Below are 144,179 nucleotides of genomic sequence, written 5' to 3' on the forward strand. Positions count from 1 at the left end.
CCTGTCTAAACACATCTCCCACTGGTTCAACCCCACTCTAGCTGCATTGGCCATCAATCACTTTAGTTCCTCAAACTTGCCAGGTCCTATCTAATGGAACCTCTGATAGGAAGGCTCTTCCACATAGCTAAACAGCTGGTTCCTTCATTTCCTTCAGGTCTTGGCTCAAAATGTTACGCCCTATCTGTGAGGGCTTCCCTAACTACCACCTGACTTAGATTTGTCTCTCCCACAAAACAGGACATAAGCTCTTTAAGAATAGGGGCACTGTTTGAGTCTCCTAAGTTCAGAACAGTCTGACAGTCTGAATTCCTCATAACAAGTACCAAGTATGTGTTGAATGAATGAATGGAGAGCAAGATACATGGACAAAGAAATGTCAGCAGTTAACAGATAATTCTGGAAGCTGTGAAAGTGGGGGGACACCAGGGTAGTGTTATTTATAATATTCTGAAGGGACCCCAGGCTCCAGAGACTTGGTGTGGTTTTACTGTTATGATTCACCCCCTAATCTACCACACTGAGGCTGAGAACTACCACCCATTCTAAATCTGTAGCAGAAAATGAGTAATTAAAGCTTTTAGATACACTACTGATTTACCCTTCTTGGGGAGCAGGGTTAAAATTAAAACTTTAGAACACTAGGTAAATTAAAAGGCTCTCACTTTTAACTTCAGATACTACAGGTCTCCCTGAGTTCTTGTTCTTATATATTTGTCTCCATCCCCAGGCTATTTGTTAAGACAGACTTTGGACTAATACCTAACAATTTAAAAAGTGGTCTAACAGGAAAAGTTTCAAAACTCTTTTTCTTCACTAAGATATCTTAATTAGGTCATAAATGACAACTAGCATCTCATTTTTACAGACTAAAGGGTATTCACAAACCATAAACCATGTTACTATAAAATGACATTAAGATGATATTGAAAAAAATGGCTCCAATTTTATAAAAACGGCCCATTTAAAAATCAAATGTGCAATAAAATCACTACCTTGGGTTAAATACTAAAGCACTAAGAATTTCCATCAAGGATAATACTGAAGGACAAGTTTTCTTCATTTAAAAAAAAGCGCAAACTAAGAATATTCTTCAGCTGTTTCCTTGTAAAAGAAAAACCTAAATTTCAAATCAAAATGCAGATTACTTCATTAATGATAAATTTATTTTCATTAGGGAAATAAAGCAATGGTCTATTAAATTATTGCTATACATGAAACTTAAACCTATCTTTAAAGTACCAAGTCACAAAATTCTCTCATCAAAGTATGTTATTATAATGAAACACCATTCTACTGAGTTCATCTCTGACTTCTCAGCAAGAAGTCTGTGAGGAAAGCTTGGATTGAATTATATACGTTCAATAGGTGATTCTTTGGCTCGGTATTTTGCATTTTCCTCCAGGAAGGGTTTGAAGACTCTTAAGATCATGTCTGAAGCATTTGTTATCAGAAAAGAAAAACAACCAAGAGAAGACTCAAGATGTAGCACATATTTTTGGGCACTGGGCCTTAACAAGATGCTAGTACTGTGGCAAAGACCACCAGCTGAAGCCTGTGAAAGGGTCTGCATCAAGTGAGAATCCAAGCTCTACTATCTTGCCATGTGACCCAGTGCAAGCAACTGAACAGAACTCTCTAAGCCTGTTTCCCCATGAGAAAATAACAGCGGTTCACAGGGTTATGATTTACATAATGCATAGAAAGGGCTTAGCTATAGTAAGCACTCCAAAAATACCAGTTTATGCTGTGACAATGACCCCTTTTAATAGCCAATGATCTGCAAGGTGATTTGGAACAAAATGTGGTTCTCAAAACATTGATTTAAATCAAGAGAACCTTAGTTCTGCATTGAACCCAAACTCAAATGTGTGTTACTTATTTGGGAACTAGTTTTCATAGGATAGTGCCAATGAAAGAAATTATGCCAAAGACTAATACTGTATAAATATCTACTTATCTATCTATACATTTTTATATGTTTACATTTTAGGTTCCTATTTTGAAGTCATTAGCATTACATTGTTCAATAATAACACTTTGAATTCAGAGACCACAGATTAAACATGCTTACATTTAGAATATTCATCTATATATTGAAGTGTTTTTTAATAGGGAAAATGTCAAAATAAATAGTTCTTATCATAAAAGCATAAAAGTAAACCTCCAATTAAGAGTTTAAGTGGCAAAATTATCAATTTGCTGAAAAGGAAATTATTTCGACAAAAACAATTTCCTTTTTGACACTTATTAATAAGAGCAGTAACATACTAACCATCATTGACTTTCCTTACCATACAAAACATTATTTATGATATAAAAACACTTATTCTAAAAGGTCATTTTTCAGAGATTATTTTTAGTAAGGTGGTATAGTTATGCTAATAAGTGTCTGTGTTCTGTCTACAAGTATTTAAGAATAATCTTAAAATATAAAAAGGTTTATACGGGGTTTGGACATAAGAATCTTTAAGAGTGACACAGAAGGTTACAGAAGATAGTTACAAAAAGACACGCGTTCTCTAAAGGATTGGGAAGGAAAAATGGCAACAAGCAAAGGTTTAGAGAAACTCCCCTTTCTTATTCAATTAATTTTACAGAGAATATAATTCAAAATTCAATTCTAATACATAATACATATATAAAATCCAATTTGACAAAATGAAAATATCTTTCATGTCATAAATATGATATTTAAATAGACTCAATAATTTACTAATAATTTATACTATCAAAAATATGGTATTTATAATCATTTAAAATTTACTATTTCAACAAAATGTGAATTTATGTTAATAATTTATTATAAAACCCAACTAAGGGCAATTTCATTATTTTTTCACCATAGAGTTCAAATAATTGTACTGACAAGTTTGTATTATGTAATGAAAAATAAATTCTTATAGTTCATGTGAAAAACTAATCTGTTCTACAACCAAAGCATTACACTCCCATGGACTGCAAAAATAATCTATTTTACTAGAAGGGTTGAAGCCGAGGGTAGAAGAGTGGGGAAAATGTACCCACTTTCATTTTAGAGGCAAGACCATGCATATTGATATTAGAACACTGATTCACTGTAACACAACCATAACATTTCAAGTACATTATAGGATTTTCATCTACTAGATTTAAAAAATCTCAAGTAGAAAAAAGTAATTCCAAAATATGATGTTCAGGTCAATTTCAATATTCAAAGAGTTCAGTCCCCATTCAGAAACAGATAAACAGTATATTTATTAAATGAGTTAAGACAAATAAACTTTACAAATAGACAAATAATAAAAGGCTCAGTGGCTAAAATAGATGGTAAGCATCATTGAAAGAAATCAACACCATCACGGTATCTCAGTTGGCTTACACATGTAAAAAGAAATTTTCAAAGAGCAATTTCACAGAAATGAAGCCATTTTTTTCTTATAAACAAATCACCATTTCTTGGTTCAAAACTGACATCTGTTATGAAAATTACCATATCACATATTTGTAAGATGACAAGGAGTAACTCATCTTCAAAGTGCAAGTAAGTCTATTTACAACCACAAAAAAGGCAATGATGAGGAGAAAAGGATTTTTAAAAAATATTACAAAGATTAAAAACATTTGGGATGCAAAATCAAACAATTTTTTGGTTAGAGGATAAAAGAGAAAAAGTGATTGAATTACAGATGCTGATTTCAGCTATACATACTATATAATGGGATCCAAGATCTTTTAACAGCTTGCTTGCATTTTTTGTTTTTTTCCTACTTACATAATGCTCTGGAAATTTCTGGTAGAAATTACAGTGTCTCAAAGAGAGAAATACATACTAAGCATGTCTTGCTACTACTTCATGGATGTCTTAAGACCCATTTATGGATTAGAGTTGGTGTAAAAAGCCATTGCCTTGAGTTGAAAAATGAATACTGTAAAAGCTCAATACAAATCCTCCAAAGCACATGCACTTCTAAATCTTTTGGTAATTACATTCATATTTAAGCATAACCAAAATAAAAAAGAAAACTGAAAGCATTTCCCTTTTCTCTATTCCCTATGCCTTGTATGTAGGCTTCTCCAGTTGATAGGGTCAATGTTTAGAGTTGAAAGGGTTCTTCAAGGTAGAGTCCGGTCTACCACCCTATGTAAGGTAAATGATTTTCCCAAGATCATGCAGCACATTAATGGCAAAACCAAGACTAGAAACCAGGTTTTGATTCCTAGTCTAAATATGCTTCCCAGCATATCATGCCACCTCTTTTTACAGTATGAATCACTATAAATACCTGATGAATAAATGTACAATGACAAATGCTGACAGAGCCAATGTGTTTCTAAGATTTGCAGAGGATTACTGCAAAGAACTGATGGAGAGAAAATGATTTCCCCCACCCACCAAAAATATCAAGCACCATCAACTAAATTTCTTTGCGGGGTCAGCACTCTCAGACATAGTAGTCCTCGTAAACTTCACGTCAGCCTGAGGATTGCGTATCTGGGGAAAGCTGGGCCCTACACGATGCCAGTTTATACAGGGTAAAGACAAGAGGCAAACAAGGGAAGAAGGTAGACAGGAAGGAAACAGTTAAGGAATCCAACTGGCTTAGAGATGGGCATTCCTGCATACGGTTAATTATTACATCTATATCTATCTTTTTAGAAACATTTCCACTTTTTTCATATAATCTCGTTTTATCTAATCTGTTATTTGGCCACTTAAGAATTAAAATAAATGTATCAAAGACAATGGTGGTCATTACTTTTCTAAAAAACTGTGAGACCATTTTAGACCAACTAAACGCTATGAAAAACATGTTAAATGGCAAGATTGTGATCATTCTCTTAATCTGATTCTACTAGATGGCCATGAAGGAATTAAAGTGATACTTCATGGGGCTGTTATCATCTTGAAATTTATTCCAATTGTGGCTAAACAGGACAGACTGATGCACCATATATGCAGAACTGAGGAAGGAAGCTGAAATGTCAAAAACATTGCTGTGTATTTATTTAATAAAAGGGCATATTTATTTATGCTTACAAACAAGTTTCAAAAACAAAAGGAAAACATGTATGCTTCTACTTATTAACCTTTTTCAAAATGCCAACAGCCCTCATGCTATATGAAGGTCTCTAAGGATTTATTAGAAAAATCAATACAGTTCACTCACAGTTCACCAAGACATCACTGAACTAACATATTTAGACAAAAACAAAAAGGACTAAGGTTCTCTTGTAGTTTGATATTTTGATTTAATTTGATTTGCCTGAAATAACAAAAGCATTTCAAGCATTCTTTCATTGCGTAGTTGATGTCCTGCATTAAACAATCTACTAAATTCTGAACAAAAGGTTATTAGCAAGTTTTCAAAAATTTTAAAAATTAAACAGTTGTTTCAAAACCATTAAGTAGTAAATGTATTTAAGAAACTAATTAGGACAGATGCCATAACTTCATTAGAACACCACTGCTCATTTTTTTTTTTTGTTTTGTTTTGTTTTGTTTTTTGTTTTTTTTTTTAAACAAAGCATTAGTGTTATCTATTTGGCTATTAGTATTAGCAATTTATCTACAATATTTAACAAGATAAATTGTAGGCAAAAATTTAGTACAGTTTCAATAGAAACACCCCTTTTTTTCCTGAAAATACAGCAGTATTTGAAGGACTAATTTTTCTCTGCATCAGTTATAAGGAAGCTTCCCATCTATGAACAGGAACAAAAAAAGTATCTACAAACCTTGTAAACAGATCTGTATCATTTATAAACATAAATAATCCAAATTATTAACAGCCAACAGCAGAAATTAAAGTATCAATTCAATGATCCAGGGCTCTTTGTCTGGCCCAGCTTTACTCCTCCCTCTCTCCCATCAAGGACTGAGATAAACTAAAGTTCTGCTAATACACTGTTCAGGACCATTCTTGGGTACTACTGATGATCCACGGGTCACTTATGCTGAGTTACTGTTTATCTGTCAGTTCGTTTCTCCCACCCCCCAAAAAGCACCCTCAGTCTGGCAGAAAGCTTTGCTTTTTTTTTTTTTAAAAAAATAAATCTACATTCGTACAAGTGTGTCTTCTGTTGAAGTCCAAAGACAAGAATACTATCTTGTCCGTCACAAAATGTGAAAAGACCCAGTTTCAATTTGTTTCTTTACAATGCAGCTAGTGTGTTAACATTCGGCTTACAATCAGAGTGATGTTTCCAAACTATGTAGTGGGCTTCCTGGGGATGAAGAGGTAGCAGACTTGTTCATTTCTATTGTAAGGTGAATTCCGCTGTCAACAGCATTGTTATTTTTGTTGGGAGAGGGTGGAGGGCTGGAGTTACGTTTTGTAGGAGCATCATCTTCAGCATCAGTGTCATCAATAAGGGGTATATGAGGCTCTGAATCTTCTATCCTAAACTCAGGATGTGTCATAAAGTTGTGAATCGAACTTCTTGATTCTGGTTTTTCTAACCCTTCATATAAAGAACTACGAAATGCATTCACCACTCGAATCTGTAAATATCAGAAAACACAGAAAGATGTCAGTATACAATTAACAACTTAAATTGGTTCATTTATGAGTTTGAATCCACAAACAGCTAGGTATGAGTGAATCATATTTGCATGTAATGCAGTGGAACTTGCAATACACTGTAAAAAAATGAATATTTTAGTAGGACACTACAGAACAACAAAACCACATACTCTAAGAATTAAGTATAGATTCAAAGTAATACTAAGAAAATCTCATTGTCACTGGCTAAAAATTTAATAGCCATTTAATTAGATTTTTTTCCCTAAGAAAACAAACAAAACACAAACAAAACAAAACTTAATCAAACACAAGCTTAGCTGACTTTTTAAAAACTAAAAATAATGTATATTTGAAAACAATTCAAATAAGTTAAAGTCAAGCACAAAGGGTTACTATTTGTCATGCTAGGAATCAGGGTGTCACCGACTATGAAAAGCCAAGCAAATAGAAGCTGAATGCCACATGAACTCACATCTACCCGCCACTCCCTGAATCACAAAATAAGAATACAGACAAAACCCAAGTAAATATCTACAAAATGCCATTAAACACCTATAAATATTTGAGTATATGCCATTTTTTTCTACAAAGTGTTAAGGGGTTTTCTCTATCATAGATTACAACTTAATCACTATATTTTCTAGAAGGAATAGATTCAAAATGAAAATTTAAAAATCCTCTGGAATTCTGTGAAAAATTTCCCAAGGAGAATACATGAAGTTTTAAAGTTTTCTAGTACTTTTACCCCAAAACATAAAGCCCAATTTGCCTTTCTGCCTAGAAGTCTGCTTTATAAAGGAAAAGAGGCTAATGGGCAATCAAACTAAAAAATATTACTCCAATATGGACATTAGGTGTCATTAACCCAGTGTCATGCATATATAGGGGAAAAAGTTAAAATCCATACAGCAATTTAAATACATTGTTTTGTTTTCAATCTAATGAAGCATTTCACAATGAAGACATCATATTCTCATAATGCTAAAGGAAGTAACTGTCATTTATGGTGATATAAGAAATGGTCACAAAATCATAAGACAATGACAATAAATAATAAAGTTCCAAAAAAATAATAAAGTTCTTCAAATGAATGTCTGAATATACATATTAAAATATTCTAGTTTAGGGATGTGTTCATTTCTGATTATTACTCATCTCTCTTCAAATCTGTCTTTCCTGCTGCTTTAGTTCATATTAGTTGAGTGAGAAAGACAGGTAAAACAGGTTATAGCTCTGCCAATTACTAGTTGAGGAACACTAATCAAATGGGTTTTCTCCAGTAGAAAATGGGAAATAACAATGGTACCCAAACCTTATGGGGTTGTTATAGGAGATTAAATTAGTACATTATAGACTCAGAACAGTGTTAACATGGAAGTATCAACCCACTGCTTCTCAAACTTTAATGTGCATATAAACTAGCTGGGGATCTTGTTAAAATGCAGATTTGGATACAACAGGAGCTTGAGATCCAACATTTCTAACAACTTCCCAGGTGATGCTAAAGCTGCTTGGGCCATGATCTACACATGGAGCACAAGTATCTAGTCTACACTATCTTGCTATATTATTACACATTATAATTCTAGTCCATTCACACGTTTATACGTTAGTTCCTTAATTTGACAGACTAATAGTAACAAATACATTGTCAATTTATTGCTCTGTTCCCTTCACTAAGATATAATGTTTAACATATGGAATAAAAGACAATGCTTGCTAAATATACTGTCATAATCATTTAATATTTTACTGTGAAGTCTTTCAATTCACATTTGCATATATGCAGACTGTCTTAGTACTAAACCATAAAGTTTAAAAAGCAAAGAGCTTCGAAAGAAAAACTGGTTGATGGCAATAGCCAGTAGGCACAAAGGAGAATAGAAACTGGAGGACTACGATATTGTTGCAAATTGGACTAGGTTGCTGGTACTGCTGTTAATAGTGATAGAGGAACAATTTTCTGTGGATTTTTTTTTTGTTTGTTTATTTTTAAACCAGAATGGGTATAAAAGAAAACAGCGAAGAATCAAAGGGGAAATAAAGTAATTTTTCTGAACATATTTAATTTGGAAAATAGAGCTCATAAGAAAGGTATGGAAGTAAGACGGACATCTGTGAGTTCCCAAAGCTCTAAGAGGGGGCAGAGTGTAGGCTGGAGGTGAGGGAAGCAGGTGTGTGTAGGTGTGTGTGTGTGTGTGTGTGTGTGTGTGTGTGTGTGTGTGCGCGCGCACGCGCAACATATCTGTGGCAGGTAAAATCAGTGAAGTCCTTTTTACCAAAACTTTGTAATTTTTTTCCCCCCTCTGAAAGAATTTACTGAAAGGATATTAGAGATATTTTATTCTAACCACTTTGTAAATGAAGAAATTGAGCAACTTGTCAAGTCAAGTCACTTTAGTGCTAGACTCCTGGAACCTAGGCTTTTGAACTCACAATTCCAGGCTTTTTGGAAGTCAATAAAAGACAAGAACACACAAGACATTCACTTTATCACTAACTTCACTAGAAAAAAAAAATTTCTTAAGATTAAAGTTAATGCTTCCTTCTTTCTCATCTACTTAATCCACAGAACTGTGGTTAGTAACCGGTATAGAAGGACAGACAGCTAAGCAATGCTCCAAAGCAATACAAATCTCAAAAGACAGTCTCACAAGAGATAAATACAACAAAATCTAGATTATAAAGCTTATGAATAAGAAAGCACTCCTGATCTAAGTCATAACCCTGAGCACTATGGTTCAGATTTTAAATGCCCCCAAAGACCCATGTGTTAAAGGTTTGGTCCTGAGGATGGTGCCATTGGGTGGTGTCTGAACCTTTGAAGGGTTCTGTAGAAGATTCTTAGGTCACTGGGGAATCCTGGAATCCTGGTCCTTTCCTTATGCTTCCTGGCTCATGATCCATACACAGTTTTGAACTACTATGCCCTCTTGCCTTAATATGCTGCCTTGCTGCAACCCAAAGCAGCATGGCCACTTGATCATATCTCAAAAGCTATGGGCCAAAATAAACCTTTTCTTTTGATAAATTATCTCAGGTATTTTGTTACAGTGATAGCAAATTAACACACTGAGCTAACCTTACAATTGCTCTGAACTTTATTATCTTCTATATGTAAAATTCTCACAGTACTACAGTAATTCTCAGGAAAAGAATAATTTTGAGCATAATACTTTAGGTAGATAGGAACTGCATTAATACCACAAAGAATCCAGTTTAAGTGGAAAACTAAGCAGTAATCCTAATTTCCCCTTCTTGACATCTAATTCCTATTTACTCTGTCTTTTAATTTATTTCCTATTTGATACCTATTAAGACCTACTGTGCACAACATAATTATACCTCCTAAGAGTGTCAAAATTAAAACAATAATTCCTATGTCCAGAAAAATTTTAATAATGGGAAAAAAACTGAAGCAAATATTGCATGAAGCACATGAGTGAAAAAGTGATTATCATGATCATAAAGTAATTCTGCTTAAGAAACTAAAATTGATTCTTAAGGTAAACAATACATTAAATTTAATTAACAAATCAAAATCATTTACTTTCCTAAATGCCATCCTAACTTTTGATAGCAGGGAAGATTAATAACACTGTTGCCCAAAATATGGCAAACGAGAAGAAAGCTCTAAAATATAGAACTATTTCATTACAAACCAATGTCTTATCTTTTATAACAGTACGGTCACTTCTAAAATGTGTATTCATCATCATTTTTACTATCTGCACTTGTTTAAAGAACTGCAATTATAAAAGTTGTTTTTGTAAAAAAAAGAAAATTCTACACTGTTTTTCAGTTGAGTAATCACATGTTGAATTTTCTCAAAGGAAGACTCACCTGTATTATAAGTGATGTTTTAATTATCTGGAATAGGGGTGGAATTTTTTTTCTATAAAAGGTTATACAGTAAATACTGTTTTTTTTGAGCCACAAGGTCTCTATTGTAACTACTCAATTTCGCTTTTATAGTACAAAAACTGCCATAATACTTTAGGAAAGGGCATGGCTATGATCTAAAACAGTTTATTTTCAAAACAGGAAACAGGACAAGTTTAACCCATGGGGTATAGTTGGCTGACTCTTTGTCTAGAAGTTTAATTTTTTTTCCCCTCAATTTCTCCCTTCCGGGAAGATTAATTATTTGTTTAGCAAAAGGATTTAGTAATAGTAAAATGGATATTAGAATGATATAATTTATAAAAAGAAAAACTACATGATGTTTTCTTTAGAGATCTTATTAAGATCTTGCTAATACATGAAGGGGGAGAAAAGGTGATCTCTGTGAATATGTTTCAAGTCTAGGATCTGACAAAGCTAAAATGGATTACCGATTTCTTCTATTTAGCAAAGCAAGGCCTCCAAATAAGAGTCAAAAAAAATTTGACATTTGAAGATATTTCAAAGATTATTCAATATTAGGTTAGAAGCACAGTGAGCAAATGAAACCTTTAATTAAACACACTAATACTCTATTAATTTTATATATTGGCTGGTGTTCTATACCATCTAAGACTATGCTCCTCAGGCAAAGCTTCAAAGAAATTTAAAAGAACAGTAATATAATTACTGCAACTGTTAGTGTGTAATCATCAGCAGGATATGATCCAGTCACTGGATACTTCCGAATGTCCTGAGAACACAGGATATAGAATAAAGAAGTAAACATCTCAAAACTTGTGAAGCAACAGCCACAATCCTCCTTTTGCCACTTTTTCAAGTACACCTTACTTCCCTGATACATAACACCATGTGGGTTCAGCAACTCAGATGTTTCAAATACAGCTGTGCATGGGGCAGATGTGTTCATGTGTGTCTTAAAACAGAGTTTGTAACTGATCTGGTATTTAACATAAAGCCTGGAACACAGACTGAGAACTATGGTTGTCACTACAGTATACCTAAGGTCATGTGACATCCTTCCAAATTAGAAAATAAATTAAAAATAAATCAGCAAAATTCTGCTGAAATAAAAATGAATACACAACATCCATGAGATAAACTTGTCAAAAAAATTTAACATGCAGCTAATCGGTAAGACATAATCTGATAAATCTGGAATGTAGGATGCTTTATGACTTGCCCAGATGCTGAAAAATAAAGGCAGGGAATAGATCCAGGTTAGAGACTAAAGAGTAATAACAAATTGTTGTTGATGATCCTTTCTTGGATCATAGATCAAAATAGCTATAAAGGACATTTTGGCAGCAACTGAAGAAATCTAAATACAGACTATATATTTGGTAATAGGTATGTGTTAAATTTCCTGAATATAATATAGTATCATTATTTGCAAGACTTTTTAGGAGGTATATGCTAAGGTATTTAGGGATGAAATGTCAAATATGCCATTTTTAAGTGGTCTAGATAAAGGGATTACTACTATATAGATGAGACAAATGGCACAATATATTAAGATATGATAAATCCAGGTGAGATGTATTAATGTAGTAATCTTTCAATATAACTTCAAAAATTTTCAAATTTAAAATTCTGGGGAAAAGAGGTCTTTCAGTACAGCTTTGGTTTGGCTGCTTCTTGTGATATATAAACATGCTTATATTCTACTTCAGGTTCATCAATTTCCTGTAATTTATCATTCTTTTTAATACCAAACTATTGCCACTGGGGACTGTTCTTCTCAATCAGCAAAATTTATCAAGGAGCAACTTGGGAGTCATTTTCTTCAGTCAATTCTTCCTAATTTCCCAGGGTGGGTTAAGGGTCCTGCTATGATACTCTGTAGGACCTTACCATGTAGAAACTTCCAAGTTCTTACTTGTTCTCTCACTAGACTCTAAATAGCACATTCTGGAGGTTTTAAAACAGGCTTGACATATGGTAGGGCTTCCACAGAGGTTTGTGGGGCATTTACCATTCAGGGCTAAATGGTAAGAATAGTGTAAAATCCACAGATAGGAGTGGGTGAGGTTCCAAGTGACAATGTACAAGTGTAAGGCCAGGCAATTGACATTTGCCATTTCAGGTAGATAATTTTTAAAAGGAAGATTCCTATCTGTCCATGTAAATGTTATGTCCTAATGTTACAAGGTCAGTTTTTTGAGAGCACTTGTCTGCTCTTTGTTTTATACCATACTGCTTCTGATTATTAGTTATAAGCAAGTCATTTAAACTCCAAGTCAGTGTTCACACCTGTAAAATGGGGACAGTTCTGGTTCTGCCTGTTAGACAACATTGCTAAAGATATCAAATAAAAATTACTTAAGCTAATAGGCATTAGGTAAACAGTCTGTGCTGCTTTCTCCATAGATCACTCTCTGTCCAGTTCACCTGAAACTCCTCTAGTTCTTCTCTGGCTAGAGACCAAATGGAAAAGATAGGTCTCTGCCCAATGTAAGTCTAACCTTAAGAATTTTAGCAATTATGGGAGTGGGATTTGGTGTACATTTTCATCGCTTCCAATATGCTGAAAATCTGCTATGAAATCAGACGACCCCAATTTACAATAGGGTCATATAAGGTTAAAAGGCTTTAGGGAGTCTGTCACTAAAAATCTAATAGAAAATTTGTTATTCAATTAGTGACATTATAACATGGAATACTGGTTCAATAATCAATCAATATATTTTTCCTACTTGTAAAACTTAATAGAAAATTTCTTACCTTTGATGTTAAACTAAATTGATTATACAAATGGGAAAAAACCCCCAAACTAACCATAAATACCGTAAAAGTTTTTTTGTAGGTGCCCTCTCTTAAAGAACACAAAGCAAGACAAACAAAGTTCAGATTAAGAAGATAAGCAATTGACCATATACACTTAGAACTTTTCTTCAGGCTACTAACTTACTTTCCAAACTGGACAAGATAAAAGCTGAAATGCTAAATTCATACTTTATCTTTACAAATACAGTTTCCTGATTCTGTTAGCTTAGTTTCAAATAACATGCTTCTGGGAACCATGCATGTGACATGTTTAAAGGCATATACTCAAACATTTATAGTAGTTTCACAAATTCTAAGCTACAATTTTATTCCCCATATTAAGAGTTAGCATAGAGACAAGCTCACAGAATTCATAACTAATCTTTGGTTACAATTGTTCCACCTGATATCTAGCCCTCTAAGAAATAAAACAACAACAACAACAACACTTTGAGGTCTCAATCCACTTTACGAAAAGAAAGCTTTATGAAAAGCCTGAACAATGAATTTAAACATTAAGGAGAAAATGAGAAACGTTAGGTGTGTGAAATAGGAAATGTTAATTTCATGCACTTAGGAACACACACTCACACCCCACAGTAGTAGAAGCAGTAGAAGAGGAAAACACTACATGTGTAGGGGTAGAAATATTTGTTACATCATGATGCTGGCTGGCGATGGAGGGTTGCCGCCTTAGAGCCCCCTGAATGGAACTTCCACTCTGGAAAGCATTCACTACATCCATCTGCAAGGAATCAGAGATTGTGACAGCTTGCTCAGCAAGAGAGAGAGAGAACAAGAGAAAGGACCATTCCATCTATCAACATATAAAAAGTAAAGAAAAGGCACTTTTTACAGAGCAAATAGGCAAGAATAGCATTTTGAGATGAAGGGGGGGAGCTAGGAAAAAAGGAGCTTAGGGGCATATAAGACACATTCTTTCATAATCAGTTAAAAGTTTCATTCATTCCAGCCACCAGTAGTATTTTTTCAAAAGAATAAATTTTGTTGGTTGGGAAGGCTAGAAAGGAAGTTTAGGAGCACACTCGAACCTCCTCCCCAGGTCAAAAGCCCTTCTCCCATCATCTCTCCTACCTCTCTACCAGGCCCATACCTGAGTTTGGATTCTGTTCAGACCTCTAAACCACAAGATCTGGCCACGCCGCAATTCCCTTTCAGCGTGATCAATCTCTTCAACATCCTCTGCTAATTCCTCCTCAGGTATTTCTTCCTTTTGTGTTCCATGACCAGCTTCTTTTAGGAATTTTAAACGGCTAGTTGGAATTGTTGAAATAAGCTACAACACAGGGGAAAGAACTTAGAAATAAATCACATCAAGTACAGTTAAACTGAGCAACTTTATACAAAAGGTATTAAAAATTGCAAGAGTATCCACCCATCTTCACCAAGGAAGCAATGAGATCCTGTTGATCAGACTTTTTCTCCCAGAACAAAAAACAGTTTTTAGTTACACAAAAGATTTAAGTTTGAAGGACAAAAAGTTTTCTTGATTAGGAATTCAGCTCTACATTATTTCATATATTAATTTGGATATTTACAATAGTACACTGTATAATCGTGCTCTAATATACATGTTTACTTAAACTCCTGTTAACTACTCCAAATAAAAGGAAAATGCAGGTGGTCTCACTGGATGCGAAACAAGTTTATATTTCATGAATGCTGTAAGAATTCAACAAGAAAAACATACCAAAATTCAGAAAATTCAGTTATACTAAAACTGTTTTAATGAGTGTATTTATTTTTATATAAAATGCAACTTTTAAAAAATAAGTTAACACTGATAATGAAGTTAACACTGTAATGACACCACAGTAACAGATACCTCAGAAAACATAAAGGATATAAAAACATCAACAAGTATGTATTAGCTCATAAGTGTAAAGAGCCATTGCCAAAGAATTAATCAGGGAGAAACAGTCAGTCAGTCATAAGAGAGTCAACTCATTTTACTGAGGTGAAACAGGCTTAAAAATTCTTGAACTTCATGGAGTGTTAAGACTCCAGGATTCCTGGTCACCAAAACCAGCATTCTTTCTAATATCACACACTTATAATCAACAGACAAGCCCATCTTAATCCTGCTGGATAGGTATACTATATTGCATTTCCACTTCCTGAAATTGGTCAGAATTTTGGAAGTTGTGGGGTTGTATTCTGCCTAGCAGAGAACATTATGAAATAATTAGAATGATAAATCAAGAAATAAATGTTTAACAAGTAGGGATCCCATTTAAAAGAAGATCTCTAATAATGAGGTCTTCAAAATGAATAAAAAACTCAAAACCTAGAAACACAAGAGAAAGGTAAGATTAAAGTTACAAGACTGAGCAAAGTTTAAGGAAAACCTGAAAGTTTGGTTTGACTTGCATAATGACAATAAAATATGCTTACATAAGTTATATATATCATAATTTGCTAACCTGAATTTATGAAAATGATAATATAAGTTAGTTTTATAGTAATGATAATGGGCTTACAGTGAACAATGCACATTACTACTACTCTTCTTTAAAAATAATGACATGCATTTGTAAGGAAGCTGACGACAGTAAAGATGAGGTGTATCTTATTTTTCAGGCATTATATTTTATATATACACTTAAAGTTACTCAATTCAAATATTCTAAAATAACATTTTATAGCCCTGTTTTCCAGATACCATAATTCTTATGGAAATGTTCTCTAAGTGAAACCCCAAATTTTCCAATGCCACATGCTGGATTAAATTACATAGCAAAAATAAGGAAGTAAGTATATTTTATTTTCACATTTGTATAAAAATTTTAATCTGAAAATGTAAAAATAGGTGATAAAGTAAAGATATAGATATTGGCATCCTAACCAGTTATAAATACATCATCTTTAATAACTGTTGCAACACTTGTTCTAAAACAGCAAAAAATAAACATAATAAACAGGCATAATAAACAACAAGTGATATACTGGAACAAATACTGTGTTAAAAAAAAAAAAATCCCCAAATTCCTTTTCTCCCCGCCCCCAAAATTTCTTTTCTTGACCCAAATGGCCACTATTTAAAATCAATTAGCAAAACTGATTGAAGAAAATAAACAGTAAAAATTTTAAAAATTACTTTAGTTTTAACGAAAAATGAGATTTTTACCTGGCCCCAGAGTAATGTCCCCATTCCTAGGAAAATTGACCATAGCCACTGTTCTACTGAAAGTTCTGAACAACTGAAAGGTTTTCCACCAAACTGCACAATTATTATCTGAAGGAATAATCAAGAGTAAATTTATTTAAATCTTTTAAATTTTAAATCCACATTCTTTACAAAATCCAAATTTATGACCTCTAAAACACAAGGTGAACAACCACTATTACAATAGCCACAGCTGAAAATAAAACAACTGAAATAAAAACTTCTGCCCAAATTTTAAATGCATGCATTTTTCACATTTAAATTACACTTCTAAGAATTAAAAAAAAAAAAAAATTCTCATGGTTAAGTATAACTTTATATTGTTTCCAATATAACTTCAAGTAATATTTTCTTGTTTTTAATCTATTTATTTGAATAATTTATGCCTTTTACAAAGTATTGTATATTTTGTGAAAAAAACCATATGCTGTGGAAAACATGACAAAATGTGCAACCCTGTTTTCCCTCCTATAGAGTTATTTCATTTCTGTTTAACGTTTAGATGTTAGGATAAATACGAACAGACTATAGAGAAGAAAAGCCACTTGTAAACGTGGGCCAACTAAGTTGATATACCCTCAGTTATCTGTTCTCCTTTCAAAGTAGAGTCTGTCAATGTACATAAATAAAATTCATAATACTTCCCTCCTTATTCTAAATATCCTAAAACAAAGTACACAGGAATATTAAAGATCAAGTAACAAAATATTTGCCCTTCTGTGAGTCTAACAAGCTTCTCCTTGGCAATTAAGCAGGTGCCAAATATTGAAATTAAAAAGAATAATTTTTGGTAGATAACAGTGGTTAACATTTTAAAATTTCTTAAAAATTTTAAAATTCCATTCTGTTAAATCTACTGTAAATTAAAGTCAAGATTATATGCATACTTATATAGATAGTTTCCCAAGTTTTGTTAGTAGCCCCTTCTGTGAGATTATAAGGATTTGACTTTAAGTAAAGTGCAGATTTTCAGAGATAAAACTGAATAATTTTCTTTTATAAACCAAGAAAATAAGGTGAAAGTATCCAACATTTACTTTTGTACAGTGTTCTTGATTTTTTAAAAATTTAAAAATCTTTTTTTTGTATAATAAGGGATGTAAAATAGGAGGATATAAAGATGCTGGGGAGAAAATCAGTAATTACATGATTTGTTCATTTAGTTTCATAAAAAAAACATTTTTCATTAGAGAGTTGGAAAAAATAAAATCCTCTGTCTAGTTAGTTGTGACCTGACTTCTAAGAACAAGGGACCAAGTTTCCATATTCTTTAATATACATCTTAGATAAACATGGAACTACAGACATCATCAAGGCAATATATAGAAGACCCACACACACATCTGAAATTCTGTTCTAGAACAAGGTACCTGTTCACTGACTATCTCCCATGTAATAATTAGATTTGAAACTCTCTTTTCCAATTACCCACCTGTACCACAAAAGTGCCTAAAACAATTGTGCAGAAGATGGCATTATTAAAGATTCCTTCAAACACATTTCTTTCACCATGAATTTTCCGGGCATTTATTTCATTGAAAAGTTGCATCAGCACAAAGGTATTAAAAACAATAGTATAATGTTCCGAAGGAGGAGCATGCAAAGGAGCATTTCTTCCACTATCAATATCAAAAAACTTTTCTCCTGAAAGAATGAAAAATTATTTTGTAATTACTATACAAAATCATAACATGTTAAGGAATTAGGCAATAATAAAAATTAGTCAGACTCTTTATTTCACCTGGAAAGACAGCACAGATGGAGTTGGAAAAGATCTAGGATTATGTAGCATAACTCTCTTGTTTTATAGATGAGGAAACTGAAGCCCCAAAACTATGCTGACATGCTCAAGATCAGACATCTAAGTGGCATAACCAGGATAATAATTATGAAGATTCTTTATCAATCCCCACACCCCATTACACTGCCTCCCAAAATTTACCAAGCATTCCCTGATGAGGAGAAATTAAAGATAAATAGGGAATCAGGAAAAGAACTTAGACTCAAAAATATTTGTACCACTAAAACATGTTGAATGCTATTAACTTGGATTTGAAAAAATTAACTGAAGTTTTATTAAGACACTGAATCCTTACCAGCAAATAAGAGTGTAAAAACTACTACAAGTTGATAGAATGCATGACCCAAAATATTCTTCATCATTGTGCGTGAGATGAGAGGCTTATTTCTACCATAAGGTTTCCGAAGCAAGAGGGATTCAGTGGGTGGTTCCGTTGCCAGAGCCAGGGAAGCGAGTGTATCCATTATGAGGTTTACCCACAGCATCTGCACAGCCTTAAGCGGTGAATCCTAGAAAAGATATGTTTCCCAATAGACATTCACAACTGTTTAGGGACTCAGCAATTCTCAGGAAGCCTTTAGGATTTAAAAACTTAAGGTAGAGAATAGGATTACATTTTTATGATAATTAACCTAAATATTAAGTTTCAGCTTATTTAAATATTTTAAAAAGGTTTTTTTGCTTTAAAATAAACAAGTTTTAATAAATAAATCATCACCTACTTGAGTAATACAAGCGCCCGTGAAAGCAACAATGACTGCTACTACATTAACAGTCAGTTGGAACTGAAGGAATTTTGAGATGCTGTCATAGACATTTCGTCCCCACATAACTGCCTTAACAATGCTTGTAAAGTTGTCATCTGTGAGAATAATATCAGATGCTTCTTTAGCTACATCAGTTCCAGCAATACCCTGTTTAAAAAAAAACAAAATAACTGTGAATTAGACCTAAATTTTTAAAATATAACGTACATACTCAAATGAGTAATATAAAATAAACAAAAATTTGTCATTATACCTAATGGTGACTTAGGCTAAAAGAAGGTATTATAGACGTCACTGAGAAGACATTCTGACTTAGCAGAAATCAAACAAAGGAAGCATGGATAATAAAATTCAAATAGGGCTAAAATCAGAAGAACAAAAGGCAGTACCCAAGTTCCTTCCAAAGGTTGCATGAAAAATATTAAAAAAAAAAAACTGATAAAGACAAAATTAGAGGGAAAAAAGATTTTGCGAGAAACTTAAGAGATTAGAAAATGAATAAAAAAACGGTAAATAACTTAGCAGAATCAAGAAAGCTGAATCCTAAGCTAATGGTAGGGACAGCAAAAAAGCAGTGTTTCTGGTAGTATGGAACCCTTCTATCAGGTTCAGAAAGTATCAGGTTGCACTAGCAGAGTTAAGGCAGGGATGAAAACAGAGAATCTCTTAAATATCTACTGAAGAAGTACTCAGCTTATAATGGTAACAACACTGTCAACAACAGAATGGGATATGTTAATATACTATATATTAATAAAAATGAGTGAAGTACAGTCAAATACATAGATAAATCTGAGACACAGTTCTGAATAAAAGATGATGAACTTTGATCATTCTGTACAAAATTCAAAAACAGGCAAAAATAATGATCTTCAGGACACTGGTTATATTAGCAGAAAGACGGGTTGATTGGAGTGGCTGGGGTGCAGGCACTATTCTATTTCTTGCCTACATAGAACAGGAATGTTCACTTGTGTTCAGTTGTACTCTTATGATTTAGGCACTTTTCTGTATTAGTATTAGAGTAAAATTTAAAAAGGCAGTTAGATCCTTAGAGGCCTTTCCCAAATCCATGAGACAGGCAATTTGCCACCCCTCTCCACTGCCAGATTTAAAGCATGCCAAGAGGTAGAATAGGGATGTCTCTAAGTAGGAAAGAGTGGTTTCAAGTCTGAGCTGCTAAGCACTTATTCTTTCCTCTTTATTTTGGAGATAAATTTAGACTTCTGATGAATTATCATTAAAAAAAAAAAAAAAAAAAAAAAAGCTGGTAAAATTGGACCTAAAACTTCAGAGCTTAAAAACACAAACATACCAGCCATTGCACTGTACTTCCATTTGCATGACTATATTTACCCACACTTATTAAAGCTTGGGTATCTGTCACATGCTCAAGTTTTAGAAAGAAAGCTTTTTTTTTTTTCTTTTTATGTTAAAATACATTCTATATAATATACTTTTCCTGGTTACTGTCAGATTAAAGCAGCAATAAGAATACTGCTAAATGACCAACTGCTGAAGTTAGCGATCCTGTTTGCCTGGAGTACAAGGCAGAGCACCTAATTATTTCTTCTTCAGTGACTCCTCACAAGTCTTCAAAAGATCATTCCAAAGCAGCTGCCTATAAATTCGGGATGTGGTACAGTAAGGATCTCTGGATGCAATTCTTTTTGATTGAGGAAAATTTACCCATATAATTTCCTTTTATCATCTCTCTCACTCCTGTTGAAAGGCTGACACTGTGGTTAAGTCTTCTTCTAAATCTCTGTTTTAGCAGCATAATATCAGGGGATAAATTATGCCAAACATACGGATGCACATAAAACAATCTCTCATTTGAAACCTTCAGGACTAGATTGTGGCCCAAATGTGTCCCATATGTTAGAAAGATGATGAGGCACACACCTTGTATCACAAAATTTCCCAAAGAGTTAAGAAATTCATAAAAACACATTAATATTTCTACAAAGAATATAAGTATTCATACTAATGGGACAAATAACAGCCTAACATCAATTCAGAACAGATTTTGCCAAAGGCAAAATTTTGCAAAGAAACACAAAAAATGACTAAGAAGTCAATTAAGGCAAAAAAAAATTCAGTTTTCTTAGAGTTTTAGATTTGAGAATTGTGATTATTGATCAGTATTTTCCAAAAATAAAGAGAAAATACTTAAATTGAGGACATGGGGGAAATTTAAGATTTTTTTTTAATAAAAAATAGATTTTATGTATGTGTAAAATGATGACATTCAACTATTCTTTAAAAGATCCTCAATTATATTTTTAATTTAAATATGCATCAGCTTTAAGTTTGTGTCCTAAAAAGGCTGTTATAAATTGTCAGATGAGATGACAATTTACAGAGTACAAGGTAAATGTATGACATTATTTCAATTGTACGAAGAAATCATCTTCTAACCAGATTTCATGATATTAAATATAAAGCTAGTGAATAAACTAATTAGACTTATAAATCAATTTAGGCTTATTGATTATCCCTCAAACTAATCTTGAGGGATAGCGTTTAGAATCGATAGTAATTTAGTCAACAAATAAGCAAACAACACAGCTAGCAAATTATATCTGAATACTTGAATAAGTTAGTTCCTACCATTGCAAATCCAACATCTGCTTTCTTTAGAGCTGGGCCATCATTTGTACCATCACCAGTTACAGCTACAACTTGGCGTTGTTCTGAGACAGTGCTGTCGATAATACCTTAAATAAAAGTAAATATTTGTGCTGTAAAAACATTTTCTTTAATTAATAAGGTGATTATGCAGAATATCCTGACTAGTCCAGTTTTATGGTCTCAAAGTTAAAAATACATAATTAAACAAACACATAAATGGAAACTAACTTGGATGTTGAGCAAGGACCAACTCAAGAAACTAAGGTTACATTAGAAGCAATATCCTGTTTTAATCACTGAAGATAAACACAATTCACTCAAGATAGCAAAAGGAAATGTATTTAGATTTTATTGGGAAACATGAGACTCAATCTAATATTCACTATCTATTACTATTTTAGGAAGCAGAACACATTTCTGTATTAAGAAATTGTGAAATAAGTATAAAATCTACTTACCTTTAACAAGAGTATGTTTGTCAGTAGGAGATGATCTTGCTAGTACTCGAAGCTTTGGCCAAATCTTGTCTATCCGCTCTTGCTCAATCTATAAATTTTTATCAAAGTTAAAATGTGTCCAAACCTAGTTCCATAATTCTAAATTAGTTATCTATCATTATTTATCAGTGGTTCTCAAAAGTATAGAGCAATAGCATCAGAAACTTCTGGGAACTTGTAAGAAATGCAAATTCTTGGGCATGGCCCAGTTTTATCTCATCAAATACCCTGGGGTGGGGTCCAGAAGTCTACTTTTTAACAAGCCTTCTAGGTAACTCCAATCAATGTAAACTCCAGTCTGAGAACTCCTGCTAAATACATTATAAGATCAAAATTTAAAAATCTCCCCCACTGCCTATAAAAAATGGAATTTCTTTAGTATGAAAAGTTCTAAGTTTGGAATCCCCTAAAACATGTCCACATTAGCCTTTCCAAACCCATCTCCCATTACTCCTTGCACAAATTGTACTTCTGAAACTGGCTTTGACTCACAGCAACTACTTTGATAAAGCATAATAGCAAGACAAGCTCGTTCCCTTTAGGACCAATTTCTTTATCACTTATCCCTTTTATCTCCTAGAATGCTAGTTTTTTTGCTTCCTAAGATGTGAACTGCAATTACTCATGTACAGTGCCTAACATACAGTACATAGTCAATATGTATTTGTTAAGTGAAATTCTTAATATACAATTTTATCAACTAAAAAAACTTAAAAAAATCCTTACCTCTCCCTTTTCATTTCGTATTCTTCGGTTAAAATCTTTACCTTCCAGGCACAGGAAATCTTCCCCAGGATGTAAAATACCACATTTGGTAGCAATAGCCCGAGCAGTATTAATATTATCACCAGTGACCATCCGTACAGTAATTCCGGCCCTCTGGCATTTCTTTATTGCATCTGGTACCTAGTTTATATAGAGAAAAAAATCATATTACGATAGAAAATTAGTCCTTCCAAAGTGTGGGGGAACACTGAACAAATATACATTAAGTAGCATACAGTCCCACAACTAATGACAATTTTAATTTCATCTCAAGATATTCAATATTTCTTGAATTATACCCAGTACTCTCTTCTTTCCTATTCCACCACTATAATCTTAGTTCAGGTTTCATTTTTCAATTGCCATCATACTTAATTTGTTTGCAGTACTTATCTACCAAAAGCTTTTAAAAGCACTTTTTCCCCCTGGCAAACCTTAGTATTTATGCAGTTACTGAATTACATATTATTGGCAACCACCAAGTGATTCTTTTCTGGTTGGCTTTCTACCTTTCTGGTATCACTGCCCAGATCACACCTGAGTAAAATGTTAGTGTTCTTTAGAATTACAGTGTCTTGCTTTTCCCCTCCCAATTCATATATTTTTAAGAAAATACCTCACCTACTCCCATATCATTTGTGTGCTAAAGAATTTCAAATCTATATCCTTCCCTCATCTCACTTTGAGGGAGCCACAGTTCTACCTGAAAAGTGGGTATCAGAATTTGTGCAAAAAGGACACCATCTTTTCTAAACTTACCTACAGACGTCTAAGAGTCATCTGTACCTCCTCTTCCATTTTCCTTCTTCCACACATCTCTTAAGGATCAATAACTCCTATAGATTCTACCCCAAACCTCCCTTGTATCATGTCCCTCATGGTTTCTGTCTGAGTTATTGCAATGGCTTTATAATTGGTATCTCTGCCTTTATGCTTTTCCATACTTAAAACAACTAACATACTTTATGGTAGAGTTCTTTTTTTTTAATAAACACACCAATATGCTTCCTGAAAAATACACAATTCTGGGCTGGGGTTATGGTTCAGTGGTAGAGTGCTTCCCTGGCATGTGTGAGGCCCTGGGTTTGATCCTCAGCACTGCATATAAATAAATAAATAAATAAATATCCACTGACAACTAAAAAAAAAAAAAAATTAAAACCACATGATTCCTCAGCTGTTACATATATACCACAAAGTTCTCCATACAACTGAGTATAATTTAGCCTCAGAATAGTTTTCTAGATTCATCTAAAATTTTCTCTATCACACACAAGTTGTTAGATGAAATGTTTATATAATCATTTCTGTGCCTGTGCAACTACATTCCCTTTGCCTAGAAAATCCTTTCTGGCTGTGGCACACACCTGTAATCCCTGCAACTTGGAAAAGGCTGAGGTAGGAGGATCACAAGTTCAAGGCCAAATTCAGGAATTTATTGAGGCCCTAAGCAACTTATTGAGACCCTGTATCAAAAAAAAAGTGCTGGGGATCAGTGGCCCTGGCTTGAATCCCTAGTATAGAAACAAAACAAAACAAACAAACAAACAAAAAACCCCACATCCTTTCTGGCTCTTCTCTAACTAGAAAATCCCTACTGATCCTACTAGAGCAGAGATCCCAAAAATTCAAATGGCTACAGGGCCATGCTGGTAACATCAACCAGAAAAACATGTTGAAAATGACAAATACAAGAAAAATGTCAATGAAAGAGCTACTCAGTTCTAGCCTATTTTTATCCTGGTGGAATGAGAGCTCAATATTAACGGAACTTAAGATTTCAAGAGAAAGAAGAAACATTCTAATTTTGTATATAATCTCTCAAAACTTAATGTTTTATATATACATACATATACACAGATACCCAAAAATAATTTGACAGAATGCTTAATTAGGCCTGTAGACTATTTGAGATTTCTATTCTAAATCCAGTTTAAATGTAACTTCTCTGGAGCTTCCTTGGTCTACCTACCAAACAACTTAGACAACTTAGACAAAAGTTGTCTTCTTATTACAGACTTGTTATAAATCTTGCATCATATGTAGATACTTGCTTATCTGAGTCCTCTGTTAAGCTTCTTGAAGGAGGACCCTTTCCTTATCTTTACATCACAAATGCCTAGTACAATTTAGTTCATTTATTTAACAAAGAAGTATCTGGCATAACCAAACCTTAGTATTTATGCAGTTACTGAATTACTTATTATTGGAGAAATAGTCATCACTGGGGCATTTTTCAAAGGGGGGAGCACAATTCTAGACAGGGTTCCACAGGAACAATGTCTATTAAAAGTGCATGCAATTTAATTACTAGCAACTTAAATACATTTAAGTGTAAAGATTTGCATTGTTAAAATATTTCCTTCTACCCTGTCTCAATTCTTAGTCATCCAAGTCACTGGAGGAGGAATCACATACATTCACACAAACTAATATTTACTGAATGCCAGGAATCATGCTAGGTCCTAGTGATGGAGTAATGAATTAAAAGGAAGAGGCTGCTAGAATTCTTTTTTTTTTTTTTTTTTTTAATCAGTATTTGATTTTGAAAACAGTAGGTGATCAAGCCAGGCGCAATGGTGTAACCTTTAATCTATTTGAGAGGCTCAGGAAGAAGGATCACAAGTTTATGGGCAACTTAGCAAGACCCTGTCTCAAAATAAAAACTGAAAGGACTGGGGGTATGGCTCAGTGGTAGAGCGCCTCCAGGCTCAATCCTTAGTACTGTAAAAAACAAACAAATAAAACCATTAGCTGTATAAATGTATATAAAAGATCTCGATTTCTCACTGGAGATAAGATGTATCTTAAATTTGCATATCTAAATAGTCAAGGATTAGGTAGTATCTAAGAACAATGATTAAGAGGAGGACATTAATCTTGGGTTAACGCTTTGTGGCAAATAGTATTAAGAAACGCAGAGAGTAAAATGGTTTGGGAAGTTAGGACCAAGAGGCAAAGGGGAGATCTTGGTTAAAGGATGTATGATTATAATGAGATAAGAGGAATATTTTTCAAATATCCAGATTGGTAATTACATATCCAGAATGTAGAAAAGTGTTTGCTGGAGTTGAGGGTGTGGAGTTGGGGAGAAATGGGAATGGTTACTAATGATTAGGGAGTACAATTTTTGGATAATGAAAATGTCTACACTGATCATGGTGACGGCTGCAGAACTCTGAGCATAGTAAGAACCATTAGGCCACACAATTTAATTGGGTAAAGTATATGATATATGTATTGTATCTCAATAAAGCTGCTTAAAGAAATAAAAGCAAACTAGTATTCATGGACTACCTACTAATCATCAAAGACTTCTAATTTAAAATTCAGACACTACCTTCACTTTTACAGATAAGGAACTGAAGCAAGGCTAAGTATCTTATTCAAGTACCTATGCATATGCAAGAACATTGGATTTGTTCTAGATATCTAATTAAAGATTTTCCACACCAAAACTGCAGTCTAGAATAACTACTCCAATAAAGCTGTTTCATATTAGTTGTATTTTAATATAAAAGTACTTATCTTATTTTGTGATACTTGAAGAAATAAAAAAGTGTTCCTTACATGTTCAAAAAATAAAACAATAAAACCCTCTATTGACCCAAATGCCAAGAGCATAATAACAGGTTAGAACGTTTTACCAAAATTGTAGACATCCTGATTTAATATATATGAGGTTAAGATTTAAATACAAGCCAATGTATAAGACTTTATATGGTTTTCCTTAGACCAAAAATTGTCAAACATTATACAGCTGAATGAAATTCTAAAACCCAAAGCTGAATCTATCTTACTCTCTCAAAAGGCTGTGTCTTCTGATTCTGTTATGACACTGATAACACCCTCTACCACCCACCAAATTATGCAAGATAGAACCTATCTCCTCTTCCCTATCAGACTTCTAGTTCTGTTGATACCTAAGTGTTCAGGCCTCTTTCCTGGCTATACATTTTCCCCCAGGAGATTCCTTTCAGTCTCATAAATAATTATTCCAGCCTAGAACTCTTTGTGGCTCCAACATCCAAATGCCCATCTGACACACATTTGCATATTTCAGACACTTCAATGACATAAAAAACATTATACACAAATGTAGTATATTCATTCCTACTGGTTCGCCTCCATTTACTTTGAAATCATCCCTTTATTTTCATCTTCTCTACAACTGTAGTCTAAGTTTTGAATATTTATTGTCTAGGATCACTGCAATAATTTTAATGGCTTTACTGCTTCTACTTCTACTTCTCTTTAATCTCTTTCTTACACAGTATTCAACAACACAATTCAACAGATTCAACAATCTCTTAAACAGTATTGTAACAACGTATGTCATGTTACTTCCCAACTTGAACCTAAATTTTAGAATAAAATTCAGAGGACTTATAATCTAGTAATGCTGAAGATCATCTCATCTCCCTCTTCTTTACACTTACAGCCACACTGGTCTACTTACTGTTTTTTAAAAATTACTCAATACTTTTTCTCACTTTCAGGTGCTTGCTGCTTGCCTGGAATGTTCTTGTAGTTATTCTTTTTCTTGGCTCATTGTGAGCCATCAGATCTCAACTCAAATTCTTAATGTGGTGTCCCTCACTTACGGTAGGTATTTCATCACCCAGTGTGCATCCTTTATTGCCCTTAACACACTTTTAAGTGTCTTATTTTACATCACATTCCCACCCTTATCCTCAGCACTGCCCACCACATGCCATCCAGAATGTAAAGCCTGTGAGAGCAGGGACTAGTGGTATTTCTCAGTTTTGTTTTGTTGTTTTCCCCCTGCTAAATCTCCCCCTCAGTATACAGTCTATGTATCATCATTCTACCTATTTGGTTGTCTTCTTTCTCCAGAATATAAATTTCATGACTACTTTGTTCACTGTGGTACTGAGAGTTCCTAAAACAATGTCAGGCACTATACATTAAGGTCTGAATAAATTAGTTGGCAATTACTGAACAAAAGCAGTTTTTGTACTTGTTCTTTTACTCATGTTGCTTCTTTGAATGTACTTACTGCTCTCTTGTTTAGCTAATGTCTCCTGATCCTTTAAGACTCAAATCAGGTAATTAACCCCAAGCAAGGGGTCTTACCTGACCCCTTCAGTGAGTAACACAGCTTAGTGATCTTTTAAGCACATGTCAAAGTTGGGATTTGAAAATACTAGGTGGATGATCTAGAGCTCTATAAACTCAACTGTCTATCTGTCAAATGAGAGTAATAATATACCACATAGAGGTGAACACTAAATGAAATAATGCATGTAATTGGCCTAGTACTAGGCGCACAGGGAGACCTCAATAAAAAGGTATCATTACTTTAGATTAGGTTGAGAGGTCACGTTCTCTGCTCATATAATGTGCTCTGTATGTACCCGGTCATATACTAACCGCCTTGGGTCAGAATATGTCTGTCCACTCTCACTCAAGACAGTGACTTCTTTGAAGCTAGGGATCACATCTCTAAACTCCTTATGTTGCTAGTGCCTAGATGTATAAACCTGGTTTAAGTTTATAAACTTAAAGTGATTTAAAGGAAAAAAGCAGTCTACAGATGCATGTTATCTAATATGGTAGCCACTAGAAGATGTTTAAATTTCAATTTAAAAAAATTCAGTTTTTGTTGTTGCACTAGCCATCCTTCAAGAACTCAGTCACCACAGGTAGCCAGTAGCTACTATATTGAGCAACACAGAGAAAACATTTCTATCGTCATAGAAAACTCTACTGGACAGTGATGATCTAGAGACTGTGAAAACACATCACTTAATGGCATCTATTATTAATTTAAGACAAATACCAATTGAAAAACCTAACCAGTTCAAAGCACTGTGCTAGGTTATGGTGCTATAAATACACAGGATCCCAGAGAGAAGCTGTCTAATTATACACCATAAAAAAAAAGGATAGCATATCATCACAAGCACTATTATTTCACTCATCTTAGGTTCACACAGAAAATATAAAATCATAAACATCAAATTTTACTAGAAAGCTGGTTATGCTTAGTGCCTCGACTCTCTATAGTTAAAAAAGATTCTGCACATGCAGAGCACAGAATGTTTCACCACCTCAGGTCTCACAGGATCTTCAATCCCCACAACAGCAATGCATGTTAGGCCGGTGACAATATCATTTTCATTATCCCACTCTGGTTCTGGTTCTCCTGCTGGAAAATCTCTGAATGCAAGACATATGGTTCTCAAGCCTTCTGATGCCATCGGTTCAATCACAGTTTTTACAATATCATCACGATCCCTTGGTCTGAATACTTTTGCCTCACCATTAGCACTCAAGATTTTGAAACACCTAAAAGGAAATGTTGAATCCAAACATCAATAATTAACAAAAATAATGGTTAATGCCATTTAAGTGAACTGGAAGGGCAAGAAATCATGGCTTCTGATATTTGGAATTTAGAGAATTACAAATGTTGCATTTTATAGACTTAAGTCACATTTACTTGTCCCTTTTTAAAACAGAGTTCTAAACCTGCATGGTTCTCATTTGATAGTTCTCTACTTTATCAGTTACTATATTCTTTAAAGCTCTTTGGGAAACTGTTCTGTTAAATTTTCACAAATTCTGACTGGCAAAGAAGAATAAACTATATGCTTGGCCATTTTGGTACAAAGTTAGACATTAATTTTACTTAGCACAAAAATAAAATAATTTCTTCTTTTAAGGTAAAAGGCCAAGTCCAATCAACCCCTTACCTGAGAGGTTGTTTCTTCACCTATATTGTTTTAACCATAAAAGAAATCAAAGTCTTACTGTTAAAATAAGCATTCCATTGGTGGGGGGAGGTAGAGAAAGAGAGAAAGAGAGAGAGAGAGAGAATGAATGCCAAAATAGTTTCATTTTTAGTGAAACTAACTACAATCTTTTTTTTTTTTTTTTAAATTGGGTAGTAAAATCAGAACACCTCTCTATCCTAATCTCCCTTATGATGTCACTTCATCCTTCTTCTACTGAGGTGCTTCCTAAATCTACATCTTCTGTTGTTTTCTAAAACTTGCCATCACTGCTGGAGAGTCCCACCTAGATGTTGTGCCAATATTTTAACCTTAATGCATAGAGATCTGGATTATCACCTCCTCACTGCCTATGAAATGGAATCAACATTACCCCAATTACTTTGAGATAAGTCTAAATTTCACTTATTTCCCCATCCTCTAGTTTCTAAGTCTTGAAATATGTCTGCCTCTTTCTATTCCCCTTGCTACTATGTTCCTTTGACTCTTCCAGCTAGAGCTATTATAATACCAATAGCTCTTCATTGGTTATCTGTCTCCAGTCCATTCTTTTTCCCCTAGCCCATCCTTTGATGGAAGAATTATTTTCAATCACAGGTTTGATGATTCCACTATCTGATGAGAAAAAATTTCAGTTGCATACCTGGTCTAATTAAGCTTTAATTGTTCAGTCTAACATATAAGTCTCTACAACAGAATGTAAATAAACATTGCTGTGGGAACTCTTAGGGCATACTCACTATACATTAGGCAACACACCAGACATTTTATTTGTATTATTTTACTGCACTGTTACAGAGTTGGTGGTCATCACTCCCTTTTCCAACGTAGGAAAGCGGAAAGAGGAAAATCTGACCTACTTTCCAAAACTTATTAGTTGCAGAGGAAGGCTCAAAATCTGGTCAATTTAAAAATCTCTCCTTTATGTAACACTTATCTGCTACCAAGCAAGCAAGGGATGAGACAGATTTCTAATCCTTCACACTGAAATTGAATAACCAAGGGTACCACAGAGGGAATGAAGATTCATGTGGCCTGTGTGCCACAAAAGTCCACCCTACTCTTCTGCTGAGCTACACAGTTGGTATTCCCCTAATACCATCTGCATACTCTCATTGCCTTTCCTCTGCTGTGGCTTCCTTTACCTAGCTGTTCTCACCTCACACCAAAACCCATCTTAAATGCTACACCTCTCACCCTAAAATTCTGCATTCGTTTATCATATGCTGTTCTTTCTGTTATTTATATACTTGTTTCAGATCTGTTAGGCTACAATCTGTTATAACCCACATACAAGCAAATTAAAAGTGCAAATATTTTAAATGTTGTAATTTCAAATGAATTACAATTTTCCAAAATTAAAGATTTTTTAAAAACAGTTTATACTTCTCTACTGGAATTTAAGAAACCAAAACTGATTTCAACACCTGTAGATAAACATTAGGGAAATTAGAAGAAAACGTGGAATGTCAAAATGAAAGCTACTAGTCTGTAAAAGGACATAAGAAACAAGATGACTACACAAAATGAATGAGATACTTAAATATGACATTGCAACAGCATAAGATAAAGCTCACTGTGATATAAAAGGGGAGTTTTCATGATCCTATAAAACAATGGAATCAACATGTCTAAGAGCAAACATCAAAGTTTGCTTCATTAAATCTATCAGACTGAACACAACAGGCTTAGTTTCCATACAGCAAAATAGGAAGAAATAAGAGAAGCTAGAGTGTGAAAATGGCAGAACACCATGGTGTAAGTGTCTGGATACCATAAAGCACACTAAAGAGCTCTAAGAGTCCATTAAATGCCTGATACTCACAAAAAGAAAACAACAAAAAAAAACAACAACATAGAAGGTTTTCTATAAGGCAAGGATAGGCAGTATCTTAATCATCTAAGTATTTTACTCTTACTTTTTCAGAATTATTTCAGATGCACCTTTGCTGAAAATTCGGTAACTTCCATCTGAATTTTTCAAGACAGTACTCATGGACTTCCTAACAGAGTTGAAGGTATAGACTTTGTACAGTGCTTCTTCTGGTATTTCATTTCTAACATCCTGATAATCCCGTTTTAAATCCAAAAGAAGTCCCAACAAGGCACATTCAGTTTTATTACCAACATGACGAGGTAATCCACCCTCTTTCTCTGGTGGCTGCAAGAGAAAACAGTTTAGAAGTTAGTATCATTATGTTTCCCTACGAAAATTTAAATTTACAATGTAAAATAGAATGTGACATTCTAAAGCAAAATTATATGAAAAATGTTAATATCAATGTTTAAAAGGACACAGAATGGCAAGGTAGAAAGAAGCTTGTAGTTAAGGCGGAATGACAGGAGTTCCAACTGGTAGGCACTAGCCATATGAACTTCTGGCAAGTTACACGATTGCTGGTCCTTGGCTTCAGCATCTGTAAAACAGGAGCACTTATGACCCAAGAACTAAACAAAGTAAGATGTATAAAGTTTATAGTTGCTTCCTGATACACAATGGGACTTAATTTTAACTCCTTTTTTCTCTTCCTGTTTGAATTATAATATTTAATAATTCAAAGTAAAATCTGTTACCAATTTTTACATCTTGTAATGAGGTACCTGTTGCCTTAAATGTATTAAGAAATTTTTTTTTTTCATAATACTTTCATGAACACTTCTTTATATAATCACAACAGTATTAAAGGCAGGTGTGATCATCTTTACTTAAAGCAAAAACTCAGACTTTCAGATAGTAAAGGCAAAAAGAGATGCAGAACAAAGACCCATAACTTTTTAGTTCATTCATCCAATCCAAGTTACTTTTCATAATATAAATAATTTTCAATATTATTTTGTTCATGGTTTTCATACACAAATCATTAGAATACATAAAGCTGAACATAAACTTCATGCTCTCTGTAATAAATATTTAGAATTTACAAAGTTGGAAATATTTTATTCCAAGGTGGCACAAGCCTATAAATAACTTTACTGGTTGTAAAAAGGTCTAAGGACAACTTTACAGATAGGGACTATTGAGAAACAGGGCATATTCCAAGCATTTATAAAAAACATTTATCATTTTCAGTTGCAATTATCTTCAAAATTCTCTCTAGAAAATTGACAGCTGACTTTCTACAATCTGGTCTTTTCCTAAAATGAGCTTAATAAAAATTTAAAATTAAGAATATATTCTGGTGTTCTGATTATAAGGCTTGAGACAGTGTTTAAACACTCCCCAGGGCCAAAAAAAGAAAAATAAAAAAAAAAGAAAAAAAAAATAAGTAAATAGAATGCATATGTTGATCAATAGATCTTACTTATAATACAAATCATATCAAAAGAAATATATTATATTGATTATTATACTGATGTCTTTTAAAAACCTAACACCATGCAGTTCAAATGACAGATTTGAAAGATTACAGTCTAATCATTCCAGATTTAAGAATGTTCATATGTATATTAATTATTAAAGAAACCTTACCAATATTTTTGATGTATAAGCACAATTCACTGAAATTCCTGTTACAAGATAGGACAAAATATTTGGCGGAATAGCTTCTGGTTCAGGAACCTTTTTATAATGTTTTTCATTTATGTAAGCTTGAACGACTGTCATTCGGTTCATTGTCAATGTTCCTGTTTTATCTGAACAAATGGCTGTAGCATTTCCCATGGTTTCACATGCATCCAGATGCCTTACTAAATTATTATCTTTCATCATTTTCTACAGCGACAAAAAAAATAAGAGTTAAGCTACATATAAAACCAATCATCTCATTACAGTAAAAATGATAAAAGTAGCACTGAAACTCCTGTCTTGGCTGGAATTATGGCTCAGCAGTGGAGTGCTTGCCTGGCATGTGGGTTTGATACTCAGTACCACATCTAAATAAATAAAAGATTCATTGACAACTTTAAAAAATGTCAAAAAAACCTCCCTGCCTTACATAAACACATGGTGAAAAGTATCCATTTAATACTGGAAGAATATTAGCAAATCGGACCTATTCAAATAAGCTATGAGCTTCCCATGGTTTCACTTTTCTGTGTATAACATAATCTAATAAATGAATACAGATACCTGTACCTATATGCAAATCACATTGACTATACATCTCCAAAAGACTCAGTAAAGTGTCTTCATGTTACAAGAGCAATAACAATATGTATAGGTACAGTGGTATTCATAGTACTATAAGATAATAAGGATAAAGTCTCCTTATTAAATGTAAAATAAAAGACTGCTATATCAATCTCCAGGGAAAAAGTTGATTCATTAAGATAAACAAAGAGCATGTGAGTATGTAGTTGCCTCTCCTTTTTTTCCCCAACTTGGATAGACTACTATATATATAGTTAATATGTCAAAACCAGGATTGGATTATTTTATCTATGCCATATGCTGGAAGACTTGATATTTTTATACTTAGGATCAAAATGTATCTCACCACTTTCTCTCATTTACAACTAGAAAAGAAACCAAGAAGCCAAAAGTTTTCACAACAGTTTCAAAGGGCATTTAAATATACTTTATGGTTAGTTTTAAAAAAATGTAGAATGGATTAACTTTTACAAAGTTGTTTTTTTCCCTGTGACTACTAACATGCAAGATACTGCAGAAAAATCTGTTGGGTAAAGAAATAAATACCGGGAAGAGAAATGTGTTCTTCCCAAACTACTTGAGACCTGCACATTTAAAGTGTAAAAGAATGAAGCCTATAGTAAAGAAAACATGTTTAATTTTGTAAAACCCTAAAAGAAGATCCATGAAGATTATATTGTAGTAAAAACAACAGCAATTGGTAATATCAGGGCTAAATAAACATTTAACAAAAGCTTAAAGAACATCACTTAAAATGTTTAAAATGCTCTCATTCATTTTCTATTCAATCTGCCTTTATCTTTCTCATCAATTGAAAAATTAATATCATTAATGACTACTCAAAATGAACTAATTACAGTACTGGCAAAATGACTAATCAATGTGCCTAAAATCTGTATTTACCCCAATTATTTCTAATTATTTTAAAATATTTCTAAAAGGACAAATAAATGATTATACTGTATTTTACCATCACTTTGAAAATAAACTCAAACAATAAGCAAAAAAACATTTTTATCTTGACAGGTCTATCCGTTGTAAATCCCTTTGGAATACTGAAGATGAGAGTGCTAGAGCAGAAACTATGACTAATTACTTTATATTTCTCACTGTTAGCAATGTTATTTAAGGAGAACTGTTAATTAACATTTCATTTCAAAATTTATGAGAGCAGCATTCTTTCGTTAAGTGTAATATATATTTTTTTCTTTTAAACCTGCAAAATCATTTTGAAAGAAAGATCAGTTGGGATGTTTGAAAGTCAGTAGAAAGGCTGGGCCAGAGGGAGAGCTGAACATGTGAACACTAAGTAAGCAAGGGTCAGACTGCCTAGGGCCCTGCTGGTCACTGTACAGAGTCTTATGATTTTATATAAGGAAATGATAAAATCTGAATTATTTTTTGAAAACATCAATCCACTTGTAAGTGTGAAGATCAGATTGTGGGACAATTATGAGAATGGGAGAGTAGAAGCAAGGAGGTCTCAAAAAGCTGAACCTGACTTAACCCTCTTTGCACTGTGCCACATGTGAACAGCAAACACCCTTAACTTAATTTTACAAGGTGGGAAAGAGGAGGTGATGTGACATGACCACATAACTATAATACAGTGAAATTTAGGATAGAACCTGGCCTAACAGAGTTGTGCTTAATACTGTGTCAAGGCTGCCTTCCACAGAATGTATAGGTCTCCATGCAAAGAGGTACTTAGTTCAGGGGAGGTACAATTAGTTACTGCATTTTTAAAGAAAACAATGTACACTTACAGAGATTCTCCACTTTCAGAACCAGAAAAGGAGAAACTGGATATGCCTTTTCCAAACCAGCTGAAGTTTTAAACATAATAAATCAACTAACTATTTTGTACTAACCTTGACAGAATAAGCCAGTGAGATAGTGACTGCAAGTGGAAGACCTTCTGGCACTGCAACCACTAAAACTGTAACCCCAATAATGAAGAACTTCACAAAATATTGTATGTAAATCGGTGTGCACTCAGCGAGCCAAGGTCTCTTCTGAACCCAGAAGGTATCAATTACAAAATATAATACTAGAATGATAACTGTGATGGCAGACATCAACAAACCTTTCAGGATACAAAAAAAGAAAAACGCAATTATTTAAATATTCCAGATACTACCATTGCCAGTTACATATTAGGCACTGTAAAGAGATGACTGACTCCATAATACTTATTTTCATTTCTGAGAAATTGTTACCTCCTTTTTGCACCTAACTCATCACTTAACATTGTCAGATTTAATTTCTGCTTCCACATATAGCCCTGACCCCAGGAGGAGTAGGAGAAAAGCATTTATAATTCTTAGACTTAACTGTATCTTCTGTCTTCTACTAAAGTTGAGACAAAATAATAGTTAATGACAAGAAAATACTAGATGCTTAGCATATGCCAGAGTTTTACAAGTTCAAGAGGCAATTTGTCTACTGCTGAAACAGAAGTCAGTAAGAATCTAATCAAACAGGAGTCTCATAAATAAATATGCTGTAGTTGAAACAAATATATGCATATATGTGTATTTATACACACATATGTAATCTCAATTATTATTTCTCAATTTATTTTTGGTTTATCCTTGCTGCTTCATTAACTTAGAAAAACAAGTGCTAAATACATATTACAAAATATTTAATTCTCTAAGTTATGGGATATTCAGACTATATACATATAAATTTAAAAACAAAACAAGCCTACATATCTGGGTTAAATTACAGATCCAGAGTCTATCAAATATTATCACCACCTCAAATCCTCAAAACCCATTCCCCCAACACTAAAGGAGTCAGTGTTATGATTTAGCTACATATTACAAAAGCAAAATTTTTTACTAGATAATAAGCTTATTGAGGACAGAAGAAAAAACTACCCAACATACTCCTGGAAGCAACAGAGTGATGCAATTTAAGTGATTTTAATAATGTATGAGGATTTACCCACACAGTGTTCTTTAAAAAGGTGATAATGCTGGGGCATGTTCTGTTGTTTAAGAGCTCTGCTTTTTTTTTTTTTTTTCCTAAAGAGGGGTTCTTTTAATGGGTGTTTTCTAGTGAAGAAGGTTATTTAGTAACTTCAGTCTCACTACAAAGATTCTATTTGGTGGGGCTAAATTATAATGTGTGAAGAAGCACAAATTTTTCATAGGGAGAGTAAACGTATGCACAAAGTGTGTGATAAAGTTTCTTTTTATAGTTAGATGATCTATTGAACAACCTCACAGAAAGTTCTCTCTCGACTACCATACTACCCCAAATTTGAAGAAATTTGGAGATGAGTGAATGGCTTGTACAGTGGGCAAATTTCGACACAAATTCTAACCTGATTGTTTACTAGCTAAGTGATGGAGGACAGTTCCCTTTATGTAAAATAATGATAAAAGCCCAAGCTGAATGCTATCCTGAGTATCTATAGTAACTCAAAGGGCCTAGTACATTGTGGATAAAAATGAAAAACTATTTTTAATTTCCCTTACACTGACAAAGCAACAATTTTCATTCTTATCTGCATCAATCAATATTTTTTGAACGGAAGTGTGCATTTTAAAGCAAACGCCCTTTTCCTTCTGTACGTCATACCTGCTTTGCCAATCTGAACAGCCAGTTTTGTAAGTTTCCCTTGTAAAACAGATTTTTCTTTTTTTGGCAAATTTGCTTTCTTTTTGTCTTTTTCATCACCATCTCCACCTTCTTCACTCTTCAAAGGCTGCATTTCCATTGCTGCACCATCCTGGGCTTTAGCTACATTTAAGAGCAAACATAATTTCACTGCATTTTAAAGGCACATATCACTATTAATATTTTGAAGCAATTTATTTAAAAAATTAATTCTTATAGAAAACAAGTGGTAGGAAAATTCAACTATGTGTGTGTTTATGTGCTCATATAGAAAGAATAAGACAATAGCGACATAAGATTGTGAAACTGTACCAGATTTGAGAATGTCATACTATGTGATGGAGATGAAAAGAATCACAAGGTCCTTAAACTTAGAATTAATGAATACTAAATCATTTATTTGCTTGTATTAAGGTTGTTAGGTAACATCCAAAGACTATAAATCCCTCACAGATTAATGCAGAATATTATGACCATACATATAGAGAAATATGCATATATTAATACTCTTTTAAGTGCAAAAATATTTACATTATATATTGTTTCTTATGCATATTTGCCATTAGCTATAAAAGAAACAATGTTTCAAGTATGTTAGAATATTTGATTGAAATGCTTAAGTGGAAAGTTACCTGCATAAGCTTATTACTACAAACCATGATTGGAATCTTAGCATCATAGAGACAACATGACTAAGGCACTGGCAGGAGGAGAGGTTAATACAAGTTAATAAACATTGTTGATGTTCCCTGCCACATGTATCCTAATTTTGGATGGATATAGTACACAGTAGAGCTATTTCTGGATATAATGATAACAAGCTAACTGTACTTTTATCTTCTTGAATTTACCTTTGTTGCGATTCTCAATAGCTCCATCTTGTTTCTTATCTGTAGGAACAAAATGGGAATTAAAGCTTTCCAAAAGAAATGAATACAGCCCTGTTAAATTATGCAGAGGTAGTTCACATTTCTATAATAGAATTGTTACACAATGGTGTGTGTGTGTGTGTGTGTGATAGATTAGAAAACATTTGGTTTGCAATGACCTGTTGTATCAATCACTCCCTAGGTCCGACTCTAGGGGAATACTCCAAGATAATTTAAGGCATCTATAATTGATTTCTTCATAAAGTTTCAGTCATTTTCAAGCTGTAATAAACCCAAATATGGTAAAACTAAAAACAGACATAACCTTAAGAAAGTAGAAAAGGGTTGGGATGAAGAGGGAGGGAGGAATGTTATAAAAAGATGAGTACACAGGAGAGATTTGGTAGGAGCAAAAATAAAAAGAATATGTATACAAGACAGGAGAGGAAATTTAGCAAAACCAGAATATGAAAATACAAAATAAGTCAGTCAGACTACCAGTGAAGGTGATTCCCCAAATTATCTTAGATTTAGAGAACACCGAAAAATGAGCTATATGAAGCAAAAGTCATCAAAATGGGGATGAGTTTATTATTTAGAGTAGGCAATTTCTTAAAATGACAAGGAAGAAGCAGAACCATTCAACCTATTTTCTTCTACCTTTTCTATCAAAGAGAACTATCTTCAAACTGGAAAACATGGAATAAATATGGTCAGGAAGGAACAGAAGCTCAGGACAGATGAGGAGATAGTAAGAGAATACCTAGCTACTTTCAATGAGTTCAAGTCTGGAGAGACCAGTCAGTCACATTCCAGGATACTGAGGAAACTGAGACAGTTCATGCTGGGCTGCTTTTGAGTTAATTGCCAAAGTGGTCAAGAGAATGAGAGAAGAGTTATGAGTCCACAGAAGGAAAAATGTCCCTGGAGGGTTGGGGGTAGGGTAAGAAAAAAACCAAAAAGGCAGATAGTAATTCCTAGGAATATTAGGGGAAAAAGGTACTTATTAGAAAAGATATTGTGGAATCAATAAAAATACAGTAATGATGCAAACATTCTTTTCTTTTTTAAGTAGGATTCAGTGACTTTCAATTCTTATATATTAATATGGAGCAGAATGAAGAAGGTTGGATCTATCACTTACTAATGTTCTGACCTGGAACAAGTTTACACAACCTCCCTAAGTCTTATTTTACTCATTCGTGAAAATAACAATCGTTTCTTGCTCACATGGCTGTGAGGATCTTAGAGAGGGAGCATACAAAGCACTTAATCACCATTACCACTGATTTTCAAACTGCACTCCACTCAGTCTCAGAAACCATTGAGGTTCATTGAGGGCTTGGGGAGCACAGCAGGAAAAATCTAGAAAGTGGGGCTTGCCACCCTGCTTTGCAAAAATTTCCAAAATTTTTGAAATAAGAATTTCATGGCTAAACATAAAACTCAAAGGAAAAAATAATCCACCCAAATATTAAACACTGCTGCAAGGGCCTGGAGGTATGTAGCTCAGTAGAAGACCACCTGCCTAGTACATGCAAGGCCCTGGGTTTAATCCCTAGCACTGCAAAAAAACAACAAACAAACAAATACACACTGCTAAGTTATAGCAAACCAAGATTTTAGCAAGATATTTGTTGGAAGATCTCAAAATACTCATGTGAGAAAGAGAAATATGGGCTTACTATCCAAAGTAAAATTAAATAAATCTAAGTGGCTAACCCACAGTAAACTGCCATTGAGCTAAAGGGAAAAGACTCCTACAGAGTGATCCTTAATGGGAGAGAAGGGGGTAAAAATAGATATTTAGAAACAGGGTGGAGAGGGCCTTCTGCAAGTTGCATGCTCCTCAACTGAGAGACTGAAATGTCCCCCTATGACAGAGTTTCTTATAGGATCTTTGTGCATAAATTGTTATGGTTACCAAACTTGCTGATAACAGAGCACTCTGAGGAACAGCAAGAAACAATGGATCGAAATAAGGGATCCTGATATCTAATGATGGGCTAACTATATTAAGACAAAAGTAAAGTGAAGTCCTAGTCTTGTGTCCAAAAAGCCAACTGCATAAGTAATAGAATGAGATATGTGAATAGTAGAAGACTTAAAAATCAACATTAAAAGCTCAATGAGACCAAAATGTGATAAGGCTGACAAAAAACAAAACAAACAATAACATACACACCCACAAAAGCCTATTACTGAAGCAACAGCAAATAGCAAGTGAGAGTTTAATTCATTTTGCTGATCAAATGACAGGAAAGAAACTACAATTAGAAAATAAACAGAATAAAGTCAGTGGAATTAATTTAAGTAGACGATGAATCTGTCTGGTAAATGGGATTGATATATTGAGTAAAGGCTCAGAATGGACTATTAAGTTTAAAAGAAAAAAATTCTTTTAATACTATTACTTGAAAATACAGTATTAGTAAATTTCTACAGAATTTTCCATATCAGAATTTCATGAAATAAGTCTATTTTCTACACAAGTTCTTATGATCCTGCTGCTGTATTTCCAAATAGTAATTTAAGAGCAAATTGCTATTCTTACTTTTCTTTTCCTTTTTCTTCTCATCTTTCTTCTCTTCCTCTTCACCTCCAGCTCCAAGTAAGGTAAAGATAATTCCAGTTTGAGAATTTACACCTACAGCAGTAACTACCATTCTTCCAGAGCCTTCCATCACATGAGTACCTACAACAACAGAAAACTTTGTAAAAATAATAGATTTCTCTCTTACCATCAAAATAAAGCTTCAGTAATACCATCTTTAATATCAATATTAATAAAAACAAACTGATTAAGACATTAAATTCTTGTGCTTAAGATTTTAACCTAAACAGTCAAATTCATGTTCAGAGCTCACTCTATCACCACACAATACAGGGCAAATTATAACATCTCAGTTCCTCATCTGTAAAATGCAGAAAACAACACTTAACACTTCAAAGACATGTAATAAGATTTATATTTCTCAAACAAGCCTATATATGTAAGGGGTTCAATGAATGTTTATTATTATTAATAATAACATATGGTATGAGGAATATTTGAGAAATACATTGTTTATAAAGAAACTGTGTTTATATCCAAAAAGAATTTCATTGCAACGAATGTCAAATTTCCCATAACCCTACAACCTTTATCTACCCCAAAGGCTCATCCTAGACTACTGCAATAGCTCCCTAGCTAGTCTGACTTTCCAGTTCATCCTAAAAAAGTGTTTTAATATTCTTAAAATCTGATTTCATCATATGCTAATGGTTCAATAGTTTATGACACTACATTTCTTACTGAATTGAAATCAATAAACTGAGAACATCCAACCTTCAAACTTTCTCATCCACTATTCTAACATAAAATTCTATTACATAAAGTGAGAAAATAGAGATAGGAAAACTGACTGAATTCAGATTGTGATCCTCACTACAGTCTTGAAAGTAGGCAAGCATTATTATTCTTATTTTCTAGAAACTTGACCAAGGTTATATAATTATCAGGTGGTAAGGCAAAGATCCAATCCAGCTCTATCAGATGCCAAGGTTATCTTCTTTTTATAATAATGATGCATGCTAATAGTTTTCTCACTTGTACATGCATACCTCTGCATCTTTCCTTACTCATTAAAAGACTTCCCATTCCACTATTCCAATCTTTTCCCTTTGTGAATAATAGGGCTTGAAGTCAGAGGCCCTCTACCATTGATGCACACCCCCAGTCCTTTTAACTTGATTTTGAGACAGAGATACTTAAGTTGTTGAGGATGGCCTTGAATTTGTTATCTTCCTGCCTCAGGCTCCCAAGTCACTAGGATTATGTGTATGTTCCACCATGCCCAGCTATTTTATTTTAATCTTTTTATCAATTTTAAACAGGTTTCAAAAATTCACTTTCTCTCTGTTTACATTCAATTAAGTCTTATTTACAGTCACCATTTATTTGCATTTTATCACTCAGTTCAAATCCTTTTGGAGAGCAGGGTCTGTAGTACCTGCCACCATCTCATGTACCAAACCAATGCTCACAAGTTATTTGCTCATAAAGCATATGTGCTTAATTCCAGCACAAAAAAAATGTGTATTTGGCTATTAATTACTGAATAACTTATCCAATATGAAATGTTTTAGGTCTTTAATTTTCTTGCTTTCAAAAATCTACATTCTATTAAAAGTCCATATTTTACTTTGCCAATGAAAATATAGAAGAAACAAGACATGAGATTCAAGAGTAATAATGCTTACTAAGTATATGAATAAAAGACAATTTGCTTCTTTTAATAATTCTGGCTTTCTGTAGATTTCAGTTTTTATGCTCTATTCCTCCTTACTGTCTGATTAGATGTTGGCAGTTCATGTGCTCAGACAAAGAAAACAGGTTTTGTTCAGGTCATATCCCCACCACTAAATGAATCCTGTTTTTAAAAATCTAAATTTAAGAAGCCAAGAACAGCAGTAAGAGATGGCATCATGAGAGTAAATTTAAAAATAAATTCATGTCATGTTTTTTAGTACATTTTTGGAATAGGGAAATAAATGCAGAAAAACTTTCCCACCCATACTGCAATAAGAGACTCTACAAAGTTATTTCAGTCTTTTCTTAAACAAGGAAAATTTATAGTTTTTCTGATATACTTGTGTTAGGAACCTGAGTCTACATAAAGCTTACCAGTCATCTCTGTTAAAACAGAAAAGGACCAAAGTTCAGTTAAAGGAAATAAACCTGAACAGTTAAGCACTATGTACATAAGCTAGACGTACGTACACAGAAGTCCATGAAGTATATATTGCATGAGGCAATAGGAGACTATCTCAGTTTGCCAAATAGAAATGGCCCAGTTAGCTTGTAATGGTAAGGTATGATAGAGACCTCCCCTTCCCTTTGGAAATGTTATAGATTTTATGTGATTAACATTAACTATACTTTTTCAGATGCATGCAAAGAATCAGTAAAATGCATATATATATAAATATACATATATATTACTTAAGTACATTACATCAAAGGTTTTTCTATTTCGTATGAATTTAGGTACATTACTACAAAAAAAAAAAAAATCAAATAGGATGAGTATCCTAAGTGGCATAGAATACTGAAGGTATATACATCTCAAGATTCTTCTGTAAATGATGTTTATATATGTATATTCAAGTGATTATTGATTCTTTTATAGCAAGGTTCTCCAGTATATATATATACACACATAATTACTGTGATTTTTTTTTTTTTTTTTCACAATAGGTTTCTTTATCACACATTCACCAATCTTAAAAAGGCAATAGTTAAACTTAAGTTCTGCTCTGAAGTTCTGGTTCTAACTTAACTTACCCTTGCAGCTATCACAGGTTTGACTTCAGTTTTAGTGAAATCATGTTCAACTAATTAAAATACAAAACTTGCAGAAGGACTAAAAATTAAAGCCGTCAAGTTATTAAATAGTTAAATCAGCAGAAATTTAACAATGTGAAAAATGTTAGCATTCCATTAACATCTGATGGTAATGTTAGAAGACAAACAGGCGACAGTTGGCTTCTCCCTAACTCCAGTAAAAATTCAACCTAACAAATATAGTTGTGACAGTTTTATAAATTCTGTAGAGAACTGGACAATTAAGAGTAAGAATCTTAGCAATTCAACTTTACAAATTAGCATGCATTTATAGACCATTTTTGGTACTTCAGCTTCTCATTCAGCATGTCAGAAGGCAGCTTGTGATTTTTTGCATCATCCTTGCCATTTCATTTCCAACTAGCCTCAGTTCAAGTTATCATACTTAGGATATGACCAGAGCCTCCACTTCTCCTTTTCAAATGGTATCCTTACCTATACAAATCCTTCTTTTCTCCATTCCTAAAGCAAGTCCTCAACATGTACAAATTCCTGACTGGAGCATATAAATGCTACTCTGTATTTAGTGTTGGCTAGTCACAATAAATTTTAGATAAATGTTTTACATTTCAGACTCACTCTTGACCAGTGAAAGGAATGAGTTGAATTATGTTAATTTAAACAAAACACCTGTCCTTAGTACACCATCACGGATTTCATTAATTTGCTCTGACCCTACAATCATTCTTTAATTTTGTACTTCAACAAGCCTTAAGAATAAATATGATACAGAACAAAACCAATTCAATAGATATTATATTTTAGTTTTATCATTATAGCATTAATACTAGCTCTCAAATCTCTTGTTTTTATGGACTCAGATTCCTCTTTGTAAAATACAGCTCCAGATTCAAAGATCTGTAATGTCTTTGTCATCTTACAAAAAAAGTCTCTAAGTATTTTAAGGGTAAGCTAGTGTAACATACTGATTCCTGTTCATATTACTGGCTTCTAAGGAAAGAAAACTGCTGACAATGGTATATAATTGTGCAAAAGGGAAAGATCAAAATTTACAAAAAAAAAAAAATTCATACCTGACAGAAGTAAGGGATCCTTATCTAAAGACTTCTTAACATGATCAGATTCACCAGTCAAGGAGCTTTCATCAATTTTAAGATCGTTGCCTTGAATAAGTATGCCATCGGCTGGAAGAAGATCACCTAGAACAAAAAGTAGTAACATGCTGAACTGGAAACAAGATTATAATAATTTTTACATTTAGAGTCAGATTCATTACTCCTTCATACTTACCATATTTCACTTGAGCAATATCTCCAACAGTAATGTCAGCCACAGGTATCTGAATGACCTGCCCACCCCTGATGACGGTGAACTTCTGTTCTTGTTCAATTCGACTTTGCAAACCTCTGAACTGTTTTTCCTTACTCCAGTCATTGAAAGCTGTAACTAATACCACACACACCACTGACAAGAGGATTGCAGCTCCTTCAATCCAACCAGTTTCACCTTCACCTTCTTCCTCCCCAACAGAAACTTCTCCACAAACTAAGGGGAAGAAGAAAAATTCTAATCAAAAAAAATTTTTTTGAATGGATGACAACAGCATATAAGCCTAAAAAAATGTTTTCATGTACTTTTTTTTACTTCATCAATTTTATTTATAGTTTTAAGCACCTTACTGAACTTCAAACATCTACAAATTCAAGAATATTTACTGTGTAAATTTCAAGTTCCTTGTCTCTGAGATTTTCAACAGTAGGATGGGGAGATGGTCCAGGGTACTAGAAGAAAACACACTGAAGATCAAATCTGTCTGAAGGTGTTTGCAGGATACCTCAGAGTTGCCACAATTTCAATTCTAGACCACTACAATAAAATGAACATTGCAAAAATTTGGGTCACACAATTTTTTTGGTTTCCCAGTACATACTTGTTATGTGTACACTATACTGTAGTCCATTAAGTATGCAATAGTAGTATGTCTACAAAAAAAAAATGTATACAATTTAACTAAAAATACTTTACTGTCAAAAAATGCTAACAATCATCTGAGCCCTCAGCAAGTCATAACATTTTGCTCACTGAGGGTCTTGCCTTGATATTTATGGATATTAAATCATTGGGGTGGTGGTTGACGGAGGATGAAGTGGTAGTGGAATTTTCTTAAAAATAAGACAACAATGAGATCTGTCTTATTGATTGACTTTTCCCTTCATTAAAGATTTCTCTTTAGCACTTGATGCTGTTCAAGTGCATTTTACCTACAGAACTTCTTTCAAAATTGGAGTGAATCCTTTCAAATCGTACTCCTACTTTAATTTTCAATTAAGTCTATGTAATATCTTAAATCCCTTATCATTCCAACAATGTTCACAGCATCTTCATCAGAAGTATATTTCAAGAAATCACTTCCTTTGCTCAAACCTGGTCCATTCAAATTTTGTCACAAGAGTACAGCAGTTCAATCACATCTTCAGACTCCATTTCTAATTCTAGGTCTCCTTCTGTTTCCACCACATCCACAGTTATTTCCTCCACTGAAGCTGTTAACCCCTCAACATCATCCATAAAAGGTGGAAACCACTTCCATCCTCTTGCTAATGGTGATATTTTGAGTCCATCCCATGAATCAGGAATGTCTTCAATGGCATCTACGTAGACTGGTGAATTATTTCCTGAAGATTTTCAATTTACTTTGACCAGATCCAAAGGGACCATTATCTATGGCAGGTATAGCCTTATTAAATGCATTTCTTAAATAAGATTCAAAGGTAAAAATTATTCATTGATCCATGGTTGACAGAATAATCAATAATCACATCTGTCATATCAGATGTAAAAACAACATTAATTTTGTTGTACTTCTTGATCAGAGCTCTTGGGTGACCAGGTTCACTGTCAATAAGTAATAATATTTTGAAAGGATTTTTCCCCCCCCTGAGCAGTGAGTCTCCACAATGGCCTTAAAATATTCAGGAAGTCATTTTATAAACAGATGTGCTACCATTCAGGCAAAGACTCAGTATAATTCTTAAGGATTTCTGGAATGGGCAAATGAGCATAAGTTACAAGATGCATTAGCCAATAACAGGAGGGTGAGCCTGTCTTCTGAAGTCAGGTATTGACTTCTCCTGTCTAGTTACAAAAGTCCTAGATGACATCTTTTTCCAAGAGAAGACTGTTTCACCTACACTGAAAATCTGTAGTCTAGTATAAACACCTTCATCAATCATTATAGCTACATCTTCTAGACAAATTTCTTCAGTTTCTACATCAGCGATTACTTCTTCACCTCGTACTTACATATTACTGAAAAGCATTCTTTACTTAAACCTCCTGAACCCATCGCTGTTGTCTTCAAATTGTTCTTCTGCAGCTTCCTCACTTCTCTCAGCCTTCATGGAATTGAAGTTAATTAGCACCTTACTCTAGATTAGACTTTGGCTTATGGGAATGTTGGGATCTTCTATCTAGACCACTTATACTTTCTCCGTATCAGCAATAGGCTGTTTCACTTTTTTATCATTGGGTATTCACTTGAGTAGCACTTTTAATTTGTCCTAAAAGCTTTTCCTTTGCGTTCAAAATTTGGCTGTTTAGCACAAAATAACTAGTTTTCAGTCTATCTTGGCTGTCAAATGCCTTCTTTATTAGGCTTAGTCACTTCTAGTGTTTGACTGGAAGTTGGAGACATACTACTCTTTTTTTTTCACTTGATACTTACAGGTCACTGTAGAAGAATTAGTTGGTTTAATTTCAGTATTATTGTCTCAGGGAATAGGAAGGCCTGAAGAAAGGGAAAAACGGGAATGGTCCACTGATGTAATCAGAACCTAACATTTAAGTTAAGTTCACTTGTCCTACATGGATGTGGTTTGTTGTACCCCCAAACAAGCACAACAGTAACATCAGATATCACTGATAATATATAACCATAACAGATATAAGATTATGCAAAAGTTTAAAATACTGTGCGAATTACCAAAATGTAACTCAGAAAAATATGACCCAGAGATGTTAAGTGAGCACATGCTGTTTAAAAAATTATGCCAACGGCCACATGACTTGCCTGACACAGAGTTAACTCAAACCTTCAATTTGTTAAAAATAAATAAATAAATAAATAAACAAACAGTTGCAAAGTGGTACTTGCTTATTCAACTGTGCAAGAACCTATTAGGTGCCAGACACTATCTTAGAAGACTGGAATACAGAAGTGAATAAAACATACAAGCTCATGGACTCCACATGCAGACTGGTAGGCAGGGATGGTATATAACAAATTCAAATAATGAAGACACAAATACTTAACTTCAGAGATCTGTAAGTGCCACAATGAAAGTAAAACATGCTGATATGCTATGAAATGAAAGCGGGTTAATGGAGGCTGAATGAGCCAAAGAAGCTCCTCTGAGATGTCTGTGACATTTGGGCTAGGAGCCAAATGTTAACAGTGAACCAGCCATTTGGACCTAAGGGAAGAGAATTTCAAAGCCAGATTAAAGTCAGCACAAATGCTCTATGTCAGAAAAAAGAGTTCAGAAAAGGATGGGTATGGGAACCTATCAAAATCCCCAAAATGTGAGGTCAAACAGTGAAGAAAAATGGACTGCTGATTTTGGGGCTTTGGGTTGCAATCTACTTGTGAGTCTAAAATCAATCCAGTGGCCCAAAACCAATACTTTGAAAAAAGAAACAATAAAATAAGGATATGGATGTAGGAAGAGTTTAAGTATTATTTCTTGAAACTTTATTCTGGTTGTTTATAAATCACCTGAAAGGATATATTCTTCTGGGTTGCTATGTAAATGTTATTTTCTACTGAATTGAAATGCCTGAAGTCACTGGTTAGACAAGAAAAGCTAAGGAAGGATGATACAGAAGAGAAGAGTAAGTAAATAAGTTACACTAGAAATGATTAAGTATATTCCAGAACTGTGTGCAGAGACTAAAGAAGAAATCCCAGTATGAGGATGCTGACTGAAGATTAATCTTGGGAGAGGCAAGTGGGACAGGTAAAGGGTAAGAAGGCAATATAACAGTAAGATCAACTGGGATGAAATGGAAGAGATGATGTGAATATCCACAAAAAGTACCCGGAGAACCATCAGTAGGACTCAACCCATTAAAGGTACAAAGCAAGTTTTCTACAGAAGCAGGATGATCAACTTGAATACTGGAACTTAATGTTTTAATTATTTTCAAGCTTAAGAAAGGATCATATATCATTGTATATAATAACCAATTGAGAGAATTATTGCTTACATTTCTTTTAAACATAGGAAACTTAACATCAACTCTTCTTCATCCCTTCCACACCGAAAGGATAGGAGATTAACAGTAACACTCTGACTTAGAGCAAGTCTGGATTTGAGAGCACATGAACACTGAAATGCTATAGTGAACACTTTCATCAAGCTGAAAACAGGTAAAATATTATCCAAGTGAAGCAATGAGTAGGTTTTTATATATTTATTATAAGCACAAAATATGTTCTATAATAATGTGCAAGACAGACTGACCATCAGAAGATGGAATGTGTTACAGTTTAATAAAAAAATTTTGTGTAATTGATAGATGAACTGAGAATGAATATCATGATTGAGTAAACTTTTCGACTTGGGCATATATGTTTCTTTTAAGCTATGAAAGATAAAACCAAGTTAAGAAGTAAATTAAACTTAGAACATTAGGTTAACAATTTTTTATAGCTATTAAAAACCAAAAACTTAAGCTGTATCTTTTCACTCATTTTCCACTTTTGAATATGCTTAAAATACATTACAAAGATAGTTATACATAAATTAATAAATTACACAGAGGTATGTGTTCAAACTTTTTAGTAATAAGAGTAAATTACCAAAAACTGTTTTAAAGATCAATGTAACAGAGGCTAAGGAGAAGAAAAGGTATGGCAATTACATAATTTTCAGTTTTAAAACTCACATGCAGATTTATCACTAAATGAATGAACAGTTCAAAAGAGAAAAAAATTAAAGACATATGTCATTTCATATATGCCACTTCTCTATATTATACAGATAAGATCAGAATGATCTTGAAAGAGTAGCAAAATATTTCTAGAAATTGAGTCCTTTTCCTATTGTTGACCATTACAAATTTTTAGAGGAACTGTAGAAGAAAGAAAATAACACCATGTTCAAAATTACAAAAATACTAGTTTATAGCTATATAAAAAAGTATTTTAATGTTTTCAGTTAAAGTGCAAATACAATAAAAATCTATTTTACCAAAGGTGTTCACTTGTGTATATATTCATATGCACGACCTAATTTTCATCTATTTGCTTTTCGTAACACTAAGACATTATTAGTCTTATCTTTCATTGATGTGTAATAGAATTTTCCAAAGATAACATTACATGAGATAATGTGACACATTAAATGCAGAAGCAGATAGAAGAACCAGCTCTCAATTAAGTCAGACATTAAATACATACACTGAAATGGAAAACACCACCAGTCTTTGCATTGTTTCCTTAAAAAATTCATTAGTTGGGGAGGTGAGAAGGGTAGTTAGTTTCCATCAAAATGCTACCTATCTATGCTAACTGCAACAGGCTTATTTTTAAAAATGCATTGATAAATATTTTTTCACCTTTACTGAGGTATGAGTGACAAAAATTCATATATTTAAGGTATACTATGTAACATTTTGATATACACATACATTGTGAAGTGATTACCATAACGAGTGAGTAAAGATGTCTCTCATCTTACATGGCTACCCCACCTCCTCCTTGAAAACACACTGGTATTTTAAAATTTCTCCATTTTAATTTAGCACACAGTAAATACCTATAGATAAATTCACATAATCAAAAGTTCTTTATAGTCTTCAATACCATGAACACAAAGGTGCCCTGAAACCAAAAGTTTGAGAACCACTGGTATGCAGACATTTCCATGGGTAGGGTATATGGAAAACTGAAGAATGCAACTCTATATTGCTAAACCTGGTATTGTCTCACTTTTCAGATCAACACACATATTCACACATCTCCCATATCTATCCAAGCATGCAAAGTCACATATATGAGCACACATACCATATTAGTTTCCTCAACTGGAGGGTGGTACAATGAACACAGCAACAAAAAATTTTCTGACACAAAATGTCAACAGTACTGTTCTACTTTGATCTCTGTTAGTTGAGCTTATTCTGTGACCAACTTTCTCCAAAAAGAAAAAAAAAATGATTAAAAAATGGTTTAGCCAGGTGCAGTGGCACATGTCTGTAATCCCAGTGACTTGGGAGGTAGAGGTAGGAGGATTCCAAGTTAAAAGTCAGCCTAAGCAATTCAATGAGGCCCTAAGCAACTCAGTGAAACCCTACCTCAAAATAAAAAAAAAAATATATATATATAAAATTTAAAAAAGGGCTGGGCATGCGGCTTACTGGTTAAGCACTCCTGGGTTCAATCCTAGTACCAAACACCCCCCCCCCCCGACAAAAAAAAAAAATCCCAAAAGTTAACATTAAATCAGGCACAATTCATATTTATTTTCCTCTCATGAATTTAAACTTATAAGCATTTATTGACAATTTAAGACAGGTGGGAATCAAGGTACTAAAAAGAGAATGGATTATAAATATTCTAGATAAGGATTTTTGAGCCTCAGTTTCTTCCTGGATAACATGGAGATTAGTTCTTCCTTGCTTGATTCTATCAGCAATGTTTTAGCTCGCTTCTGCATGCACTCTAGACATAACTAATACTAATGGATGTCCTTTGTTAAGGACCTATCATGTGCTTGGATGAATTTCTTTTTTTTTAAGAAAAAAAATTTTCATGTGAGCACAAGGCATACCATTAGAGGAATGACTGTATGATCACCTAAGCCAACTCAGAGTTACCAAATATTTATTAAACTCTCCATAGCTTGAAAGTACTAAGAATGAAACTCCCATGAATAAAATTATTTTGGTGAAATATATCTTTTGATATATAAGATACTACTAGATGACTTTATAATTATTTGAATAAAGAACACAGGCTAGATTTCTTGGCAGTTACAGAATGTACTGGTAGTAATATTCATTTTAAATAAAAATATTAGACAAAGAACAAATTCAAAAGATAAATGAAAGGCATAAAAAGACAGGAGCAAACAATTTGTAACTACAAGTAAAAGCAGATCTATCCACTCTTCAGTGTATTTCAGTGTATTTCCTCCATTGGTCAGGATACATTACATATCCTGAACATCACTAACTCCAAAAATCCAAAATGCTCCAAAATCTGAAACTTTTGAGCAATGATATGATGCCACAGGTGGAAAATTCTATACCATGAAACTTTGTTTCATGCAGAACATTACTAAAATATTATATAAAATCATCATTGGGCTATGAATAAGTTAAATATGAAATACAAATAAATTTGGTGTTTAGCTCTCAGTCCCCTACCCAAGATATCTCATTATGTATATATTAATATTCCAAAATCCTAAAACATCTGAAATTCAAAACATTTCCAGGGTCCAAGCATTTCAGATAAGGAAAGCTCAATCTGTAAAATACTTATTTCTAAAATGGTAAACAATGTATGTAATAAATGGAACAATGTATGTAACATGTATATAACAAGAAAAAAGCTATGGATCTTATAACAATAACAAAAACAAATTTGCCTACCATTTAGAGCCTGCTGACCAGCTGCTTGTTTTTGTAAATAAAATTTTATTGGAATACAAACAAAAACTTGGAAAGTAATGGATTTGGAATAGAATTTTGCTTTCATAATGATAGTTTTTAAAAGATTTCAAAAATTAAAAACTGGAATTGTTTCACAATAGAATAATGTTCTAAAAATCTTAAAAAACCCTGATAGTGCAGACCATGTCATGTATGTGCAATGTTCATATGTAATATCCTCTGTGCCTTACTGTAAAATGCAGGAGACACTAACTCACAGGGTTACTGTGAATATAAACCACTTTTAAAGCATTCAGAATAGGGTCTGACACACAGCACACTCTTAATAAATGTTGACTGGCTATGGTTATGTAGCAAGTAAATGAATAGGCTGAAGTGGAATCACACATACTCCCCACCCCAATTTACTTACGTGCATTATCTCCTTCTGGAGGTTGGTAAAAAGAAAGGCCCAATGATACTATGGCTGCGATTTCTAATATAATTAAAGTGACATCTTGTAATGCTTCCCATACTAATTGAAGAAAGGTTTTTGGCTTTTTAGGAGGTATAAAGTTCTTTCCAAACACTGCTTCTCTTCTTTCTAAATCTGCAGGGTTTCCACTTAAGCCTAATAAAAAGAAACAAATTTCAGTGAACACTTTTACTACTTACATGTGAAAATACTTATTTTATTCTAAACATTAATTCCTTACAGTTTAAATTACAATTCATAGGACCCTATCAAAATGTTTATTTTTGTGCTTCAGACTTAGTGTACAAAATTTAAAATTACTAAAAAACACATGCATTGCTTTAAAGAAACATTTTAAGAAGACAACTTATGAGTGGATTCAAGAATTTTCACTTTCCAAATTGCTTATTTTTTATTATACTATCTGACACCATCTGCAGACTGACACAGACCAGAACTGATAAGACCGTTTGATAGTTCTTATGTTGGAATTAACCATTTCCTTGACCTTTATTTAGGATGCTTTCCCTCCAAAATAGGGGGAAGTTTATATGTAGAGATATATATGTTGATTTGACTTAGTTATTGAACCCTAGACAACTAATCAGTGAAGAATCTGGTTTTCTCTCCTCATTCACTAATGATCGATGGAAAGTTAACTTATCACACCCTCTAAAAGCTTTTCTACTAACATGCCTGTGATACTGACTGATAAACAATTTGCAAGTCACAATACTGGGAGACTTAGAATGACCTTTCTTTCAAGAAACAAGGTAGTGCTACTGACTGACTGACTGCATCTACTGTCACTATAAGAGAAAAGGTACACTGTGGGATGTAATATTTATTGCTTGGAATGCAGAATTAGCAAGGTAGAGATTGAGAGCTGACTGGACAAATCCTTTTGCCTTTCCTTCATCCCATCAAGCATTCCCTCCTCTAATCTAAGCCTGTTGATCCTGCCAAACTCAGATATATCCAATAGGCTAATGCGAAGCGTGTATACACATACATCTTGTGGAGCATGAAAACATGGATAGAAATGACAAATCAAACTTTCCCTTAGGCTATTTAAGAATGTCAAGGAAGGAGTCAGAGATACCAGAATAACACTATTTTAATTTACCATATTAGTCTGAGCTTCAACTTTTTTTTTTTTTTTTTGCAAGAGTTCATTCCAGGAAAAACATCAAAGAAAGAAGAAGAGAACAGTAGTTAAGTGAAACACTCTTGTTTTTAACTCTTTTAACTACTAATTTCAATGCTGAGGCAGGCAGAGTTGAAGAGAAACTGTTAGAATAAAAAACAAATGAACATGTAGGTGTAAGGTAATTATTTACTTTCTTCAAGGTACTAAGAAAGATTCCAGAGAATGTTCTCACTGGCAACTGCAATGTGGTCCATACTGAGCAGTTCAAAGACCATTTTACATTTCTGATAACAGAAATCATCAACCAAAACCTTCCACAGAGCTCTGAGAATGAAGATGGAGTCCATGGAAGGAAAGGCAGTGAAGAACTACAGTAATAAGGATGGTATTACACGGCAGGCATAATGGGTGGCTTTGCCTTGTCTCATGTTTTAATGACCTAAGAAAATGAAACAAAAAGAACTACTAGCCCTCTCTGGATTGTTGTCCATTTCCCCCTCCCTAAGAAATTTGTTTGAAGGTATTGATTATATCAGTTCAACATACACTAATTGAGACTACCAATAACTATATACATGTAACATCTGATCATTTTAAGTATCACCACTATCACAACAAAAATACTCAAATCTTAACTGGTTATAACAGAAGCCAAGATTTTATGATAATGTTGAAAAGAACAGTTAACCATAGCTTTGGGGACTTGGGAAGGTTAAAAAAAAAAAAAAAAAGCAGCTTGTTTTAAGGATTACTGCAAATCTTCTAAAACTAGCACCAGCACACACAAGCACACACCTTCAACTCTACACTAATAAAACTATCTGGTTTAGAAGACCTAAGGACAGTTCACTTACTGAAATTCTGTTTAAGTCACTGGAGCTCCTTGGGGGTGAGGGAAATTAATTTGTAATAATAAGCTTACCAATCTAAATAATGAAGTTAACATTTTATAACAAATAATCTGCCACCTAACAGATATTTACTGAACATTTACTACTTTCAGGAACTGTTCTACAACTGAGTAGTCAGGGTGAATGAGACAAGTCCCACATTCAATAAATATATATTATATGGAAGGGAGAAAAAAAAGATATACAATCAAAATAATTAGAGATGCAAATAAGTACAGAGACATTAAAGAGGGTCACTAGAACTCTCTTAGTGAACTGCACTGGTCTTTCTGAGGAGCCAGCTCCCTACTCAGACTCAGACTTGAGTCTGAATGTTGAGGAGTCAACCATGGGAAGATTCCAGAGCAAAGCATTCACAGCAACACAAAAGCAAATGCAAAGGCACAGAGACCAAAGCAAAGTTAAGAAGATTCAGGAGCCAGAAAACAAGGTACTATGGTTAGAACCCAATGGCCAAGGAGAAGAGAGGATCAAAATGCAAAAAGCAGCCAGAGGTGAGATCAGGGAGATTTGTAAAGACAACTTAAGTGAGACAGAAACCACTAGAAGGGTTTAAAGCAGGGAAATGATTAACTAATCTGCATTTTACAGAGATTATTTAAATTGCTATGTGAAAACAAAATTGAAGAATGCTAGACTGGACAGAAAGACTAGCTGGAGAGGTTGTTGCAGTACAAAGTAAAAGATGACTACACTTGAATCTGGGTTTTAAAAGTAGAGGCAGAGAGGTATAACTGGATCCACCAGGTACCTTGGAAGGAGTTCAGAAAACATGCAGAGTGATTGGATATGGGATGAAAGGGAGGTGGAAAAAAAGGAAGATCTAGACTTTTTTTTTTTTTTTTTTTCCCAAGTACTTTATAGGGGTTGTTTACTGGAATGTTGGAAGCAGGTGGGTTTACATGAAAATCATGACTAATGCACATTTGAGTGGGTGGATGATAGAGCCATTTACCAAGATAGGGCAGGCTCTGGGAACTGTAGAATTAAGGTAAAGAGTAGGGAGCAGTTCATGGCTCTATTTTACAGATTTTAATAGACACAAGTGGAGATGTCTAATAAACACTTTGCAAGTCATATTCAGACCTCAGGGAAGAGTCTGAGCCTGAAATCATCAATATACAGATGATTCTGGAGCTATGGGTCAGTGAGAGCTCCTAGAAAGCTAGAATAAGCAGGTACAAGAGAATATGGATAAGGCTGTGGCCTTGCAGCACCCCAACATTTGATGAGGAAGAGAAACCAAGGCAAATATAAAATAGCCAGTGTGTGTATGTTGGGGGAGGGAGGAGAATAAAACAAGACATACTAATGCAGCACTGTAGAAACCCAGGGAAGAGTTTTTAAAAATGGAGTGGCTGACTATGGCAAATGTTATTAGAAGGTTGAATAAAATGAAGACAGGACGGACCACTTTCCTTCACTAGATAGATGGTAATAACCCTGACAAGGAAACTTCCAGCGGTATGGTGTGGGAAAAAAAGTCTGACTAGAAAGAAATGAATAGAGAATGAGCGAGTAGAAACAGTAAATACAAATCACTTTTGCCAGGACTTGTGATGCCACAGGAAGAAATAAAGCTGAAAAAGTGAGTTAAAGTGGGTTTTATTTGCATTTTAAAAAAATAGGTGACAGATATCAAGACAAATTACTTGCCAAGAAAATGATCAAGTAGAGAAGATGACAATAACAGGAGACAAAGAAGAGGCAAAAAGGATGCAATCCACAGCAGGCATATTAGCCTAACAGGTGTAGGAAGAGGTTTGCACTGCAAGGAGGCAGAATGCAAAGTTTGGGGGAAGAGATGGATAAGCTGGTGAAGTTGGCAATGAAACTACCTGGTCCTCATTTAAAAAATACAGGAGATACATCTAATTATTAGGAATAACTGATAAGTAAAAACAATGAAAAATATTCTGTGTTTTTCTGTGGGCTCGATTGATTTCAGTGGAGTGGCAATGAGGCCAAGGTCACACATGAGATTGATTTCCTAATGGTCCAGTTAACTTTACAAAGAGAATATATAACCACAACTCACCAAAAGCAGCATCAGAATTACATGCTTTTTAGGATGGGATCGAGGAGAAAAAAAACAGCCTATATTCATTATATGAGTACATAGTGGCTCAACAGTACTACCTTTAGAGTTGAACAGAAAAGGGCATTTTACAGAATAAAAAACAAATTACATCAAAACTTTGATGTTTTATAAGCAAATGTGGCTTCTCAATTGTTAAGACTAATTTAGGAAATGGAGGTGGGGCAATTTACTAGAATGTTGCCAAGGTGGGTTTAACTGGAAAGCATGGCTAACACACAGCACATACTACACTCCTATCAAATTCTGTACTTGAAATTGTGCCTCATCTCTGTATGTATGTGTGTACAGGTATATGTGGGTGATGGTGGGAAGTGGTAGCCACAGCCAATCTGACTTCTCTAAGTGAGGGTCAGAGCAAAATTTACAGATCAAGAAAGAATGTGAAAATATGTGTTTATGTACATTCTCAATGTCAAAAGAGATGATCCCTCCTCTAAAGTCAAATTTACACATCTAATTCCAAATGCCTACCATGTGCCTGGCACTGTGAAAGGCACTAAGCATACAAAGAGCAGTGAGCCCAACAGGATACCCTTCCCTGGCACCTGCCCTCTAGGAACTGGAGAGTTTGGTAGGGAAGACTGACAAGCACCCAATTAAACACAACCCCCTGTATGAAGTATTATGATGGGGATGGTGAAGATATTGCAGGAATACACTTGGGGGGCTGGAATATAAATTTAGGGGGCAGGGCAGGGGTGGATAAAAGAATGCCAAGATATCAAGCCTGAGCTCTTAAGAATTCTTCAATAGATAAACAGTCACATTTATCATAGTCACAGGATTACTATCTTTATTAAAGAATGAAGTATTTTTTTCTTCATCGAGGGTAGTTAGTTTTAGGTGGAGGTAAAGTATTTTATTTTTCAGCAGTTCAGAAACAGAGTGAGCATGACATAATAGTATTTAAGACAACTGAAAATTTTGCTGTCTCAAACACTGAAGAGCAGAGTTGGGAAAAAGAGATGAGATTAGAAAAGTAAGCAGGGGTCAGATTTCAAGATTTATAAGCCTAACTAAGTCTAAACTTCATTCAGAAGGAAAAGCAAAACTACTGCTGGTTTTAAGTAGGAAAGTGACAGACAGTGTGAAAGAAGATAGAAAAGGCACCAAATATGTTACCTGAATTAGCACAAGGGGATGGTGACCTCAAATAGAGTAGTATGGACCTAGAGAAGTAGACACTCTTGGGTTAAGAGAAAGCTAGAAGTTACAATTTCTAAAACTTGTTTACCAAGTAGTGGAGAGTAGGTAAAAAAGTTCATGTCAAAGTCAAGGCCACCCAAATTCTAGTTTAGTAACAAGTAGCCAGATAATTTCATTGGAAAGGGAAAAAAGCATGCTTTCTGGAAGGAAAAATTGAAGAGGCTGAGAAGATGCAGATATCTAAAAGGAATCAGGTCTTCAGGCCCCAAACCTGGGGGTGAATCCTGGACAAGCAGCTCAAGTGGGAATCACCAGCACCCAGATGGCTTGTGTAGTGACAGGCATGGATGTCATCACCAAAAGAGTGCACAGATGAAGAGGAGGGTGTACAGACAGAAACCTCAGGATAACCAGAAGGCTGACAAGACTGGCCAGATAGGAAAAAAGAAAACTACAACACTGGAAGACAACAAAAGAGAATTTTTTAAAAGGAAGTATGTCTACTGTGACCTGAAAAATAAAAATAAGCTTAAAATACAATAGCAAAAAAAAAAAAAAGACCACGCTACTTCAATATTTCAACTATGACTTTTAAAAACAGTTTATATGCTATAGAGTTAGAAGGAGTCTTAAAATATTTTCGTAACACCCATAAGCAATGAAAACTAGTGGTGACCTGAGCAAGTACTACAATAAACATAATTATCTATTATAGAGGCAATAAATTTCTAGGACAAGGTCATGAAGGATCATCAATATAAAATTTTCAAGGATAACACTATAAAAGTATAAAAACATAGATGACTGGCACACCGCAGTCGTGAAAATACTTGCTCAATGCCTGTGCTATCCTGCATAATCAAGCATATACATGGGGGCATAAGAGCATTCTTATAGTAGCTTGTAAGTTAATAATACTCTTGGGTAAAGGGCTGATTTTCCTAAAGAGCTAAAATAAACTTCCATGTTTGAATGTTAGTTTTATTCTATTACACCATGAAGACATGGTCAAAGGACACAGGACACCATTAAAACAGTGCTTCCAGCAAGTGCAAATACAAACTATCATCTGAAACATCACGGAAACATTGGGCAACTAGGGAGAAATGCTATTGACCTCACTCTGATTCCTACCACACACCTCTTTCGTTTCTCTCTACCACTGTCTCCTTTCTTATTTACTTTGCTTTTTTCTCTTCTACCTAATTTCAGCAATCATCACTTTAAAAAGCTTAGTATTTCATTTGATTTCTTATCCTTTACAAATCCATGAAGCCCATGCCTTTTACAGAATACCAAGTGGTACCACCTTTAATTTTTATGTATTTATTTTTATACTTTGCTCAATGTAATACACTGAATAATAAACATGGTACTAGGGTAGAGGACTGCATTCCAGAAACCCCATTACTTGAGACAGAATACCTACCATTTAATATAAACTATAATATAAATAACATAGGAACACATTAAAATAAAAAAGATACCAAAAGCTTTTGAAAAAGAATCAAGAAATATGATAGAGAATAAGAAAGTCAATGTAGGAAAATAACCAAGATACAAAACAAAAAAAAACTTGTTAAGGTAACTTTATGCAGTTAGGATGTTCCAAGCAGGTTATTTTGATATAAAAGTACATTATTGGATTCTGAAGACTATAAAACAGATGTTTGCTCAAAACAATAGAGCTAAAAATACAAAGTTACAAGTCTCAATTCCAGCTAATCCTTAATTTTATAGTTCCAATTCCTTTAATGACGGTTAATCAGAACAGTTAGGAAGTTTTTAGTATTAAAAAAAAAAAAATCACATCTGGTTCAAAATAATTCCTTTAGGTCAGTACCCATGCAGTAGTCTTTAGAACAAGTTCAAGAACGACTCTACTAGAGAACAAATAAAATGGTGGGACAAAAAGGAAGCACAAATATACAACTGCCTGACTAGGTAGGGCAAACTTTTAAAGACCAGACCAACACACAGAGTCTGGATCTTGAATGTCTCCAAAGACCCATGTGTTGTTGAAGGTATGGTCTCATCCTGTGGGTTTATTTAAACATGGTAGAACCTTTCAGACATGGGACCTTGTGGAAGTTTGGTCATGAAGGGCATACCCTTGAAAGGAATACTGGGACTCTGGCTTCTCCTCTTTCTCTTTGCTTCCCATGCACCATGAGGTGAAGTTTCCTCTGCCCTCTGCCCTGTGCTCCTGCCAAAGATGTACTGCCTCACCACAGGCCTGAAGCAACAGGCCAAACCTTCAAAATTTGCAGTCAAAATAAACCTTCCCTCCTTTTTAAGTTGATTATCTCAGGCATTTTGTCACAGGGATTAAAAAGCTAACTAACACATAGAACCCTAATTCAATTTTTTAAATGATGTAATTCCAAAAATTTTGTTTTTCCATACAAAAATATTAGAAAAAGGAAACACAGGTCCCTGTTGCAGTATCTAAACTTGCTCACAAGCTATGTGAGTTAAACTTATCCCCAGCCCTGAGTTAAACTTTTTTATAACCAGCAATACCCTACAGTGATTAAAAGCATAGTCTCTGTATTTAAAATAAGAGTGTAACCAGAGTGATACTTTGGGTAAGGTGTTTAACCTTTTCTGTGCTCTCTGGTTTGAAAACAAGGCAAAGATGTTAGAAGGAAAAAATCAAATTAATACTTGTAAATGCTAATACCAACCTGGTACACAAAGTACTATCTAGCATCTGTACTAGCCATAATTATACTTGTTACTGTTCTTAAGAAGTTTCTTAGGTTGTTCCTCCAGGTTTTACACACATAGCAGATAACCTGATAATACTATATTTTAGCAATTTGTTGGGATTGAACTCAGAGCAGGACACATGCTAGGCAAGTACGGTACCTCTGAACTACATTCCAGCCCCATATTTCAGCAATTCTGAGTTACACATTCTTATATTTTATTAAAATCTCTGAAATTGGAGTGTGATTTAATTCTATACTTACAAGTCAACACTTTTACTTTTTTAAGAAGGGTATATAAAACATGATAATCAAATCCTAGGTCTGATAAAAGGATCGTAGAGTCAATGAATGAATTAATAAATAAAAGAACTAAAGGCACAGGTAGAGAACTTCAGTTTTACTAATCAAAATCCATGTGCTTTGACGAATCACTTTAATTTTCACTTTCCCAGACTATAAACAGATTATTCTAACAAGTACTTGTTGTCTAGATCATTTCTTTGTGCAGACAGGTGCTTATTTCTGATCATGTTTCACTCATTATCGCCCAGTTATCAGTGACAAAATGTTCAATAGCCTTCTGAGTGACATGTTCCTACTAGACTAAAACTGTGAAAATTCCTTTGGAAATAATATTCCTATGAAGGCTGTTGCTATTTTTATTTATACTTTAAATAACTGCAAATATAAATATAATCCTTACAATGTTTTGTTTCACATTCTTTAAAAGAACATTTCAAAATGATTGTTTGTTCATAAACATTAAAGACAATAGTTTGTACAAATTTTAGCAAATATTAAATTCATAATATTAGGAAGAACACAAGCAAAAGCGTTCTAAAAACAGAAGAGGAAAAAACAATGTATACTTTATTTAATAGCCAGAATACCAACAATTCACAAAAAAAATCTTAATGTCAAATGTTCTAGAGCTTATCCATTGCATCTACCATGCTGTCAAAATGGTATATAAATCAGTGCTTCCTAAAATATAAACCACTGTACTAGAAGCAAAAGTTTCAATTAACTTTACTAGTTAAAACACAATCAGTGTAAGGAATTCTACCCAAATTAAGAGCACAGAAGAAACTGCACTGCAAACCAAGAAGAAATCACACTTATAAAAATAAGATGGTATATAGAGGGGTATTCAGTTATTAGAAAACAAGAAATCTGATTATGAGTAGAGAAGTATAAAGACTTTAGTGTTAACATCACTGTTAATCTGGTGATCATGAAGCATTCATCAATTAGGTTTAGTTTAAATTTAACAGGCCTTGCAGAAAAAGAACATACACCAAGTATATGAAGAAGACTTTTTAGGACATGTGAATATTGATACTAGCTTTCTCTAAATTATGCTACCTCAGAGAAATTAAAGGAACTATTTATCAGTACAGTAGTTAGCAATTCACACAGAATTACATGAATGTTTAAAGAATTTTTGGTGCAACTTGAAATTCTGAAACTAATAATCTTGGAAAATTACTTTTTGTTATTAACATTAAATATTGTGAGCAGCAATGTGGCATGTTTCAGAAAATGTTAAGAAAAGCACTTTTGCATAAATTCTCTAGAACTGACTTTGGAATATATACTCAATATATTATTGTAATAATTCCCCATCCTTACTAAAATAAATGGTAATTACTAAACATTCATCATATGTTTCTTCCCCCTTCTCCTTTGCAATTTAGAAAGGTCTTCTTGAAATTTCCTAACCTAAATTTTACGTTCAATATGATCAATGTATCAAAGACCATCTTTTCAAATCATTTAAAAAATGATAATGCAATGAAGTTGTAATAAATTTTCCATTCTTGATTTTCAAAAGGAAACTTCTGATAAATCAAGAATTATGAAACCTAAAGTTTCTTTGAATAAGGGAAAATTCAACTCAGTCCAAAGTTTGAAAACTATTTTCAATCAGAGAAATACCTGCTAAGTGAAAAACTATGTGCTATCTAAACTGCAAACTTTGTTTTAGGACCTCCTGAACTAATAATTAAAGTCTAGGTTATGCCCTATAAGCTAAAAAGAACTTGGTCAGTTACTGGCAATAAGAACTATTTTAAGCCACCTGGCAAAATGAAGAATAGTAAGCAGAGTTTATTTCCACTGAATACCCTGGGGGCTACCAAGCCTGGTTCCATCCTCTACAGCCCGAATGGAAAGACAATCTTGTTATTGTAAACAGGCAGCAATAATATGTACAGCAGGACAAACTATTTAATCCCACTAGTCTAAAACATAAATTAATCTATAACATTATTTCTTGGTCTAAACATAACTTTAATGTGCTAATCAAGTAACCTATTTTTAATATCACTAGAATTACTGCATGGTCACGGAATAGCGAAGACAATATAAACATATTTTTTATGAGTCAAATATATAGCATTCTCTGCACAAAGGACTAAAAAAAATAAAACTCACCTTCATTCGGAGATGTTTTCAACTTGGCGCAAATTCCATAGACATCTCCATAACTTTCCTGTATTTTTCGTAATGCATCTGTGGACCTGAGCTCCATGAGAGCCCGCAGCTCTGCGAGCGTAATTCCAAAGTCTCCATCATGATTAGCTTCTTTCAAAGAGTTTTTCACACCACTATATGCAACTGAGTTGTTTGCCATGTCGCCCATTACAAGTGTAATTTAATAGGAGGAAAATGTTTCCCAAAAGAATCTAATTTTCACTTGATATATTTCCAAGATGAAAATCTTTTAAATATGATAATCTTTCTTAAACCAAACACTTCATTGTATGACTCTGTAAAGCAGCATCAGCAGCAACATTTCCCAGAGAAGTATCTTGACCTTTGGTCCATGACTCATTTCTTCACATCAATCATGAGATGTACACATCTGTAATAAAATAAGTAAAACTTAGTAAGATTCATCTTACAGTATTATGCACATAAGCACACTTTATAAATGCCATCAGGTAACTAATCAAAGTACACTGTTTGCTTATAAATATTTGTGAATGGTGGTTTTGTACCTTTAAATTTTTCTTGCATGATAAAAGATCCAACTATGACTTCTAAATAAAATAATTTATCAAAAGACATCAGATCTCATCATTGTTAAATGAAACTGCTTTTCACATATCCTTTTTCAGTATTACAGTAACTAACAGCTATCACTGAAAATACTTAGTTCCAAGCACTATGAAGACTGATTAAATGAGATTCACTCTCTCATTTAATCATCACAATTTAAACCTGTGAGGTGTTACTACTCTGTACTCTCTGAAGAAGGGTTAAGGTCCTATGAAATTTGTTCTGCACAACAAATGGCTGAAACATCTGAGTGTCAGCTGTTTTTAAGTCCACTTTCCTCTTCATACATGGACTCGAGCTCTCTAAACCTTTCATACGGAATAGCCTCTGAAAGGTCAAAAAACACAATTAATCCTTTAATACAGTTTTTGCAATTCTCCTTGGTCACTCTACCATCTTTCGGCTTTCTAAAACAAAACTATCTTCCACATGATTTCTGGCACAGGTCACCACCTCAGGTCTTTTTTTGTTTTGTTTTGTTTTTTAGAAAGGGTCTCACTAGGTTGCTTGTAGTCTCACAAAATTGCTGAAGCTGGCTTTGAACCTGTGATCCTCCTGCCTCAACCTCCCAAGCTGCTAGGATTATAGTAGTATACCACCATATCCAGTTCAGGTCTTCTTTTGACTTTCTAGCTAAATAATTCTCTACTCCTTAGTCTTTTCTGTTATTTTACTTTCTTTGCTTGCCTTTATTATTATCTGAAATTATTTTGTTCATTTGCTTACATGTTATTACTTTGTCTCCCTTCATGTACAATATTAGTTGAGGGTAGGGTTTATTCATCACTATATTCTCAGAACCTAGAATTGTGCCAGACCATGGTAGAAAACAAAAGTTAAGAGAAACAAAAATAATGCAATGTGCTTCAATTTCATTACCACATTTCTATTTCCTCATTGTAACCTACCGAAAGAACTACCTAAAGATTCTTCTTTCTCCATATATATCCTTTAAACAATCACCTCAAAGTGAACATGCCAAAGACTGGATTCACCATATCCCCTAAAGATATCCCTTCCACAATCACCATCACCCTAATCACCTAAGCTTGAAATCTTATCCTTGATACCATCCTCTCCAGGTTCAGTTACTGAATCTGGTTAATTCTACCTTTGAAAAACCTCTTCTGTACAGTCCTTTGTGTTCCTGATCTTCAAGCCCCTCTATGCAAATCATAACCACTACTCCCCAGGTTCTTCTTCATTCTGAAGTCAAGTCTCCTAGTATACCTTGTGCATTTCGCCACTACATTTAGCTTTTTAAATAGGTTTCGTGATACTATCTAAAACTACAAGAGGAAAATATAATCCCATCACTCATGCACGTTTGGCATTTAAGGCCAAGCTATGGTTTACTGATTCACATTTTCTCCCTCCCCAAGAAATCCATCTGTCTCGTCCCTAAACATTTAATACAATGATGATCAGGAGCCTGAAAACATACTGTGAAATTAATCTTTAGCTATGCAACTACTATGAGGATGTTTTTAAATCATGATACGTGATCCACATGCTTCAGCATGTATGTCACGAAAGTCACCCAGAGGACAGGTTAAATTACAAATCACTGAGCCCCATCTCCAGAGTTTTAAATTCAGCGGGATTAAGAAGCAGCTCCATAATTTGCATTTCTATCAAGTTTCCAGGAAATGTTGATGCTATCCATCTAGGGAGTACACTGTGAGAACCACTAGATTGAACAATTAATAAAAACGTGGAATTCACACCAGTGAATGACTGATAAGTTTGCCTGCCCTGGGTTAAATCTGCAAGAATGCAATAGTAATGAATTCTGTAAGACATTTTCTTTGTTGTCTGTTTCCTCCCACCTTACAAACCCTTATTCTCACCCAATTATTACCAATTTTACTCATCTCCTAGGCAAAATGTGTTACCTCCTACACACACATCAATTATTATAACAACCCAAATTCAAAAACTGGAGAGGGTAGTTATTCGATATTCTACTTAAGTCTTCATACCCAAAGTTTATTGGCCTGAACATAATACCAAACCTAAAATAGAGTTTTATTTGGTTAACAGATAAAATAATTAAGATTCATAAGTCTTGGGTTGAAGGGAAGGATGTTCATCTGTCTCTGGTTTTCAATAAAAGAATTTTCTCAGTAACTCCTGGACTGCTACCCTACCAGTTACCCCTGAGGTGAAATGTCCTGCCTGACAGGAGATTTTCACAGAAAAATCAAATGTTACCTAGTAGCTTTTCACCGCTCTGTCTTCTTTTGGAGCCATATACCTATAGGACTCACACATTCTGAAATTTAAAGGGAAGGTAAGACTACTATTGCTCAAAGTGCCTGGAGCAGAGGAAAATAACAGTCTACTTACGTCTGTTTCAATATCAGAACCACCCTGTTGCTACACAAAAAATAATTCTTTCATTTCAGCTTTGATCAGCAATATAATTGATTTTTTAAATTCCTATATACTGATCTTTTCCTTCTGACATATTTCAAATAGGAGAAAAGAGTTCTTGGATATTCTTAAAGCCCTCAGCAAGAAAGATACATAATAGAGCTAGGAGTTGAACCTATATTTTTAACTCAAAAAGCCATGCTCTTCCTATGAATAATGCCTCCACTTCAAGTCTTCACACTTATTAGGTTATAATAGAAGTTTCTGTTGATAAAAAAGCAGTCTAATCCCAAACATACCCATTTAATCAAATTGGTACTGAAGGAACATGGTTGTGGATATTTGCCACCACAACATCCTTTTCCCCATTTTACAGTAACAACTTCATTATGTATTTAGAGATCTGCCCTTGCCAGTGCTCAGGAAACATGAGTGGGAATCCATCTCATACATCCTCCCAGTCATGTTTCACTGGTTCAGGAATGAGAATGTGACCCCAAAGGGGTCAATGAGTGGAGGCAGATTTCTGCTATGACTTTAAGACAGAGACTCATTTCTTCTTATTGAATGTAAATCTGAGAGAGATATGAAGAGTAATTGTGGCCATTGTGTTCCATAGGGGAAAGTTTCTGAAAATGGATCCAGTAGAGAACAGAGCATGTAGAAAACGCACACAAGCAAGGCATGTGCCTGTGATATCATTTGAGTCTCTGGGTCACTCAATGACTAAAATTGGTTGTATCCTTGATCTTTCCAGTAATTTATCAATTAATTCCTTTTAAGGGTTTAGTTTTCCAACACTCTGCAACCTAGGGCTTTGATAAGCACATGGTTATCAATCATGTTCAATTTCCCCAGTTTAAGAAAAGGATGACCAGGGAAAGACAATCAAGTTGAGAATAAGACACTTTCCAAAAAGTGCATTATTTGAATTACCGATTACCTACAAATGATATATCAGGCTGTTATTTTCTACATTGTCTATGACATCTTTCTATCATTTTCTTCTTTAACTACATTCATCTGACTGACAAACATGCTGAGAAAAAGAAAAAAGTTGTGCTTTTTACTTGTTTGCTACAAAATGACAAGCAAGAGCAATCCCACTATTTGGAACAAGATAAAACACAAAGCAGAACATTTATTTTTATTTTCTTTGTTTTTAAATTTTCTTTCACTCTTCCATTTGAAAAAATTAAGGAAAAAAAACATTAAGTTGGAGCTGAGAAGAGGGGAATTTTAAAGAAAACACACAGCAAGTCCATGTAGGAGACTTAGTTTGCAAAATATATCCCAGGATAAATAACATCACTGATCCAGTGTTGTTAGTCTTTGAGGACATATGCAAAGAAAAGAGGAAGATGAAGAACAGAGTTGGGCAAAAATGACTATGATCTTTAAGACAGGGAATAAGATGGATTCCTATTGATACATAAGCTTTCTTGTGAAAGGGCAGGGTCCCAAAAGAAGACAAAAGAATGATTGTGAGACCCTGGTAATGAGTGGTGCTCATAAAGAACTTTGTTAATAATACAATTTCAATTTCTTCTTTCACAAAACCACTTGACTTATCATGGAAAAGTTACATGAAAGTTATCTAGACTCAACAACCAAAATAAAATAAAATAAAATAGGTAATTAACTAAGAAAATTATGGGACAAAATATTGAGCTGGATGAAATACAAAGCCCTAAAAATGACTGTGAGTAGATTCTGGCAGGAAAGAGAAAATATATGCTTACACAACTAAAAATATTAGTAACAAGAGGGAAAACCTGGAAGGAGCTATTTTTAAATGCATTGTTTAGCGATCAATTCCTGAATGATTCTAAAGTTTTGTTAGTGATTCTGAGACACAGAAATTGTATTTATCCAATCTATAAACATTTCAAAGCTGGATAAATCGGCAAATATGTTAGATGATAGGATAAGGACCTGAATAAACAGATGAGAATGAAGCTAAATTTAATTGGTACAAAAGTATGGCTCCTATATTTAATTTTTTAAAAAATGTAACTGTATAAATATGATATGCAATAGATGCAATAGCATTTATGAAAAGACAAAGGTTCAATTCACTCCAAACTAAATATGCATTAACTTGGTATTAATTAGTGGTACCATGCTAATATTAAGGTAGCAACACAGAGCAGTTACTAAGTTTTTGGAGTGATTAGGCAAAGTATTAAATTTTATAAAAAAGTTATTAAATTCAAATAAAAATAAAATACAAACTATAAATAAAAATTTAAAAGCCTTCAGTGCTCATAAAAAGAGAAGAATCCTAGTATTTAACAATGGGGATAATGAGGATCAAGTCCAATTGCTCATTTTATAGTCACTGAAAACACTTATAATCATCTTTTTCTAAAAAGAATAAAGATACTTACAGAATCATTAAAAACAAGAGTAAATGACCAACAGCAGTTAAATCATGGGATAATTCATAACAATGTGCAGGTCTTCTGGAGGCTCCTACTACTGGGGAAATATATTGTACTTCAAAATGGGCATGGACATCCTAACCATCAGATGCACCAAATAACTGACAAAGAACTAAAAAGTAGTTTTTAGAAGAAACTAGAGAGATCTCCATTTTCTTGTGTGTGTATGTGGTATATGTTCCTTTAACATAAAATCAATTCCACTTCCTCTGCAACTAGCTAGGCAGTTATGGGAAGAGGGATAACTAACCTTTATAGTGGTTTCTCACTGTAGCTGTCATTGGCATTTGATTGAGAGCTACTTCATAAATTATTAATTCTAGCCCTGCTCCACCCAACTTTCCTTGATACCAGCAGTGTGGTCAAGTCAGGTAAACAAGTTTAAACTCACCACTTATTTAAATGTTCCCTACAGATAACGGATAGTGTTATGGTTTGGATACAGTGTCCCCCAAAAGCTCATGTGTTGAAGGCTTGGTCCCCAATGTAACAATGTTCAGAAATGGAAAGTGATTGGATCACAAGGTCTCTGATCTCATCAGTGACTTGATTAATCCACTGATCACTGTGGACTACTGGGAAGTGGTAGAGGCTGTGGGAAATGTGTCCTACTTGGAGGGAGTAAATCACTGCTTCCCTGCTGCCGTGAGCTAAGTAGCTTTCCTCTACCATGACCTTCCACCATGATGTTCTTTCTGCCTCACCTCAGGTCCAGAGCAATGGAGTGAAGCCTCTGAAACCATGAGCCAAAGTAAATCTTTCCTCCTCAAAATTATTTTTCTCAGGTATTTGTCACAGCAACAAAAAGGTGACTAACAGATAGTACGACTGCTACATAACTGAGCCTAGATTTAATGTCTATTTGACTGAAAAACTACTTCAAGGCAAAACCATACCTGAGCCATCTCCTATTTTAGCAAGAGGAGTTATGATCTTTCAACTTTCTTGCAGTCATTTTCAGCAGGGAGAAAAAAAAAAAACTTTTACCTGATTCACACCCTAAAAACCTGAAGTCTTCCAACAATTAAAATAAGTTTTAGTAAGAAATGTTAAGTTACTGTAAATTATTAGATACAGTGCAACAGAGGAAAGTGTAAAATGAGAGATACTATACATATCAAAGAGTAAATACCTGAAGATCATACATGTTGGGGAGTTTATTTTACAAAGTTTTGGTATATTCAGATTACTTCATTAAAACACTCAGAAGAACACAAGGGATGACTCAAATTTAATTCACATTTTTCATTGTTCAAGGGGCACAAAGACTATACAGCTTGTTAGGAAAGTAACTCTTACAGATGAAGAATGAATGGTATACACATAAACAAGTATATTTAACAAGCAGGATTTAAACTTTATAGAACTGATATAGCAGAAAATAAGCATTGTTTACAATGCCTAGTTTATTAATCTCAAAGGATTCATAAATATCATCCTGTATCTGTGTTGACTAAAATTAGTACCACTCCCCTCAGTAATTTACTTATCATCTAGTAGATTCTTCAAAAGGCAGAGAATAAGTACAGTACTTTAAAGGGCAAGTTATAGCTGCTGTCAGTTATAAATTTGACATGACCACTTTAACAAATCTCTCAGGGTAGGAAACAAATTTAATAGGAAAGGCATTAATTTGCTCTTTTGTTACCGTTTTTTAATCACATAACTGCAAAGATTTGTTTACCTTTCTCTCTGTCTTCTCAAAGAACTGAGAACTCAAGGTAGAGATTTGTGCTATTCATTTTTGACCCCCAACACTGTCTGGAACACAGTGGAGACTTGTATTTACTGAACAAAAATGGTTGTTTGAACCTTAAGCTATAATCAACTTGAAAAAGAGGTTTTGTAATAGAAGTAATGACAATTCGAATAGCAGAACAAAACAACCATGTAATATACTTAACATAATATGCTAAGTATGTTAGATGAGTTCAGAGAATCCCTTCAAAGAGTTTTAAAATCACCTTGGTATGCAAGATCAACCTAACTTTCATTTAAATTCTTTCAGACAATAGAAGTTAAAAGGTATTTCAGAATTTCAAATGAATCACACACTGGTGCATGGCCATGGTTTTTAGCCAGGGTCCTAGATCCTCAAGGGTATGCAAAATAATAATACTGAGTTTCAATATTTCATAAAGCCTGGAGGAAATGACATGTTTATTTGGGAAGCAATTTGTTAGGATTATCCATGCTAAATAAAAATATGCCAGATCAATAAATGATAAAGAAACAAAAAAATCCTACCAGTAAAGGCATTTATTAAGAAAACCCTCAACCTCCAATCTAGCTATCATCTTCTCTGAAATTTGTTTCTTCATGTGCCACTCACAGCTCAACTCATTACAATGGAGCTTCTCCTGGGCTACTTACTGCAACAACTCTTTCAAGGACCCCTGTTGTTCATAAGTCTAATCAACACCATTTAGTCTTTGTCTGACCTACTGGCAACCTCTGCTACTCCTGATTACTCCCTCACTCTTGCAATGTTCTGTTGTGAGAACGGTCCTCCCATGACTTTATTCTTGTTCCCTCCACAGTGCCATATCTGGCTGCATGTTCTCACTTTCCACTGCTGTTCCACTTCTGGAAGAACTGTCAAGGGAATCAGTGGGGAGGGGCTGGGTGGCACAGTAATCTTTATTATAATTGTTTTCATCTGGTTTTAGTAAGAGAAAATGAGATTGGTTTACAGATAATAAATTTATTTGCATGTGCATTTACAAGGCTTATTTATGGTTTTTTTGTTTGTTTTTCTCATGTTTCAGAATTTCACAATTCAATTAAAATGATGGAACCACAGTATAACAGTCTGGCTCAGTGAAAGTGTGAAAAAAACCACTAAATCGCCTTATTCCAGGCCCAAACACAGCTTCCAATCCCATAACCTTTCGTCTATAAAGGAATATGCCATCCCAAAGCAGAACAGGTTCTATAAATTGGTAATTCATCCTCCTTGGGGCTTTTGATAACTGTCATTTCCAGCACAGACTGACTGTTTTTGCCAACAAAGTACTAATTAGGCAGAATACATGATAAATTTTTAATGTGAATGATCTCAATCACAGATATCTTGAAGTTAACTAGAGACATGTTTGCCTTATGGATAGGTTAGTTGGTACCATCTCACCCTAAATGCTGATGATTCGTGAATCTCTTAGGAAATCAGTCTAATTTTGCCATGTTGTACTTACTTACAGAGTCAAAAAACCATAATCCCTCTGAATTTACCAAAACCAAGATAAATTTAAAAGTTAATTCTACATAACTACAGATTAGTGGTTTTCAAACTTCAGTGTGTATCAACATCATCTGAAGGACTCCTTAAAACACAGACTGCTGGGCTTCACCTCAGAAATTTCTTCAGTGGATCTGGGCACAGTGTGAGAATTTACATTTCTAACAACTTTTCAGATGATGGGGATGCTGATGCTATTGGTCTGGAGAATCACTATTGTAGGTAAGTGTGCCCTGGACTTTGATTAAGAAACAAACTGTTGGACTGTCACTCCTGATCCAAAATTTCCTGATGAAAATACAAGTTACTCATGGTTCTTTTATTATGCTTTTCTTAATTTGCATGGATAATTGAAAGCAGACCATTTTCTAAAAATATTCTGTAAGCTGGTTCTTTGAACTGCTTTGGTTTTTAATACCAAGTATATTGACCTTTTTCTTTTTTTAAACTATTGAAGCCTTATATATTCCACAAATACTATAAATAATTTCCTTCATTCAAAGTAGAAACATAGAGACTCATATTGACACATTTAGGACACAAATTATCTTAAACACCTGAAAGTATTAATTTTAACAAATTTTAAAGGGAACCATAATTTAGATAATTACTTCCTCCTACTTTCTAACCCCCAAAATAAACTACACTGCTTTTCTCCTATTGTTTTACTTAGGTATTTTAGAAACCTTTCATTCTTACAGCAAGCTTCCTAGTTAAAAGTAAGCTTTTGAAAAGCTCAAAAATAAGGAAAGTTAATTTTACATAACCCTGTGCAATTTACCAAATATAAGAACATACTATAGCTCCAGTTAAATATGAGAACCAAATGTTCTATCATTTTCTAGTCTCACTGGTGTTGAAATTTTCAGCTATAGTCAAAGAAGAGATTTCTAAATTAAAACAGTTTTTTTTTTTTTTTTTTCCTTCTGTTCAGGAGCTAGAAGGCAACATGAACACTTGAATGTCACACCAGCTGCTTGGTCGGCCTACTCAGTTCTTAAGAGCTTCTATCCTGTCAATTCACAAGAACCTACACTTAAATACTTAAGGAAACAGGATGCTCATTATGTCATTGAACAAGCTCACAAAAATAAAGTTGGCAGTATTGAGGGAAGCATAAATCGCATCTGTAAGTTAACATGAGCTTTTGGTTTTATTAATTAAAAACTCCAGATTGCAAATATTTATTCTAATATTAAAGCAATTGATTATCGAACAAAGCATAAAACAATTTCCTATTTTTATCCCCATTTTATGCATGTAGTTTAATAGCTAATGGTTTTTTGCAATTTCCAGTTATAGTTATGAAACACTAGTTCAGTAAATCAATACTCACTTTTGCGATACATTCAAGTAATCTGGATGGAAAATAAGGAAAGCTATATTTTAAGAGGATGTCAGACACAAATTTGATTTATGGTAAGCTCAATAAAGTACAAAGAATGTGGACATTAGAGATGTATTCAACTATAACCAACTCTACCACATCATGTTGATGAACCTTTGACTTCTGGTTCCACATATCTATAACCTTCATTCTAAGACTCTGGGGCATGTACTCCATACCTGCTGCTCAAGGTCACAGTCACACATTAAAGTCATCATTACCTGAAACTGCTCTATTTTCAAGACTTTTTCTCCATTACAATTTACCTCTCTTTACTTCTCTTCACTTCTACTGAGTTATGAACATATTCTGAGCTTCAGCCTAAAAGGCACACAAGATCCCTTCTAATCAATACTTGCCTCTCTCAAGAGCTAACTTCCCAATGGTCTTTATGTCTGACTTGTTCTTTATCCTCCTACTATACCCATCTGGTTAATTAGCTACCCTTGAGTAGACAAACCATCTGGCTGAGTAATGCTGGTAAAATTTCAAAAAACTGAGTTCTTAAGTCTCATTATAAACATTTTTCTCAGTCATATATGATCCACTGACACATCTCTTAACTTCCCAGAATTTCTGTTCCTCTTTCAATTCCAAGTGTCTTAAATTACTCAAGCTCTTGTCTCTACCTAGGACTCATGTCTGCTCCAAGACCTTATTTCCTGGATTGTCATTGTGAGCCACTATCACCTGAATCCTCTTCCTCTTGGCTCCCTCAATTAGCCTAGCCAATATTCAGAGGCATTCAACTCCACACAGAGCCTGTTTGATTCTCTGTACTTCTGTGATGTTAGCATTCTTCTATCCACTCCATTTCTTAGTTTTCACTCACCAATCCTCCTCTTCTGCCCATATTTGCTGGTTTTTAAAATCTTTACCACATCCTAAATGAGGGTATCACCCAGAAATCTATTTATAGGCCTCTCTTCCCTGTAATATTCTCTTGGCAACTCACATCACATCATGACCTACATCTACCACCTTGATACAGCTCCAAGCCACATTACAACTGCCAGTGGACATCTCCACTGGAAAATTTACAGAACTTCAAATGCTATCATCAATATTAAACTTTTCACTCTCTCCTAAATCTGTGTTTCCTTCTCTAAGGTTCCTATCATTCCCAAGATATGTGATTATGTTCAAGGCTCTCTCCTCAAAGAGCTTACAGTCTAAATGAGAGAGAAAGACAAGTGTACAACCAAGTACAATTAAGCACTATGGAGAGAATCGTAACAGGAATGGTGAACATGAAAAAGACAAAGTGTAAAACACTATGTGGCTTCAAGTCTGGAGCAGGGGTGGGAAGGGCTGAAAAGACATGTGACTGATGGTTTGATATGGCCATCAGGAGAACAATGAAGCGGGGAGGCTGAAATACTGATAAAATCACTTATCTCTGAAGGGCTTCTTAAAAGTTAATGATCTCTTAAAATACAACCTAAGCTTTCTGAGTGCAAGGCAGTAGCCACAATTTGTGTTCCTTTTACAGCCTTAACGAGACTAACAAATTGCTTAACTGATTATTAAACTATATATGGGTAAGAGTAAAGTTACACTGCAAAAATTAATGATATTAAAGCTCTCAAGCTCCCCTAAAATAAGATTAAAGTAACAGTACACACAATTAAAAAGAAAATAACCAAAACCTCAGGTTAATATAGAAATGAGGAAGAAAAATGCAGTTTTCAAAAAGCTCCTAACTGCTTAATTCTTTTCTGATAACTTTTTAATAAAGACAACGGAAATCAGTTTATAAGACTAAAGTGAGCTTGCATCATCTTTTGAAATGATCAGAAAAATTCTTAGTAATTGCAGTAAGTAATGAACTAGAAAAATAATGAGGATTATTTTTGGAATGATGACAGAAGATGGGGAGTACCTAACATGTGAGAATTCTCCCCTTCAGAGGTCTTCAACAGATCACATACAAAATAGCTCAACAAAAGAGGTATAGATACTGATGAACTTGGACAAGTGTCATGTACCAAATAAGACCCTTCCTCTCATCCACTTGATCCAGTGCAGCTCTAAGAAGCCCCATCTTCTTTTGGGGGGGGCAAGTTTCAAGTAACAGTTTCCTACTATCATACTAGTGGAATGTCCCTTGCAAAGGCTGGCCTATTCCCTTTTCCTTTCTATTAACTTCTCCTTCAGGGAACAAATAAAATGCCCCCTTTACTCAGAGAAATGGAATTAATCTATTTTTCCACATCTGTAGTCTTCTGGAGTCTATACGACAATCAGTACATACTGCAATCTGATGCACACAGCTTTCTTTCTCATTAAACTGTAAGGTCTGAGGGCAAATGGTCTTGCTTATTTCTCTATCTTCTGGGGGCAACTCTAGTAACAGTACATAGAAACTCTCAATACTGGGGAACTAAACTGAACTGGAAAACATACTGATGCCATTAAAGACAAACAACAATCCTTCAATAAGTAAGGTCCATCTCAGGTGCCAGCAAGAGAGACTGGCAATCCCAGAGAAGCAGACTCTTTCAGCACTCAAGAGGATACCTGTCTACCTCCGAACCATAACCAGGATAAGAAGTCCACAGCTTCTTGGATTTCACTCCAGCTAAGTGAACTCGGGCAATTTACCTGACATTTCAGCTTCCTAATTTGTAAACTGGAGATAATATCAGCTACTCATAATTTTTTAAAGGATTAAAGAAATTAATACTTAAAATATTTCAGACTCATGCCTTTGAGGCAGCACCTGAGCTTAAGAAGAAGCACTCAAACTATTGTAACAGTTATAAATAGCAATCACATATTTTTAGTTTCCAATAAACTGATACATTTAGCATATATTATATGTGCTTATATTAACCTGGTAACCTAGAAGGTACATAATACATATTTGCTTAAACAGACAAAGATATTTGTCTCAGCATTTGAATGTGATGTCTCTATATATAATGACTTCAAGTAGTATTTAAGAATTAAACCACCAACAGGGCTGTATCACACATCTAGAATTTTATAACAACTGATCTCCAAATTAGATTGGTCTACTTTTAAAAGAATAGTAGAGCAACACCCCAGAGAGAGAAAAAGGTTTTCTTCCCATAATTAAAATTAGATGTCTGGATGATTAGATGTTTAAGAGTCTTCAAGACTTAAAAATAATAATTAGGAAAACTAAATACCAACCTGGAAAACTCTATGGCACAATATTCAAAGGGAAAACAGAAATGTATCTATCCAGTGATTATAATCATGTAAATGTCACATCCTATAAAAGGATAAGAACCAGAAAACACTGAGCTGTCAGCAGCCATCCTACAGATTATTTTCTAAATAATAAAAAATGATAAATGCATTTTAAAAATAAAGAACATACAAATACAGATTATTTCCTAAATGCTTTGGATGTTATTTGTGCAAGCTTTTTAAAAAATTGTCAAGCATTCTGTCTTGAACGTATCAGCATTTCACTGAAATTCTAGTGCAATGGAAGAAATCTGACAATACCAGTACTGACCCCACAATATTCTTACCAATATATTTCATACATCAACTGACTTAGTCTCTATTAAAAAGAAATGTTGAGATCATCTAGGAGGGATTAAAATGTAAAATCATTGTATTAAACTAAGCCAAACACTGCCATTTTTGTACATGAAATCAGTAGAAAAACAGCAACTTCATATGGTTCAACTTCCTAGAAAATTGAGCTGAACATTCAAAACAAGCATCCTAAAAAGAATAATGAAGTCCATGACTCAAGATCTACCACTAGGTAGACTGGACAAGTAACTTTAACTCAATGGGGTTGGAGGAGCATTTAAGAGTCAGAAATGGGCTGGTCAACCCTGAAAATATAGGCAAAGGATGATCATCTGAATAAGAAAAGAAAATCTGGTCTTTCTCATTCAAGGAGTGCTTAGAAGAGTGTTATATGTTCAATGTTAGGTTTAACTATGAAGAATTAAAACACTGATGGCAGTTATCAGAGCTGAGAGGAGGACACCTGTGCAGGTACTGAGCTAAGCCAATTTCCAGGACACACTGCGGCAGGGATCATGTTACCTAATCCTCCCAACACCCTACAAACAAGGCCCTAGTGGTATTACCCACAATGGCCAGATGAGGGACCTGGTCTTTGAGAGAGGTTAAGAAAAATCTAACTCCATTACACATTCTAAACATACCACTAGTTCTGGCTACATACTCATTAATCAACCTTCTCATTATAATGTGTTGGCCCAAGTAGCAAATCTATAGGTAAGAAAATGTGCTAGTCAAGACTTAAGAGTCTTTCCTAAGAACTTTTAAAACTATAATTAATAAACTGACATTCTGGTTTTTACATCAATCTCATTGTATTAGTCAGTTTTTCAGTGCTGTGACCAAAATATCTAACAAGAACAACTTGGAGGAGGGAAAGTTTATTTTGGCTCACAGTTTCAGAGATCTCAGTCTGTGGTCAGGTTTCAGTTTCCATGTCTCACTTTTTGCAATGGTGAACCTACTAGGAATATAATCCCTTGTCCCATGAAACTCCATCAGGGACAAAACCAGTCCCTTTCTCCCCAAACACCTTAACGCCATCATTAACAATCTCTTCCTTTTTGAAATCTCTAAAAGCAGCAACAATGAAGGGACCAAATTCTGACTCTGCTGTGTTGATCCTTAATTCCAAGAGCAAATCACTATCACTCTAGACTCAATTTCCTATGTGTAAAATAGTTGGGTCTGATGAGCTTACATTCCTTCCTTATCTGATATGTATGGCTGCCTATTTCATGAAACACTCCTATTTCACCTTCCACATGCAATCTCTAGTTTTATATCTATTTGAGTATTCTTTCTATGTCTCTGATTGGTTCTCCTATCCACTTTGTCTCTGTTCCACCCAAAAAATCACTACCTCCAAACCTACTCCAGTAGTCTAAGGTTCTCTTTTAATCTCATCAGTATTCACAGTTAGGAATCTAGATTTGTATTTATATTCTACCTGTACTCCCTTATTACATGACACTGTGGGTCACAGAGTCCAGTATATTCATATATACCTGAGTATTGAAAACCTGTGCTTTTATCTGAAAGATCCATATGCAATTCAATAATTGGTTCAGCATTACAACTGCACGTTAAGATTTCCCTTACAAGTTTTGTCTCTTGCTTTCATTAGTTGACTACACAACTGTACTTTCAAGCCACATTTCTTTCTCATCTCCAAAATCTCCAAAACCCTGAAAGTAATTTTTTGTCTTAACCTCAAATTCAAACCCCAAAACTCTAATCCTACTACCAATCCTCAATTCCTCCTGTTCACACTTTGCCAAATTGGTGTTCTAGAGAAGACTAATTCATACTACATTAATAGCTATGCTGTGAAAGGTGTTTTTCTGTCCAGCACTGTTAAACAGGTTGCTTCCACCAGAAAATTTTCTTAGCATTGCACATTTGTGCATCTACAAGAAGTAAATAGTACATGTAGCATTTCCTGAACTTATTTTTAACTCCTTTCTTCTATCAAGCACTGTTATTATCCCTTGAGACCACTGTTTCACAGAGTATTTTTTATGTTGCTCTAGTCTTTCCAATTCAAACCCACCATTCACATGCAAAAGCACCTGATTTCTTACACTAGACTTATTAGCTAATCAGTAGCTAAGTTCCTTTTTCTTCTCAATTATATCATGTTCATCCCATCTGTTTCCTTTTAAACTACTGAATTTCAGATGTTGTCATATGTAAGAGTTACTGATCCTGTCTATAAAATAAACAGTAGACATGTTGCTATAAATGCCTCAGAGCTATCGCTAGGCCTGAGAATGAGAGTCTCGACTGTCTTACTGTTTCATATGCCCTCAACATTCCTCACTGAGAGTTAACTGGAAATTGTTCTTTATTATGCCAAATTTTAATTCAAAGTTCCAAATCAAGGAAGCTTCCATCATCTTGGTTAGGGCAGCACTGATCTTATATATATAGGTTATGTCTGGAGGCCATTAAATTAAGTAAATGGAAATGTAGACAAATAAGGCATAAGAAACAACAGTGGTATTTGAAGGGTATTTTTCCCCTTCCAAAATATAATCAAGAGGTACAGAACAGGTAATAACTTATAGCTGACTTCATTTATTAAAGCATTTAACTTTGTAACTGTATATTGCATACTTTAAGTAGCCTATAAATTTCTGAAGGGATGAAGACTGTCACCCATGTACAGTATAAATTTTTAATCCATTACTGGCATTAGAATGAAAAGAGCAGGTATTAAAATGTTATTTCCTCATTCAAGGCATACGAGCTCTAGGTGTAGGGGATTCAACAGGGACCAAGGAATTTATATTCTTTTGGAAAAAACATATAGAGAAAAATATCTATGAAACAATATTTAACTGCAACAGTGGTAAATGGTAATACTAGTTTCTTTTTTGACCTTGGTTACTCACAGTTCTATAAAATGTAGGGAAAATGCGGGCATGTAGCTAATGCATGGTTCAAAATATTATCTGATTAGAGACTTTTGGAATTAGCAAGAAAATGCAAGGAATTTGGAGGAAGACAGGGATGGGTAACCTTTGGCAGCAATGCAGTATTAGAAGCAAATTCCTTGAAACTATGCCTACGATAATAAACATACCTCAGAGTAGCATCTCTTTGGTTTGTTGCCAAATATAAGTGAAAAACCACTCAATTTTGAATGCTTAATACAGACAGCAATAATGCAGTCAGTTTAACATAAAATGAATGACTATGATGGTGATGGTAACAATAATTAATAGTTAACATTCACACAGTATTATAGTCTACTATGGCCCTATGAGGTTGGAACTACAGGTTGAGTATCTCTAATCCAAAAATCTGAAATCTGAAGCTTTTTGAGTACCATGTTGATTCTGGAGCATTTAGGGTTTTAGATTAGAAATGCTCAACAGGTAAAGTCTATGCAAATATTCCAAAATTCAAAGGTTCCAAAATCTTTTGAGATACTACTGGTCCTAGCATTTCAGATAATAAACTGGTACTACTTTCCATTTCATGGTAGACGAAATGAAGTGAAACACATTAAGACCTTTGCCCAAGGTCACACTGCTGTTCAGGGGTAGGGAAGTGCTGGAACTGTAAACAAGCCATGTGGTTTGCTCCTCATCACTCTGCCCTCACTGCCTTTGCATGTATGTACAAGGAAGCACGGCAGGCATTTTTGGCCTCTCTGAGATAATCAACCTATTTGGAAAGATAGCACATACAATTAAAAAGATAACAATTTATTTAAAAAAAGAAACAAAAAAAAGCCCACCAAGTATACATGAAATATTGTCCTACATTACGGGAAACACTGGCCATGACAGAAAGTCCGTTTACTTGAACAGAATATTTGAACACCTAAAATGGTTAACACACCATGATAAACCCAAATCTGAAAAGCTCTTACAAGTATTCCAGAAACCCTGGGTGAGGAGTGTCATTCATTAGAAGGCTATCAATAAAATTCTTGGGAATTTTAATCCTGAAGCATCCTATGTTGTAGGAATTATCATTATTATCAAAATTTAATAAAGTTCACTATGTAAAAACTATTATATTACATTATGGAAATATGAGGCTAAAAAAGAAAAAAGGGTTCTGTCCAATTTACAATTCAAGAAGAGAATTCTTCAGTAAAAATGGACTAGAAAACTTAAATTTGTTCTACCAATAAGCTTATGCATGCTCATGCTTTTCATAAGTATGATATATACGTAGCAGTATTCAGAGAATCATATAAATGTCAATTTATCCCTTTGAAAGTCAAAATATTCAAGCAAGATTAATTCATCTATTCTGAAGGATGACCACTTGTACTCTGAGGACAGCAATGCTAGTTACTTATTCTTTTGAAATCACTATTCTGAACTTTGACAGTATTTGTGTTACTGTCGTATTAGTAATTGGCCTAAGAAGGCCATCTTTCAGCCCTAGAATATGTGATCTGACACAATGTAGGCACTCAAACATTTGCTAAATGGATAAAACATACTGTTTTACTACAGTGCTAGGAAAAAAACAAACATATGAACATTAATTTTTGCACCCTCTCCAATGTACAGTTGTAAGTGAAGTAATGAAGTGCTTTTACCTCATTCCAGAAAAGTGGCCACCACAACTCAAGTTCAAGACTGTCAAAATATTTCATATGATTCAAATACTAGTTACTACTATGTCAAAACAGGTACAATAAAAGTTCTTTCCAAGCTACCACAGCCACCAACATAATCAGTGATAGGTGTGCTGTTAACTTTTTTGGGAAAAATACCACTTTTCACCTTAAAGCTCTGACAAGCCAGAATTTAAGTGTCATTATTTCAAAATCAAATGATAAAAGGATATTGGAAAACGTTAAAGAATACTTAACCTATTTAGTCCCAAAGAATTTTTGTTTACACTTTAAGAGATTAATGTCATCAAAGGTTTCCTTACTGGGAAGGAGTTAATTATGTGGAATTGTATAACACAAAATCTAAGCTGGGGGCAGGTGAGAGTTCGATGGGAATTAGGGAAAGAAGTGGAGAGATGGAGAACCTCCCAATCTCTGTCTCATGGTAGGAGTTCCTAAATTTCTAGGAAGTTACAGATTAAAGGTTTTTTTAAAACTAAGGGTGTTCAGTTTATGCTTAACAATAAGTGTTTCCTAAATTTGCCCTGGATGGGCGGAATCATGTAAAGCATTACAAAATAAAATACAAACAAGATTTACACAACTGATAACTGTTAGAATTACTAGTAATAAACTTTGCTACACTTTGGCAGCATCTGACTTGGAACACTCCTTTAAAAATTATGATGCTCTTTCAGAAAATGTCTGAAAATAATATTCACAATTTTTAAATGAAAAGAGTTTCTACTATTGATATTTATGTAGCTACTATTTGTATCAACAAAGAAGGGTGATATAAAAAGTTTAGGGAATATAGTCTTCCCCACAGGAAGACACCCCTTTATTGAATCAAGGGTATAAAAATTGCAAACAGATATTGCTCATTGAATTTATAGCTGTTGCTACACACAGATGCATAAAACAAAACTTTCTGGCTCCTATATTCCTACAAGATAATTATCCTTCTAAATTTCCATTTCTAAAACAATTTTAACTATTAATTCCCAAACTCAAATAGATTTAAAAAAATATATTAGAAAACACAAAAGAAAAGTGAGCCTTTCAGATTATAGTGGCAAATCACATTTTCTCCTTACAACAAATTTCTGTAAGAATTACATATATTATATATTTTTTAAAACTGCAGAAGAAACTCCCTCATTAAAACAAAAACAATAATCAAAAATAAATAAATAAATAAAAGAAATTACAGTGCCACTCTGAAAAGCATTTCACAATTGTAAGGATTAATAACTATTTGACACATCCAGTAGTGACAGCAGAGCATACAAAGATCAGCAGACAGAAGCTTCTTTTATCAATGCCAAATGATACTGAATACAGACCCTGTAGGATATTAAACACCTCGTATTTTACACGGTTCTAGGGCCCAGTTTTTGAGGTACTCCTATGCAGAGCCCAGCTGTTTTAAGTGATTTATCCACAGGGGTTTAATTTCAATTGTGTGCAGGGAAGTGAGAGGCAGTGATTATACCTTCCCCCAAATCTTTCTAGCCCATTAATGAACATTTTAAGGAATAATTTCCAACTGAGATTAATTTGTCCTTCAAATATTCTCCTCTTAACTCACTAATGGCAGTATCTGACTCACTACACTTTAAAAGGAAGAAGACGACACCAAGCTTACAATGAAACTTATGTTCCACTCATTCTGAGACTGAAAATGCCACAGAACAAACAGAACAAATGTGTGCTCTCTACATCCTCCTCTACTACGTTCAGAGGAAAACTGCACTGGAGGTAATACTACTTATTTCCCTGAAAAATACATGAATTGTTTCTCTAGCTCTTTTTTCATCTGTTTTCTACTGGTACCAAACCTCAAAGCAATGTTTACTCCTTTTGTAAGAAAATCGGTGGGGCTATCAGAACATCACCAATGACAGAATATTAATTAAATTACATATTCAGCCTTTTCATTGTTTTTATTCAAAAACTTAAAATGAAAACATAAAAGACAAATTTCAAATACTAAAACCAAGGAAGATCTTATATATCTGATGGCACACTGCATGTTCAAAGAAGACTAAGATGAAATGTTGAAAATACTAACCACTGCTTTTAGACTTCTTAAAAAGACCAGGACGTATAGAACTACAGAATAGAGAAATCTTCAAAAAACTCTAGGGCTTTTAACTCACTACAAACTCAAACCTAAGCCTACCTGTGCAATACCACATTAAGTAGGGAAGGCAGCAGTAGAGTTCCAAAGTCTTCTGAAGAAACTAAGGCAAAGCATTATTTACTTGAAGAGGTCTTTGATACTGAAAAAACCTGGTCAGCTTCGCGGGAGGTAGAGTACAAAACTTAAAAATACAAGATCATCTCCCTTTATGTGTAGGTCAATGTTTAAGGCCAAGTTCAGGGGAAGTCACTTCTAAAGAACTCAAAATTCACAGGATTATATGAGAAAACACAAAAACTATTCTGTTCAAAACCAAAAAACATCTTCTGTTTTCCTGGCACTTAAACAGAAGTACAATTCTATGCAATTCTTTAACTCATGTAACTGAACACTGAGATTTTTTTTTTTTAAGGTAGCTGATTACAGAGAACTTTCCCAGACATAGTTACACTCTTACGTGCTTACCCTTAATTGTGAAATCTTTTTCCTTAAAAACAAAAAACTTCATTCCATTTGTTTACAATAAAAATTAAAAAAAAAAAAAAAAAACTTCATTCCTCCAACCTATGGATTAGGAATGGTCAAAGCAAGTCAGAAGTGCAACCAGATATGTTAGGAACACAAAACTCAGTGATGAATGTGGTCATGCCCACGTTTTAATAAACCTTGAATTCTACTAATTTATCTGTCTGGTCTGTCAGGTAGTGTGCATGGGGTGCTAAGTGAGAATGAAAAGGAGTACTGGAATCCTTAAACTATAACAAGGAAGCAAAACAGCCTCAGCAAAATATGGGAGAAGGGTCTGCCTGGTAGACAGGAAGATCCCATGGTAGGAAGCAGGCAGAAATGCCCAAAAGGGATAGAAAGAAGGCCAACATAAATAATGTACAAGGCAAAGATGAACAGGCAATGAGTTGGGTGAGTTAGTAAGGACCAGATATTGAAGGGCTTGTAGTCTACAGCAAGGAATTTGAATATTATTTTAATTACAACGTGCCTGATTTGTGCTTTATAATTATTCTGGCTTCTGTGGGAGAAAAAAAAATGTGGATCACGGTGAGGGAAAGAGGGAGAACATGAAGAAAAGCTGCAAATACTTTTGTCTTTTTTCTTATTTGGCAAGGAAATGAAAGTCCTAACATCTCCAAAACAGTGGAGGAGGGTTCAAGGACATTGCATCAGACAAAATTAGGAACCTGACTGCCCCTCCACTCCTGGTGCAAATTAAGTTTGCAAGACTTTTAAACACTGACTACATCAATGAAAATGAAAAACAGGATGACTAGTGACCAAAAATAAAGGTGACTAACAGTGCCTTATTAGTTTTTTTTAAACCCATACTTTAAACCTTAGTGTTTCTAAGGTGGAAATCAATCCACTCATAGACTACAAAGGGATTAAATCATATTTTAAAAGTAGCCATTTGACCTCCACTTCATGTTTTCTTCTAGTGGGTGGAGACAAAGAACCTGTCAGTGAAGGACATCAATGACTAATGAGCCTGTTAACCAAGCCTTATTTGCTCTCATCTTTATACTATTATTCATGTTATTCATGTTATGTACTCTTCCAAAATAATCTCTTCTTCCTTAAGTGAGTCTTATTCATGTAAAGCCTTCTGTTTACTACTGTAGTTGAGGGAAAAACAAAAGTGGAATAATGGTTATTTACACAGTAAGATGCCATGCGCCTTCTCCAATACATTTCGACAATCTGATTCAGTTTTAAGACTAAAGACATGTCCTTTAGCCACAGGAAACAAGAGGCTATTTTGCATTTGTCTTACTCACACAAGTCAAGAATTGCCTTAAGAAGTAACTGAAACTATATACTGCCAGAAAAGCTCAACTTCAGCCATTCCAAGTCAAAATCATTTAAAATGTAAACAAATAACCCTGGAAAGATATTTGCAACTTCTCCAATGACTTCTCACTCACATGCATAAAGACACCAAACACTGTGGTGGCCATTATGCTGGACATCCATTGAAGTACAGTGCTTATAAAATTAGATGTTTTATAGGAATTATAAGGTTCTTTGGTTGTTAAGGCAGCCAACATTTTAGATTTGCCAAATTTCATCTTGTTACTTCTATGCTTTTGGCTTGTACATCCCAAAGCAGGTTTAAAGCTACTTAACACTCTAAAAACATTCCTTATTTCAGGTTCTCAGAAAAAGGTAATATTACAAGTTTCAACCCAAACAAAAACAAACAAAACACTTTTGAAGGTGGTCTAAGACAGGTTAGCTAAAATCACCCACAATCTACTTTTGCATTGGGATTTTTTTTTTTTTTTTTTTTACTTTAAAATTTTAAAGGAGAAAGTAGGAAAAAAGGAACCTGTGACAAAATCTATACCTGTCCCCCACAGTTTAAAAGATTTAATATATGGTCCCTTAAAAAAAGAGTGTGCTTACCTCCAGTCTAGAGCAAGCAGTTCCTAAAACCCACTGTGTATTCAAGTCATTGAAAGATCTTTAAAAAAAAAAAAAGTAAGAGTCCTAGGTCTCACTCCATACCAACAGAATCAGTATTCCAGACTAGGATCTAAGAATCTTAATTTTAAAAAAGTTTCTCTGGAATTTCTGAGTCAGGAGTATAATGGCAGCAGCCTGAATCCCAGACTTTCTCCCAGAAAACTTAAACATACATGTACAAATAAAGCAACATATTACCTCCACTATTAGCAGACAGAATACCACCAACTTCAGATTACCTATACTTAGAGTAATAGACATCAAAATCCAACAGAGTTCCCATTGCCCCTCCAAGCCTGTGGGTGCAGAGCACAGGTGAGGGGAGGCTTAACACATCAAAAAAGAGATCTAAGGACACAGATGAAGCAGACAAAATCACTCACAGAAGAGACAGCCCAACACTAAGTGCCAAAATGCTGAACAAACACTAGAATTTGATGGTTCACAAGATCAAGCTACTGTAGGAAACTGAAAAGGAACAGCAAAGAAACTGGCATGCTTCTAGGGGAAAAGCAGATAAGCCAAGCAGAGTGGTGCCCCTTGGAAAAAGGGCAGTGAAGGAAAAGAAGGACAAAGCAGAAGAAATCAGAAAAAGAAAAATTCCTGCCTACTTCTCTTCACTACCACCATTATCCATTAAAAAAATGCTACCTCACTATTCTGACAGAAGGCATCCTGGAACTAAGAACCTAATCTACAAACTGCCTAGAAATAGGGAGGGAAAAAGAAAATTCAACCTACTCCATAAGAAGAAGAGTACTAGAGGAAGAACACAGAAAATGCAAATCACATTTGAACTGAACATTCACCCCACAAAACAATGACACCACCCCCACGCACATATACACACTACAAAGCAGAAGAAAACCGTAAAGCAACACTATAAAATGAGGAAAATGCCCTCAATCAAATATTTGGAAATATTAAAAACAAAAATCACCTAGAACCCAAAACTCAAAAACAAAAGCCAGAAATAAACAAAAACCCAAGAATAAATGCAATGAAAGGTGATTAATCTCAGGGAAGGAACTGAACGATAAAACTATCTCAAAAGTTAAAAACAAATTACAAAAGGCCTAAGGGAGAAGAGATTTGAATGAAATCTAATGAGGAATACTGAAGAAAGGAAGGAAAATGAGATAAAGGAGTAAAAAGGGCACAAGGAAGAGCCTGACAGAGGACACGCCCGAGATCTACTATTGTATAACTAGAGCCCTTTAAGAAAACAATGGAACAGAACTAATATTTAAAACTGCAATTCAAGAAATCTTTCAAGAAGTAAGAGAAAATCTAAACTAGCATATCAAAAAGGTTCATTGCATACCTGGGAAATCTGACCTAGAACAATCTTCTTCAAGACATGTATGTACTAGAACCACTAGAAAGACAAGAAAGGAAAAAAAAAAAAAAAATCCTTGGGGCATCTGAGGGAAAAAAAAAAAATTAAAACTGCTTTAAAAAAAGTAAGAAAATTAAGCTTTAAATGCAAAAAAGAAAAGCAACAGTAGAGCAGCATTTGCAAAATAACTTAAGAATGTTGGGAGGTGAGCTCTCTCTCAAGTATTAAGTCAACAGAAAGAAAATCTTTGCTTATTTGTTTTGTTTTTTAAATAACTTTATTTTTTAATTACTTAATTAATTAATTTTTATGTGGTGCTGAGGATCAAACCCAGTGCCTCACATCTGCTAGGTAAGCACTCTCACACTGAGCCACAACCCCAGACCAGGAAATTTAGCTTTGAAGGTACAAGAACTCAGGAATACTGCATATATGCGCCCTTGAGGAATTTACAAGATAATGAACTTTATCCAACCAAGATCTGACTGGGGAAGCTGTATCAAAAGACTAATGATAAACATTTAATATTAAGTAAGTGTAGAATTAAGAAAAAGTTGACAACGTGATTTAAAGAAGAGAATATACATGTTATAATACCGACAGAGTAGAAAACTGCATGAATACACTGAATAAAATGACAAGAGGAAATAACCATTTTCTATTATACAGAGAAAATTCCAGAAAATAAGAGACTGAAAATCTCTATGAAAATAAATAATAAAACTGAGAAAACACAGCTTACTAAAACGTCTAGAGCAAAGATAGAAGAAACAACACATTACAAAGACAGATCCCCACAAAAGCACATCAAGGCTACAGGGCATTATTTGAGGAATTCTACTAAATTTTTGGAAATCAAAATTTAATGCCACATAAATTATTTCAGAAAACAGAAGATGAAAGTTTCGTGTTTCTTATGAAATAAGTGACAATATTTAAATCTAATAAGAGAATAAAAGAAAATTATAGCTCAGCATCACAAGAATTGATGCTAATACTTCAGTTAGAATTTCAATAAACAGGCTCTTAAAACACATTAAAGAAAAAAAAATACCACCATCAAGTGGAATTTATATCGGGAATATAAGGATAGTCTGATATTAGAAAATCTATTAGTAAGCAACAATGAATGGATACTTACATTATGATTTATATAAACCTCAACATAAAGTCAGTATCTTAATCGAGAAACGGGAATTCAAATTAAGGTCAACAACCAATAGAAGTCCACCAGCTCCACTACTATTTAACATCCTTCCAAAGGTTATCAGTCTGTGAATTCCAGAGCATAAGATTTGGGAAAGAAAAATAAAACAATCTCTATCAATGACATGGAAATGTACCTGGAAAACCCCAAGCTCCCAAAACTGCGAGAATTAATAAAATCTGACTCAAGAATAAAACAATTGAGCAAAGTATAAGGATTAAGATTGACATGCATAACTCTACAATCTTTAAATACACAATAACCAGTTACAAGACATGGAAAACTCCATCACCAATAGCAACTACATAAATAAAATTAAAATTATCTAGGAATAAACTTTACAAGCAATATTCAAAATCTATATAAAGAAAACTAAATACACTCCAGCATGACAATAAGAACTTAAGTAAATAGATACATTCTTTGTTAATGATTAGGACTTCTCAACATCAACTTGTCAGTTTTTTTCTAAGTCATCATTTGTCAATTTAATGCAAGCCTACTAAAAACAAACTTTTTTTGGCAAATAAACAAGCTGATGATGAAGCACGTACAGAAAAAGAAACACAATACTAGCAAACACAGCAAAACAAGAACTATGATGGAAATTTAGATCTGTCAGACACTAAAACACACTGTAAAACCCCTATGAATAAAACAGTATGGTACCAACACATGAAAAAATTACTGTATTAAAACAGAAAGTACAGAAATAGACCGAACTACATATGGAAATTATTATATGACAATGGTAGTAACTCAACTCATTGTGAAAGAAGGCAAGCAAAAATGGACTTTTCCACAGATTGTGCAACTACTGAACAATCATTTAGATAAACATAAAATTGGATCTATCCATTCTTGTAACACAATATAAGCAATATCAAGAAACAGGTAACAAACAGTGAAAGGATTATACCACAGGAACACGGCTAATTTCCCTAATACATTACAAACATTTTGAGGGGGGGGAAAAAGGTAAATATCCTAAAGAAAATGAATTAAAAGTCATAGAAATTCACCAAAATGTAAAATTAGCATTAAAAAGGTAGGGAAAGATGTCTAATTTCACTCATAAGAGAAATGCAAATTAAAACTAGGCTGAAATATGATTTGTCAAATATTAATGAAAATACAAAAGCTGGAATATGTACTGTTTTTCAAGGCTTTTAGGAAACAGTCAATTCACCAGCAACATGTCATACAGCAGTTTAAAACCTTAGTTGCAAATTTTCTGAATGGAGCTGGCCTTCTATGAACTAAGACCACTGAAACTATGAGCCCTCACATAAACTTTTCTTCCTCTATAATTGTATTGGTCAGATCTTTTAGTCACAGCAAGAAAATAGGTGACTAAAACACTTCCCTACCCATTTGAGACTTCACAGGAAAACTCCAGACACTATGGACCTATTTCTAATCATTTCTGACCAAACATCTAGAAGCATAATAAAACAACTGTTTTACACAATGAAGTTTGGGTTAATTTGTTATGAAGCAGTAGATAACCAAAAGATGGCATATCACTATGGGATGGAACTTGACAATAGTTAACAAAAATAATATATTAATTTACCCTGCATCCCAGCAATTCCAATTCCAGGAATTTACTGTGAAGATATACCTTAGAAATATGAAAATACATAAAAAGGTATTCATTACAGCATTAATTACAACTTCAAAATGCTGGGAACTACCTCTATTAATGTCCGAATACAGAAGAGTCGCAATGGAACAGCAGTGAACCAAGGATAAGTTGCAGTGTACCTCGGTCTCAGTTTTCTCATCTATAAAACAGATGGTTGGACCAGGTTCTCTAAGATCCTTTCTAGTTCTAAAATTCTTTATCTACCTCAAAATGCTATAAACTCAGTACATCTCTCAAATAAAGTGCAAAAACATTAGTGTTCCCATTCCACGGGCTTACAGCAATTTGTATTTTTTGCTTAGACTTTTCTACCAGAAAATACACAGGAAGAAGCCTCAAGCAGAGTGACAATTTAGATTCATTATCAGGCCTATTTTAATGGTTCAGATTGTTCACTGTATTGACTTAGTCGTTGCCATCCTCACTCTAAAAACCTTCTGTCCATTCTGACTGGCAACGAATACATGTTGTTTTAAACACTGGTAACTTTTTAAAAACATTTCAGGTTTTTTATTTTCCAAGAGACAAAAGAGTCATTCCCTGTTATTGACCCTTTTGTCTAGCATTACAAGGGCTGTTAAATAAAATACAGGACACCCAGTTAAATTTAAGATTTCAGACATTCGACAAATAATTTGAGTTTCACGTATTTCCTATGTAATATTTGGGACACAACTACCAAAAGAAATTTATTCATTGGCAATCTGGTTCTGATTTCCTATCATTACAAATTACCAGTTTTGATAGAAACAATTTTTAAAACTAAATATAGCTTAATCCTTCTTTGACTCAGAAGGAAACTGGGTCTCCCAATGGCTGGGCTTCAGCTCACTCTGGTCTCTGAACTTACCACGCATACAAACCACTGGAAGCCTTTTCCATCTGGCCTGTTTTCCTGGCCCAGACTAACAGGACTAATAAACATTATACCTCTGAGAGGAAAACTAAAAATATCAAATTCCCAATTTGCAGTTCTGAGGCTGACTTTACTCATATTCAGCCCACATGCAGTGTCATTTCATAATCCTTACCTCTTCTTTGTTATATCACTACTATTATTTTTATTTTACCTAATATTGTAAACCAGTTTGGGAGATACTTTTTCGTTCCTTTTGCATCCTCACCTTCATTTCTTTCCCCATATACACAATACACACAAGTATTATGAATACAGAAGTTTAGCAAGTATTTTCTAAATACTAAATGTCATTGTAAAACACTAAATACAGAAGTTATGAGGGTTTGCACTGAATTCATATGGATCATATGACAAACCAGAATTCACTCTTTTGTTTTTGGTACTGCGCATTGAACCCAGGGGAGCTCAACCACTGAACCACATCCCTAGTCCTTTTTTGTATTTTACTTAGAGATAGGGTCTCACTTGCTTAGACTGGCTGTAAACCTGCCATCCTCCTGCCTCAGCCTTCCAAGCTACTGGGATTACAGGTGTGCGTCACCGCACCCAGCTTCCCTATTTGAATTCATACTAACTACTCTACTGTTCTCTAGTTCAGGCATAAAACGTGCAGAACTGTGATGAGTTTTCTGGATGCTTAGACTCTTTCGACTAAGAATTTACTGGGGAGGAAAAAAAAGAATTTGCTGGGTATCTGATAAATTACAGACTTTCTCCTTGATGCTGTTTACTATTATGTAATATAGTCACTGATATTCTAATAATACATCAAAATATATACCGCCTAATAAATGTTTATTTTCCTACCAAAATTAATTACCTTAAATCATCCTAATAATGCTGCCATGGCTTAAAACATCTTTACCTCTATTTTGAAAATTTGAGAACCTGGGATACTTTTTAAAGAAAATATCTTCAATGATAGCAAAGTTTCACCTTTCTGAAACGATATCATCAGGAGTAATTTTGTAAATAAGGTGGGTGGTTCACATGCTGTATGTTATAGAAATGACTGTTAAAAAAACATATCTATACACACACACACATATATACTATTACAGAAATTTTCAGAGTAATTTAAGTGCAACATTTAAAAAAACTCACACCGTTAACATTCTAAACCAAAATGAGTTGTTAATTCTCGTGAAATAAATTCAATAGAAACCTGCTTTTTTTTTTTTTTAAATAAACATGTGTTTGCCATTTAGTATTTACTATTTATTAATTTGGACACTGCACGCTTTCTAGGATCTTGAGTGTTATGTTTTTCTACTTGAGACCTTCACTTTTCCCCCCTAGTATTGTAAAAATATCACATTCCATCAACAATTACCATTTTCTCCTAAAATCTCTGACAGTATATATTCTCCCTTTAAGATCAGTATAACATCAAGTAACCATTGCTTGTATTTCACTTCAAATGGGTGGCACAATCTTCCTACAACCTAAGCAGTACTAGACTTAAATAGGTCCTTCTGCAGTCAACATTTAGATGCATTAAGAATGAATGAAATCCCTAGTCTCTTATGCAGTTTTCATTGATACTTACTTGGGTGAAGGCAAGCACTGCAAGAATCATCCAAGAAAAAAACTGGATCCCACGAAAAGAAACAGGGAAAAAAAATCTAGTTCTTAGACATTACTTTAAACTTCTGCTAATTTGTCAGAGACACGTAGGTACAGCAGAAAAAGCAGTGGACTAGAGTAGAGGACTGACCTAAAGGCCTTTTCTGCCACTGGGCACTTGGAAAAGTAAACTTACTTATTTTTCAGTACAAAGAGAAAGGAAGCATCACCTTATCGGGAGGGCTGCTGCACAGATTAAATGACACCAACTGTTACACGCAACATGCTTCCGACAGTCTTCTAACCATAAAAGAAAATCAGACTCTTTATCCTCATGACCTGAAATACTAAAGCCGGTAAGCCAAATCCATTTTCTTAACCTAAAGCAAAGGTCTGAAGTGTGTGACTATTATTAGTATAATACTCAAACTCTTCTTCATGTCAAAAGCACTTATTTATTCAGCAGTACTGGATTACAAATATTTGGAAATGTCCTTATCAAGACAGAAACTTTATCTTAGATATTTTACATAAAATTCCTTTGACAACATATCACAAAATTACCTGGACAATTTTTAAAAAATCAAACATAATTAATACAACAGGAGCTCAAGAGTTTAAGACCTATAATATGCCAAGAATTCTTCTAGGTCCTGAGTATACAACAAACATGAACTAAACCTTGCAAGGACAGACATGCAGATGGATAAATTTATTATAAAAAATGGTATTTTAGAAATATCATTCCACTTGGCCCCTAAAATAGGAAATTCCACCCTTTTTCTATGTTGAGGCGATAGGAATTTGAATGCCTAAATTTTTATTTAAAATCTTCTTTTCACAAGTCTATAATTAAGGAAAATACTAAAACCAAAAGCTAGTTAACATGCAGATTGACTGTCTCAAGTCAGGCAAAGCAATTAAAGGGAACAGAATCTGGCAATTCTAAGAAAAATGACAGATTTTTCACACTAAGGAAAGATAGCATGTCCCTTTTATGCATTAGCACTCTTGGTCACTATTACACTCAGGACAAAACCAAAAAATTTTAAAAATCACAATTAAAAAAAAACCAAAAAACCTGAGATTAGCCAATAGAAAATTCAAACAAAAATCTAGATACTTTTGCTAAATTTCAGAGTTATAGGTCCATTGTAAAGGTATTAAGGTGGTTGAGATCACAAAACACAGATTATAAAAAGCATGCTACCATGATGCTATTCTTAATCCATGCCAAAATGATTTAGCTTACTAAAAATCAGAAAGGCTCAGACTCAGATTTTTCTTTATTGAAGAAAGCAGATGGTACCCTACTGATATGTACAACTGTTATGTTTTTATTTATTGATTAAAAAAACAAAGTTGGCTCCTGAAAACCTCTGGAAAAAAAAAAAAAGAATATGCTTGTGTCCATTAGTAAACATATTTCTGCATGCATATTTAATTTCCACCCCCCACACACAAATATTATCAAGCCAATCATTCATTTGCTATCTGATGTTTTAGAATCAAGTAAACACTGACTTAATACAAAGCAATGACAATACAAATGTGGAAAGGACCCTGCCTGGGGAAGCGAGGGGTAACAGCTTATCGAAGAAATGACCTTTAAAGTAGGTTTTCAACGATGAACAGAGTTTTGTAATGTGAGAAATTTAGGCAGGTAGAGTATGACATGCAAAAGGCACAGAACAATTAACAGGCCGCACATGTCTGTAATACAGCAAGAACTTGTGGCATGAGGAGGCAATCCTTGTGACAACAGGAAAAGGACATTACTGGGGGCTGAATCTAACTGGACCCACATTGATTCAATAGGTACCAAGTAGGACTAATTTTCTGGAGAGAGCAGGAGGGCTTCATGGTGAGTTCTAAAAGATGATGAGTCTAGATGAAGGCATTCCAAAATATGAAGAGCAGAAAGAGCCACTGGTTTTAAGGCAAACTGTCCTTGATGGTTAAATTTTATGCATTCTTATTTTTTTAAAAAAACATTTTATACTATCAAGAGTCAATTTTCAAATCTTTCTTGTGGAACTTCTGCTTGCCTAAACAACCACTGGTTTCTCAGATTTGCTCTCTCATTTGTAAAGTGTTGGGAAACCAGCTGTCAAATGTTAAAGAAATGTATCTGAACTATGAGTAAATATACAACATAAACACCTAAAGTGGAGTTAGGCATTAAGAATTTTGATACAGGCACTTCTGGCTTCTTAGAAGGCTTTTCTGCCAATTTCCTGGTTCTCTATTTTGTTTTACATGGTTCAGGAAACTGGATAAATAACAGCCTCAGGCTAGTGGAGAAATTATCCCTCACCTCTCCCCACGCTTCTTCTATTTCTGCTTCTTTCCTTCCTTTGCATTCTGAATGTCAAGTAATCCACCCAGTGGCATCCCCCAAGACAGAAGACTGGTTTTTCACTGACCTCAATGGGATGAATGTGATGGTACAGTTAACTTGGTACATTTCATCCTTTTACACCTATAACTTTTCTAAATAACTAACAGACATCACTGAAGAAGGGGAGAAAAATCTATCTGAATATTCAAATATGTATATATAAACATGTACCTACCAATTAAATGTAAAAACATTTCACTTGATCAACTAAATAATCTGTCCTATTCTCTCCCCCATCACATCTAATTCTTCTGCAGCTATCTTCTAACTTTAAAAGTCCCGAAGGCCACTATAGGTCACTAAGACTTTCAATAATGACCCCAAACTTGTATATATTTGCCACTCTATGTTAAACTGCAATATTTCTAGACAACCCTCCCCCACCCCACCACCACCACTCAAAATTTCTTTATTAGACTTCCTGGGAATGTGCTTTATGAGGTTACCTAATATCAAATCTACTGAAGGAACATGGCAAAGAATCTTCTTAAAGAGAAGTCTTCCCTCCTTTCAGGACAAAATTCACCACAGAGCCCAAGATTTACATGCTCAGAACTGATAGCCTAACTGGGCATCTTGGCTGTGTGTAGAATTACAAGCGAAGTTCAGTGCCATTTGCAAAAACCTTCACATGTAATACAGACAAGACAGAGATCATCATCAAGAATAATGGTAGCGAAACTTCTCAGGTGTGAAAGTTTGACAGCAGATTCCAGAATACCTCTTAATTTGTGTAAAAATAGCTGGAAATAATATATCTCTCTTTCGTTATTGGCAAGGACCAAAGACTAGGAAGGGCACATGTACACACACTTACACTGGTTCCTGGAAGCATCCAGCACCTGATGAATCACCTTATAAAAAAGGAAACTGAGAGGGAACATTGGACACACCAAGGGAAGTTGACTTAAAGCTCTGAATAGCAGTGTCTCTTCTCAGCAGGTTGCAGTCATTTTTATCTACCAAAGAGATCATGTGAGTAATTTTTAAAAGAACATATTGATTTGAAATCTTCAATTTTCACTCAAAATCTGAAGGCTGACAAAAATCAGATATAATGCCACAGGAAGATCCTACTAGGACATCTTGAAACTACCCTGAAGTCTTCTTTTATAAGACTTAATTTTTCCCCCTTATTGTTTAGATTAGCCCTAACATAGAATTGCACAAAAGCCTAGATGTTAAAATCTGTAGAGTTCTCTTTTAATTAAAAAAAAAAAAAAGTACATTATCCTGTTATGAAGCATTTTACAAAAATTGCTTATCTATTCATTGGCATTTTGAACTAACAGTAACTTCCATTTCTATGGGCTTATCCTTTGAAGTCTATTTACTTAAGTACATTCCTTCCCTTTACAAACAGAGGTGATGGAATTCTTGTTTCAGAAAGAAATTTACATATCATAGCTAAAACAAAATATTCCTCATTTTCAATTGTGTCATTCAGCTGACACATCATTCAACTCAATGTCAAAAGAAACAATACCTGGTGATAAATTCTCACCTCAAGCACATTACAGTTTCTAAGAAGAAACAAAACAAGCATTTTACAGGAGTCCAGTGTCAATGGATCAAGCTGACGGTACAAGATGTTCATTCAAGAGACATTAGGAACATCACAGGTATAAAGAGGGCACTGTGCCAAGGATGAGTGATAGAAAGCTTAACAGTCCCTGCTTTCAAGTTGAACATCTCACAGAAGTGTCAAAAACATAAACAACAATTTTAAAAAGTGCTATAGGAATTTAAGAAAGTAGAGCAGACTCAAGAGTCGATAGGACATACTATTATATATACACAGTAAGAAAAGACAAAGAAGATCAAAAACCTCGCCAGAAAGGAGAGTGAAGGAAAATTTTAAACAATAAGTCATAAATCACCCAAATCCTTTCAACCCAGTAATTACAAAGGAAAACATAAAAAATGGAGATAAATATTTACCAATAAAGATGCATACTGGAAGATTAACAGAAAAATTAAAAACCAAAACATACAATAGCAAGGGAACATCCATGAGATAGAATGTTATGCTCATTAAAATATAATTAAAAATTTAAATGTATGACAAAATGATACAAAGATTTCCTAAAACACACAATTATACCCATATGATCAAGAATATAAATGTGCACAATTTTTTACAGAACACATTCTTCAAAAACATTTAGCTAAAATGGTAAGGCTAGTTATTTCTTGATTGAGAGAATTGTTTTACTTTTACATAGCTTGGTATTTTTCAAAAAGCATTTAATCAATGTTATACTTTTAGTTGGTAAAAAGTTAAATCACTATTTTAGAATAGTCTTTTAAAATCATTTATAAACCTTTTCATCTTTTTTTTCTGTAGAGAATCTTGCCCACAAATTCCACAGAATCCATTCTTATAAATGGGTTAATATTTGTAAATACTTAGAAAAAATAGCTGACAAATAGGAAGCACCTACACAGGTGTTCATTTTATTCAGTAATTTCAAGTTCTCTTTATCTAGTCAAAGCAACTAGAGTGTTTTAGAGTGGGCCTATTTTCAAGGCATCTAATAGAAAAATAGACCAGCTTTAAAATATATTTAAGAAATTAACATGGCAACCAATTCATAACAAAGGAAGGAGGAATTTGAACTTGCAAGGTAGGGAAGGACTTAAAGGAGAAATCAAGGAAATAAAAAAAGACCTTGAATTATCTGAACAGTATAGGCTAAAAAAAAAAAAAAAGTTCATATTAACTCAATTAAGTTTTTGTTTTATTTTACACAAAATAATAGAGTTGTACATCAAAGCTGTACAAGACTGCAGGAGGAGATAACAGGTAACATTTGGGCTATCAACACATATAAACTTATTCCATACATGTGTTCAATTTTAAGTTTCATGTCTTTCATTGCTGTTGTGTCTTTTTTAGTTTTACTTATAAACCCATAAAATTTGTTTAGAGAAAAGGATCTACAAAACTTCTTTTTTTAAATGCTGGCAGTCCTTAGTGCCCACTAACTCATTTTCCACTCATAGCCAACCAGGAACAGTACTTTCGAATACTTTGGCTTTTCATTTTAGCACCTGTTATGTTCTGGATTTTTTTTTTGTACTGGGGATTGAACCCAGGGGTGCTTAACCACTGAGACACATCCCCAGCCCTTTGTGTGTTTCATTTAGAGGCAGGGTCTCACTGAGTTGCTTAGGGCCTTGCTAAGTTGTTGAGGCTGGCTTTCAAACTTGAGATCCTCCTGCCTCAGCCTCCCCAGTCGCTGGGATTACAGGCTTGCACCACTACACCTGGCTATGTTCTGAATCTTAAACCTCCCCAAAGAGCCTTGTGCTAAAGGCTTAGTTACCAGTCTGTGGTGCTATGGGAGGCGGTGGAACCTTTAGGAGGTGAAGCCCAGGGGGAGGAAGTTAGGTCATTAGGAGCATGCTTAGGAAAATTAGGACCATGGCTACTTTCCTTTTGCTTCCCAGCTGCAAATAGCTCCTGAAGCACATTTCCATCACAACGTTCTGCCTCACAGTAGGCCCAAAGCAACAGGCCCAAACAACCATGAACTGAAACCTCAGAAAGGGTGAACTAAACCTCTCCTTAAAGTTGACTGACTTCAGGTATTCTGTCACAGCAATGTAAAGCTAACAAAGTACCTAACTCCATCTCTACAAATAATGCTTATAGTGCTCCCGCTTGATTTTCCAGTTTGAGAACTCATATACATCTTTCACTACAGTTCCTCCTCTTACTCCTGGAACAAACAACAAATGCCTCCTAAAGTTCTTCTACCTAGAATATATAAAGAAATTACAACTCAATAAGGAAAGACTATATTAGAACCAAAACATCCATCATCAGGTAAATGGATTAACAAATTGTGATACATGTATACCACCACATCTTTATCAGCAGTAAGAAGGAGTGAAATACTAATAGATGCAATATGAATGAATCTCAAAGCAATCAGGCCAAGTAAAAGCTAAACTATAAAAGAGCACAGACTGTGTGATTCCATGTACAGAAAATTCAAATTCGTCTATGATGGACAGCAGAACAATGGTTACTTGGGGGGGGGGGAGTTGTAGGGGGAGAAAATAAAGAGGCACAAAGAAATTTTCAAGAGGAATGATTATGCTCACTAACTTGACAATAATCTTGATTTCACCAGAATATACATATATATATATATATATATATCAAATCTCCAGTTTTTAATTTAAATAAAATATTTATTGTATGTTAATTATATCTTAATAAAGCTTTGAGTTTTTTAATTACAAGAGAAAAGAATAGGACGCAAATAAATTAAACAGAAGTTCTGGACCTAAACTTGTGTCTAACTATGGCTTTCACCATAGCATAAACTGACTAGGACACTTTCTTTGGAAACACACATCAAAATCTGTCTTTTCCCTTAAGTTGGGAAATATTCTGAAAAGAAAATTCTATTCTGTCCAGCATCCTAACAGCTGAGTAAGGGGAGAAGGGTAGGGATCTGTAAACTCTCACTCAAGGTTTTAGTGTGATACCTTGGTTTCCAATCCTGTTCAACCTTCTCAGGCCTTCTGCAAAGACAGGAGCAGAGGGGTCACAGGCCCACACAGGAGGAAAGGGATCTGGCTAACAGATTCTTAAATTTTCAGTCAGTTCTCTAGATGTAGCCCCACTGTCACCTCTTCATGAGGCACCACATTTTCCCAACTCAGAGTCCTCTGGGAATTCTGTAATGTAAACTTGAATAGCTACTGGTCTTTTCCATTACTGGTTTATAATTCACCTTCTCAGTCTAATAAACCAGCTTCTTCCAAAATTTTGGGGTGGGTTTCTCTTCTTCCTTGTGGATTTATGATTTTTTAAAGGATTCCCTATCTCTCATTTTAGCATGTTTGACAGGGAACCAAGTTAATTCCAGTTATAAACTACTTGTTCTACTGAAAAGTTTATTTTCAATAAATATATTCATCTTCATGAGTGAAACAGCATATTACAGATGAACACTCAAATGGAAATAAGGTGGTTAAGACAAAATTAGAAGACAAACCTAACAAAAACTAAATGGTTGAAAAAATGGGGGAGGCACTATGCTGTGACTACAGAAAGATTTTTGAAAGCCAAATTTAAAATTAAAAAAACAAAAAACTCTGTATTTTGTACTTTTTCAGGTGGTAAGAAACCAAAGTGATCTATTTACTCAAGGTCACTAGGGTTTTCAGTGGCAGAGACAAAACTTAAATCGGGAAAGACCAAAAGATACCACAGAGGTAAAAACCAAAACTGAAAGTTTTAGATCCAGTCACATAATAGGAATATCATAAAGGTACAAAGGCTCTGAGGAAGGTACACATTCCTAGCAAAAGGAAGATTTCGGCAAGAGAAACAAATTGTGACAGAAAAATTCGACAGATCACAGTATTCTACAATATAAAAACAGTGGATTTAATCTCCAAGGCAGGTAAATTTTTCACCTCAAACCACTGTCTACGCAAACAGGGACTGAGTCATCTTTATTTTTCTGATACACGACACAGTTTGATGCTGTAGGGGCTCCTTTTCTTCAGCTTTGTCATCATTTCTTTCCCATTCTACTGACTGACCTTTCCTGTTTTCAGCTTTCTATCTGCACTGGGGCCCTTTCACTCAGCAGTTCTCCATCATGGTATTAGTTTTCAGGAGTGTCCAAAGTAAAGTACCTGATGTTCAAGAGTCACTTTTTAAATAACAAAAAAACAGTAGTTACAGCATCACTCTGTTGATTCTGTGCACAAATAAAGAACAGAATTACAAAAAGGAACAAAAAAACTCACATGACTTCAGGTATCAGCAAGGAACATGAATTAAGTGAATGCCAGTATCACCCACATGTATTCCAGTAAAAGATCAAGACCTACTGCTCTAAATTTCACTTTTGCTGATTCCTTGATTGCTGCTTTCAGCCCTCTTTTCTTTTTTCATTAACAAAACCAATTCTGTGCTTCTTTCTGACCAACTATTTTATTATGACTGTTATGGCAATGCTAAAGCAGGATTAAGTCCTGAAATGTCTTCTATAATACCTTATCAACAATTAGCTCTATACGATTTAAAAAGATTGGAAGAACAACTCAATAACAGTGCACCTGTACAGTTTCATCTGTGCTAAATCATTGGGAAAATGAATAATTTCTAGGATGTAATTTTTATTTTTTCAAGCATTTTTAATGTGATGATTTATGTCCTAAATTTATATAATTACTTAGTGTTTAAAATTACTACTCTGTTTATTACATAAGTGCTCAGTGTAAGTGATAAAGTAGAGGCTTTCTTTCTTATACCATGAAAGAAAGATGGAAGAATATCCATATTACCAGGCTTCAAATTTTAGCAGATCATACACCTATACTTCTTTCTGATGCCCACAGTGATTTTGTGCTAACATGTGCTAACAGTAGACTCTCAGTTCACAGAGAAGAATCCTCTCAGAAAAATTAAGTACCTGTGAGAAACATTTCAAAACAGCTCCAAAAATACTCTTACCAACAAACAGTAACTACAAGAATGTCGTATTTTAAATTTCAAATCATAATACATGCTTCAAATTATGACATTTTACATCATGCAATGTATTACTGGATCACAAATCCAAAAAGAACATCTCAATAACATCAATCCTGACAAAGGGAAAGGATGGCACAAATCAGAGAAAAGCAAAATTAGTCATTTTAAAACATAAATCTTAACTGCTATTATAATGACTTACTAAAATCAGAATAAATTCTAACAGGGTCTAACGAATTACCACAGTGAAATTCAAAAGTGGAAAAATATTTCCTATACAGAAGCTAAATACTGTCATAGTAACACTCTATGAAATGCAGTAACCCTTCAAAAGTAAGACTGGCCTATGAACCCATTTAAGCAATGTTAAAATGTTGGAAGTTAAAAGGGATTTACAAAGTCTCCCAGAGAAATTTCCTCAACCTTCTGCGCTTTCCCTTAACAAAAGTAGTGTCCAACTCCTAAATCAACATGCAGAAAATACTAATTGAGCATATGTTGGATAAAATTCTATACATCCTCAAGAACCTATGTTTTACCTTAGCAATATCATCTGTAAATGAAACAACAGAAGGAGAAATAATAGGTGGAAAGCAAACAATCTAAATCCAAGGAACCCCAATAAAATTAATGAGGGACAAGTGGAAAAGGTGGACTAATTTTAAGTTTTGAAGGATGGTCACATTCAGACAGACGGGAAGACTGAGGGTACTATTACGTGAGAGAAAAAAACATATAAAGTCACAGGAAAAGTGACAAGGAGACTGCCAGACTATATAATGGTTACATGGTGGGCAATTCTGGCTCACACTCCAGAAGACACAACTAATCTTGATTCTATGTGAATAGCACCCCCTGGAGGTGTGCAAAACAGTGATCCTGGTTAGGCACTATATCCAAATTGACAGGTGAAATGTGCCATTCAAAGGTAGTCTGTGAAATGGGAGAAAACACTCTACATTTGGACAGATTCAGTCCCTATTAGCATATGAAAGCACTGGAGAAGTCCCAAATGGGAAAACTGCATAAATCAGCAAAACCTAGACTTTAGTTTTGCCACTTTCCCCCTACAAAACACTTATTAGTATTTCTTAGAGCTAGTGTTCAAAGACACTATAGAAAATACAATACTTCTTTATACAAGGCCTTCAGAGTCAAGTTGTTTTGATAAGAGGAAAAATGAAAAACCACTAAAGTTTTACTGAAGAAATGACAGCAGGTAGGCTATTTGAAAAATAACAACAAAACATCCTGGCAAAAACATGAAAGGTAAATTAAAATAGCAGATCTGCAAACTTTTGAAAGAACAAGATTATTTTTAAAAAATCCTCCTGAAAGAGAACTCACTGGATTAATAAAATGAATAGATCATATTGCTAACAATAACATTATTTTAAAAGCCATCTTTAAGGTTAAGCAGTCAAATCCTTTTAAAAATCTACTTTTCAGGGAAAAAAAAAAAAACTTTACTCCTAAATTTACAGTCTGTACAGTAGTCTTACCAGTTTATAGTTAGTGTAATCTCAGATTTCACAGTGTAAGCAAGCATTGGTCCATTCAAAAACTATCTTTATTCTTTCCCTAGAGGCCCAGGTGACAGTTATTAAAAAAGCAGGTATCCCAGATTTTAAGAACCCATGTTACTGACGGTTACTGTACTTAGAAATACCACATAATACACTTACCAAACAGGTAACTAAAAACACCACATAGTACTTAGCATAGCTGACACTGTCCTAGGAAAAATTCAATAGAAAATTGCTATAAGAGAAGAATATAAGGAAAAGTTTGCCTATAGTGTCTCTGTCAAAAACCTTTATTTAGATTTTTCATGATCATTAGTAAATTATAACCATAATTCCTAACAGTTCCCTAAGGTGTAGCCGATAAGCCTAGGATTTTAGATAAACAAAAACAGGTTAAGTACAATCTTGAGATGAATCTGTTTTGAAGTTAATTTCATTTCAAAGTATTCTTTAAATACAGGTACAGGTTATTTACCATATTGTTATATATGAAGTAAAAACAACTGCATCTTAAAAATGGTCTTATATAGGAAAATTACTAATGGCAGTTAATCCATGTGCTATACAGTATTAGTTCCAAAAGTCAGATCAAATGAACCTTACAAGAGATTAATGAACTACAAAAACTATTAACATTTAAGTGAAACAGTACTAAATTGTTTTGAAGCACAGAACAGTAAATTTTCAATTAGTCTGATATCATTAATGCTCCTGAAAGATCATTCAGCATCAACCTGCTGTTTTTGAAGGAGTAACTGCTTGTTATCTGAAATTTAAAAGGATGAATATCCACTAACTTATGTCCATTTAGTTTGAAGGACTTTTCCTCTAACAAAAAAATAAAACAGACTAAAGCCTAAATATAGTTTGTGATGATACAACACACATTGGTCTTTTGGAGACAACAGACATTAAGACACAAAAATAAAAGAACATTCTCTAAGAGTTTACAGTGCTTAATAAATAACTACACAGATCTTATGAAAGAAAAATGCACACACAGATAACAGAAATATTTTCAATTTATCACTTTTACAATTGCCACAAAAACCATTCAAATCAATAAATCAAACTTTGCTAAAATAGGCACAACTACTTGAAAGCTATAATAAACCCATAATATCCTCCTGATTTATAATGGCATCTCCACTATGTAATTCTAACTTACTTATAAATTCAGTGTCAGTGTTTCTCAAAATGCAGACTGCTGGGCCCCACCCCAGACCTGCTGAATCAGAGTAGCAGGGGCAATGTCTTCCTGTGCACACTAAGACTAGAGAAACATTACCTTCCTTGTCACATTTATAACAAGGTTTTGAGTTACAAGAACTAAAATCTCTTTTGGGACCTTAAAACTTTTAAATTTCATTACATAACGAATTAATATTTCAAAAAAATTCAGGTAATATATGTGGCAGCAAAACAAGTACATAAAAAAATTACAGGAGGAATTGAAATAAGAAACTATTAGTATAGCATATTTTATTTTTAACTTAAGATTTAAGATACCTCTACTCATTTCAAAGACCAACTTAAAAAATAAAACTATTAAAAATACAATATTTCAAATATTCAAATTAATTTACTCAGCTGTTAGTAAATCAGGGTATGAACTGTTTACATCACACCAAATATAAGTGAAGATTAAATTACGAAACAAACCCAATCTATTCATACTCCACTATTAAGTTTATAATGATGAGAAACTGATTTTTCATAAAATTAGATAACTTTCATAAACTTATATAAACATGTATAATGGGAAGAGCAATGAGTAAAACTAAAAGCCACCTACAGTTTACTTCTTGCTAATCTAGCTGCAGGTATATGATCTTCAGGGCCTACATAAATCATTTTACCTTGGGTGGGGGTGTAAAACTATCTACTTTATCTCACAGGATTATTTATTGTGAGAAACAAATGAGACTGTATGTAAACACATTCTCAAAACCTGTAAAGCACTCCATAAATCATTATTATAAAGAATTCAGACAGTAAATTTGAGAGATGCTGTCTTTAGGTACCTGATTTAAAATAGACTATCAGCAAAATTAAAATGCATATATCATACAAACAACACAGAACATAAAAACTAATCTTTCAGATTCAATTAAATATTGAACACTACTCATTATATTCTGTAAATGACAAATAATAAAACATTAAAATTCGAGTCCATTATCTGTCCTATGTGCCCTTTTGTAACAAATCCATTTCTTAAATGAAGATATAAGTGGAATTAGACAAGCCACAAGGGTGTCAAAATGGTTAATTTGCCTTTCTACTTTCTCACATTTGACACTTTCTAAAATAAAAAAATTTTAGTAAGTGTATGTGTCTTAGCTTTCTAAAAGCTTTTTCTTTTTGAAATTATTCCTTTACTATTGTATATGATTTTCCTTGTAACATCTCAGAATCTTAAAAAATTCTCAAATAAATTACTATTAGTTCCTTTCTACACATCTAGTAGAAAATAATTTTTGCCCAATGAATCCAATATTTTTACCCAAGATGCAAAAATTTAAATCTTAAAGTTTGTATGCCGATCTTTACTCCTTTTATTGCCTTTTTCATTAATTATAAAATTTCAGAACTCAAAAGTGAAAACATCAGTTTTAACTGTGTATACGTATAAAATGTAAGAAGAAAACAGCGAATCCTCTTTTTTTGTTGTTTTTCAACATCACAAAAGTTTTGGGTGGCCATTCCTTCTAAAACTCATTTAACGCAACAGAGTGTTTCATCCAAAATGAAGTTAACAAGTTTGTCAGACAAGGGAAATTAGTAAACCTAACCCCCAAAATAAAGGATTCTATCAAAGTACATGTAACAAGGTACAATTCCTCTGCATGCATCAACCCAGTCCCTTAAATAATGTCCTTTTACCTGGGGTCATATTTCTCCACTTGAAAGAGAATATGTAATACTAAGGGCATAAACCATCTTTCATCTCAAACAGGCTTTTTGGCTTAATTTTTGTTTAATGAAGATCTACCTACCATCAATAGCTGATGCTTTACAGTAGTCTATGAAGAAATCACAAGTGCTGAATTAAAATTTAAAGGCAGACAGAATGGTAATAATATCTTGTGATCTGTAATTAAGACTGTATTAGATAATATACATGTTAATTCATCCAGTATTTGAGACTAAACCTTTTTTTCTCATGTTGCTTCTGTAGTACAATACCCAAAAAGCATACTATGCCTAAAGTGACACTGCACCTGTACATTTTTGATCTGGGAAGAAGGAAGAAAGGGAAGGAGCAAGTGGGTAGGGAAATCACACCAAATCAGCTGTCATTACATTTGCTTTCTAAACATGAAAAATTCCATTTATTTTTACATGCTCTGAACTTGAGAGGAGCCATATATAGAAACCACTTTTTCTTTATTAAATGGAACACAAGTACTCCTCCTGGAAGTGCTCATTTGTATTACTTTAAAACAAGTAATTGTAAAACTCAGTAAACCCATAAAAGGTAAGTAGATGGAAGATAACAAGAAATTACTATACCTTATGCAAGCAAGGCTAATAATTCCACTGATTTTGAGAATTTGTTTTAGAAACTGTCAATATTCAGCAGCTCAAAATACTGTAAAACCACTCTGTGCTGGTAGTGGAACAGTTAGCTTTAAACATGTATTTACAAAGCATCTATTACTTCTATTCCTAAGCAGATCCAGACTACCAATATTCCTATTACTTCACCATAATCATGAATCAAAATTAGTTTGTCGCCTCATCTTAGAATTTAACATTAGATCACAAGCTTCAATTAAAAAATCATGATTTCTATACAACTGCAGAAATTCCTTCCAAAAGACCAAGAAATTACAGAAAAGACAATTCCCCCTTATAGGGTTTAAATGAGATGACAGAGATGACAACCGTGATAAAAATCAAGAAGGCGAACTCTGAATTTTTATCATCTGAATCAAAGAAAATCACGAAATTTTAAATTAAAGGTGGCGCTCTGTCCTCAACTCACCCGAATGTGACTCACTTTGCAGACTATATGGTAGGAAATAACAGTTACTTTTCAAAGATCTTTGCAGTTACACCCAAGCCAAAATCAGGACAGAGATCTACCCTTAATTACAGCAATTTAACTGTCTTACCAAAGCAAGGTAGAAACTAAAACGTCCCCCTGAAATCATGGCTTAAAAAAGCCCATTTCATATTAGCCTTCAAAGGTTCCCGATAAGAAAAAAATGCCTCTATTTACTTCAAATCTGAACTCACCAGAGGGGGGGGAGAGGGGGAGGGGAACCCAAATGAAGCGCACAAGTACAAAAAGCAGATTCTCCTCCAATCCCTCTTAATTCCCCCAATCCGCCTCTGCCACACACAAGGACAGGGAGTCTCCCCTGGGAAGGCTGGTGGCAGGGAAAGAGAAGGCCCTCCATTCACTCACGTGGGCCACCATCCAAAGGGATGCCCGAAGAGAGCTTCATACAAACCAGGCCCTTACAAGTACTTCTTATTATAAAATACACCCACGCTGAACAGAGCCTTATTTTAAAGTAAGACTGTCCTCAGGTGGGGGAGGTTAAGCACAACAAAGGCTTCCATGTTGAAAGGCAGACGGCCCAGATACATGCACATAGCTACACACATATGAAGAAATCCATGTAACTAATTTATCAGAACAGCAAACGACACCAACAGGAACCATTAGATTATTAATACATCCAGAAAAGTAGCGTGCATAGCAGCCAAAGGTGGCTGTCTGCAGAGCTCTAACCTAGGGGACAGGTAAAAATCAGCGTACCGAGGAGGGTCGAGCCCTCTAGGTTTTTGCAGATTCCCTCAGCCCACTCTGACCAAATCCTGCCCTCTCCTCCTGGGCGCCAAGCAACGCTATACCGCACCGGGTGAGTGCACTCCCAATGCTGCGAGCCCCGCAGAAAACTGGTGAATGAAATGCGCACAGAGACCAACCTGGCCACTGACCGAGGCGCAGACCCAGGGGTCGCTGACTAGCTTAGCTATGTGATTCTCCTGCAGGATGGAATAAAGGGAGCACACCCCACCACCACCCCCGCAAATGAAATGTCGTCCTCTTCCTCACTGATCCTTTCCAAAGAGAAGAGGGGAAGATTTTTTTTTTTTTTTTTTCTTTTAAACTAAGTCCACAAACACGAATCGGCAGCAACCGTAAACATCCTGGGGGGCCAGACGGAAGACTTGGGGAGAAAGGCGAGGAGGCTCTCCAACTCCTCGGGAGTCACCGTCCTGTCTGACATACATCCATCAACCAGCCCCGCCGGGGGCCGCTGAAGGGCCCTCGCTTCCCGCCCGCACTGCGTCTGGGGGATCGGAGCAGGGGATTAAAGGGGTGACCCTCTCGGGGCGCAGGGAAAGGGAGCGCCCGGCACCGCTGCCCTCAAGGTCACCACGCGCCGGGGCGGGGGCGACCCGAGTTGGGATGGGCTGTGGCGCGGCCGAGGAGGCTGGGTGAAGTCAAAGAGCCGCGGGCGTAGACAAGAAGGCACACCGTGCCCGGTCCCTCGGGTCCGGGGAGGCGACTTCAGGCTGGACCAGGCGCTGAGGCGCGCGGTGAGAACACGCTCACCTTTACGATTCCCCAGCAGGAGACAACCTGTGAGGCCCCTCACCCGCCCCCGCCAACTTCTCCCGAACACCCCGCAGTCCACCCGGCACCCAGTTGTCAGGACCCTTGCCGCGACGCCACGACCTCCCAGTTCCGCCCAGCCTCCTCCGCAGGTGACCACCCCCGCCGCGGGCGGGCGGCGTCCGCCACTCACCTCGCGCGGCAGCGGGAACCATTTTCCGAGGGGGAAAGGAAAGGAAGGCTGCAGAAGGGTCGAAGGGGGGCGAGGAGGGACAGCGGGAAGCACCGAGAACAGGGGCTCCGTCCTCCGCGCGTCCGCAGACGGCTCGTGGGGCTTGGGGCGCCACGCGGAGGTGCGGCTGCACCTCTGGGATGAGGCGGCCGTGGAGCCGAAAGGCTCGGCTTCCACCAGCCGGGGCTCCCTACTCACGCTGCACTGCGAGGAGGCGGCGGCGGCGGCCGAGGAGGAGGAGGCGGTGCCCGGCCGGCCCCCGCCCAGAGCCCGGCAGCCGCCGAGTGGCCGCCCGCGTCCCCGCAGGACCCGCCTCCTCGGCTCCGCAGAGCCGCACACTGGGCGCGCCGGGCTCGGCACGGGCTGCTTTGCCGGCCTCACGCCGCCGTCCGCAACGGCAGCGGCGGGCGGGGTGCAGCCCCCTCGGTGAGCACCGCAGCCCGGCCCGTTCGGGGCGGGGCCCGGGGGCACCGGAGAGAGGATGGCCAAGCACGAGGAGGCTGTGCGCAGCTCGGGGCAGGGGCCCGCTTGCACCGGGTGGCCCGCAAGATTGCCGGGGGTCGGCAGGGGGAGGAGGACGCTCACCCGTTCCGGTCTGGCGCTCCCTTCTCTCCACACCCACACTCCTCCCGCTCCACGCTGGCGGCGCAGCTGCTCCCGCTGCCACTGCCACCGCTGCCGAAGCTCGCGCCGCCGCCGCCGCTGCCGCCTTGGCTGGGCGCGATCACGTGACGCGGCCCGCGGGGAGCCTGAGGGCGGGCAGGCGGGCGCGCGCGCGCGGAGGAAGCGCGGCTCGGACGGGGACTGGGAGCCGAGCGGCACCGAGAGGGCGTTTAAGGGGAGGACCCGGCGGGCGCGCCCCCGACCGGCGAGCGCGCGCCCGGCGTTTAGAACTTGCCGCGCGGTGGGGAAAGGGTGACCAGAGTGAGGGGCGGGGGTACTCGCGCCTCCGCGCGCCCCTCCCTCTCCTCTTTCCCCGAGCGCCTCGGCTCGTTGCAGCCCCCGCCCCTCCAGCTCGCCCCTTCCCTCCTGTCGATGCCTGCGATTGGCTGGAAGGTTCTGACGTCCGTGTTTCCATGACGTGTCAATGCGGGGGGGGCAGGGAAGGGGGTGGCGGGGGAGGAGGGGGCGGCTCGGGAGCGCGGGGCAGTGACTCCGTCAGTCACAGCTGCTGCTTCGGCGCGGGGCCGGAATGCTCCTGCGACGTGTGGAGGCAGGAGAGCGATGACTGCCGCAGGAGGCGTGCGGACGCCCTTCACCTGGGGCCCAGCCCAAGCACCCCCGGGCCTGCGCCCCTCCAGAGCCCAGAAGCTGGGCCGGCGGACGGGAGAGGGCGAGCGCTCTGGAGAGGACAGGTTGAGTCGAACCCGGAGTCAGCGGCTCCTCGCCGCGTCTCTGCGCCCACTGTATACTGGACTCGTTGCCTGTACCGGGCCGTGACGCACGCGCCGGACGACAAAGTGCCTCCTAGTTCGCTCGTTCCTTGGGAAGAGAGCCCACTCCCCTTGCGGACGCGAGGCACCGTATCTCTATTCCTGCTTTCCGGGTCCGCAGATGCCAGGGATCCTCGCTGCCGCGCCTAAGGGGTTTACTCTGGCGTTGAGTCGATGCACGCAGGCATCGAAAGATCTGCGCTTAAATCCTCGTGTTTTTGTTTTGGGTTTGCTTTTTCTACCTATGCTTTCTACCAAGCCGATGGTTCGTTTAATTCACTTGTAGCGTCTCAACCCTGCGCCCTTCATTCCTGGGGTGGGGGACGGAATGAAGAAAATACTGGGTAACGTGATATATTTATGTTAAAAGCTAACAGTCTGCTCCGACCTTCAAGAGATTTTGCAAGTTAAAAAAGAAAAGCACCCATCTTGATATCTGCTTTAAAAATCAAACGGGTTTTCCCTCCTATACACGCATCTTTAAAGATTTGTATCTTACCTAGGATACCGTGCTCCCTCTTTGTCTAGTCGCCTCTTTTTGAACTAAAGATCCCCACTTGCTCAGAGACCTTGTCAACGTTCTTTTCGGTGTCTCTTAACCAGAACAAAAAGTTATGCAGTCTGCTCCTTTCCCAACCTCAGAGTGAAAGATTATTTATGTAGTGTTCTCAAAAGCATACCGGCAACAAGAATAACTTTATTATGTGTGTTCACTCACTGATAGCATTTATTAAAAATATTTTAAAGACTTAGAAACAAACTACTTAAATGAAGTTTAAAAGCTAAAATAAAACTTCCAAATTGATCCTATTGAAATTTTTTTTATTTTACATATCTCACTAGATTAGATGTTATCAGCCCTCTAAGAGCTGTGCCCTTAACATGCAAAATTAAAAATTAGCATTAGGCAGAATGAAAGCATTTTTTATTTCTTTAATCACTGTTAGAGAATGGGTTAGTACTTTACAATAAATAGCCTTTCCTGATACTATTTCAAATCTGTTTAATAGAAGAACAAATTAACTAAATTTCACTTAGGTGATTCCAGTATTCCCTCTCCCTGAAATATCTTCCAAATGGCTCAGACACATTCAAGAATTCTTGGCTTTTTTCCAAGTTTTCCTCCAAGGAAGTCACAATAGAAAATTGAATTATGCATTCTACTTTAATCAAGAATTTGACATTAAAGTAATATATGAATCATTACTATAATATACTGGCAAATGGATAGTAGATCAAACTAGTATCTGTTCACTTTGTGGGTTGTGACAGTTCTGAATTATAAAATATATGCTCTAAAAGTGTTGTGGTTCACAAATTACTGAGCATCTTCATTATACAGTGTGATTTCAATGAAGTTTTATTCCTGGGTATACAGATACACCCATAAAAGAATATGTGTGTTTGTAAATATATATGCAAACATACATATGGATATATGAATATACCCATAAAATAATTGTGTGTGTGTATATATACAATATATATTCTTGAACATATTTGTATGCATTTTAAAATATGTGAGTCATGATAAACTTTTATACTTAAGATAATTATAATGTATTTGTTAGTGTTTAGATTTTTATTCTTCAAATAGAATATTAGAACTGAAAGCAATATAGAAATAACTGCACATTACCTTAAGAAATTTAATTTTTTTCTTCCATAGGCTTAGTACTGAAACCTCTGTAATGGCATATTTCTCAATGTAAAAATCAAGAAAATATTGGATTGTTTAATTAGTGTTTCTTAAAAAAAAAAAACAAAAAAAAAAACTACCTGCAATCAATGATGTCATTGTATGACATAACCATATCTTCCTGATCTTAGAACTAATTTATTCCTTGGATTAGTTGAAGTAGAAATTTATCAGTGCATAATAAGGAAAAATGTCATTACTGCTGAACATCTTAAAAAGTTCTTCTATGCTTTTTAAGTCAATACAAAATTTGTAAAGTTACATAAACGCTATGACAAAGTACTATTTGGAATGTTACCATTGAGGAGAGGCTGCATATTCAAAATAATATTTGGCAGGTTTTTAAAGTATGTTCTTTTCAATGAAATAAATCTAGTTATCTATATCTTTGCTGCAAAATCAATCCATTCAAGATGTATAACTCATGCAGACAGTTTTCTAAAATCCTCAGGGTAATTAAGCATAAAGGAAAGCTTTAGAATCTTTATTCCCTCAAGAATTCTATCACATGCATCTAACAACAAGACAAAAATAAAGACACATCAACTCCGAATATTTTTAATGCCACATCATTTCCCCAAATACACATTATACATATATGGATGTGTCAATCCTAATCATTGCAGAACACTAAAGAGGACTGACAGGTGTGGGGAGGGAGAGGAGAGGTCTATTAAAAGCTTCACACAAAAAAATAGTTTTATATATTCTCAAATTTCCATTAACCTGGATCACTAGAGAGAGAGATGTCAAGAGAAACATTACTTAGCTGAAAATCACAGAGAATCGTTATCTATTAGAAACAAATTAATTACATTTGCTGAATTAAATGGAGCATAATTACAAGTAAGCCTAAAATAAGAATTTTCAAGTCATATAGTAGAAAATTTTTATACAAGAAAAATGCAAAATGGTTAGATGTCATTTCCCCAGAATTATTTAGCAACTAAATATCTTCAACCCTATCAGATATAAGGCCTTTTTGCTACCCCAAATGTTGTATAATCTAGGTCATATTGTATGGTCCTAAATCTAAATTCCAGAGGATCAAAAAATAGAAAGTTCACACTTAAATGTTGTTGAGGTAGATAGCTTAAGGAGAATTTGAATCTGACTTGTACCACAAAAGATATTAGAATTTAGGTCAATGCAAAGAAGATGCACAATAGAAATGCCAAGAAAGGTACCTGGGACTTAGAGGGTTTGCTGCATTTGTTTTCTTATTCTGTCATTATCCAAGAAGCATACACTTACCTTTGATGTCTCTCACCTCCAAAAGTATAACTCATTAATTTTTGCATTAATAATGATGAATTTTGATATATCAGGGTTGTTATGAGGTTTGGGAACGATGCTTAAAGTTCTTAATGCAATATTTGATGTGTAGTAAATGCTCAATAAATGATATAATTGTTATTCGGAAGCATTCATTCTTTACTCTTTATTATCAAGTTAATGTGCTGCGAAAAAGGTTATACCTTTCTAGTTGCTTGGTTAAATAGATTATCAGTAAAGAATTGTTTTCTGTGAGACACACACTATTTAAGGTCTTTTTAAAGCATACATTGTGTAATCACTGATCCTCAATTTGACGGAATCTAAGTCTCTTCAGGAAAATAAAATCCTAAATTTATTGAATCAGACATGCATTTGGCTGCAAGTAAACAAAAACTAGAGTAGTGGCAGTTAAATAGTATCTTATCAGATGTTCAGACTGAGTTATGGTGTGGTTGATTCAACTGCCTCGAGGATCCAACTTTCAGCTTTCTACTCCACTATTTCTGGCCTATGTTACCAATTTTTTAAAAATCAGGATTTTTTTCATATTCATGACAAATCCTAAATTTTTTCATATTTTAATTCTTATGTTTTCATGTGATTATTCGTTGTTCCCCACCTTTTGTTTGAGACTATTATGGGTTTGGATGTGTCGTGTCTTCCAAAAGTTCATATGTGAGACAGTGCAAGAATGTTCAGAGGTGTAATGACTAGATTATGAAAGCCATAACCTAATAGTAGATTTACTTGAGTTGGTTGGTAGATAGGATGTGGCTAGTAAACTTTTCCTCTTCTAAGGTTTTCTTATTGGGTCTTTGGGTCACAGCAACAAAAAGCTGACTAAAAGCAAACTTCTTTGAGGGCATACAGAAGAATCACCTTTGAGAACTTAGCAGTGCAGATTCCTGAGCCACAGTGCTAGAGCTTCTGATTGAGTCTTGAGTTTTAGGCAGTCCTTCAGGTGATTCTGATGCACCACTTGCACCACTGTGTCTCCCTCCTCTATCATAACATTCTTTAATGTGTTCTTCACAAGTTCTTATTTTCATCCCCTGGCTATCTCCCATAGTAAGTCTTACACTTGAACATTTTTCTGTCCTGACTTTTAAAGTTGACCCATTTTTATGACTTCAGCCCTTGAGAACAAAAATAATGTTTCTTATTCACTTATTCATTATGCATTTGTTGATCCTGAAAAATGTCCTCTGAGGTTATGAAGATAGGAAAATAAGATTCTATTTAGGCGACATTAGCATCAAGGTTCATCCATTCATTTATACAAAGAAACTCTTATTAAGCTCCTATGCCTGGCCTTACAGAATTTGACACATAATAGATGCTTAAAATAAAAATTTGACTCAAATGAATGAAAAAATAAACGAACTGTAACTTCTTCGATGATGAATTCTAGATTTATATCCACAACCTTATTTTTATTCCAATGACCTGAGGGAACTTCTTTCAGGGTCAATTTTTTTTTTTCTTTCAGATAGAAATGACGGAAAGAAGCCAATTCACCAGTCATCAAAAACAAGTCACTGAAAGCCATTTTGTTGACCCATGTATTTTTGATGACAGTGGAAAGGGGTCAAGAAAGGAACACTGAAAAATGCTGGAAAGTATTAGGAGAGGTAAGAGGGAGGTGGAACCTAGAACAAATAGAGGGGCTTCACTGTGTAAGAAAAAAAGAGCATCTCTTTTTCTGAGGAAGAAGAGGAAGGAAAAAATCTGAAGAAAGAGCAAAAATCAAAGTTTAGAGGGAGGATGACATAGGCATACAAATGTCAATTTTAATATTCCTTTTATAATAGGCACTTCCAGTCATCAGCCAAAACTGAGTAAGGCTAAGGACAGGAATGGGCTGATTGAAGAAACTAAAGGATAAACAAAGGATAAAGAAAACGCTATCCAAGGTAAATTTAGCACTACCAGTTGCCATGATATTCTCTTATGGCTCAAAGTTGGGGTTTCCTGTTATGGTTATATCTGGTAAGAGTTCAAGACAGTCTGGTGCAGAGTTTCTTAGCAAGAATGGACATGACCCTGATAATCAGACTGTATTAGTCTGTTCTGACTGTAGTAACAAAATACCACAGACTGGGTGGCTACAGCAATAGACATTTATTTTCTCACAGTTCTGGAGGCTGGAAGTTCAAGATCATGGTGCAGGCAGGGTTGGTCTCTGGAGAGGTCTCCCTGATGATCACTTTCTTGCTGTGCCCTCACATGGCCTTTCACTGATGTGAGTGCTTGGGGGGAAAAAAAATTCTCCCTTCCTCTTGTTATAAGAACACCAGTCCTGTAGGATCAGGAACCCAACCTTATGACCTTATTTAACCTTAATTACCTCTTTAAAGGCCCTTTCTCCAATACATTCACATCAGGAGTCAGGGTTTCAACATATTAATGTTGAGGGAACACAAAGTCAGTTCATAACACAGATTGATTTGGTAAACATTTTTTCAGAATTCACAGGTCAGGGTCCTTCAGATCTACTGGATTAGGTTTTCTGCATTACGTAACTCCACTCCTCAAATGTTTTCATGTGGCATGTATACATGCTGGGGGAAAGACAGGAAACGATGTTAATACGCGACTGAGTACAAACAGAAGAGATCTGTAGTGCTAGGAATAAAGAAATCAAAGGTAGAGCAGCAGGTATAGTAAACATTAATACAGGGGATTGTTGAACCTGGAAATAAGTCAGAAATGTGTAAGCATGGAGTTCTAATGGTAGAAGATACAGCAGGATCTGAGCAAATCAGGGAGCTGAAATAGAACCCCCATGTGGTATGTCTGATATTATGTCCCACTAAATTTATATGTCGCAAGGTGACAATATTAAGAGGTGAAACCTTTTAGAATATGATTGGTCATCTAGATCAGTAAGCTTTGTAGAGCTTTCATGAATGGGATTAGTGCTCTTCTGAAATGGGCCTAAAGGAGTTCTTCTACCTGCTACACCAACTCAGGACACAGTTTGAAGGTACCATTTATGGAACTAGGAAACAGGGTCTCACTAGACACCCAAACTTCCTTTACCTTGATCTTAGATTTCCCAACTTCTAGAACTAAGAAACAAACTTCTCGATTCCAAGAAATGTTTATAATCCACCTGAAGTTGTTTTTTTTGTTTTTTTGGTTTTTTTTTTGTTAGCAATTTGCATGGACTAAGACACCATGTAAAGCTTGATTCCTTCTGTTTAGCCAATGGCATGCTGGTAGTAGTTCCTAACATTTCATCTAGCTCACCAAATATCAAAAAAGCATCAGAGGCTTATTTTCTGCCCAGGACTTTGAGGAAGAGGTACCAACAACAAAAGACATAAGAGAAATCCACCTTAGATACTTCACTGAGACATTGCATGACACCAAAGACTGAGAGGAGTCTTAGCCGCCACCAGAGAGCATAAAACAGAAACAAGCAATTAGCATGACAAGTAACTTCACACAGCAACAACAGAGATGAAGAAATAGAGTAGTATCTTCTTCAAAGTTCTTGGGGAAAATAATTCTGCTTGAATTCCATATTTAGCTAAAATGTCATATAAGAGTAAAGGGATAGTAATTATTTTCAGAAAAAAAAATTATTTCTTACATACCAAAGGAGCAGAGTTTGGAAAGTCATACATACCCTTAAATGCTGCGTTTTCTGCACACATTGGTCGAATATCTGCATAGGCAACAGATGTGCTATCATTGCCTGCTTTTAACAGAGTAAAAAGAAGTGAAGAGATGCCACAGCAAGTTCTGGACTGGCAGAAGAGTTATGTATGTGCTCATAATAGGCTCAGCATAGATGTCTAAGTTTCCCTTTGGGACAAATTGAAATGTAGTTACGAGCCAGTGGAACACCTATCGGGAGATAATAAGGAGTAGTTCCGGAGGAGGAAGTTAGGGTAGAGGTGCAACAGGTTGGTAGGAAGCCTACCTTTATTGAAATAGTAGAAAGCTTTGGGGAGCTCTTCCAAAAACTCCCACACATACCCCTAACACTCCAAGTTTGGATGCCTGCCACACCAAAGGCATTGACAGCCAGAAGGGGATTACAAATAGAGTCTAGTCAAGAAAAGAGGCTTTACCCTTTCCTCCTCCTTCATTCTTCCTGTGCTCAACTTCAGAAAGAAGAGAAAAGGTAAGTAAAAGTGCAAATACTGAATACCCTCTTCCCATCAATACACACAGGACAGTGACTGGGGAAGAACATCTTTGGTTCAGGTGGAAATTCAAGGTTTTAACAGATGTGGTCTTAAATTTTCAGAGTTGAAAGATCCCAGAAAGTTAAGGAATCTGCTTCAGATATTGTTAAGGAACAGGTGTGGGGATTCACTGGATCAATTGTTGAAACCAGTTGTTAAAGAAAAATTTTTCATTCAGTTGAACTTGAGACCATAACCTAATAAGTATGCAAATGTCTTCAGAAATTTCCATGAATAAATTGGAAAAGATCACGCAGTCACAGATCGTAATTACATGAAAAATAGCTTAACTAGTTTTCTAGGGAGAAGGTTGAGATGACAAGTAAGGAGTTACTTTATGATGGAGTCAGGAAGACAGCACTGACTTTGAAATGGTGTAGATAAAACTACTGAATGCTTATGATGATGAAAACCTGTAACTATGGAGATTCCTCCAAAGACTAGGAATGGAACCAACAAAAGACCCAGCTATTCCATTTGTTGCTATTTATCCAAAAGAAAGAAAATCAGCATACAACAGAGATACAGGCACATTCATGTTTATAACAGCACAATTCACAAGTTATGGAACCAGCCCAGGTGCCTGTCAACAGATGAATGGATAACATGTGGCATGTATACACAATGGAGTTAGCCATAAAGAGTGAAATTATGGAATAGCTGGTAAATGGATGGAAATAGAGAACATCATGCTAAGTGAAATAAGCCAGACTCAGAAAGTCAAGGCTCAAAAATGTTTTTGTTTTTTTTTTTCCCTCATATACAGAAGCTAGAGCAAAATAAGGAGGGAGAGTAGAGGGGGACCCTGTGAAAATAGAAAGGAGATCAATGGAGTAGAGGGGAAGGGGATTGAGAAGGAAGAGAGGGGGGATGGAAATAGGAACTACAGAATGAAATTGACCAAATTATACTATGTACATATACGGATATACTACTGTGAATTCCAACTTTATGTATATCTATAAATCACTAGTTTAAAAAAAATAAATAGAAGGAAGACCAGTGGAGGAAGGAGAATAGGATCGGGAGAAGGTAAGGTAATGAGGGAGTACTGGGGACTGAAGTGGAGTAGATTATGCATGTATGATTATGTCAAAATGAAGCCCACTGTTATGCACTAGTAAAAATATTTTTTAAAACTGGCAATAAGCTGTGTCTGATCAGATGTATGTTCCTATTTCTACACTTAAGACCTAGAAATGCTGAATTCTTGATGAGAATTTCTTTATGATATTGATGGAGAAACTTCTGGGGACAGTTTGTCACAGAATCAAGTTGTCCTACCTACTCTGCCCATCTGACTGTTGTAAGTTTTCTAGTTCCAGACCACCTGCCAAGTTCTATGTGCCTTATTTTTCTATTTTGGAATCTGAATCCTCCAGTTTCTCACTGTTTGCCCTGAACTCCAGTAACCATGTTCTTATAATCTTCTTCTTGCCTACCCAGTTTCTGACCCAATGATTAGACTTCCTTCTCACATCTATTTATACTCACTTTTGCTTGCTTGTTGCTCAGTTTCCAACCTCATTTGCTCATCTTGAACTTTAATATGACTGTTTCTGAAAACATGTCCTAATGGTTGACTCCCTTGACTTTCCAAGACTTCTCCATGTTCTGGCTTTCCCATTTCCAAATGTTGGCCCCTTTTAAAAATGCTTTGCTATCATAAATCATAATCCCAGAACCAAGAATTAAGCTTGTTTGTTCATGATCAATTTGATCTTATTTTTTTAAAATTATTTTTCTCAAAGGTCTTATTTCAATGAACTATATGAAGTTACTCCACCATCAAACACACAGTTTACCAAGCAACATTGTTTTTCTCTTGTTATTGGAACTACAGAAACATTTCTACAAAAAGGCTGTCAAAAACAAAGAAGATTTGATCATTTTTACTTAATTACGCTAAATTCTCTTTGGACTACCATTATTCTATAGATACAAGTTTATACATACATGACCTACTGTATTTGTATAAATGTTTTTTAAGGTAGTCTTAGTCTAACTAAAGGTGTTTTTATTTCTCTCATGTTCTTTCCTGTTATCATTTTAATTCTTGTTTTGCATGTTTTACCATTTCTTTCTGACTGTGATAACCATTTTCCTTATCCTTTATAAATCTTCTTCATGCCTTTTAAATTAAGTGTTGTTCACTTAATAACCTCATATTCTTCCTATTTCTGCAAGTTTGACATTTTTCTCCAGGTTTGTAGAACCTTATTGGTTGCTATTACAAATAGAAAAATAATTAAGATTAACTTTCCATTTAACTCCTTTTTTCTATCTGCAAGAATTTAAATGGTAAAACCAGGCACAGTATACACACACACACAAACACACACATACACACACACACATATATATATACATACACACACATACACAAATATATATATTCTTTTTCTAATATCTTCCATATTGAATATTTATGATTAGATTTTTTAATACTAAAAAAAGAGAGAGTACAAATGTGAAAGATCTATAATTACATGCAGGGTAAGAAGTTGTAATTTGTGTGGAGTAGTTCTTGGTATGATGACATAAAAGAAAACAGAGGACATAGTGTCTGGTCTTAGAGAATGCACACATCTAGTAGTATTGGCAAGTCTGAGCAACAAGAAAAAAAAATTCCAAGGAGATATATAAATATGTAACAGCATGATATATACTGGATAAATTCATGCTGAGGGTGTTAAAATTAATTGAAAAGATTGCTATGAGAAAGATGAATCTTAAACTTGGCTTTGAAGAAGAAGTAATAAGACATTTAGAAAGAGCCTAAGCTTAGATGTTAGGCCTGTATTTGAACCCCAGTTCAAAAATTTTACCAGCTGTGTGATCTTGAGCAATTTCTTAATCTGCTCTGATTCTTTAGTTTCCCTCTATGTAAAATAGAAACAACCTTCTAGGGTTCTTTCGAGGGTGATATTAGATAATGTAGTTTTTTTACAGTAGGCATTCAATGGCTAGATGTTTAAATTCATCATTTCCCCACAAAATCTGCCACATTTTAGAATAAGTCTTCATGTTCTCTAGTGCACAGAAAGGTAATGTGATTTACTAGATACTAGAAAATGTAAATTTTACATAGATTCAAAAGCAATTTTAAATTTTATAACCCATATCATTAAAAAGGAGATTCTAAAAGTTTAAAGAATTTTGAAATAGTAAATACATTGAGATTTACCTTCAATTTTTTGTGATACATTGTAGTTAAACTGCTAAGTCTTATCTTTTTTTTAATCATGTGGGATCCTTTTATATCTGAAGATTGCTATGGTTTAAGTTAAGGCCAACACAGTGGGCACACAGACATGGCTAGAAAATTAGCAAGTGTTTCTGACGGCAACACATAGCTTTCCCTGGAAACAAAGATAATCCATTCTTTACGAAAGTTTAAGATGACCACTGAACTCTGATCCAGAACCCAAATAATGAATACCAACCTACCTTCTCAACAAGAAATGTTATCCCAGCACTGCAGCTGTGAGTTAATTAAACAGCTAAGATCACTGTGCTGAACTTTAGTACTGCATTTAGAGAATTAATTCAGAGGACATGTTATTAAAGTCTAGGGTTTATCAGAAGAAGACAGCCTTTTTTTTTTTTAATGCAGCATTTAAAAAAATTAACATACTGGGTAAGCTTCTTATTATAGATGGAGCCTGTGAGATCCTTCATAAAGATGCAAAAACTAAGCAATAAATTTCTAAACAAATAATAAAGCTATTGTCCTCAGAAACTATAATTTAAAAAGAGTACTTTAGATAACTTGAAAGCACTTTCAAAAGAAAATTTTTTCTCTATATGGTTATTTCTAAAATTCTAAAAGCCATATTGATGAACACAGATATACTATACTCTCTCTTTTTCTGTCTCTATCAGAAATATGTAGCTATTCTGTACTTAATTAACTTAGAAATAAATCAGTGATAATTGGAATGTGTAAGGCAAGAATATTTTAAATTACTATTAAGTATACTTTTCCTCTTAATTAAACTTCATAAATAAATTTCAAAATTTATACTTAGAAATATGAGCAATAAGAAATCTTACTTTATTGGTAAATGCTGATGGCTGTTATTATTTAGCGAATTATTTACAATCTTGTTCCCATCTTTAAAATTGGGAGAGCAGTACTGAGCTTACCTTACTTTCAGTGCTATAACAAAATAAGATAGTATTTTTGAATAGTTTATTATTTTTTGATTGTTTTTTCTATTTAGTTATACATGACAGCAGAATGCATTTGGATTCTTTGTACACAAATGGAGTATACAACTTTTCATTTCTCTGTTTGTACACAATGTAGAGTCACACTGTTTGGGTAGTCATTCATGTACATAGGGTAATGATGTTTGTCTCATTCCACTATCTTTTCTTCCCTCATTCAATATTTTTGACACTTATAAAGTAATAGGTAAATACCATTCTGAAAAACCAACAAGAGCTCAGATAGACACTTCATATAGACAAATAAAACTCACCTATAACCTGTTCCTATTTATAAGCTTAAAAGATACAAAAGAAATTAAAGTTTTGGAGTAATATAAGGGAAACTTCCTTCATGTCTTTTAAAAGTTATTTTTACTTTTCATATTTAATTTTGAAAAATTTTAATCTGCATATAAAAGTGTAGGAAATATTGTGATACTGTGCCTACTTTTGAACTGGAAAGGCTAAGAAAATCTGATGGTAGTCTTTTAACAAGGTTAATTCGGTTGACTTCTTAAATTTTTGAGTAAGTATGCATTCTGCTCTTATCCCATATGCATCTTACCAGATTAGTTTCGAGAAGGACAGTCAATTCTTTCTCCAACACAAGAGTACCATACAGTAATCAAAGGGTTGATCTCCTATCTATAGAGATCCTCTGAACATCTTCCTAAACAATTCTAATTAGGAATGAAAGACCCTGTCAAATATTAATCTTTTATGCATGAAAACAAAGACAGTTAACCATCTTGGTGAATTTTTCCAGCAATCTTTACATTTTGAATCAAGACACAGAAATTTAAAATTATCCTCTCTAGCTCATCCAAGTTAGGCACTCACTTGATAAGATGCCACAATAAGCTCTTACCCTTGGATCCCAAATGTTGCTACAACTGGTTTATCAGTGGTTGTCTTGCCACATTAAGGGTATAGTATGGAAGGAGTCCCTGAAGCAAAGATTAGATGACTTGATAAAACAAAGTAACAGCATCTTTTTCTTGGAGGGGATAAATTTTGGAGTAAAAGATGATAAAGGAAACGAATTATTCAGAAGAAGTCTAGTGTTAACTCTCAGGAAATGTACTGAATAAAATTTAAATACTATCAAGAAATTTTGGAAGTGGAGAGAGGTCGGAAAGTAAGATGAGATTAGATAGGAAATCTGTTTAAAAGGAGTTCGGGGTCACCAAGACAAAGATGATCAGGATATTGAATTGGTAGAAATGTTTAGCACAAGAAAATAAATTTAGACATACAGCTCTCTTCAAATAGTAGGGCTATTATCTGAAAAAGATAGGTAATTTTTACTTAATAGAAGCAATCTCTCAAATTCATCCTACATGAGTACTTAGCTACATTCTAGTCACCAAAATAATATGGTAGGTATAAGAGATACAAGGTTTATAGCCTAGTAGGAAAAACAAAAAAGAAAGCAGTTCTAATCCAGTGCAATTCATGTGTGAATTTTTGAAAATTCAACTTGGCCACGAAAGATGAAGAGGGTAGGACTTTTTGTGAAGAAGGAAAAACCTATACAAAAAGGTAGGGAGGCATGGAGAAGTAGTAGCTCTTTACAAATTACAGGTTTATTAATAATGTTAGGTGTTCATAGCTGTTCAATTCACAATAGCCAGATTGTGGAACCAACCTAGATTCCCCTCAATTGATGAATGGATAAAGCAACTGTGGTATATATATATACAATGGAATATTACTTAGCCATAAAGAATAATAAAATTATGGCATTTGCAGGCAAATGAATGAAATTGGAGAATATCATGCTAAGTGAGATAAGCCAATCTCAAAAAACCAAACGACTAATTATCTTGCTGATAACACATAATGGGGGGTGGGAGGGAGGCAAGAATGGAGGAAGGAGGGACTGTATAGAGGGAAAAGGGGTGGGAGGGGTGGGGGGGAGGAAAAAATAACAGAATGAATCAAACACCATTACCCTATGTAAATATATGATTACACAAATTGTGTGCCTCTACTTCATGTACAAACAGAGAAACAAGATGTATCTCATTTGTTTACAATAAAAATAAATTTAAAAAAATAATGTTAGGGCACAGAAAGTAACCAAAAGTGAGATATAGGAATGAAGTTGAAGAGACTGGCTGGGATCAATGCCTTGCATATGATGGCAAGCAGCCTAAACTTTAACTGGAAGGCAATGTGAAGACATCACCGGGTTTAAGCAGGAGGTGACAGGACCAGACTTGTTTTAGATAGCATTATGAATTAATTGTGGCAGGGGGTAAGGACATCTCTCCAGGAAAGCTGGGCTATTTCAATAGTGCAAGTAGTAGTGATGAGAACATAAACCAGGTGCTTTAGTCAGTTTTACCCTGCAGTGCCAAAAGTCGAGACAAGGACAACACGAAGGAGGAAAAGTTGGGTCTTTAGTTGACTGCCTCCACAGCTCTGGGCCCAAGGTAAGGCAGAATATCAAGGCAGAAGGGTATAGTAGAGGAGAACAGCTCAGGACATGACAGCCAGGAAGCAGAGAGAGAAAGATCTCTCTCACCAGGGACAAAATATAAACCCCAAAGGTATATCCTCAGTGACCTATTTCTCCAAATGCACCCTACCTGCCTATTCCCTTACCATCTAGTTAATCAGTGGATTAATCCACTGACTGTGTTACATCTCTCATAATCTAATCATTTCATCTCTGAAAATTCTTACATTATGTCCCCTGAGCTTTTGAGAGATACCTCATATCTAAACCATAACTTCCACCCCTGGCACCCCCAAAGTCCATGTCTATCTCACAATACAAAATACATTTAGTCCATTTTCAGAAGTTCGTATAGTCTTAACAGTTCCATAATTGCCATAAAGTCCTACTCCAAAATCTCATCTGAGGCTCAAAGAAAACTCTTAGCTATAAGAGTAAAGCTCATCAGCAAGTTTCATATTTCCAATATATAATGGCGTGGAAGGGATGGGTCCAACGCAAGGTCAAAATCCAACTGGGAAAACAAATTCTGGAGCTCCATGTCGAGCATCTGGGCCCATGGAATCATCTCCAAAGGGCTTATGTAGCTCCATCCCTATGGCCTTGCTGTGAGGGAAGAGATGGTAGCAATAGAGATGAGGGGGAATATTAAGGAGTTGAACTCTATAGGATTCTGATATTAGTTGACTCATCTAGACATGAGTAACTACACAAATCAAGTATAATTTTTTGATAGAGACAGATAACATTTGAATGTTATATAAATAATACTCGTGTGTGTGTGTGTGTGTGTGTGTGTGTGTGTGTGTGTGTATCCACGACAAAAATAATTGAAGCCAAAATGGCCAATTCAGAAAAATAAAAAGATAGAAAATCCCCTTAGGTCAAATTTTTGCACAATATATAACACATATACAACATTATGTATAGTATATGTATATGGTTTCTATACTCACTCTCTAAACCAAACTAAAGATTTGGGTAAAATTTTATTTTGGATTTGAAATACATTTCTCTTTAAGGCATTTTGTCCATTTAAAGCTAAAAATGGACACATTCAATCAATTGCCATTAATGGTGATTGGAAAGGAATGGATCTGGAAAGGAGCCAAGTGGCAAAATCACTTTCCAAAAAGAAACGAATCCTTCATAATATGTAAACAAAACACAAATCAGTAAGAAACAGAAATAATTGAGGCCTAAAGAGGCCTCAAGTGAGTCAGTGAGTAAGATAAAAGGATAGAAAACATCAAGCTCTCATTCCCTATGGACTGAGTTCTTGGACAATATTAGGAAGAGCTATTTTGGGGGCCTTTCCATTTGCCTGTGTTGCCCTTTCTGTCGTCTTTTGAATTCCACCCACCCTCTTGCTGACCAGGCTCCCTCTTCCTGATGCTCCACCCTGGTTTCATTTCTCAGCAGAACTAGTGCCTTCCTTCACAGGCTGTAAACCTAAAGCAGTAGGTGAGGGTATGAATTTTAGGCACTTTACTCAATGGGAGACACTCCTTTGGGTGGGTCTCAAATCATAGAACTTACAAATAGCTGCCTACATTGATATGTTTAACACTTCCTTTCCTAAATGACTCAGTATAAGATTATACCTGAATAGCCATTCAAGTATTTTCCATTGAGCAAGCATTTCTGCCTCTGTTTGGTCCTTATTAAAAAAAAAAAAAAAAAAAAAAAAAAAAAAAAAGAGGATGTGTAGCAGTTGATCTGTTCACATAATGCTAGGATGATAACTCAGGGTATTGAAAGACATGTGACTTTCAGACTTTCCCCATGCCACTTTTCCACTGTATCTCTTTTAGTGTGTGCTAATTACAATAATCCTAAGTGTAATAATGTGTAAAATTTTCCATGACTGTAAAGAGGCATAGTTTTAGTATCCTCCGTGGACAAAAGTCCATTTGCTTTTGTTTTTTGTTTCCTTATTTGTCTGCCAAACTTGCTGATAATAACTTACCGAGCAAAGGGTAAACTATTATCCCTTTAATTGAGTCTAATTCATAGGAGGCTTTTAGAAATGCATTTATTACATAGTTAACAGAGATTTGTGACTTCTTTTAAGTCATTGGCCATGAAAGGTTTTGTTTAACAATTGCAGTCACCTCTTATTGCTCTGGTTTAGCAGCATAGTCTGTCCCTTGGAGATTGCTTTCTCAAAGTTCAAGCAGTCTCAAAATTTAAAGTCTCCATTCTCCGTGCTTCTCTTCAAGGTCTCTGAAATCTGTTCCCTTCAAGATCCAGATCCTCCTTCTGTTCTTGTGTATAAAAAATATAGCTACATAATTTTCAAGAAGATTGGAATCACTGGACTTTCTTTCCCATCCACTTCTCCCTAAACTTCTGTGATTCTCATATGCAATTAGTTTCTTTAGAGAAGTCCTTCTACTTGCATTCAAAACTAATTTGGCAACTTAAACCATTATGAAAGTGTTCTAGGAAACTATTCTGATCTTTAAATGTGTTACTTGTAAATACAGCACTAAAAGAGCTCAAGAATGTTTTCGTCTTTCGCATTTGTAGTATGTTATGTCTAAGCCTTTATTTTGAACTAGGCTACATTTGACCTCCACCTACTTTTCTTCTTTCTTTGCCCTCTAAGAGCTGCAGGCCTTTTCCTTGGGTCAGTACAAGCTGTTCCACTTCTTCCCTTGTTTTTTCCACTTCTTCCCTGTTTTTTTGTTTTTTGTTTTTTTGTGGTGCTGAGGACGGAACCCAGGGCTTCATACGTGCTAGGCACTTTTACCACTGAGTCACATTCCCAGTCCTCTTCCCTTTTTTAATGGTGCACTTTGGTTTTGTATTCTTGTAATGACTGCTCTCAAGTTTATTTTTTCTCCTCTTTATTTGGAAAGGGGAGAATTTAAGAATGGTAAATGCAATTGATGTTCCTTATTATTTGGTAGGCAGGAAGCTAATTTAAGATTTCAAATAGCAGTATAAATTGTTTACATGATGGTTATAGTGGCTAAGCACCATTCTTGTTCTTTTAGCAGCGTAAAAGGAAATCATTTTCTTATAAGACCATGACTATACACTATTGATAATAAAATTTTCATGTTAATGATGTTAGTAATTTTGTGAAAGTTAGAAATACTAATATCCTAATATCACCATTTCTTCCCCTATGATACTTACTAGAACATGGAACTAAATACATTTTCTTTTGAATAAATATTATTTTATGTGTCATTCTAATTTTTATTTTAAGTAAAAAGTAAGGCTTTTATAAAACTATTTTTATTATTAATGAAAAATTTTGTTGATAGCTCCCTACTATTAATTTATCTGTGGTAACCTTGCTTTTGTTTAAAGAATTGATTCTATTGTTCATGCTAGGTAGGGCAGAAACTAAACCAGCTAAGGAGATAGATAAATCTAAATTTCTGGAGCACCTTTTTTTTTTTTCCCTCTCAGTATAAATATTTAATTATGTCATGAGAAATTCCTCTGAAAAATTGTGACACATGATGGGATTGATTCTTCCTATAAGTAGGGCATTAAGTTACATATTTAAGAAAGGGACAAACTTTTTAAGCCTTTTGAAGTGATGGCTCTATTCTGGGCATTTCAGATTATCTCCTCTGTATCTTACAAACTGGATATTACCATCTCTTATTTACAGATAACCTTATCTATTCAGGTTAGATAACCTGTCCAGAGTTACATGGATGGTACTAGGAAAAACCAGGGTTATGACACAGGTTTGATTCTAAAACTCATGCCCTATTCACAGTCTTAAAATAGGTCCCTCCTGCTCCTTCGTAGGGAGAAAATCAGTCTTGCAATATATTATAATACTTACTTTCAGAGTCCTGTAGTTTGACAGATATGAATGTGCTCTTGGGTTTGAAATTCCTGGGTTCAGAGCTTGGTCCTATCACTCCCTAATTGTGTGATTGTGAGCATTACTTGATATCTCTGTTCTCAGTTTCCTAATTAGTAAGATAAAGGCGATTGTAATTGTATCCACTCAATAACTTGTGAGAACTGGGAGAACACATAAAATACTCAATAAAAGTGGTCAACATTTTCCAGAGTTTGATCTCCCTATAAAAGTTTGGTCTTTTTGTGGGCAGAGAGTAGGTGTACAGATTATAAATTCTTTTCTTCCTGGCTACTTATAATATCTGGATCATTTGGCAATCAGTGTTCTGTTTTAGATTCCTGCCTGATTTTACATATTCACTTTTTTCCCTTCCATGCATATAGAACACCTAAAAATGCCCATAAATTTCTTTGCTAATTCTCCCTTTGAGAATATTCTCCTTCCCTTGAAAATAGACCAGACTTAGAGATTTTCTTGATGAACAAAATATGTCAGAGTTTTAAGGCTAAGTCACAGGAAATCTTGCATCTTCTGCCCTTGTAATGCTTACTCTAGGAGCTCTTATCCACAGTATAATAAATCTGACTGCATTGAGACCTCCATTTTGGAAAGGCCATGTGTAGGCACTCTGGTCAACAGACCTAAGTCCTTTCTTCCAGTCATCCTTTCCACAGTGTCAGAAATTTAAGTACAGCTGTCTCAAGCTTGCCAGATAAGCCAGTCTATCAGCTGGACAGCACTGAAGGTCCTCATTTGTCAGAAGAATCTCCTCGCTGAGCCCTGCCCTAACTACTGACCCACAAAACTGGGAGGCATGATAAAATGGTTGGTGTTTAAAGTCATTAAGTTTTGGGGTGATTTGTTACACAGCAATGGATGACTGAAATATTCATTTATTTTTTAAAGAGACTACCAGCAACTGTTCTAGGTACTGGTGAACACATCTGTAGGCAACCTAAGCAAAGTCACTGCTGTCATGAAGGTTATTGTATCAGTCAGGGTTCTCTAGAGAAACAGAAGAAATAAGTATATGTAGCTATATCAAGAGATTTATTATAGGAATTGACTCATGCAAATATAGAGACTGAAAATTCCTTTAAGTTGCTATCTGCAATCTGCAAAACCAAGAAAGCTTGTCATAAAATTCTATCTGAAGCTGAAGGCTTCAGAACTGAGGGAAGGTAGGTGGCTAATTGTACGAGTTCCAGTCTGAGTCTGAATGTCTGAGAATAGGAGGAAATGGATGTCCCAGCTCAGGCAGAGAAAGCAAATTTACCTTTCCTCTGCTTTTTTGTTCTAGTCTGATCTCCAGGAGATTGTATAAAATCTGATCTCCTGGAGATTGTATGATGGCCATTCACACTGGGGAAGTCTATCTGCTTTACTCAGTTCACCAGTTTAAATGATAATTTCTTTCAGAACACCCTCACAGACACACATAGAAATGACATTTCACCAGCAATGTGGTCATCCCTTAGCTTCATCAAGTAGATACATAAAATTAACCATCATAGCAATGCAAATCAAAACTACCTTGAGATTCCATCTCACCCCAAGTAGAATGGTGATTATCAAGAACACAAGCAACAATAGGTGTTGGCCAGGATGTGGGGAAAAAGGTACACTCATACATTGCTGGTGGGGCTGCAAATTAGTGCAGCCACTCTGGAGAGCAGTGTGGAGATTCCTTAGAAAACTTGGAATGGACCCATCATTTGACCCAGCTATCCCACCCCTCGGCCTATACCCAAAGGACTTAAAATCAGTGTACTTCAGAGATACAGCCACATCAATGTTCATAGCTGCTCAATTCACAATAGCCAGACTGTGGAACCAACCTAGGTGTCCTTCAATTGAGGAATGAATAAAGAAACTGTGATATATACACACACACACACACACACACACACACACACACACACGCACACACACATACACACACACAATGGAATATTACTCAGCTATAAAGAATAATAAAATTATGGCATTTGCAGGCAAGTGGATGAAATTGGAGAACATTATGCTAAGTGAGATAAGCCAATCTCAAAAATCCAAAAGACGAATATCTCACTGATAAGCAGATGATGACACATAATGGGGGTTGGAGGGGTGCAAGAATGGAGGAAGGAGGGACTATATAGTGGGAAAAGAGGGATGGGAGGGGTGGGGGCGAAGGAAAAAAATAACAGAATGATTCAAACATCATTACCCTATGTAAATGTATGGTTACGCAAATGGTATGCAGTTACTCCATGTTCAAACAAACAACATGCATCCCATTTGTTTACAATAAAAATAAATTTTAAAAATTAACCATCATAGATATATTCTACAGAGAGAAAACAGAAATAAATATGTACATTGATTTAAAATATTCATAAATATTATGAAGAAAAACCAAGCATTGTAAAAAGATAAGAAATTGACAAGGGTAGGTTATGTGGGGATATTTATATTGACTGGTAGGAAAGACCTTTCTGAGGACAGTTCATTTAAGCAGAAATCTGAAAGAAATTTTAAAATCATGCATTTACCCAGTCACTCCTCATTAATCCATATACCCATTCATCAAACCTCTATTAACCACTACTGTGTTCCAGGCATTGCACTAAGTGCTGATTGAGACCATGGTAATGGTCTACAAGTAAAAAAGATACATGAAGATAATAACAGCATCCTATGAATATGTTATGGAAGAGATATGAACCAAGAGCTTTAGCAATGCTATATTTAGTCCAAACATGAGGAAACCAGAAAGATCTAATACTTCTTTAAGCAGTAGATCTTTTTAAAAATTTTTTAGCTGTAGGTGGACAAAATACCTTTTTATTTTATTTTTATGTGGTGCTGAGGATTGAATCCAGAGCTTCACATGTGCTAGGTGAGCACTGTACTCCTGAGTCACAACCTCAGCCCCTAAGCAGTATGTCTTTTAAAGGGGTCAACTTGGGAAACAAAATATTCACTGTTGATATTGCAATAGCTCAACACATATCAAGAATTTCCTTTCTGCTATTGTGCACTCAAGGGCATAGACCTGGCCCATAGATATTATTTTAAGATTTAATTTATAGGTCATATAAGAAAATCTTCCTTGCTACTTGCTGCTTCTCTTGTCTGAACCAAAATTTTTATATAATTAATTCGTCTTCCCCAATAGTCCTACCCCTGAATTTCCAGTTTCCCCAAATTCACCCTGAAATAATGAAGATTTGCCACTATTGAAGATATTCCAAAGAAGATCTTGTTCTGTTTAAAGGATGAACCCAAAAGGAGTGTTAAAATTATTTTTAGCAGTAGTAGCAGCATCGTCAGCACAGTGCAGGGCCTCCTGAGGTGACTCATCTGGAAGAAGCATCATTCACTCAGACATTTAAGCAATTCTATGTGTTTTTGAAGTAACAGTTGCATGACTTTATAATCATGCCTTGTTTTGTGGATGTATGTTCAGGTGAGCTTGATCTCACTTGTAGTCACGTTTTCAATTATCATCTATACTACATTGAATATTCACGTGTGTCTTTCACCTCAAATTTCTGACTGATTTTTTAATGTTTTTGTCCCAAAGTTTCCACAAACCCTGAAGTCTTATTTGTGCTCAGCTTAGCTAATTTTACCACCAGTCTAGTTGCCTAAGGTGAAAGTGTAGAAGTCATTTTGGACACCTGCTGCTCCTTCCACACTTCCCACCAATATCTCATTAAATCTCATTGATTTTACTTTTGAAATAGATCTTGAATTTAAAGTCACTCTCCCCTACTCAAACTGCCTTGACTCAGGATTTTATTATGTCATTGCCAGACCATTTTCCTTTCTGCCTGGGGTGCTTTTAACCACCTTGATTTCATGGTCAACACATTTTTTAAGACAGTTTCAACTTATTCCTTCTGTATCAGGGTATTTTATTCATGTTTCTGGAGTAGCCTTAACCCCATTGTTGTAGTATATATTTAGATAGAGGAATTTCTTTTAATTTTTTTTCACATGACATTTCATTCATTCATTCATTCATTCAACAAGTATCTATTCAACGCGGGGCAGGTAGTCTGCTTCATCCTGTGGCACAAAACAGACAAGATCTCAGACATCGTGAGGCATACGCTATAGTGAGGGAGATGGATAATAAAGGGAATAATTACAGTCAAGTGCAATAAGCATAATGATAGGTGGGTGACAGTAGGCTCTGGATGTATATAATGTAATTATATGGAGTTAGTAAAAGGTTTTCCTGAGGCAATAACATTCAATCTGAGTTTTGAAAGATGAGTGAGTGTCGTATAAGTTCAGGAATGGGGAAGTGAGACTAGGAGGGAGCATATTCCTTTCAGAGGAAGAGAATATGCGAAGATCCAGAAGTAATGTTATAGACTGAATCCAGTGAGGCTGAAAAAAGTATCGTTCTTATGGTTTGAATTTTAAGTATCCCTTGGAGGTTCATATGTTAAAGACTTGGTCCCAGCTAATGGCACTGTTGGGAGGTAGTGGAACTTTTAAGAGTTTGGGCTTGGTGGAAGGAAGTGAGGTCACTGGAAGGCATTCTCTTGAAGGGGATATTGGGACCCTCACCGTTCCTCTGTTTGCATCCTGACCACCAAGAGGTAAGTAACTTTGCTCTACCACATTCTCTCTGCTGTGATGTTCTGCCTTGACACAGGTCTGAAAGCAATGGACTCAGCTAACTATAGACTGAAACCACTGTTACCAAGAGCCAAAATAAATCTTTCTTCCTTGTAAGTTGGTTATCTCAAGTGTTTTGCCAGAGTGATAGAAAGCTGTGTAGCATCAACATAAAGCTATCAACAAACATTTATTGAATGAATAAAGTCTGGGAACTTAAGTGCGTCTGTAATGCTGAGCTTTCTGAAGAACATAAAACCCGTTTAAATTGTACAACAAACTTTTAAAAATAGTTTGTGTACTTCTCTGAATACTTAAACAAAAACCACTTAATTTCATGTTTATTTGACCAATCAAGGTAATGAATAATAACTTTAGTAATTGCATCCATGCAACTACCATTTTATTTGCCTATATTCATATCCTCTGCATATCTCCCCTCTTCCTTCTTAACAAAACCATATTTTATTGTAATGTGCTTTGTGTCAAGCAATAGATTTGACTTGCTTTCAAGTGGCAATATCCAGTATGGTATTCACTAGTCACATGTGGCTACTGAACATGTAAAATAAAGTTAGTCCTAATTGATATGCTGTAAGTGTAAAACATATACTGATTTCAAAAACTGAGTATACAAAAGTGAAATACCTTTTTAATAATTTTATATTGGTTGCACATTGAAATGCTATTTTGGGTATATTGGGTTAAAATGCACTAATGTAGTTAATTCATGTGTTTCTTTTTTTAAAAATGCCTACTTGAAAATTACATACACAGCTTGCATAAAATATCTACTGGAAAGCAGCGATCCAAACTATTCAAAGCAATTTTGCTTTTCTGTTTCTCTTTCCTACTTCCCTTAAAAGAAGTAAGAATTGCCAGGTGACTCAATTCTGGTCAATAAGACCTGAGCAGAATTCTGCTGGAGGTTTTCTGGGACAAGATTTTTTTCTTTTTTAAACTCCTAGTAAGAAGAGACCAAAACTATAGCTTCCTTTTTTATTGAACTATGGACATGGTAACTGTATCTACGAAGTCGTTTCTTAAAAACAATTTGAAAATCATTTTAATGGCTCAATATTGATGGTGAAAAAAGCCAAAAGAATCAGAAATTTTTGTCTTTGAAAACATTGATTCATTGCTGCTACAAAAGAAAATGACACCCTATTTATTTAGACTATCATTTCCACAATCTGCTCCATATAGCCTGATGAATTATTAACTGTTAAAATTGTATCTAGGGCTGCCCTCAGGGTGGATTGTGTGGATCTGTTGTGCCTGTCCTTACCTTTCTCTGCTATGCATTTATGCATGTTCTTTTAAAAAAAAGTAACGTTTTAAATTATCTTTGTTGGTTGAAGTGGTCTGTAAATGTCACTTAGGTCAAGTTGGTTAGTAGGGTTGTTCAAATGTTCTTTGTCTGCACTGATTTTTATTCATTTATTTTATCAATTACTAAGATGTTGAAAAATCCACCATAATTGTGATTTGACTGTTTCTCCTTACAGCTCTATCAGTTTTTTTTTTTTTTAAATGCATTTCAAAGCTCTGTTATTAGGAGCTTAAATGTTTGGGATTAGTTGTAGCTTCTTGATGAATTGATGTCCTTTATCATTATGAAATGATGTATTTATCCTTGATGATATTTCTATCCATTTTCTGAAATGGATAAAGATTTGGACAGAGACATAATTAAGGGAAAACATGAGATGCCAATAAGTACATGAAAAAATATCCACCATCATTAATCAGGAAATTAGATTTTGCTCTATTTGCTAAAATGGTTAACGTTAAAGTGACTGACAATATCAAATGTTGAGAAGGATTTGATGTGGCATATGCTCTTATATGTCATTGATGAAAGAATAAAATGGTACAATCACTTTAGAAAGTGGTTTGACAGTTTCTTATGACGTTAAACACATACCTATCCAATGAGTTAGCATTCTACTCTTTCACATTAACTCAAAAGCAATGCAAGTATATGTCCACAAAAACACTTATAGAATACTCATAACGACTTTATAAAGCTAAAAACTAGAGATAGCATAGGCATTCTTTTATAAGAAAATGGATAAGAAAAATTGCAATATGTCCCTACAATGAATTAGTACTCAAAGAGAAGCAAACTAGCCAATTAAACAGATATGTAGTGCAATCTAATTTTGGTTAATTTCCTGATTAATGATATTGAACACTTTTTCATGAACTTATTAGCCATTCATATTTGCCCTTCATGGATTCTCTGTTCAAATCTTTTGTTCATTTTCGAAAAATAGGAGTTGCTTTGGGTTTTTTAAATTATTGAATTGTAGAAATTACTTACATATTCCAAATACAAGTACTTTGTTATATATGTTTTGCAAATATTTCCTTACTGCAAGTCTGCATCTTGCTCATTTTTAGTGGGTGTCTCGGACAAACACAAGTTTTTAATTTTGTTCAAGTTATATTTATCAAATGCTTATTTTATGGTTATATTTTCTGTGTTCTGCTAAAACAATCTCTGTCTCACCCTTTGTCACAAAGACATTCTGCTATGTTTTCTTCTAGAAACTGTATAGCACTAATTTCTATGTAGGGCTTTGATCCATCTTGAATTAATTTTTGCATATAATGTGAGGTAGATTTATTTTATCTTCATAGAGATACCCGGTTATCCAAAACAATTGGTTCAAAAGACTTTTGTTCTCACTGAATTGTTTTTGATTCCTTGGTCAAGAATCAATTGACCATATGATAGTGGCTTTTTGACTCTACTCTGTTCCACTGATATACTTATCTCTCCCTATTCTAATACTATGCTGTAGCTTCTAGTAAGTCTTAAAATCAGCTAATATAGTTCCTCCAATTTTGTTCTTCTTTTTAAAGATTGTTTTAGTTATTCTAGGTTGTTTGCATTTTCATATACATTTTTAATTTAGCTTCTCAATAAAAATATTTCCTGGAGTTTTGATTCTGATTATACTGAGTCTATAGAGCAGTTGGGAGGAATGATCATCTTAACAACATTGAGTTTTCCAATTTGTGAACATAGCTTGTATCTCTGCTTATTGAGGCATTTTTAAGTTTCTCTCAGCACTGTTTTTCAATTGTCTGTGTGGAGATTTTGGACTTGTCATTAAATTTCTCTATTTTACATGTTTTTGTTACTATTATAAGTGATAACAGAATTACATAGTATAAGTGATAATATTTTTACATTCCAATATCTGTTGCTAGTATAGAATTGCAATTTTTTTTTCTGGGACATATCTTTAATTTTTTGTTTTTAATTTTAAAAAAATTTTGCAGGCTGCATTTTGATTCACTGTACACAAATGTGGTGCAACTTTTTGTTTCTATGGTTGTACACAATGTAGTTTCATATCGTTTGTTTAATCATACATATACATAGGGTAATGATGTCTGTCTCATTCCACCATCTTTCATACTCCTGCCCCTCCGCCCTCTCATTTCCCTCTACGTAATGTAAAGTTCCTCCATTCTTCTGTTACCACCCACCCCTGACCCCCATTTTATATCATCATCCCCTTATCAGGGAAAACATTTGACCTTTGGTTTTTTGGGATTGGCTTATTTCACTTAGCATGATATTATCCAATTCCACCCATTTATCTGCAAATGCCATAATTTTACTCTTCTTTATGACTGAATAATATTCCATTGTGTATATATACCACAGTTTCTTTATTCATTCATCTGTTGAAGGGCATCTAGGTTGGTTCCACAATAGCTATTGTGAATTGAGCTGCTATAAACATTGATGTGGCTGTGTTACTGTAGTATGCTCTTTTTAAGTCCTTTGGGTATAAACCGAGGAGTAGGATATCTGGTCAAAAGGTGAGTCCATTCCAAGTTTTCTGAGGATTCTCCGTACTGCTTTCCAGAGTGGCTGCACCAATTTGCAACTCCACCAGCAATGTAAAAGTGTGCCCTTTTCCCCACATCCTCGCCAACACCTAGTATTGCTTGTTGTTCTTAATAATAGCCATTCTAATTGGAGTAAGATGAAATCTTAGAGTTGTTTTCATTTGCATTTTTCTAATTACTAGAGATGTTGAACACTTTTTCATATATTTGTTAATCACCTGTATGTCTTCTTCTGTAAAGTGTCTGTCCAGTTCCTTGGCCCATTTATTGATTGGGATCTTTGTATTTTTGGTGTAAAATTTTGTAAGTTCTTTATAAATTTTGAAGACTAGTGCTCTATCTGAAGTGTGTGTGGAAAGATTTTCTCCCACACTGTAGACGCTCTTTTCACATTATTAATTGTATCCTTTGCTGAGAAAAAGCTTTTTAGTTTGAATCCATCACATTTATTAATTCTTGCTTTGATTTCTTGTGCTTTGGGAGTCTTGTTAAGGAAGTCTGGTCCTAAGCCTACATGATGAAGATTCGGTCCTACTTTTTCTTCTGTTTATTCCTAGATCCTTGATTCATTTTGATTTGAGTTTTGTGCAAGGTGAGAGATAGAGGTTTAATTTCATTTTACTACATATGGATTTCCAGTTTTTGATGCAATTTCAATTAAAATTCCAATGGCATTCCTCATGGAAATAGAGAAAGCAATTATGAAATTCATCTGGAAGACTAAGAGACCTCAAATATCCAAAGCAATCCTGAGCAGGAAGAGTGAAGCAGAAGGTATCACAATACCAGACCTTAAACTATATTACACAGCAACAGTAACAAAAACAGCATGGTATTAGCATCAAAATAGACAGACCAATGGTACAGAATAGAGGACACAGAGACAAACCCACATAAATACAGTTACCTCATGTTAGACAAAGGAACCAAAAACATACAATGGAGTAAAGATAGCTTCTTCAACAAATGGTGCTGGGAAAAATGGTTTTTTGAATATTGTCACATCTTATGCTTTTGCTTAATCAACTTTATATTTTTAGTACTTCTTGTTGTTTTTTTCAGATTCCTTAGAATTGTCTACCGATGCATCATGTTTTTGCAAATAAAAGCAGTTTCACTTCTTTTGTTTCCAAAAAGTATGCTTTTATTATTATTTTTTCTAGACTTATCACACTTAAACATCTTCCATACTTTGCTGAATAGAAGTTGTAAGAATGATCATCCTTGCCTTATTCCCAATTCTCGGGGGAAGCCTTCAGCTTTTTATCATTAAATTTGATGATAGCTCATATTGCTTAATTTGTGTATGGTTACTTATTGTTGAATTTGATTTGTTAAGTTTTTGTAGATTTTTTTCTAGCACTGGAGATTAAATTTAGGGCCTCATGCATGCTAGGGAAGCACTCGTATTCCCAGTCTCATTTAAAAAAAACATAAATATATTTGTTTTTATCTTTATTCAACAAGACTATTACCCGTACTTTTATTTTCTTGTAAAACCTTTGTCTGGTCTTGATATCAGGGTAATTCTGACTTTATAATGGACTGGGAAGTGTACTTTTTTCCTTTATTTTCTGAGCTTGTGTAACATCAGTGCTGTTTCCTCTTTAAAGGTTTGATGGAATTCATTTATGAACCTTCAGAAATTTCAGTCACTTCAGTAACCCTAAACTTCAATCTCTTTTTCATCCACCTAGCAAAAGGCTGTTGCTCAGTGTTTGGATTCTACTTTTACTGAATGGAGAAAGTGCCCCCAGGCGGAGAGGTAAGGTGAATTGAGGGTTTGCTTTGATGGCCTGAACGCTAGGATCACCTCTGAAAAACTCTTTGCTTCATATATTTTATCCAGTTTTACAGTTGTTTATGGTTGAAATTTAAGGCCAATATCTATTCTTTCCATCATAGTCAGAACTGAAGGGTTAGAGTGATGCTTTATAATGAAAATCACATTGTGTCAGTCCTTGACTTCAAACTCTGCATCTGAGTGGAATGCTACCTTAATCAGAGCAATCCAGATTTCTTGGTCCTCTCCTACCTACTTGATCTTATGTCCCACCATTTTCTGTTTTGTTTTGCTCTGGTCACGCTAGCCTTCTTGCTCTCTTTTAACATAATAGCACTTATAATATCCTTTCCCTGTAAAGCTCTTTCTCAGACCCTTTCATGGCATTCTCAATTCAATTGCATCTCAGTTCAGATGGTTCCTCCCCAAAGGGGCCTTCCCTGAGCACTATGACAGAGAACTCCTATACCCTTTTCAAATTCTATCTTCATATAATGCTCCATGTATGTTCATAGCTTTTAGCACTTTTTGAACTTTTACATTGTGGAATGTCTTCTTGATCCTGAGTATTATGTCCATGAAGGGTGACAAGACCTCTCTGTCTTGTTAGTTCCTTTGTCTACAGTGTCTAGAACAATAGTTTATACATAATAGGTGCTCAACAAATATATTTTTAAAATGTCTGTTATTTTAAAAACACAAGAGGACCTTAGGAATCTTCTAAGTTAGTAGGTTTCAAATTTCATTTTATGAAACTAATATTTTCCTTCAGCTAATTGTTGGTTTTAAAAATACAAAAGTGTAGGCCTACTTATTTAGTAACTGAAAAAAAAAAAAAAAAACAACAACATTAAACTACAGGAGTTCTTTGAACTTTTCTTTTAATAATGTACATTATGAATTTCTGGGATACTACACAAAGTTATATAGTATTTTTAAAGAATTTCATGTACTATGAAATCTTGTTTGTGAACACCTCTGTTAATCATCTCATAAACCACCATTTCTATTAGAACACAATGTAGTAACTATTGATCCAGTGTAACTGATTCATTTTACAGCTGGTCATGTTAAAGAAGTTTCTTGATTTGTTCAAGATCTAAAAGCAGTTAGCCACACAATTACATCTTGGATCCAGTTTTCTGCCTACTTGGCCATCCTGTGTCCACTGAATCTTGTTTTTCCTTTTGTCTGTGTGTTTTTCTATTGCCTTTCCTTTCTTCCCCTCTAATTTCCTGTATCTCTTCTTCTATTGGATTATTAACCAAATAATTCTGCCTAAAATAATATTAAGTATGCTCTTACTGAGGGTTTTAAGTTATTCTCTTCTGATTAAAGTACTTGAACTCAAGTGCATGAAATTTGAGACACTTAGAAATCATTTCCCCCATTACTTCTAGGATCCTAGAGACAAATTGACTGGATTTAGGTGTAGTTATCTTAGGGGCTATTTTATTGGGGAAAGGAATGCAGATAAGGAAAAATAAAAAGGTAAAGATAGAATATAAGCTACAAACAGATCACAGAAGCTATTTTATTCTCTTTCAAAGAGAAAACAGATGCAAGAAAATGAAAATTTTATGTGCAGATTTCTGATCATATCAGTACAGAATGAATCCTTGTTGAGAAATGTAAACTACAGAATATTCCAGAAGCCTGGGAATTAAAACACTTTTTAACAAACATACAGACAGTACCAACTTTAATCAAGAATGGTCTCGCTGATAAGCGGATGATGACATATAATGGGGGGTGGGAGGGGTTAGCGTTAGGGTTAGGGTTAGGGAGCGGGGCAAGAATGGAGGAAGGAAGGCCTGAATAGAGGGAAAAGAGGGGTGGGTGGGGTGGGGGGGAAGGGGGAAAATGGCAGAATGAATCAAACAACATTGCCCTGTGTAAATTTATGATTACACGAATGGTATGCCTTTACTCCATGTACAGAGAATCAAAATGTATCCCATTTGTTTACAATAAAAAAAAAGAATATTTGACTTGTGACATCTAATGAGTATTCTTCATGATTGATATGTCATGAATCTCAATTCTACACTAATAAAGTATTTATATGACCTTGAGCAAGTCATTTAAACTTTCAGGGTGTTTTTTTTTTATCTGTAATATGAAGGGATTAATTAAATAATTTCTAAATCTGAGGACTAGGGTAGGAGTGATGGGAACTGGTTCAAACTACAGGTCATCAAATGTTTTCTGTAAAGGGCCAGATAGTAACTATTTTAGGTTTTGCAGTCCATGTGTTCCTTGTTACAACTTTTCAACTCTGACTTTGTAGCTCTAAACAGTTATAGACAATACAGTAGTCCCTTTTTATCTGAAGAGATTGTGTTTTAAGACACCCAGTGTATGCCTGAAACCAAGAAGAATGCTTATGACATTTTTTTCCTAAATGTACATAACCCATAATAAAGTTTAATTTATAAATTTGGCATAGTTATATATTAACAACAACAACTAATAATGAAATAAAGAATACTTGAATACAAATACTGCAATACCATGGCTGTTCTGATAACAGATACTGCTACTAAGTGAATAACAGGCAGGTAGCTTATACTGCAGGGGTATGTGGACAAAGGGATGAATCATGTCCTGGGCAGGATGAATCAGTGCACAATTTCATTATGATACTCAGAATGGTAGACAATTTAAAAAACTCAGGGATTATCTCTGGAATTTTCCATGTAATATTTTCAGATCACTGTTGACAGTGGGTAACTAAATCTGTGGAAAGTAAAACCGTAGATAAAGAGCAACTACTGTATATAAATAAATGGGTCTGGATATGTTCTAATAGACTTTTATTTGTAAATAAAAGTAGTCATAAGTTTGCCAGCTTCTGGTCTGGACCATCAACACTATCTGTGATCAACACATGTATACCTGAAGTGATCTCATATGCAAAAATGATCTCTTTTGTAAACCCAGTGACTCTTCCATGTCCTCCATGGTAGCATTAGGAAGCATTCTTGTAATCTGCACAACTTCTATAGCTTTACTTCAGAAATCCTGTACTAAAAACAACAAAAACAACAACAACAAAAAGAACTGTTTTTCTTTTATAAGAGCTCATGTTCCAAACTTATGGCAGAAGACTTTGACAGTAATGTTAAAACTACTTCACTCGCATTTTGGGCTTCTGTGGATGATCAATTAGAAATGCTTCCAGATGCAAATAATGGGAAACCAGACCACAGTGACCATCATCAAGATATTTATTATTTCCTCAATGAGAAGTCTGGTGGTAGGTGGCAGAGTAGTGACTCAGTGAGGATCCTGGCTTTTTTCATTTTGCCATCCCACCCCTCCCCGGTTGTTGGTTTTTATATTTCACGAGGACAAGATGGCTACCACAGCTTCAAGCATTGGGTCCTTACACAAGTGTCCAAAGCAGAAAGGAGGGAGAGGATCAAAAGACCTTCCTCATATATTCTTTTTCTTTTATCATAAAAGAAAATCTTTATCAGAAATTTCTAGTAGACTTCCCCTTACTTCTTACTGGGCAGAACTAGGTCACTTACCTCTGCTTAGATCAATCAGCAGCAAAAGGGAATGGAGTTTCTATAACTGCCTTATACCAGGAGTTGACAGACTACGGTCTGTGGAAAAAACCCAGCCTAGGGTCTGCTTTTGTAAATAAAGTTTTATTGGAACATGGCCATGCCCATTTATGTTTATATCATCCATAGCTGTATTGGTGCTACAGCAACAAAGTTGATTAGTTGTGACAGAAACCACATGCCCTGCAAAGCCTAACACATTTACTACCTGGCTCTGGACAGAAAAAAAGTTTTCCATCCTATGTCATAGACTATTATTCAGTCCTTCAATGCTTGCCACAAAAACAGAATTCTTTAAACAAAAAGAAGCAAGAAAGGCTACTTAGGATGGTAAGAAATAGTGAGATCCACACCATCATTTATAGGATCATATATATGGGAAGTGAAAAGCAAATTCCAACAAATGGTCAACAGATGCACTTTTTGAAAACTCTGTTTTACGTTCTCAGTGTGGAACTTTTTCTTCTTATTTCTGTTGCCACTCTTTCCAGTCCTTAATAACATCCTTCATCTCTGCCCTCTTCTCTCTCAATACTTCCCTTTCATCCTTTAGGAATTTACAAAGATTTTTTCAGAGTCCAAGACTCTGGAAAGATTATAACCTGGGATTCAGTTATTGAGTAAAATTAAATTTCAATTGCTTTTTTCACTCATGTAATAAAGATGACTGTCTACTTCACATTTGTCTTGTGTCTGATTTCCTTTCCTAGCAGGGCACAGAGGACCCAGCTAGTGTTTCCCTTGGAATCTGAGCTGCTTTCCTCAGAACCAAAGGAGAATATTGGGAAAAAAGTATCCTACAGAAACATTTGTAAGTAATTAGAAGATTTGCTGCCAAATGTTAGTGAAGAAGATATACCAATCTTCCAGAATGTTTGAGGCAGAAGAGAGAAAGAGATGCTGTATGAATTTTCTAAGTGCTATCAAGTTCAGGTTCCATAACTTTGTGTGCTGTTTATGAGTTCGAGTTGTGGCCAGTTGAAGGAGCCCCCATCATCACACAATCTCCTTCTCCTTTACTCTCCACAAAGCTACAGCTTTTCATCTCATTGTCACAACAGAAGTGTTTAAAAATAGAGGCACCAGGTGAGGAACAAGGGTCTGGGATATGACGGAGACAGTCTCACTTTGTTCAACAGCCATTAGAAGTTAGTTTCAACTTTTCAGATCTAAGTTGATGGAGAGGTTTAACCCACAGTTTGATGAAAATTCAACCAGTGTGAAATTCTGGAAAATAGAATTCTGTAAGGACACACAGACCTTCTGTGACCCATTTTGTGGCTCAAACTTCAATTCAAAGGAGAGACAGTGCCACTGAGTTGTTCTAATTGTGTATCCCTTTCCTTGGAATTACAGCCCTGTTAGACAAGGGGAGGAGGATAAAAAAGAGCTTTCAGGGATTAATTTAAAAATCTACCTACTTAAGCCCTGGGCCTCTGAGCCCTCCCACATCTCCTGGCTCATGCCCTCTCACGGTGACTGTTAAGATTTGCTCCTGAGGCAGCTGTCACTCTCCACTGCTCTGCCCCTGTCCACCTGGCTCTGTTCCATGCACTTCTGTCCCTGCAGCTGCTGCCCTTTCAGCTTTCACATGGTGGGGGGGTTTCCTCCTCACCTCTGCTCACAGCTCTGTTTCAGGATCTCCACATTAGCCTGCCTCTTAATTTCCAGGCACTTCTGCCAAAGAATCTGGAGCATTTCCTAGGGACTGGATGGAAGTCACTTTGAGGGTCACAATCATATGTCTTCCTAAAATGTTTTCTTTCTCACTACTAATAATAGGGATCACAGGATGGATTCTAGACACCTTGACCTTCTTCTGCTGTAGATGGGACAGTATATCATTTTCTTTTTGGCTAGAGTGTGTCAACTATGGTTTCTAGGGCTTTCCATTTCAATATTTCTCTCAAGAACACTTGTAGGTTCTTAAGCAGTTTGAACTCCTGGAAGCCTATTGATTTATCTCAAATTTTCATTGTGAATACAGTGATTAGATTCTTCCTTGTTGGACTGAGAGTGGTAGCATGCACAAGGCCCTGGATTTGGTACCCAGTACCACAAACACACACAAATTCTTTCTTACTTCCTGACTTTTCTTATCCACTAGGCTTCAGTACTTGTAAAGTTAAGCAATTAACTTGTCTTTTAAGTCTTGATTTTTATGGTCTTGAAAAAAAATAGTTCTTTCCTTTTTCTGACTTCCTATTCTCTTCCTATTCAGAGCATCTCAACCTTAGCACATGGCAGACTGGGTGTGTAAATGTGTGGGATTGAGTGTGGAGATGAGAGAGGCTCATAGTACTCAGTCATTTATTTATTTACTGCACTTTCTGTAAACATGTGCTATGTCTAAGAAGATATGCTAGTGACACT

General features: G+C 35.1%; 1 protein-coding gene and 1 long non-coding RNA gene across 4 annotated transcripts; one reads left to right on the plus strand and one right to left on the minus strand.

Moving 5' to 3' along the window:
- Positions 1–3,212: 3,212 nt before the first annotated feature.
- Positions 3,213–109,861, minus strand: ATP2B1 (ATPase plasma membrane Ca2+ transporting 1). 3 transcript variants are annotated; one of them, XM_079139191.1, is made up of 22 exons: positions 109,418–109,858; positions 63,112–63,541; positions 52,612–52,809; positions 44,811–45,065; positions 44,594–44,719; positions 40,728–40,868; positions 38,156–38,194; positions 37,266–37,427; positions 35,546–35,760; positions 33,054–33,296; positions 31,504–31,745; positions 28,901–29,138; positions 22,788–22,967; positions 22,023–22,110; positions 21,544–21,650; positions 18,886–19,077; positions 18,459–18,672; positions 17,795–18,006; positions 16,324–16,431; positions 14,290–14,472; positions 13,834–13,920; positions 3,213–6,484 (listed from the first exon to the last, which is right to left on the minus strand). In XM_079139191.1, the coding sequence occupies exons 2-22, from the start codon at positions 63,317–63,319 to the stop codon at positions 6,173–6,175; spliced, it is 3,750 nt and encodes a 1,249-aa protein (XP_078995317.1). In that variant the 5' UTR covers positions 63,320–63,541; positions 109,418–109,858; the 3' UTR covers positions 3,213–6,172. The 3 variants fall into 3 exon arrangements, with proteins under 3 accessions (XP_078995317.1, XP_078995318.1, XP_078995319.1); XM_079139193.1 differs by having other exon boundaries at positions 6,402–6,484; positions 13,767–13,920; positions 109,418–109,861; XM_079139192.1 differs by lacking the exon at positions 13,834–13,920 and having other exon boundaries at positions 109,418–109,851.
- Positions 109,862–114,731: 4,870 nt separating this feature from the next.
- On the plus strand, positions 114,732–118,790 carry LOC306660767. The gene is made up of 3 exons (XR_013763741.1): positions 114,732–114,873; positions 115,054–115,155; positions 118,633–118,790. It is a non-coding gene; the product is annotated as an uncharacterized lncRNA (long non-coding RNA).
- Positions 118,791–144,179: the final 25,389 nt, after the last annotated feature.

The sequence above is a fragment of the Sciurus vulgaris genome (assembly GCF_902686455.1).
Source record: "Sciurus vulgaris genome assembly, chromosome: 5".
Classification (NCBI taxonomy): Eukaryota; Metazoa; Chordata; class Mammalia; order Rodentia; family Sciuridae; genus Sciurus; species Sciurus vulgaris.

Excerpts from the sequence above, each read along its gene's own strand:
- ATP2B1 (XM_079139191.1), bottom strand. The coding sequence starts at position 63,319 with ATGGGCGACATGGCAAACAACTCAGTTGCATATAGTGGTGTGAAAAAC. Across the intron at positions 37,428-38,155 it reads TATTGAGAATCGCAACAAAG|CTAAAGCCCAGGATGGTGCA; the intron begins GTAAATTCAAGA and ends TCTTAAATGTAG. Across the intron at positions 16,432-17,794 it reads TAGGCACTTTTGTGGTACAG|ATAATAATTGTGCAGTTTGG; the intron begins GTGGGTAATTGG and ends TTATTCCTTCAG.